We start from the raw sequence: 140,390 nt of genomic DNA on the forward strand, positions 1-140,390 counted from the left end.
GTCTTTACCTTGCCTATCTTCTTCGTTGACCATGGCTTTCGTACAATGGGGTCACCACAATCACTAGTGAACCTAACCTACAACGAGAATGCTAATTTGATTGTACAAATTAATCAATCATAATCTTAGATGTGTTGAAAAAACTTATGTGGGTATTAAAAAATTTATGTGGCCATTCATTAAACTGTCAACGGTTTTAACATTGTTTATATTTTCAACACATTTAAAATTATGATTGATTAATAACGTGTGAGAGATAAAAGGAGTGTGTGAATAGCTCCACCCTCTGTTTATCCTTTTCATTTGCCTATTTTAGGTTGCTCATCTAACAAGGTAGTATATGAAACGAATGATTTCTACAGTCTTCTTTGGACTTATGCAGTCACTCTGTTTTTGAGCATTGGATTGATAACCAAAGGACAAATTAAGAAGGGGAATGCGGGAGGTGAAAAGGGGAGTTCGGAAATCACTCTTGTGAAGCGTGATATAAAAGCTAAGAGCATCTCCAAAAGAGGTAACAATCAAGTAATAAAGTTAGGTTTACTGTGCCACGTAGTAAAAAAGCATCTCCAACGGAGATAGCAATCCAACTATCAAATTGAAGAAGTAGTAACTCAAGTTCAACTCTTAATTCTTCAAGTCAGCAAATTCGGTCCGGCAATATATTTTATTCAAAAGTATTATTTAGCAAAGAGTTTGAAATAAAACTTGCAACTCAAAATCTTGTAGCCCACAATCACAACTGTCCGACTTGTTCTTTGAGAGTGTCGTAAAGAGTCTCGACAAGATTGAGCAGGAACCCATCCGAGCCATGCTTGGCCAACAAGGAAACTGAAACAGGTAGGTTGTCATACATCGCCAGTGGTATACTCACCTGCAAATACGTAGAAATATGTTACAAACTTTCAGCAGGTACTTGCAGCATCGACGAAGAAAAGGAGCGTAATGTGTCGTACTTTGCATCGTGCACAAACATACAAACATGGAGAGAGGAGAGGAGAGAGGAGATGGATTAAAAACCTGGCAGAATCCGGATACTCCGGCAATGGAGAGCAAGCTGAATGCCCTGGCACGAAAAGTTTCGAGTGTAGTAGGATCTGTTTGCAGTTTTGGTGGAGCCCCCGGAACTGTAGGAATTGCGAGAACACCGAAATCCTGAGAGTAAATCAAGGAGAATGTGTCACATATGCATTAGAGCCAATAGGAAGGTAAGATGCAAACAAATAATATGAAGCGACGGATTCCTAAATTTAACTTCGATGCTTGCCAAGATGTGTGAGAGAGAGAGAGTACCCCGAGAAGTTCAGTAAGAGCAGCACGTAATTCAGTCTTGATGGAGTGACATACATCGACATTTTCATCTGCTGACTGAACAGCTTCCCATACACGTTCTGCTATCCCGGGACCTAAGTCAGGTCTGACTGTACTAACCCATTCACCATGGTTGTTCTTGAATTCATACCTACGCTCTCAAATAATAAAATTGGAATTCATTATGAACGACAAATTGAACTTTTATTAATCAAGTCCACCAAATCAGCACCTTTGAAGTAGACGCATGGCGCTTGATAGGGCTATCAACGATGGTATATTGTACTCTTGACTTGCATTTCCCTTATCCAAGAAAGAGTTCAAGCTTGGAACTCTGTCCTTGACGACGTCCCTGAGGTTAGCATGCTTTATAACATGACCTGCATTTTCAAAAATAATAAGTGAGCTTCTTCTTTCCATAAATTGAGCTTGTCCGTATCTCAGTGAGATCTAATTTAACCAAGTGAATGATGATTTTCAGGTAATAATATGTCTACTGATTTTAATGGTCTATTTGTGTCTTGAAACGCAGGGGAATTACAAATTGGTCTCGATTTATGTCAATCAAAATACTTACAGCTAGTGCTGAAACGGATGAACACAGTCAATTCACTTACCTCCAAATAACTTCTCAACTGAGTCAACAAGTACTTGTTTTACTCGACTGCTTGGAATACTTGAAAGCTGGAAACAGTCTTCTGCGATGATGAACTGAGTGGGCACGACAGGACCCCTATCAGGCAATTGGAGCAACACTTGTCCAACTCTATTCAAAATCGCGGGATTCCTAGCAAACCATCCTAGATCAGAAGTTAGAGTCAAAAGGATGGTTTCCGATTGCCTAGAGTGCTAGATAGATCATTCACATTGGTAAAGTTTTCCAAATACTATATTTCCAAGTGCATAAAAACTTAAAACACAGAAGTATCACGAGTAATAATCAACAAAAATGCAGAATGTATGGATGGCATATGAATCATTAAAGTGGAAGAAGTTAGCTACTTTCTAGAAATAGAAATAGAGATACTTCTTGTTATATAAAATCGAGGGAAAACCGAAACATTACATTTTCTTTTTCAAATCCAAAAATTTATTTCCTAAGCCAGTCTGCAATATAAAAAGTCATTGATTTCTCACCCACTGTATCGAAACTTTGTGCCATAGGCGTAACTCCAGAAGTAGAAATGACACCATGAGATGGCCGAAACCCAAAAATTCCACAATACGAAGATGGAACTCTTACACTTCCTCCAGTGTCGGTTCCTGAAAAAGTGAGGATCTTGTGCTTCAACATAAAGAAGCAAGAAAAAAACCAAAAGCACACAACAAGGAATAACTTACCTAAGGAAAAATCTGCGAGGTCTGCACCCACGGCAACAGCAGAACCGCTAGAAGAGCCCCCAGGCACCCTATCTGGTGCACATGGATTTGTGGGAGTACCATAATGCTTGTTCTCTCCATTTATACTGCCAACAACACAATGCGAAATTCAAGGGCCTTTTCTTTCAAGTGATTTTCGAATGCACAAAATCGCCATTTAAATATGTTTACTACGAAAAGAGACTTGTAGCAATCGGTCAGTTGTCAAACATTTTGCAACCAAAACAGTAATGCAAGTTAAAGCATGTGAAAGATAAGGCCTCTCTGAACTAACCTGTATGCCATTTCATCCATGACAGTAATACCAATACATGTGGCACCTCCACTCAAAATTGCCGAAACAGCCGGAGCTGTTGATTCGGCAGCCGGGTGAGTCCTCGCCCAATCAGGATTCCCAAACCCGGTCACATGTCCAGCCACATCAAATCTGCCTCCAAGTTCATATTTCAGTGATAAAAAAAGATATTCTAGCTTTACGCAGAAATACACACATGAAAAGATAGCACTATTTAGCACCCTCAACTGAAGTTCATCAACATGGTTTCACAACACATATAACCACACAAAGCACATTGATTTATTAGAAATGCTTCTGTGAAAAAGCACTTCTGATCATAAGCGGTTTCTTCATAAGTTCTTTGATAAGAAGCAAATAAACTTCACCAAAAATTGAAGTGCTTCTGGAAAAAGCACCTTTTAACTTTTCTTGTCAAATTTACTAGAAGCGCTTTTCGTTATCTAAAATTGCTCTTTCGGCATTCTAAAAACACTCGTGTTGTATAAACAAACACCCAAAATCACAGAAACACAAAAAAAAGAGAAAAAAGTTTCTTCAAGAATATGATTGAACCCAAAATCGGAAATCAGCAAAAAAGCACGAAAGCAGACAAATTTAAGTATAATAATTCAAATTCTGAAGCCTCCAAATAATGAAAGAGTGAAACAACCGAGGAAAATTAAAGGGAGTAGTTCTCACATGTCTTTGACAGCAAAGGTGAGGCCGCTCAGAGGAAGATCACGCGACGGAGACGGCGGTTGTATAAGGATTTTCTCCACGAAAGCTCCATGGTTTGAGTCTATCGCCATCTCTCTCTCTCTCTCTCTGCTACTGTTCGATCAAACCACCTCAGCCTCAGCAGCTCCACATTTGAGAGACTTGAATGGCACTCATCACTCGGGCTGTTGCAGGATGATATCCGTTGACACCATTCATCGTATTCAAATCGCAATGACGATATTATCCTTACAATTATTGGTTGTTGATACGTTGGTCGCGTCAGGTCAGTGGGGGCAAAGTGGAAAATCCGGTGATTGGTAAAGCAGTTTTATAAACTTTTTTTTTTTTTTTTTTTTTTTTTTTTTTAAGAAAAACTAACAAAAAGTTCAAAAAAAATTTAGTTTTAATAAAAATAAAGGTGTAGTGAATAGTACTAGAGAAAGGTAAAATGTGATTTTTCATTAAAAGTAAACAGTACGAGACTGTTTCGTTAAAACCTTTTTTTTTATATTTTTTTTAAATTAAAATCTATTAAACTGTAACAATGGTCGTTTAACTTTAACTCAATTAGAATAACATTCATCAAATCAAAAATCTGTAACCATTGGTTCTTAACTCATCATAACGTGCAACTATGGTCATTTTCATCGACTCCATCAAAACTTCCGTCAAAATGAGTCATGTTGGAACAACTATTGCTACAATTGAGTTAAAATTAAGAGATTATTGCTACAATTTTCTCATTTGATTTTTCACATTTGCCCTCGATTCAACCTCAAGTGCATGACATGAGACTTATTTTGACAAAAATTCTAATGAAGTTGACAAAAAATACCTTGCCTAAATGTTTTGATGAATCAAGGAACTAACGATCACAAATTTTTAGTTGAAGGGTCATTACTCTAATTGGATTAAAAATAAGAGACAATTGCTACAATTTCCTCTTATTTCAACTTTTATTAAACAAAAACATTTATATGAGAGAATTCAGGCTCTTCCATTTTCCAAATGTGGATGTTGACTTGTTAGAGCATCTCCGATGCACGGCAGAGTTGTATATCCGAAGCCTGAGACGGAGCATCTTTCTGTCCAAATATAAGGGCAAACCACCTCCGATGCACCGGAGATTCAAAACTCATATTTGAGATACCGGCCAAATTATGTATCCAAGACAAGTACGCACTTTATATCACTTAAAACAAAGATTCAACTTCAAGTGACAGTTCCATACATATGCAGATGAAAACTTTCATTCGCTGCAGTCGGAGTCATAAAATATGTTCAAGTAAGGAATAACAGGTCTATGTTCGGCAAGTTCTCCCTCTGCTGGCTCCGTAGTTACTCCCGGAGCACTCCAACCTAAGCGTTGCATGCACACAGCATCGTATGCTTCAATGTTCAAACCCAAAGCAAGAAATAGTTCCACCTCGTTTACAAAGCGATTGGTTTTTGCTGCCAGGAAGGGCCCTGCTGCATCAGAGGTTGATTCTTGAAATTCTCTTTGTTTTTCTTCAGGTGCTGTTGTTCGACCTTTCTGCTCATCCCTGAAAAATGCATGGTCCGGGTAAAAGTTCAGACGCAGAGATACTTCAATGTTATATTCTTTTTCATCTCATCCAAAAGAACTCAAAAGATGGGAGCAAACTTTGGAACATTGTTCAATTTATTATCATGGATGATCAACTCCTTTTTCAAAATCTAGATCGTAGCACATATCACCTCGTCAAGGATGACTTAATCACGCCATGTATGTGGTGCATGACGATGTCAACATCTTCCTCCTATAAGTAGCAAAGAAGCAAGTTAGCTATAAAGAGTCACCCAAATAACTATAAAACGTGTGTTCTGCTGTGGTTGTCATATATAGAGAGGCCACATGCACAATTTTATGATTTAGCTAATTGGACTAGGTGATCCAGTTCATTGCCTAGCCAAAACAAAACGAAAGTCTGTAGGATGTTGAAATGTCCTCGTGTCACCACGAGAGAAAAGTTATGCAGAAGAAGTCAAGACCTGCATGAGAGCTTGGATTTCCCTTCTCAACCAACTTTGGAGCCAGCGGTTTGGCTGAAGATACTTGCGGGACTTCCAATAGCGTGATACGTCAAATATGTCACTTAAGAAACCTAATTAAAAAAACAAAGTTAACCAACTGGAAGACATATATACGGTGACAGCATTTCACAGGATATAAAATGAGAAACAACACAACCAATAAAATTATAAGAAGCACAAAACCTGGTTCGGTGTAATAACATTGCAATCTGTACTGGTGATCCTTCGATAAGATAAAGCTGCAGATATCATTAACGGAAAAAACATAAGTAAACCACATTTACATCACCGACACGAGCTCAAAGAGATAAAAACAGAAGAATACACGTACCCTGAATCCTGATCAATGCAATGCTTTTGAAAAGAACATCCATCGTAATCATATATTATACAAACATTTTCCGTCTGCGTCAAGCCACTAAAATTCAGCACTATCTATAACAAAAAGAAACAAAACTTGATTGAACAGAAATGCAGTATGAACAAACTGACCTTGCAAAGAGGACACTTTATATAATCCGGCGGGCAAGACTGCTTGCGAGCAACAACTTCCGTCCAACGCAAAATGCACTTGTAACAGAACTTGTCTGCAACACAGAATTCGGGGATTTCGAAGACTCAATAGACGACTAAACATCACAGTCACACAATTTTGTTTCACAGCATATACATCATTAACAAAGACCCATTTTTTTCGACATTTTCGCTCATCAACCATAGAAAACATAATACTTAATCCTATCAAATACGAAGTTAGAAAACTGCCCAACATAAATTGAACATCTACAAATCGTACAAAGACCCTTTTTTTACCTCCATTGACAAGAAAAAAAATGTATGATTATTCTTTAATACGTAATCAATTATATAGAAATTCAAGCTTAATCAATTGCTAAAGCACAAAAATTCATAAAAATATCGCAATTCTTGGAGAAACCCAATTCATGGAACTTGAAACAATGATCAATCAAAACCCAGCACCGAATAAGAGTTAAAAAAGAAAAATTAAATTTGATGCCCTGTTTGGTTTCCGAGAAAATGCAAGAAAATATGGAAATTGAAACCACAGAGAAGCTGAGAGAGAGGAACGTACGGAGACATTTTTCGAGATAAGAATCTTGAATTATGGGTCCGAGGCAGATGGGGCAAGGATTTGGGTCCTCCTCCGAACAAGAAGAAGAGCTCTTGATTTTGTCGGCATTCAATCCTCGCTTCTCCATTTTTGCTTGCTCCTTTCAATTCCCTGTGAGCAGGGAGCCTCTGTCGTCTCCGATGTTCACCATCGGATAATCAGATTAATGCGGTGCCGTTTCGCGAGAAACGACGCTAATAAAGATGTCGTTGCATTTTTCTATATTTCTTAGCAGCTATTTATGTTGCCGAATATACTAGGCTGCCAATTATCCTATTGCCATTTAATTCGACAGATTTTCATTCAAATTTTCGAATAATGTCATAAGATAGGCATGTGACATAAATTTATATGAAATTCTATAAAATTCACTGTTCAAAAAATCTCTGTCTATCGTTGCCTAGATGCTAGGCGACTGATCACCGCTTCAATTAATAACTACGCGTTTGAAAATTAAGAAAATGTGCATAGACTTGTTGAGGTGCCCGTCTAGACCGTTTAGGCACCAGCCTAGCCCACCCAGACCCACTTAGGCACCCGTCTCACTTAGACAGAAAATACATAACTTTTATTTTGCATTTCATTTTTTTTCAATAAATTGTAAAAGACTTGTCGAATACTTAAATAAACGTACATTATATGCTTGTTCCTCATGTTTTTATTATATTCCAAGACTTCATAATATATATATATATATATATATATATATCATTCTATTTTGTAGTTTATGATGAAATTATATATACATATTTTTTAAGTATAAATAAACAATTATTTACACGAAATATAATATATTTACTTAAATCTGCCATAGGTGCCGCCGCTCCAAGTAAACATGTCATTTGTGTTACTTTGTATATCATTTGGATTAAATTGGCTATTCCACCTATGAACTTAACTACATCAAATTTCGGGTCATCTTTCTTTTGAATAAGTATTCAATATGATTGTCGCACCACACGTGAAATTAACAATCCACTTATGATATAACATATGTCCAACTATTTGCAATTACTAGCTATACTCTACGTCCCTGAAATATCAACCATTTCGTCTCCTGATGGTTTGGAAGGTCGAGCTTCGGAACATACAAAACCGAAACTTCAAGTGCGGGCTTGTTGCTGTCAACTGACGGCGCTGTCCATGGCAGTCCAATCTCTTGATCTCCAAAAGTCATGAGCTGCCTTTCGTCCATCGCACGACTAGAAGGCCTAATGGTGTAGAAAAAGTTATCCTTCGCCTTTCTCAAATCAATAGCTTCTTGTTCCTTTGATTGATCACTAAGAAATTTATAGGACTCCGTCTTCTGCAAAGTCATCGGGTAAGTTTGATCTGTATCGACATCTTTGAATGTAAACTCAACCGGTTTCCACTCGTGTAGTAACTTTTGATTAGCCGCGGTCATGTTCCCTACAACGTGCTCTTCGAATTCCTTAGAAGGATCAATCTTGAGGACGCCGGTGTGCAAGTGATCTACTTCGAGTTTGATCTTGAATGGAGAAGGAGTACTAGTTTCTGCAGCAACGGCTTCGCCTTTACTGCTCCTGCTACTACTGCTAGATGCCATGATATGATTCGAACCTTCGAACAATTTTGTCAGTTTTGAGGTTTGGTATCTTGTGTCACAAGTCAGTTGTTTTGGGGTGATCAAACATGTATTGCCCTCTCTGACTATTTATAATCTTGTAAGGCATGCCATTGCTTAATTGCATTTCATCGCGTGCTATCGAGCGATAACTTCTGTTTAAATCAGCCTGCTTTTGAGGTTTGTCTTCAAATTTAGTAGCGAATCATTGTCCGCGTGAACTCTTCATCTAGTGTGTTTAAATCAGCCTGCCTCTGTGATTAGTGTTCAAATTCAATATCGAATTATTGTCCGCGTGAGCTCTTCGTCTAGCGTGTCTGAAATTCTTTGAAATCGTAATATGGAATAACAATGTCCAGCTCGGGCAGGCTGTTCGTATTACGTTACGAAAAGAAAGTACATTTTCCGAATGAAACTCACAGTTCTCTTCTATACGATACATCTCTTCACTTGGTTTTGAAGCTTTGTTTTGCAAATTTTCAAATCATTGAGCTGCAATCTCATTGTCTCAACCTCTTCTGCCATTGAATTTAATTCCTTCCGCAAGTTCGCCATTCCCTTCCCTAAACCTTTATTTACTCTGACAATTGCCTGAGTCATCGTTCTTCGGTAATTTGATCCAATAGCTACCATGGACCTTGACATGTTTACTTGCTCAAGAAGGATAAATCGCGCATTAATCTTCAAGGGTAACCGATCATTCTTCATTACGTGCTCGCGCGCTTCTTGTGACAACCGATGATACTCCAGGTTTCTACACAGACTCATTCTTTCTTCTTTTGTTAAGTTAGGGTGTACCTGCAGTAAGAAAACAATTATATATAAGCTCCTCCTGTTTAAGTAATTGCATTTAACTGCTGCATGTTATCGGAAAATGGAAGAAACATCGATACCTTGAGGTACATGTCAATGGCTCTATAAAGATTGTCATCGCAAAACCGAGCGTCTTTTGGCAATGCTTCTGCAAGTGATTGGAAATTCTTCACCTTAAGGTTCTCATCCTTTGCAACTAGGGTAAGATATCCGTCTATCAGCCTTCCAACCGCAAACCTTTTTGGTGTTGGACTACTCAAAACTATGGAAACATATGACACCACCACCCTTACAACAAGACCGACATCATAGACACTCTCTTTCTCTCCATAGTTCCTAACCAAGAGATCCGGAGCGCGACATTGATCCAGCATGAAAGCTATTCTTCTTTCGAGCATGTTCAACAATTCCGAGTTTATTTTTGTCAAAAACCCTAGCTTAAGAAGATGAAGTATAAAGTTGCAAGTAATTGAATTCTCCTCCGTAGGAAGTACCTTAACCAAGCACTCGGTTGTAACTCTTAGGAACTGATGTGTCATATGCTTCGGGGTCATTCTTTCGAGTCCAGAGGTGACTCGCGAGAGCCATTTTGCAGTCCAATGCGCTATACATGATCCTATCAGGTTTGCTCTCATCCCTTTAAGTTTTAAGGCTTGGACCACTTCGATGAAATGATCTATTCGAAGGAACGAGACATCTTCAAACCACCAAGTGTCAGCTGCATCTTGAAACCTCGGGTTCTCTGCATTGTTTGGCAGAACATTGAAGCACTGTATTTCATCAGTTTCAGAACTAAATGCTTTAAGGTTTGTACAGGCCTTCCAAGCAATAGCTTCCGCACTTCGTTTGGAGATTTTCAACTCTTTAGCGCACGAAGAGATCGATTCACAGCTTCTCAAAATCCGGAAGGTGTCTTTCCATGACGAAAACATCAAAAAGCTCAAAAAGGTCTCGGTTTTGGAAATCAGATTTCCTTGTTCGAAGTCATCACTCATTTCCAAGAAATGCGCAGCACAATATAGCGGAGCTACGTTGGCAGCAGTTAGATCAACCTTCCAACCATAGCAGAACTTGACTACAGATTCGAAAACTTTTGCTCCGCCTGGTAGATTGTCTATCTGGATTTTGGGGCTGGCATCTCTCCCTACACTAATTCTCTGGAATACTAGTCGATTCAAGTATCCACTTCTCATGACCATCGGAAGCTGAGGATCGAAAAACCATGAAATTAAACTTCAAAGAATCAGAACCTAACATCTCAGTTTCTTAATTCAAAAGTTCTATCTAGTTTCTAGTCTAAATATTTTCGATACAACATGCGAGTTAAGGCATTTTTTCAGAGAAATTTCATATATATCAACATTTCAACAATACAATTCTTTGATAAAAATTGTGACCGGTGACAAATCTATTAGTATAAACATGGCTGCCTATTCTTGGCAAACTAGTTTCTTGCAACTCAAGAAATTTCCCCGAAAGACCTTCAGTAACAGCTAAGGAGTATCGTCTTTCAGGCATTGTAGCATACCTTGTGCAAGTAAAAGTTGGAGTCTCCAACTTGTATGATCAAATCATTTACCACTTCTGTCCTAACAAACCTGCAAGAAAAAAAAATGGATGGTTGCCACTAGCCACAATCAAAACCAAAAAAAAGGAGAGACGGGGATGTTACAGTGACGGTATCCATGGATGAATATAAGTAGAGACAACAAGAGGAGAGGAAGGGGTATACCAGTTCTGATTTCTTCTCTCTATAGCTTCAGCAACCATACCGACATTAGCCGGAGTAATGACACACTTGTTGCGCCTCCCACCGGATACTGAAAACTGACCAAGATTTTCTCTATCGGCATTTTTCTTACCTGCAGTAGCCTTGTCATGTCCATGCAAGACAAAAGCATACATTTTGTGCTTCAAAGTATGAACAGATAGAAAAAGGAATTGTTGTTCCTAAGCACTTTTGAGCTCTGGCCTTCTACATAGAACCCAAAAGGTTGAAGTATTTTTTGTGGCGTGGGGGGCTGAAGTTGCAGTAGTTGGGAAATTAAGAGGGTTGGTTGGCTTTTGCCATCTGCTGTCAATTTAAGCACGTATAGGTCGGTATGTATCGTGGATGAACTGAAGCCACTGCCGTGATAATATGTGTCCCACGTAGACCTATTTTTAGGTGCATTCAATCAATGTCATAAATTAAATTATTTACCCTTTTGTTGTTTGTAAATACATCAACTTGGGAAGACAAAGTCAAAAGAATTTGAACTTGGATTGGAGGGACAAAAGCTTGGGTAGGGAGGTACCAATCATTAGCCGGACATTATACTTTAGGAGAGATTTTTTCGTGTAACCTTGCTGACCATATACTTAAGATTTTGATGTACTTTAGTCATACTTGATCTCAAGTTGATCTCGTTTAGTGTGAGGACTGTCCTAATCATGTAACCTACAAAAACTTTTGAGTTAAGATCCTTTTTTGATCTATGTGTTCAAACCTTGATCTAGAAATTCAAATCGTTTAAAAGAGAGATACGGACTGTTCAAAGACTTCGTTTCCTGTGAGATGGGTTAGTGATACAAGTTTATAAGAACCGTACGATTTAAATTGAAGGGTCAAATTGTCAAGTCCGGCTGCTCTGGACACAAGGAAAAGAAATAAAAAAAAAATTAAAGTACTTTTATTTTATTTTTGGTGAAAAATCCCACATGAGAATGTTCTTCAGTTCAAACGGTCATATTTTTTTCTTCTTCTTCGCCGTCTTTGAGATCAAAGAGCGGGAGTAGAAATGCAGCTGATCCTCCACTTCCAATCTCGAGCGGTCCTCTCCAAGCAATCCCTTTGCTTCTCCTACCCAATTGTTAAAACCAAAACTTCGCTTCCAAGCAATATCTTTGTTCCAAAATCTCCAATTTTTACCATTCCGCTCTCACTCTGTCGTCAAACCCAGACCCAATATCCAATTCTATGTGCGGGGAAGAAGAATCGGCGCAATGGGTCTCAAAGATTAACAAGATTGCTGCTCCAATTGATGCCGGCCATCGTATCGAACTTCAAGATAGTGCCTCAGCCGTTCGACTTCAAGATAGTGCCTCAGCCGTTGGATCTGGTTGTTGAAGAATTATACAGCGGAGACCGCACCGGAGGGTTCTGGGGATCTGGAAGGGGTTCGGAGGCGGCGGCGATGGGTTCGGAAGAAAACGAAAGAGGAAGTCTTTGTTGCTGTTTCTGTTATATGGGGTTCTGGTGATTTGTGGGTTGGAATTGTTGTTCTGTGGAGATGTGGGAAGCAATGTGCTTTTCTGCGGATTGGGATTTGGGATTTGGGCTTTCGGGGTTGCTATTGTTCAGTGGTGGGACAAGATTGGTATTTTTGCCGTCTTTTTAGGGGGTGTTTTGGTGGGTCTAGGGTTTCAGAGAGAGGAATTGCACAAAATGGGTTTGAAGATCCAGGAATGGAGGCTGTTACTTGGAGAACAAGAAGAAGAGGTGGAAGAAGAGCATTCTGAGAGAGAGAGAGAGAGAGAGAGAGTGAGATGTTAGTGATTTTGCAACGAATTTTGATTCTTTGATTTTACAGTGAACTGATAAAATTACTATTTTGATGTTGCCTTTTGCTCCCATAGAATGCTAGGGGTAAATAGTGTGACCGTCATACAATCACGTAGTGTTACCAACTCATTCTCAGTTAGTGTCGAAATTTGGAGTTTAAAGATCATCTTTTGATTTGCCCATCAAGTTCTTCCATTTGAATCAAAATGCTCATGATTCATGAAGAAACACCAGAAAACCATTCTCTCACTCATGGAAAAATGCAGAACCATGAGTGAACTGAAACAAATACATGGGCTGATGATCACCACCTCAGTTTTTTAACAATGTCATCCAGTTAAGTAGGCTTGTCGATTTTTGTGCAAATTCCGATGCCAGAGACCTCGGCTACGCAAAGAGAGTTTTCGGGCAGATTACTCAGCCTGGTGTCTACATCTGGAACCCTGTGATCAGAGGCTACTGCAATAGTGAGGAGAACCCAGTTGAGTCTTTGATCATGTATCGAAAACTAGCATTGGTTAAGATACTACAGTTGGGACTGCCTTAGCGAACATGTATGCTAAAATTGGAGACGCAGGAAGTGCTCAAAGAATTTTCGAGGACTTGCAGAAGAAAGATGTGATGGCAGGGACTTGCATGGACACGGTATGGAAGCGCTACATGCATTTAGAAAAATGCAAGAGGATGCTTGGTGTTATTCCAGACCAGATGACTTACATTGGGGTTTTATCGGCATGTAGCCATATCTGTCTTGTGGGGGAGGTTCAGAGACATTTTGCCTCGATGGTAAATCTTTATGGCATAAAACTGACTGCAGAGCATTGGTCTTCTGAGTCGAGCAGGCTGCTTTGATGAGGCGATGAGACTGCTGGAAGAGATGCCGATCCAACCCAATGTTGCTATGTGGGGAGCTCTCTTGAACGGCTGCGAGAAACATGAAAATGTTGATATAGCTGACCGAGTGAGAAGATACATAACAAAGATGAAACCTGGCAGTGGAGTTAATGTTCTTGTGTCCAAAGTTTAGGACACTTGGAGCACAATAGATTTCGTAAACAAAGAGATTGAAACATAATTCGGTGTACACCGATGCAAAACGGAAACTACCAATCTGAATTTCAAACATCTGCATTTTGAGAGGTTCAGAAATATTCTGGTAATCTATCAACGATTTGACTTTCAAACATCTGCGTATTGAGAAGTCCGAAATTTTTGTTGTAATCCATCATGCTTTCAGATGTCCCTCATCCTCATCATCTTCATCGCCTGGGGCTGCACCTTCTATGGAGATCATGACTGCAAAAACACAAAAACAGATATGTTCTGGGGAAATTACTGGAGGTATTTTATAGACTTATTCAAACCACGCAACAGTGCACTCGCTGAGACATGCAGTGCACACATGGAAAGAGCGAAAACACGCGGAAGCCATTCAGATAATACGGAAAAACCTACCCCCACCTAAGCATTTACTGGCATGTTCGGTGGGCTGGCTTGGATTGGGGTTTGGGCAGTGGCGTGAAAACCCATTCTAAGTTTGGGTTTCAAAATCACACTTATTTTGGATATGAATCTGAGATTCATATCGGATCCATGCTATACTTAACATACTAATGAATCACATTATCCAGATCTTATGTGCTTCACATAATTTATACTATGTCATATTTTCATAGGGTGGTGTTATCCACACACCCATTTTTACTTCTCACACACCTCTCTCAATTTCCGGCCGTTTGAATGAATCAAAGAAGATCAATGAACAAAAAATAACAAGGGTGTGTGGGAGGTAAAAAGGGATGTGTAAATTACACTACCCTTTTTATAATAAATAGGTTTGGCTTCACTATATTCCCCATCGCAAGATGAAGTGACCAAATCCAACACCACAACAACCCAAAATACAAAAAAATCTTTTACTCGTAGAGATAAACATCTATATACATTTATACCTGTATAATAATTATAAATTAAGAAAACGTTTTCTAGTTGCACTAAGCCCATATTTCACCAGTCATCTTTTAACTTTTCAGTCTATACCATAACAGCGATGGATAAATTTAGACGTCTATTGAATATTTCATAGAGTGCTGCAACCTTAACAAAGAAAGAAACTGGCTTACTATATCTATACAATTCACAATCTACTAACATGTGAAGAAAATAACTGCGTGTGTTAAAAGACAAGAGTAAGGATAGTAATACCTCTACAAATTATGCGGTTCCAGATGGCAAGAAAACTTTATGATGCCAAAATTGCTTCAGCCATTAACTGTGAATATCAAAAAGTTTATGCGTCAGTTTATATGTGTGAGACAAACCAATAACATGCTGGCGGAAGTTTGGCACAGTAACCTCCAAAAATGAAAATTTCAGAATGCATGAACTTGTAGAGTCAAATACCAAACATGTGTAATAGAATTCATGTCACACAAAACCACAAAGCTATACAAGTAAATCAAAACACCTGCTCCCAAAAAGAAACTATTACCTTGATTCCCTTGGATTTTATTAAACTAAGTACCTTGACTCCCTTGATTCCCAAATTTCAAAAAGCTAAGTACCTGAAGATACACCAACTAAACTAAAGCAACCTTGATTCCCTAAGTGGCCAAAAAGCCTACATTCCCCCATAACAGCTGTGGGCATCTTTATAATCCGCAACACAATAAAAATGAATAAGGGATATAGAAATAAAAAACAGTAGCAGTTCAGGGGAAGTACAGTCGTGCAAGAAGGATTCTCAGTACGAGATGCCACAAATTCTCATAATCTAAAAAATTTGAATTGGTAATGAACCCCCAAATTAGAGAAGATGCTAAGGTTGGATCACAAAACATAAATGCATGAGGAAAGTTTTGAAAACCTTTTGGTCAATACAACCAAAACACATGGCCACTCATTCAGATATCCAAGAGAATGGTAAAGAAAGGAAAACAAAATTATGAAAGTTCTGAATTTGGGTTTCAAAGTACAAACCTGCAGTTTGGTGCTTTGATCAGCAAGCTGTTAATCACAACCTAAACACCACTACCAATGTCAGCCCCTTACAGTCAACCACACCCACCCACCCAACACTCAATTCAAAGTGCTTTAAAATGACTGAAAGCGCTTTTGTAGAAAGTGTTTTTGAGTTCCAAGCACTTAAAGTGCATTTTGGAAGAAGCAATAGTTATGTGCTTCTTGCAGGAAGAACTTCAAGTGCTTTTTCCAGGATTCACTTGCATTTTACTACGAATTGGTTCCAAAAGCAATTTCATCAAAAGCATTTTCAGTAAACTCAAACAATATATAATTTTTTCCAAAAGTAGTTTTCATAAAAAGATAATCCATAAAAGACCATTTCCACAAAATAACAAAGCTAAGTATCTTGTAAGTTTTAAGATAACTACCAGCTGTTTCACCATGAACTGGCCTTGGTAGATATCTACGGTAACAAAACATAGTCCACCCATGAACACAGCTTCCAGTCTTAAAATGAGTGCATACATACAGCTTAGCAAAGCCCCAGTTCACTATTACTTGGGCTCGAGCAAGAGTACGGTATATCACCTCTAGCTTGTATCCCAGGCTTCATCCCCCGCAAAACAGAGGCAATTATTTATTTATTGTCTACATCTTAAGTCCTAACATATGGAGTCTTCTCCATTCAACTCAGACCTCTTCATCATACTAAAACATACAAGCTCCTCGAAGCAAATATTTTAAGGTAATTTTTTCTTCAAAATGCCCTCCAGAATCCCGTCATTCTCCAGAGACACAATTTTTTGCTCGCTTTCAACTGGACCAGGAAGCTGGATAGAGACAGAGAAGTGACCTGGTGGGCACAGATTTTGCGTCTTCATCTTAAAGACATGGAAATCCCTGCATACTATTTTCCCTCCTGTTGTAGTTACTCCTTGTATGAATACTTTCCCATCAGGATCAACATCACAACTAAATTCTGCATTCGCAAAGACAAAAGATGTGGTCCATTAAAGCATGATAAAAAATATCAAGACATGTCGAAACAAATAGATAACCAATCTTTCATGATAAACAGATAACCTAGTTATTCAAAGTCTGAAAGGAACACTTTATTTAAAAAAATAAAGAAAAGTCAACATGCATGACTAATGTTTTTAGTGTGTTTATTTGGTGTGCCCTACTAACCCCTGTAGCTTAGGGTGTGCTTAAGGTGAGCTCACAACACCATATGGTGGTGAACAGATTTCAAACACCATGCATCACTAGACCATCACCAATCAATCACTTCAATGCCCTGCTTAGATACACATGCATGACTAATGATGAACAAAATAATTTTTTATTGATAACCACACCTTTGTCAAAGAGGTGTGCACTTGGTCTAGTATGCTAAGTTAACGAACAAGAGACTCCCTTCATAGCTCATCCAATTAACAAAATTAATAACCTATAAGAAAGTAGAACAAGAACAATCAAGTATTTAACAAAATGACACAAGGTGATCATACTCACTGTCTTCCTTCAAAGCCCCTGGTATAGAGACACGGAATAAGTATGAGTCTTCATTCTCGCCAATGTCAATTGATCCTACTGTTGGTCCCCCTTGTGCCAATGCAGCAGCCGCTCCAGTCAAGATAATCGCTGACTGGTTGGTTTCCAAAATCTTATTCTTCTCTTCTATTGTTGAGTGAGTTGGAAGAACTATCCTAACTTGCTCCATTTGTTCTTCAAAATCTGTATTTTCTGATAAATCCATTGTAGGCGGAATATAAGGCTCACTTCTCAGAGGTGTTGGTTCTGATAATATGGGTTGTGTAGGATCAAAATGAATTGGTTGTTGAGGATCTGATTGATCTGGTTCATTAACCTTACTTCTTCCCGCAAACCTACAAGAGAACCTCTCAGGTTTATTTCAGCAAACAAATAGGGTGCAATAAATTCTACCAGAAGATGTTGCATTTGAAAGAGGGAGGGGGAATTTCAACTTGCATAAGCACTTCCATGATAAAATAATAGATATTAGTCACATACAGACATATACAACAGAAATAAATATATATCTAACTCACTCTCCAAAGGAATGTGATAAATGATTATTTTCCAATTGCAGCTTTCAAAAAGTAAGTTTTATATTTAACTATTCTATATTATCAGGTGTAATCACAAAACAAGCACTCGAACCAGGGTAGACCACGGGCATTTAGGGTCCTGAGGCAAAGAATGAAATGTGGTCCTCATATTGCATTGGCATAAAAAATATATCCAAATTTTTTATTACCAAGTAATAAGGTGCGACTAATATTATTGCAAGCATTCAGATTTAAAAATTATGAAAAGAAAAGGCATAATTTGGCCAGGCTATGATTTTTCTTTTCATTGAACCACGATACATGTCAAAAAAACATCAGGATATCGGAAGCTACACACTTCAAAACATAGCAACACCATAAACATGAAATACCCTAAAATCCCTGACAAAACTTCACAATCATTACCCATGTTCCAGAGGCGGCACTTACAGTTCCCATCTTCCAAAAAAGAAAAACAGAGAGAAGAAACAATAGACTAATTGTATATACCCAATTCTCTTGAAAGAATTAACTAACATAAGATAAAAATATTCCCTTTGAGTTTCAGCAGAGAGACAGAATCTATCATCAATAAAAATAAACTCAAAAACAAACAGAATAGAAAACCTCAGTCAAATGGGCAGAAATCAAGCACGATAAGAACAGGGAAGATCAATTGTAAATCGAAGAAAGAACCAACCTAAAAGGCATTTTGGCAAAAACAAGGGAGAACCGGAACAACCCAGAAGATGAGGAAGAAGAAATTTAGGAAACTAGGTTTTCCATTTTCTCTTAAATAAACAAGGGCACATGAGGACCGGGTCGGATCTTTTAGTTCAACATTTAGTAAGACACAACGTAATTTTTCTTGGACTATTCCTATTTTAGCCAAAAAAAAAAAAAAAGCATTTAACAGATATAATATATGTATAAGAGAAGCAGCGCTGGTTTACACTAAAGTTCTGTTAAAGATAGCAAGGGTCAAAGACAATAAACTTGGCTTGAACATAGCAAGGGTCATGGATTGCACAACTGATTCAGCCAAGTCCTATGAATGAAAAATATTTACTGCAATTATAGCATAGATGCATGCATCTGTTTGTACCATATACATGTTTTGTACCTAGTGATTTTATTATCAAGGAAACACAATTCACCCAAGTCAAATCCTTTTACAAGTTCAAACCATATTTTAGGAAGTAAGACGCATAAAGGAACAAATTAGCATTGCAATCCAGAACCTGAGATATGTATCTGTGTGTATACATATACATCATGTACCACCATTGCTTGGAGAAGCACACACAGATGCCCTTGCTAAGTGTAGTTTTGTTTTCCTGTGGTCTGTTACTTTTTTTATTTTCTAAAAATTCTTGTTATAATTTGTTATGCCTTTTATGATTCACTCGACACAACCTAATTGAAAATGCCCAAATATCATAGGGTTCCACAGGAAAGTGAACAAAAGAAAATGATAATAAATAGGCTAATATATTTGTTTAATTCCCCTAATTTCCTAAACCACACAAATCTATTGGAAAGTTTCGTTTCCATATCAATTCTACTCCATTATACAATAATCACTTCAGAAAACAATACAGAACTAATCAAACTTCTGTGACCCTGTTTGGGCAAAATGGTTTTTTCTTTCCGAAAATGGCAACATTTTGAAATTGCGCGGGTAATGCATGTTTCATACAGGTTGCCACTTCGTATTACATGACATGTTGGACATTTTTACGAAAAAACATGTTCCCCTAACTGACGACCATGACCTAAAACCTATATCTCGTAAATTTCATTTTCAGTTCAGGAAACGTGATGTTCCACTAAAATCAAATTTGAACTGCGACGACCCCTAGCATTCCTCCAGAACATGCTGTTCTACCCTAACATACATAATTATCAAAGAAACAGTTTCAGAAATCTACCCGCCAACCCACTCTTTTCTCCTCATCATCAATTTAATCCACAAAATCGCCAAATCTCTTATAATTGAACAAGTATTTATCTTTTCTTATTCCTGTTCTATGAAATTCACACTCATACACATACAGAAGCAGGAACAGTTCAAAAAACCCGGACCGTTATCGTTTTCGTGTACACAAGCTTTTTATACAAAAATTACAAGAAATTCATAGCCACAACTTGAACATGGAAATATATAACAGGCATTTCTATAGAGATACTAATATATACACACATATGTACATGCAATTGCAGATCTGAGACCCAAAAAATGTATAAATCAAATGAAAATTGCTGTGTAAAAATTCGACTTTATATCTGTAAAATTCATATAACCTACAGGTATATAAATATATCGAATTTATGTATGTATAAGTGGAAGCAGATGTGTGTGTATATACCAAGACGGCGGCGGGGAAGCCATCGGAGAGCGGTCGGAGAGTTGCGAACAGCGTCGCAGCTGGGAGGGTCTTGGGGTCTGTGCCGTTGCCTGCGCTTGACTGAGTGAGGTGCTATTCGGACTGACAATAATGCCAGGAGTGTCCTGGCCGGTTCTTTTTGAAAGGGATTTTGTGATTCTCTAATCACACGTTTGTTTATTTATATTGTGTGATTATAAATTATTATAAAATTTTTTATTTAAAATTAAATATAAACAATATCTAACAAAAACTGATTACACGATGTATAATGAACGGATGTGATTGGAGGATCCGGCGAGAATCCTCTCTCTCTTCGAATGAGGATCCTAAAAATCCTCAAATCTTGTTCGTTCATCGTATATCGTGCGATTAGTTTTTATCAAGTACTATTCATATTTAATTTTAAATAAAAGTATTTAAAATGATTTATAACCGTACAATGTACGATAAGCAGACACGATTTAAGAATCCATAGAATCCTCACAAAGAGGATCCGAAAAAGATCCTCATCCCACCATCTTATCCCTGAGTACAGATCCTCTTCGAATCTAACAAAAAGGAGCCCAAAGATCAAATGATCCGAACCGTTGAAATTTGATCTAACGATTACAACTTCTTAGCCCCATCATCTTCTCGTTTTTATATTCCTTTAAATTTTCCTTTTCTCCTTACCCAATCATCTTCTAACTTTTATTTTTTATGAAAATTTTTATTTGTATTTTTTATTTCCGTTTTATTTTTTTTTCAATTTTTTACCAGTATAATTTTTTTTTTCTAAATATAAACACACTTATTTATACGTTACATAATAAGTTTATTTAAAAAATTATCTTAACAAGCCACCTGACTAGCGCATTTTAAAACCTTGCACCGCATCATTAACGGGTATAGTGTTAGTTGATCTTCAAATTAGATGGTTTTAAGTTTGTTGGTGTCAAATAGTTGAACAACAACTTTTCGTGTTGTCAAGTAGTTTAACAATGAAAATAGGTGTCACGGTTGATATATCGGCTGATTAGTAACAAGGTACAGGTAAATATTGTGGGCTCAACGTCCAATATTAGTAGTTCAGGATAAATACAATTTATGTTTCTCAACATTCTCCTCACCCTCACAACACCGGTAAGTACAATCTTGTGATTTCTCCGAGATGAATCTTCTCAGTTTGAAGGTTACAACTAAATTCTGAAATCGAAGTAAAAATTCTTGTACACAAGAGAAAACGAGAAAGATTACAAATCTCAATAGGCCGATGAAGCAAACCCCAACTTTTTTTCTGAAAGTTCCTTGTAGGAGCGTCCATCGGGGCTTTTATACGAACCACGAATGAACCTGTTCAACAATTTCAGCAAAAAGAATCAATCACTATTGCAACAAGGATGCCGGCAAACCAAGCAGAGATAACCTTTTAGATCTCAAGCCAACTTGCCAACTACAGTTCTTTTATGGATGATGGCAACAGTATGTAAACGAGATAACGAGGATGAAAGGAATATTTGTCGAGAAAGTTGTGAGATCATGTCAGATTCAGTATTTCAGTGCTTGAAATAATAAGGAGACAGATACGCACGTAAGAAAATAAACACAGATACTCATGTAAGAAAATAAACAGATTCTTATCGATGTCAAATTGCAATGAAGGAGCAAGAGCACAACCCTTTGCCGTTTAATTTATAAAAAATTTAAATCAAAAAGTGGCTGAGGCTTTTGATGCTGTATGGGATAAAACAAGTTCGCATAACGAGCTATTGGATCAACTGACGCCATTTATATTCCAAGTGATATGTAGTACACCAAGTATTCATTCTAGGAAACAGATACCTGAGCCCACGAGAAGAAAATACAGCGTTCGAAGGTGATACTATCCGGGCAGATCATGATTGACTTCGTCACATTTATCCAGGAAATATGGAATTCTAAGCATGGCTGGACAACAAAAACTCCCAAGAATTGTCCTCTTACCGTTTACTACGCTTGAAAGTAATATACTGCTCTAATTAAACATGAACCACCTAAAATAAGCCGAAAAACGTTAAGGCAACCAGCATAGGTGAGAATCATCTCATGACTAGTGGGATACATCCTACAGACGGACAGTTATTTATTAGCCCAAAATAACGTAACTCACTTTTGGTAAGATTACGAAGAGGATATAGGCAGATAACACTGCAAAGTGATGCTTAACGTATAAGTGAATTGTGGAGGGTATATATTCTATAGAATGATTGACTCCAAAAATAATGAATTATCGCAAGTATACCAAATTCTCTAACTTTACATGTTAAGGAGCTTATATTTGTTAAAAACAATGTCATATACAGCATTGGCACAGAAAATGTACTCGTAATTCTAAAGCACTAAACAGAGAACTACTTACACGCAGGAAGGTGGGACGTGTCGGCAGAAACAGCACAAGCAATCCCCAAGTTATGAAGAGCACCCTTTATGACTCCACATGACAAATGGAGATGCATGTTTGGTTCTTCTGCTGCCTTGTTTTCGGCCGCCTCAGCATTTTCTTGAGGCAATTCTCCATTTTCGGAAGGGCCGAGCGACATGCGTGAAACCCAACGAAATCGATTATCTTACAATACAAAAGTACCCTACCACACAAACAAAAAATCATCTTAGTCTTATCAAATTCACACATCGACAAAGAACCCCAATTCAGTATTAGTCGATTGACTCAATTCTAAACAAACTACCCTATGATTGGTCTTTAAATTGTCAATCTGCTTCTTGAAGAGCTCAGACTAAAAGTCCTTGCAGATGAACTTAATTGCATGCAGATGACCAGCAAACCGAGGCCGCTCCATCGTGTACCTAACAAGTAAAATTTAACCATAATCACACTCCTATCCCTACAATTTACAATGAACATTATTTTGTCAACTTTAAATTATAAGTAGACCTAAAATAGCATAAGATTCAATGCCACATACACATGCTTTACTTTCCCACATTTTCTCAGTAACCAAATCATTACAAACGAAAAAAAAAATCGAGATCAAACACTTCAAATTACTATCCCACATTTTCTCAGCAACCAAACACACTACCATATCATTACAAACGGTGGGAAAAAAAAAAAAAAAAAAAAAAAAAAAAACAGAGAACAAATTTCGAAATCAAACACTTTGAAAATATGCATTTGAGATCTGAAAACTCACAACCTGTGAGATCAAACAAATCCAATTCAATCGCAATGAAATAAAGGGAACAATTAGAGAGGGCAGGGTGGTTGGGATGGAGTGCGGGAAGGTGTACCGCTCGGAGAGCTGGTGGCCGACCTGGTAGCCAATAGCGTCGATCCCAGTGGCGGCGAGCTCGGGCTTGTTGGCGTATAACCGATTGTAGTACATAGAGACTATCTCTGTCAGTAGACTATCCACGCAGCTCTCTGAGACCTCTCCCCCCATCTCACTCTCTCTCTCTAGCTCTCGCGCTCCCTGTGTATTTTCTCAGATTTTTCCTTTGTAAATTGATTATGTTTTCATGAAGGGAAAAAAAAAAAACAAAGAAAATAGATTTTGAGAGTGGATTATTGGGCTTATAGAATATGGGCCTGTTGTGGGTATGAAACAATTGGCCCATTGGATGACCATATAATATAATCTCAGCTTTTCCCAGCACTACCATATTTCCAGCATTCCAGAAAAACATGATCACCCAATGGCAGCGTTGGGAAAAGCTGAGGTTATGTTATAGATCTCGGTCCTATCATAAGGTTTAGAATACTTGGACCCAAGAGTTTAGAATACTCGAATTCCAAAGTTTTGAAATTAGAAAAATTAATGAAAATGTTTTGAAAACTTTGAGTTTTAATGATAAAGATAAAATAAAGGGTAAAGTGAATAGTACCATGATTGATTTTTTAGTGCAAAAATGTAGTTTTTCGTTAAAATGAACAGTACCATGAGTTCTTCGTTAAAACTTCCCTTAAATTTTCTGTCCCATTTATATATTTCTTGGTCAATAAAAGTTAACTTACAGTAAACAGATTGCTTACTGTTGAGGCTATTATTAATGCAGTTGGTGTTGCTTATTTTATTGAGAGTTTTAACAAAAAGTTCGCGATACTATTCACTAAACAACTAATGATTAGTTTACTTGAGAAAATTGAATCGATGAGGAATTAGATTGAAGAGCAATCAGATTGAGTAAGAAGTATAATTAGATTCATGAGTAAGAATAATAATTAGATTCATGTTAAAGTTATTTATTAAACTAACTGGTACTAAAGTAAGAATGATTTTCGTTTCATATAAATTATTTACTAATTCATTTGAATTCAAATTAATTAGTTTACTAAAATTGCCTTGTTTAAAGATGACTTTCATGTTTGATTAAAGATGAAACAAATTTCAAGATTTGAACAGTTTGCCCAATCTTCGTTCTTAATTTCTTCTCACAATCTTTGAATTTAACAAAGCACAAATGAAAGCCTCATCACAGCAATAGTTCATATAGCTTTGTGCCAAAAATTTCCAAGAATCGTCTACGCAAGCAGAAAGAGACGGAAAGAAAAGGAAAAAAGGCAGAGGAGAAGCAAGAGATTAAAGTTGTTACCTTTCTTCTTTCCAGCATCTACCTCTTCAAGGATCTCACGGATCCTTCGCCACTCCTGAGCATACTCCGAAAGTTTCTGGTTCTTAACTTTGTTATCCTCCTTATTTTTCCTACGCTCTACAATATCAGCAATTTGAGAAGCAATCGAATAAGCCCCACCTTTTTTTACTGTACTGTGTGTATATTGTTTTTGGACTTTTTTGTAAATTTGTTTGGGCTTTTTTAAAGTCGTTGATAAAGTATATAAGTAGATAGGTCTTCAGCAGATAGGTATAACAATTGATAAAGTTGTTGGCACAACGGCCGAACGCGAGTTTCAAATTAAAGAAAGTATGCATTGGTAGTAAAATTCATAAAACTTCGTTGTGGTAAAAGTATTAACAATTATTATTTGAATTTTATATGTAATTAGGAAGTTGGAAAAACAACCTACGACGGTTGGGAATCATGAAGAATCGAAAAGCAGGTGGTCTCTTCGCAGGCACAAGAAGGAATTGTGCTAGCTGATGACAGACAATAATCCATCATTTTTGTCTTCTATTCTATTTTCTTCCTCGGTGGAATATTTTGTTTGGTGAATTTTCAATGAATTACTAGTTGGTACTCATTTTGAGTAACACATATTAACATCAAGATTATTTTAATCTATCGCCAAATGTTCGGATTTTCAAATTCGGTTTATTACGTGTTTCAAGTGATTCGGACTAAAGTTGTGCAGCAAGTAAAGTAGTTTGACCGGTTTAATAGAGAAATTCGAGGTACCCTTTTAGGCCCAACAGTGTACCAAATCCTCGTCAAAGTTGGCAAGTGGATGGTTGAGATGAATACCCCCTCTGTTTCTCTCTCTCTCTCCGCACGGGAAGGAGGGGGTATGAAACCATGAGGACTATCTTTATGTGAGCTGCAAATGAATCAATTGAAACAGATTTTTGCAAAAGGGAATACAAATTTATGCAAAAAACAGTCAACAAATGACATCAAAAGCTCCATTGCACCCTGCAGGATCTTATTACATCACAAGAAAGGTACGATGATCATCACCAAATACTAGCTAAATTGTCGAAAACGGCATATAAGCTAAGTCATAATAATTCTTCTTTTGCTATAAAAGAGTCGACAAAAATCAGTTCGCAACCTTCATCATCGTCGACGATATTGTTTTACAGCGAAGAGTATACGAGACAGATGCTAGATGTTAAGCATAAAAGATAAGAAATTGCATTATAATTACAGAGACTCCCAAAGTTTGAACACATCAAACTTCACCACTTTGCTTTTTCTCAGCTTTCAGTCACAAGCCTGGAGAACAAAACAAGGGAACTTACTATTCTTCCGCTTCCATGTTGCGCCCGCTAATGATCTGATGGCGACTGCTGCTGGTCCGGTGCCTGCTGCCACATTGGCTGGGTCATGTAGGGGTGAGACTGTTGGGCATACATAGACGGATCCATCATAGGCTTACCCATAATCATCCCGGGATCCCCCACCTGAGGTGCGTGCTGAGGCGGCATATAGCAGTATGGAAGTGCATCATCAGGCCCCCCAACAGACACTGTACCCCTAGGAATCGATGCAAGGACTTCATCTTTCAGATCCTCTCTTGGCACAATGTCTACCAAGAAATCAAAGATATCTGTCCTTGTGATTGCAGCTGCAATGTCATTCTTCTGGAGTGTCCTCCGCTTATTCTCTTCCGTGTGATTCCACGACCGCAATGTCAATTCCAATATGAACATTTCACATGCCCTGGCAAATATCACAGGTGCCTCGGCTGATATCATTCTCACATCCTCATCGGCCTTCATAATCTTCTTGATCCTTGCTAGGGGAAGGCTATGGTTCTTGAAATCTGTCACCTTGTCGATTTCTTGATACTGATTTGTCCAGAAAGTTTGCAGCTGCTGCTGAAGTTGTTGCTGCTGCTGCTGGTGGATATGCTGATAAGCAAGCTGGTGCTGCGCAAGCTGAGCTCCAGGTGATTGACTAGCGGATTGCATAGCTCCCACTGTTGCGGCAACTGACCCCGGATTTGGGCTCCCGACCATTTGATTATGCTGATACGGGTTAGAACTGTATGTCAACTGAGCTCCACTACCTACCATCCCCATAGATTGGGGTTGGTGATGCCCTTGCGGATCCATCCTGGTTGAACTTTGCAAATCGGCCCTGATTGAAACAAAGGACGGAAAAGGTGTCTGCTTCAGAAACCTACTAGTTACTTACTATATACTCCTCACATACGAAAAGATCTCCCTTTCACACACAATGAATGATTAATTCCAACCGATCCATCTTGTATTACGTTGCAGATAAATCTAAACAGTTTGTCCTCTCGTTCTTTGTTTTCCCTCTTTAGACAATCAAGGATCAAAGAATATTCATTCATTCGAATCTCCTCATTTTTCAGACTAAGCAGGCCTAGCCTTCCAGCAGAAACAGAAAAATTCATCAATTCACTGCATGAAGGGGTCTCTAAATGCAATCTTGCAACCAAACATCTACAGAAAATCAACGAGATTCGCATCCCGCCATCTCGTTACTACTCGAAATAGGATCCACCTAATTTGATACTGTGATCTGTAGAAAAATGAGAGTTTTCTACCACGGTACCAGCCCCAGATTAAATAACAATAAGTTCAAGAGAAAAAAGAGAGAAAAAAAAACCCAGAAAAATGAGAATAAAATGCCATGGAAACTATAATTCGAGGTCGAAACGCTCGAGATATGATCACGCAATCAGGCAAAAACAGTTTCCACCAACAACAATCATGCAAAACAGAATCCCACCGTTTACAAAAACCAAAATTCGATCTCTGATATATAACAACAACAAAAATGCAGAAAATTCAAAACCCACATCCAGAAAACAAAAATGTTACATGGGGAGGGAACAAAGATCGCCCATTTGGCAATCTAAGACCAACCCACCACACACAAGCTCACACACATATACACAACGCAGAGCAAACCCAGAAAACCGTGTGTGGTAGCCGTGCGCGTTTCTCCGGTACCTTTTATCAAACAGGCGGTGGGCGCTGCTTCTGCAGAGGATTGGAAATTATCGAGCACCTGAAAAAAAAAAAACGAAAATTCCTTCAGAAAAAAGAGACTCGAAAACATCCATCTGGGCAATGAGAGAGAAAGTCTGAAACTTTTTTATTAATTTTTTTTTTTTTTCCTGTCCTGGGAAATTAATCGTACGGAGAAATTCCTAGGATTTGTGGAAGATTCTTGGGCATATGATTATTTTTTTATAGTTTTTTTTGGTAATGGTGGACGATGTTTCAGAACACAAACCTAAAAAAGGAAGAACAAAAGCTGCGAGGAAGTGTTGGATTCTGACTTAACATTTGTCAGAATACTGGACTTTTATGCGAGTTTGTTTTTTCATTTGACGGTTTTGCCCTCGGTGGAAGTTGACATTTTACTGTTAGGGCCAATTGGTCTTTTGGTGCCCGATGGATACGTGGAGGGGATCGGTCTACTTTTTCGGGAGTCTCTGATTGTGACCAGATCTATGGCTTCTTAATTTTTGTTTACCTGAGGTTTTTTTACGAAATATTTAATTCAAAAGAATAATATACGGATCCCTTCCATTCAGATTCTTCGGATTTTTCAATCGTATTCTTTCAACCGAACATCAAACGGTCATGAATTAATCATCTTTATTTGGCTTTTTCATGTGCATCTTCTTCCCCCTTCTCATTCTCTCTTTTCCGACTCTCTTCTCTTTCTATATGGGTGGACTTTGTGCTAGTTTAGGGCAGCTAGAGACCGGAAGACGATGGTTTGGATGTGGTGGGTTGGCAACCGGAACAAGTACTCATCGAAGAACGCATAGAATTGAAGGATCTAGATGGAAGGGATCCTGAGAAAATCCCGACCTTACTATAGGAAGTTGGAAATAATTAAATTGGGATGTTATTTAACAGAAGAGGATCCTCCTGAATAGCCCATCTGGGCCGTTCAAATTTAATTCAACGGCTCCAAACAGGAGAATATTCTAAAAGTTATAATAATTACAACCGTTAGATTAAATTTCAACGGTCAGATGAGCTGATCAGGATGATCCCCATCCTGAGTTTAGGTGAGGATTCTCTTCCTTATTTAACAATTTTGGAACGATAGGAAAGAAGTTGACAAATTTGGCTTTCTCTCGTATTCTATTATTGTTCAATTTGATTTTTGTAGTACAAACACACACCTGAATAAAAGTCTTTCAATCTCATTCCTACGTTAATGTGAATCTTGTACTGTCATTCAATTTTTTAAAGGAAAACTAATGAAAATGATTTGAAAATTTTGAGTTTTAACGATTATGACAAAATCAAGGGTAAAGTGAATAGTATTTTGATTGATTTTTTAGTGTAAAAATATAGTTTTTCGTTAAAGTGAATAGTACCGAAATTTTTTTGTTAAAGTTACCTTTATTTAATTCTAATCATTTGGTCCCACATAATTTGATTTGCAAGGGAATTCAAACCCAAGGACATTTTAACTTTTGTTGTAAAAATCATAGTTCACGCAAATGCTTGTTTTGATATTTTCCCCATTGATGACGGAACTGGAGATATGCTCTCTCAATCTCTCGTCATTGATTCACCACATGTCAAACATCTATTATATTAGACGAGTGACATTAGCGTAACTATGTCTTGGCTGCAACAGAGAATTTAGCATTGAGATGGTTCATGAACACGTATAGACAACTTTGTGCAGTTTGCAAACACAATTGGTTTAGAGTGTAAATTGCCATTGCCACATTTAGTAATGTTACAAGTGGTACAAGAGCCATAATTCCGGCACTACCCAAAGCCTTTTATGCCATAACACTTCTAGCAGTCTGAAAAAATTTCATCTATCAAATGTCGAAACAAAAAACCAATTGAACCTATAAGCTGCAGATCGCTTTCATCCAGGCAGGAAAGACTCGAAAAAGGGTTGTTGATCCTTCAAAATGCAGTGTACCTTTTGATCCACGACTTCTTTACGAAATTTTTCGATGAATGATGCTCGTATGATATACACAATCCATCCAGGTCAGAGTTAGCATGATCAAGCTCGAGATTACACGTGGTAGCTCCATATCTTCCCTGGTTTGTTGTATTTTTCCAATGGAGGATCCAATATAAATGAACTTGGAATCACCCTGTAAATTTGGCGATTACCAAACTAACTGCCATAAAAACAACATAGAGACCAACAAGACAGAATCCCCAGAACCTAGGCACCCGAAATCTGCACCATGTAATGACCAATAGAGACCCCATCAGGCTCAGAAGCAAGAAAACAAATGCAATCACTATACCCACATGGAACTGAAGCTCGTATGCCTCGGGATAGACATCATATGTCTGTATAACCAAGGCAGTTCCAAGTCCAATGAGCATGTTAAACATTGGCCCAGCAAAACATCCAGCCATGGCCATTGCAGGGTGGCCAGCCTTGGCAACTGCAACATCAGCAACAAGATCCCCAACTGAATTTCCCCATGCAAGAACTGTGAGCCCAAGAAGAGCAGGCGGCAACTCTAGAAGTGTTCCGAGTGCAGCGAGGCAGTTCAGCAATTCACCAGCAGTCGTGGATATCCAAAAGACACTCATAACAAATGCTATAAGCAATACAGGCAGTTGCTCGGTTTTGGGGGGCTCTTTTTCTACTGCATAATGAAGAAGTGCGAGGGAGGAGCTTGCCAAGAGGATTACAAGCCATAGGGGCAAATGGGTGTTTGAAAGGAGAAAGACAACGGGGTGATTAAATGGCATGAATGAGTTGCAAGCATATAGCAGCGCGAGAGGGCAAAGAGCAATATTGGCTGACATGTAGAATCTGCTCCATTCGGAAGGTGAAGCTTGGGGAATTGTGAGCTTCAAAAGAAATGAGACGGGAATCTCCCATGCTCTCGAGATCTGTATAAGAAATAAAGAGAGTTAACTAGTGCAAATTTCCAAAGAAGAAAGTTAGCCGACAAAATTGTACACAGGAAAAGCGAGCTCTATCAGAAATTCAGAATATAAATTACATGCTTTTTGGGTTTTTCCCAGTTCAGGATTTAAAAGAGATTTCATAAGGAAATATGCAGCTTATGCCAAGACACAGTGAAACTCCATGCGCATGCTTCTACAATTAATATCACACGTCAAGAATTCTCTTGTCCAAGTTATCCTCGCTCAAAGAATAAGCTTTTCTACTTATGTGCATTGACGTTGATATATATATATATATATATATATACACACACACACACACGTGATATCCAACTCTCGAAGATCTCCACTTCTCACCAATGTCATCCATTTCACATGCCCAAATTTTTAATCTCAAGGATTTTAGGCACACCTACAACTTAGCCATATTCCTCTACTAAGACAAGGAGAAGCTACATCTGACCAGGGCTATGAGATCGGATTTATCATCGACTATATCAAAGGTTCATTAAATCCTATAGACCTCGAGATGAAGCATACCGAAAAAAAAATGATTCCTAGTAAATTCAGAACTAAATTAAATGGCACGCCTATACAATCCAAATTATCATTTCGTTTCCCAATTATTATATGCTTCTACAAAGTGAATCCATAAGAAGTTCGAAACTTTCACCTACATTCAGCTACCGAAACTGTTTGTTCCAATGTGAGAAATACTCAAGAAGGAAACCATAACTAGCACATAGAAATTCAAACTGTGTAGCTAATTAACAAGCTGCATTGATTTCATTCAACACAACCTATATTCCTCCATCAAGTAAATTTTCTCAGAGCATTACATTACTAACCAATCAACAAGCGGAGTGTTTTATCTAATTCTCGAAACCTTTAACAACCATTGCCACTAATACTAGAAGTGTAACAACTATCCATCAGAGCATTGCATTGAATGAAAACCAAACATAGAAACAGATAAATTGCATACAACACACAATGTACCCAAAGTTTAGCAGAACAAGCACAAAAAAGAACGCAAATTTATCCGAAAACATACCATTCCAAGAGCTCTCCCAACTCCGAAACTCCCCTTCCGATCCTCTGAACTCTCCAAAACATGTCCGATCCTGGAATCTGGTGCAACCAAACCCCTCTGAATTTCAATGTCTCCGACCGAGCCCGCCTCAACTCTGCTCTCCTTTCCTCCTCCTCCCATTCCCAAATCCATCCAAAACACCAACCCAACAAAAAATAAGTAAAACCCAACAAACCCGACCGCTTGCCACAGATAAATCTCGGCGCTCAGATACACATAGAACAAGAACAGCGCCGCCGTCAGATAAAACATCACGTCCCTCACAAACGGCGCCGGCTTGAGCGGAAAGGGCGCGGCGTAAATCGCCACAAACCCCACCACGAACGCCGACACGAAAGTGCCGGCGGACAGAATCGCGCCGAACCCGGTTCGGTACTGCCCCGTCCGGACCGCCGCGACCGAGGCAAAGACGTCAGGGGCGCCGTTTCCGAGCGCGAGGAGGGTGACGGCGGCCATGCTGGGGGTCAAATCGAGGGCAAAAACGAGCTTGGTGGTGACGAGAGAGAAGTGATCCTGGGCTGTTTTGATGAGGATGTAGAAGAGGAGGAGGAGGATGAGAGAGAGGGAGGAGAGAGAAAGAAATGGGTTTTGGCGGAAGAGGCAGAAGTGGAGGTAGAGGTAGTTGAAGAGGCCATCGGAGTGGGTTACGGCGGCGGAGGAGCAAGGTGGGGTTTTTGCTGCGGTGGCGATGAGGGACCTGTGGAGGGTTATGGGAGATGGGTAAGGGTAGTTTGGGGAATTGGGAGTTGGGGTTGTGAGGAGGAAGAAGAGGAAGAAGGAGAGGAGAGAGAGTGAGAGAATGCAGGTTTTGAAAGAGGAGGAGAGAGAGATGGCCATGCCATTTAGCAAGCAAAAAGCTCCAATCTTTCTGTCAAGTTTTCAGAGAGAGTGAGTGTTTGTCTCTGTGATTTCAGAATTCGGATCCGACTTTTGTCCATCTGCCTTGGTCACACGCAGTTCACTGAATTGAATAGAATTATTAGCAATTTTGGGTTTGAGTTTCTGCTCAAAGGAAAGGGTTTTCCCGGATCTCTTTCACCAATTCAGATCTTTGAAATTTGATCTAACAGTTAAAATTATTATAATTTTTATAATGACTCCTGTTTTTAGCTGTTGGATCAAATTTCAAGAGTTCAGATTTGTGGACTTGATAGAAGGGATCCGATCCCTTTCCCTACTCAAAATACTTTGTGTCTGATTCATAGAATTTTATAGTTTAATTCGAACAGTTCATATTATAAAACTATGTAAATATCATCTTTAAAAAATGAATTGAAATTAAAGTCAATAGATAGACGAGTAGTAAAATTTTTACCATTTCTATCCATCTATCCTTATACAATTTGATAACTGAACAACTTTAGTTTTTAAATTGATTTTTAGCAGACATTGTTTATAGAATGATTTATAATATAAATGGTTCTAATCATAAATACAAAAATCGATAAATCAAAAACAAAGAATTTTGAGCAGGAGATGAACCAAGAAATACTCACTCAAAAAATAATAATTTAATGGAAAAGATTCAGAGAGGAACAAACAGTAACAATTTTTGGGTGAAACAGTAACTTTCTTTCTATTTGATACGGGTAATTTTGATCATTTGATAGGTGGCAAATGGATTGTGGAGAGAGAGAGAGAGAGAGAGAGAGAGAGAAACAAGGCTACCAAATTGAATATACACAAGCTCATCTGTGTCTAATTTACACGAACAAAAAACACAAGGCATGAGTTCCTGTGATCTACCGGCGGAGTTTTCTGAATAACCATTTCTGTCGGGCTGTTACATCCATAGCCACAAACATCTTCGCCTTCCTCTCGTCTTCTAGAATCTGAGAAGCTTCCAAGAAGAGCTCATCATTCATGTCAGGTACCGTTTCAAGTGCATCAACAATGCGTTCTATCGAGCAGCAGTCTTTGTCCTCTTCATTGCCGACAAACCCGTTTACTCTCTGTGGTTTCTCATCTAAGGTTTCTTGCACCTCCTCCTTGATGGTTCTTTGAACTCTCTTACTAGCTGAGGTAGATGAAGCTGTTGGCTTTCGCTTCTTTCGCTGAATCGATGTTTCATATTCCATGGTTCGGGATTGCAAGCCACCAAAGGTCATATCAAATCCCGTCTTCCCCATTTCCGTACTCAAATAACTTGATCTTCCATCAGCGACTCCATTGCCATTTATCATAGTCGAATCATTGTAGTCCAAGATGCTATTTCCATATGCAGGTTGATATGGGTGATCCTGAAAAAATAAAACATTGACATGAAAGATAGACACGTTAATAACGTCACCAAATAGGGTAGGTCTCTCCTGAGCCCGAAGCTACTCATGAATCATTCAACACTCAAAACACTCGCACATACAAAACATGCGCATGCAATGCATCATACTGTTCCTCCATGAAATGTTGAGGAGGGTGTAATTAGTACTAGAAATTTAGAACAGGGAAACTCCTTTTGTCCTGGGCAGCAGTTAGCGAGAAAAACATGTACCTTCACATAAGCGTCCCAGACATTGTCAACTTCTGCGAATATTGTCTGCTGAGTTTCATCCCCTGCAAAATGGTTGCTATTGAGAAAATTCTGACATACTCTTGCATCAAGATGAGAAACTGATTTTTCAGAAAATCTGTCACGACAACGTCCAAATTTTTACTGAATGACACAATCATCCAGGCCCAAGGTTTTCATTGAATGTAAAACCAGTTTTATGGAGAGAGAGCAGGGGCCACGTACCAACATTAACTCTCGGATCATCATCCTCGGCATCCATAGAGTGAATAGATGAACTCTCCCTTTTAAGACTGTCTTCATTTCCATATATCAAGCACAAATCATTGAAATTTGGTAGGGTTCTATTGCGGTATGATCGTGCATCAGGGCGCACCTGCACAAGTACATGTAAGCTGCTAGCCTGTTATAGACCTACAATTCTTTTCAATCAACAAATCAATCAAAGACGAACCTTGACATGAGCATCCCAAAGATCACCATCAGCAGTTATCCTCTGCTGCATTTCATCCCAAGTAAACCCACTCTGGTCAAGTAGAGTTTTCATGTCATTGAATCGTTTCCTCAAATTCACAAAACGACTTTTTAAGACATCTTTGTCATGCTGGGAACCAAACTGTGCTCTGAACTTAGAAACCATATCAGTCCAGGCTAGTTTACTGAATTTTTGGTTAACCATACTTCCGTTGCGAACTTGCTCTAATATTAGATCAATGAAATATCGGTCCATTGGAGGTGTCCAATCAGTTCTCCGGTGATAGCTATGGTTATAATTGGCTGGTTTTGAAATGAACAACAATACATGTATAAGGAAAAGGTTCATTTTTCTGATTCATCAAAATATATTAAAAGAATTCATGGTTAATGAAAGACAAAAGCAAACACAAACTGACCATCACCGTTACAGCCCATGGCTTGACCTGATTGGTTGTATCTTTCCCCCAAATTTGAGTTTCCATAAATCAAGCACAAATCATTATAATTTGGCTTGGATTTCGTTCTGTACGCTTCCGTATCAGGGCATTCCTACAGAAACTATATGTTAGCCTTTGTAGAAAATAATGATTAAGACTCAAACAGATAGGTTAGGCACCTTAATATAAGCATCCCAAACATCATCATATGCTGTGACCATTTGCTGTGTTTCGTCCCACCAAAACCCTCTCCGATCCAGAAGATCTTTTGTATCGTGGTATTGCTTCTCTAAACTTTTGTAGCGACTCCTCAAGAGATCTTTGTCGTATTGTAAACCAAATCTTTCCTTGAATAACACAAGCACATCTACCCACGCTTGGTCGTCCAAAGAGTAATCAATCTTGTTCGCTTTCTGCAGTTGCTCCAGAAGAAGGTCAATCAGATAACGATCCATTGGAGGTGTCCAATCTTTCCTTGAAAAAATGTCATTTCCATGGCTCTGAATGTCTTCTCCGTCTATCCACCAAAATGTTGCAATTAAATGCACTTGCAATAACATTTTAACAGATGATTGCAAACATGCACAAATAATTCACGGGTTGTAAACCCACTCTAGACAATTTTGAATTCAGAGTTATATGGTATGGATTTAGGAGACCTGAATATGGAAAATGATTATCAAAAATCAGAGAAACATTTATGATGGAAAATTGGAATCCTCAACCGATAAGAATTATACCAAAAAAAGAGGTCACATAGCAAGATGAATTGTCTGCATGGAAACAAGGCTCTCCAAAAATACGTCATCGTGGTGGACTGATTATTTACTATTAAGGAAAGAAAGTACAGCCTAAATGGTACTGGTTAATGAAACACAAGAGGCGCCTATTATCAGATTAGCTCGAGCTGTTTAAGGACGCGTTTCTACTCGTTTTACTCCCTGCAAATATCATAACTTTAGAGTTTACTCGTCATAAGGTTCAGCACAGATTATTCTAACATTCAGTGTTGAACAAGAAATACACCTGTCATAAAATCTAGGCCTTCACTGTCAAGATCCTCAAAGGAAGCCAAATGACCATTACCAGAAAAAGAAAAGGATTGGCCCTCCCTTTCTTCTTCATCTACATGATTAATAGAACCCATTAGTAGACATAACTGTTGAATAATTCATTCATTTAACACAGCTTTTAACATGATTTTTTTTTCTGAGTAATATGTGCGAATATACACTCTTTACAATTTCAACACGTTACTTCTTAAACACAGTTTACACTCTTATGTGTGTTCCATTCGGTAAAAAGCAGAGTCAATTATTACTTTTTCCATACGAAGACAAACTGATATTGCTACTTTTTTCTTTTTCGGTTAAACAACCAGCGTTACAAGTTTTACAGAAACTAAACCATTATATAACCGAAATTCTTAATTCTCTCCAGTCCCCCACTGTAAGATTCATCTCTAGAATTTGTACCTTGATCCAAATGATTAAGGAGTCCATTGCTAATTTCACTGGCATATATCGAGTTCAAATCCTGATAGTTCAGCAAGGGTTTCTTCCTATATACACGTGCATCTGGAAGTGCCTACATCAGCAACAAGTGTAAAAAATCATACAACTGGAAGTGCCTACATCAGCAACAAGACGTGTAACAATGTATACAACTGGATGCTATTAAATAGAAGGCACAATACCTGGATATAATTTCCCCAAACATCATCATCAGCCACAATCATTTGTCGATTTGTGTCCCAATAAAATCCTTTTCTGGCAAGTATGCTTCTAACATCAGAATAGTACTTCAACAGTTTCTTATGAAGCTGTTTCAAGAACCTTGTTTGATAGTGAGAACCAAACTTTTTTTTGAATAACGTGACCATGTCTTTCCAAGCTTGTTTTGTGAACGTATTACTCATTTTACTGCCTTTTTCAAGTTGGTCCAGCATCAGATTCAGAAAAAATTCATCCATGGCTGGTTTCCAATCTGCATTTCTTTTCACTTTACTAGCAGGGGTAGGGCTAATCACTCCAGCACCTTTAAACCATAAAAACAAAATAAATAAGCAAATAAAAAATGGTCCCGAAGAGAATTGATTGTAGGATCAAGATTCTTGTAGCTTACCCCAAATAATTGAGAAAAGGCCTTGTCGAAAATTGGAACAAGAAAAAAGATTTTTTTTGGTACAATAAGTAAAAGAAAATTTTACTCATCACGAACAGATAATGCTTGTGAATGTGGAATACTAAGACGGAAGGGTTTTTTTCTTTAACTCAACTAAAGTTACTACTAGAGAGGATAGAGTTCCATCTATCTTCTGATTATTCATAAAGCATTTACTTTTAGGTATTTTGTATGACCCTGATTTATGATTACTCTCTGTAATAAAATGATACGACTTAAATGACAAACATAAGTACTGACTGCACATTACAAAACCATTACAAACTAAAAGTATAATAATAAATTTCAGTGCGTATGAAAAAATGTACCAATCCTGTATGTCGTTAAAGGATTTAGAGACACACCATCAATCATCCCCTGAATTTCGTCATCAAAATCTATATCATGACTTGAAAGGCTGTATCTTCCATCTGCTTGCGTATGTGCATATATCAAACACAAATCATTGAAGGTCATCAGAGCCTTGTTTCTGTAGACCTGAACATCTGGGTGAACCTGCATGGACATTATTTTAATTAAATTTTTTCATAATTGGACAAAATTCAGAAGTACGTATAAAGTAAGCAGCGCACCTTGACATAAGCATCCCAAGTATATTTATCTGCAATCACCATTTGCCGAGTGTTATCCCACGAAAATCCATTCTGATCAAGAAGGTTCTTTATGTCGTTGAATTGCCTCCACAGACTAGTGTAATGACTTTTCAAGGTATTCATATCATATGGAGTCCCGAAATTGCCATTAAACATCATCAACATGTCATTCCAAGCTTGTTTGTTGAATGTATGGCCCAATCTATTGCCCCTATGAACCTGATCTAACATAAGATCAATAAAATAACGTTCCATTGCTGGGGTCCAACTTGTCCTTAACCGATCACCACTTATCGGGTTTTGGTTGCTCATTTCCTCCCTACAAAATGACATTTCATCATAATCATAAGAAACCATCCCCCGTCCCCAACCCCTCTTTCGATGAATTACACTAAGTTCAATAGTGTAGCAGTTCTGGTAGAAGTAATTTGTTTATATAAAAAATAACTTCAAAAGTCCTCTCCAAGGGAAATGATTTCCGCAACTCCCTTTTTCCCTCCCTGCACTCCTTTGAATTGTTTAAGGGGAGTGTGGAAATCATTTCTCTATCCAAAATTCGATGAAAACAACCACATCATGATATTCAAACTCAAATCAGAGATCAAAATGAAGCATTTAATGCATTGAGCTAAAGAACGAAAGATAGCATCTGAGATAAAATTGAACTTAAGAACGATTCGGTTTCTAAAGAAAGATTATTTCCAAAAACAAATTTAGGAAAAGTAAATTTAATTACACATAACTAACTGTTTTGAGCTTAGTTAGTGCACTGCATCTTATCACATTTCCCCGTGTAAATTACGTGATCAAAATGCAACAAGTGTAAAAACAACAATTACAGCAAAAATTTAACCTAATAAATTAATAATCTTGCGTTTGGCAGCCTAAAATTGAAGGAAATTGGGTGGAAAAAAAAAATCAAAACTTTAGTTCAAGTAATTAACTGGCCTCGAGTTCAATTACAGTAAATGTTTGCCTGCATTCTGTTCCAAACAGTTGGAATTACATTGCTCAAAGTCTTAATTTTTCATATTTTCCCACGTTTTCCCGGCAACCAAACAGACAGTAAGCAAATTTCAATGATTTGATTTCAGTGCGTGCATGTGTGTATGTGTATATTACATGAAAGGATTTAGGGTTTGGTACCTTTGATTACTCTGTGAGCGAAGAGAGGGAAGCACGAGAGCTCCGAAACGGAGTGAGGATTTCACGGGTATTTCGAGCTTTAGTGCAATCGAGTATGGAGCCGTCAGTTATGATGCTCGGAGTATCATATTCGATCTGGGTGGAATTATCCTGAACCGGATTATGTTTCTGGGCTGAAACGATTGGGCTGATTTTTGTTGGTTTGGTTTGGTTGGACCGTGATTGTTGGATTCGGCCTAAAATCCAATTCAAAAGAGGGTCATGGCTAAAGACATTCTCGTTTGCGTCAAATGACAATTGTATTGAAATTTCAATAGGCTCGTTTGAAAGTATTTTTAAATGACTATAATTGTTATTGGTAAAATTGATTTTAGGTTCCAAATGAACTTTAAGTGTTTTTTGGAAGAAACATCATATTTAATGCTTCTTAGTTATAAGCATTTCCAAATGAGTTTTTAGATTTTTTTTTTTTTCAAGTATAGGGGGAGAGGAGACTATTCCATCTCAAGCTTTATTGAGGACTTATAGATGAAGTCTTAGACATTGTTTAGTTTTTACAGATTTCTCACTGAGAGAAAATATGTTTAATTTGTACGATGTGATTGTGAGTATAAATCATGAAAATTTTGGCTATTTTATCAAATTTCATTTCCATCCCAAACAGTTGGATGGATTTTTGAATGCAACGGAAATAGATATCATGTTTCTATAGCACTCATCACGTGATTAAAGTTAAACTCAAAAGTTGAGACATAATATTGTTGCAAAAAAAGAAAAAAAAAACTCATTATTCATAAGATAATAACAATTAATATTCAGAACATATACAATGTAATTCAAAACCCAATTAAATACATGATCATTATAGCATAACCAGCTACAAGCCTTCACTTGGTTACGAACCCTAAATCCATAAGAACCCTGAATGCATCTCACGAAATAATTTTAAATATTCATCAGAATTTGTAAAAATTAAGGGTTGTAATTTTCACATCCTTAACTACTTTTCCCACACCCATCCCTATTTTTTAATACTTAATTGGTATTCTACTATTTAATGAAAGATTAAATACGAAGGGGTATATATGAAAGATTAAATAGTAGGATACCAATTAAGTATTAAAAAATATGAACAGGTGTGGAAAAAGTAGGTAAGGGATCCAAAATTAATTAATTACAAGAGTTTGTGATCGTCGTGGCAGATCCAGCTACATACATCTACTGTTAAAAGGTGAATAAAAAGAAACTTTTTAAAATTAAAGTAATTTAGGTTATCTAGTCACCTTCACCTCCGGCGGTATGTCCTCACAGTATTCGGGAACTCCATCAAAGAACCTATACAAAAGCCGATCTTTCTCTCTTTCCAGTAAATCCAGGTCGGGAATCTCCCCAGGAATTTCCCACAAAACATCAACAACCTCCGTCATCTTCTTCTTCTTCTTCGTCTCCTTTTTCTTCTTCCCCTTGGTCTTAGTCTTCTTTTTACCCGCCGTTGATGAAGTCGACGATGATTTGCTTACCTTTTCACCACAAGAAGACGAGCCAATTTCTTTCTTAATGACGATCTTCTCGCGAACAAGTTCTTCATCATTTTTCTGATCTTTTATTATCTTCCTTCTTGTTTTTGTAGTCGTTTCTTGCGTCTTACACCTCTTTGAAATAGGGTTTTTCCCCAGTACCTTCATCTCGTGAACGATCTCAACTTCTTTTCGTTTACGACCATTAGTAACTGGTGGAGTATAATCATCATCACTGGAAGATTTCATGGCATCCAGGTCCAAAAAACGAACGCCAACCACCTTCAACTTCGGCTTCTTTTTTTCAGGTTCTTGTAGTGCCGGCGCTGCTGCTCCCTCTTCTTGTTCTCTTCTGGCCGAGACCGGCAGGGTTTGAGGGTGGTGGTCTGGGTTGAAGACTGTAGTCACTTTTGGTGCAGTCGTTATGTTGAGCGGCGGTGGAGGGGCAATGGGAGGGGAGAGAGCAAGTGCTACTTCTTTCGCCTTCTTTCTCGTACCTGCCCTTTTGGTGGCGGTGGTGTGGAGGAGCGATGGAGATGCATTGAGAGCGCATTGATCAATCACTACTTTTGGTTTCTCTCTCCTGCCTGCCCTTTTGGTGGTGGTGTGGAGCGGCGGTGGAGCAAGCACTACTTTTTTCGGCTTCTCTCTACTGCCTGCCATTTTGGTGGTGGTGGTGCTGAGATGCGGCGGAAAAGGGACACTGGGAGCGGGGAGAGCAAGCACGACTTGACTTCTCGGCATCTCCCTCGTTTTTTGCTTTCTGGAACTCGAGTTTCTTGAACCTTCCATGAGTCCGGAGTACGAGAGAAAGAAAGTGGCTAGAGATAGAGTAGCAAGTGCAGGTAATGAGAAAAGTGGAAATGGGCAAGAAAACGACTGTATATGTATATTTATAGAGATTGTAATCTACGATGAAAGATGGAAGTCCCTCCCCAAATCCGTGGTTTAATTTAAAAAAGGGATTAAGGAGAGAGAAAATTAGGGATTAAGGGTTTCCAAATCCAACCAGGAATGGGTTGAATTCCTTGCCCACAAAGGAAACCATCTGGAAATGTTAGGGCTGTGCTAGCACAGAGAGAGAGTAGCAAGTGCATGTAGTGAGAAAAGTGGGAATGGGCAAGAAAACAAATTTATAGAGATTGTAATCTAAGAGGAGAGAGAGAGAGAGAGAGAGAGAGAGATAGAGAGAGAGTGTAGCAAGTGCATGCAGTGAGAAAAGTAGGAATGGGCAAGAAAACAAATTTATAGAGATTGTAATCTAAGAGGAGAGAGAAAGAGAGAGAGAGGGAGAGGGAGAGAGAGGGAGAGGGAGAGAGTAGTAATCTAAGAGGAGAGAGAGAGGGAGAGAGAGGGAGAGGGAGAGAGTAGCAAGTGCATGTAGTGAGAAAAGTGGAAATATGTTAGGGCTTTGCTAGCAGAGAGAGAGTAGCAAGTGCACGTAATGAGAAAAGTGGAAATAGGCAAGAACCAATAGAATTTAAGAAGAGAGAGAAAGTAGCAATCGCATGTTTTGAGAAACGTGGAAATAGGCAAGAAAACAAATCAATAGAATTTGAGAAAAGTGGAAATAGGCAAGAAAACAAATCAATAGAATCTAAGAGGAGGGGGAGAGAGAGAGAGAGAGAGAGTGTGTGTGTTCGACCAAATCATTTACAATCTTCTTTTTCTTCAAAGAAATTGGGTTACTCCAAAAGCTACCACCACAAAACGACTTCCAAAAGCTACCACCACAAAACGACTTCCCAAAAGCTACCGCAAAGCACTTTTCAAGACATCTTTGTCATGCTGGGAACCAAATTGTGCCCTGAACTTAGAAACCATATCAGTCCAGGCTAGTTTACTGAATTTTTGGTTAACCATACTTCCGTTGCGAACTTGCTCTAACATTAGATCAATGAAATATCGGTCCATTGGAGGTGTCCAATCAGTTCTCCGGTGATAGCTATAATTACAATTGGCTGGTTTTGAAATGAACAACAATACATGTACAAGGAAAAGGTTCATTTTTTTGATTCATCAAAATGTATTAAAAGAATTCTTGGTTAATGAAAGACAAAAGCAAACACAAACTGACCATCACCGTTACAGCCCATGGCTTGACCTGATTGGTTGTATCTTTCCCCCAAATTTGAGTTTCCATAAATCAAGCACAAATCATTATAATTTGGCTTGGATTTCGTTCTGTACGCTTCCGTATCAGGGCATTCCTACAGAAACTATATGTTAGCCTTTGTAGAAAATAATGATTAAGACTCAAACAGATAGGTTATGCACCTTAATATAAGCATCCCAAACATCATCATATGCTGTGACCATTTGCTGTGTTTCGTCCCACCAAAACCCTCTCCGATCCAGAAGATCTCTTGTATTGTGGTATTGCTTCTCTAAACTTTTGTAGCGACTCCTCAAGAGATCTTTGTCGTATTGTAAACCAAATCTTTCCTTGAATAACACAAGCACATCTACCCACGCTTGGTCGTCCAAAGAGTAATCAATCTTGTTCGCTTTCTGCAGTTGCTCCAGAAGAAGGTCAATCAGATAACGATCCATTGGAGGTGTCCAATCTTTCCTTGCAAAAATGTCATGTCCATGGCTCTGAATGTCTTCTCCGTCTATCCACCAAAATGTTGCAATTAAATGCACTTGCAATTACATTTTAACAGATGATTGCAAACATGCATAAACAATTCACAGGTTGTAAACCCACTCTATAAAATTTTGAATTCAGAGTTATATTGTATGGATTTAGGAGACCTGAATATGGAAAATGATCATGAAAAATCAGAGAAACATTTATGATGGAAAATTGGAATCCTCAACCGATAAGAATTATACCAAAAAAAAGAGGTCACATAGCAAGATGAATTGTCTGCATGGAAACAAGGCTCTCCAAAAATACGTCATCATGGTGGACTGATTATTTACTATTAAGGAAAGAAAGTACAGCCTAAATGGTACTGGTTAATGAAACACAAGAGGTGCCTATCATCAGACTAGCTCGAGCTGTTTAAGGACGCATTTCTACTCGTTTTACTCCCTGCAAATATCATAACTTTAGATTTTACTCGTCATAAGTTTCAGCACAGATTATGCTAACATTCAGTGTTGAAAAAGAAAGGCACCTGTCATAAAATCTAGGCCTTCACTGTCAAGATCCTCGAAGGAAGCCAAATGACCATTACCAGAAAAAGAAAAGGATTGGCCCTCCCTTTCTTCTTCATCTACATGATTAATAGAACCCATTAGTAGACGTAACTGTTGAATAATTCATTCATTTAACACAGCTTTCAACATGATTTTTTTTCCTGAGTAATATGTGCGAATATACACTCTTTACAATTTCAACACGTTACTTCTTAAACACAGTTTACACTCTTATGTGTGTTCCATTCGGTCAAAATCAGAGTCAATTATTACTTTTTCCATACAAAGACAAACTGACATTGCTACTTTTTTCTTTTTCGGTTAAACAACCAGTGTTACAAGTTTTACAGAAACTAAACCATTATATAACCGAAATTCTTAATTCTCTCCAGTCCCCCACTGTAAGATTCATCTCCAGAATTTGTACCTTGATCCAAATGATTAAGGAGTCCATTGCTGATTTCACTGGCATATATCGAGTTCAAATCCTGATAGTTCAGCAAGGGCTTCTTCCTATATACACTGCATCTGGAAGTGCCTACATCAGCAACAAGTGTAAAAAATCATACAACTGGAAGTGCCTACATCAGCAACAAGACGTGTAAAAATGTATACAACTGGATGCTATTAAATAGAAGGCACAATACCTGGATATAATTTCACCAAACATCATCATCAGCCACAATCATTTGTCGATTTGTGTCCCAATAAAATCCTTTTCTGGCAAGTAAGCTTCTAACATCAGTATAGTACTTCAACAGTTTCTTATGAAGCTGTTTCAAGAACCTTGTTTGATATTGAGAACCAAACTTTTTTTTGAACAACGTGACCATGTCTTTCCAAGCTTGTTTTGTGAACGTATTATTCATTTTACTGCCTTTTTCAAGTTGGTCCAGCATCAGATTCAGAAAAAATTCGTCCATGGCTGGTTTCCAATCTGCATTTCTTTTCACTTTACTTGCAGGGGTAGGGCTAATCATTCCAGCACCTTTAAACCATAAAAACAAAATAAATAAGCAAATAAATAATGGTCCCGAAGAGAATTGATTGTAGGATCAAGATTCTTGTAGCTTACCCCAAATAACTGAGAAAAGGCCTTGTCGAAAATTGGAACAAGAAAACAGATTTTTTTTTGGTACAATAAGTAAAAGAAAATTTTACTCATCAATAACAGATAATGCTTGTGAATGTGGAATACTAAGACGGAAGGGCTTTTTTCTTTAACTCAACTAAAGTTACTACTAGAGAGGATAGAGTTCCATCTATCTTCTGATTATTCATAAAGCATTTACTTTTGGGTATTTTGTATGACCCTGATTTATGATTACTCTCTGTAATAAAATGATACGACTTAAATGCCAAACATAAGTACTGACTGCACTTTACAAAACCATTACAAACTAAAACTATAATAATAAACTTCAGTGCGTATGAAAAAATGTATCAATCCTGTATGTCGTTAAAGGATTTAGAGACACACCATCAATCATCCCCTGAATTTCGTCATCAAAATCTATATCATGACTTGAAAGGCTGTATCTTCCATCTGCTTGCGTATGTGCATATATCAAACACAAATCATTGAAGGTCATCAGAGCTTTGTTTCTGTAGACCTGAGCATCTGGGTGAACCTGCATGGACATTATTTTAATTAAATTTTTTCACAATTGGACAAAATTCAGAAGTACATATAAAGTAAGCAGCGCACCTTGACATAGGCATCCCAAGCATATTTATCTGCAATCACCATTTGCCGAGTGTTATCCCATGAAAATCCATTCTGATCAAGAAGTTTCTTTATGTCGTTAAATTGCCTCCACAGACTAGTGTAATGACTTTTCAAGGTATTCATATCATATGGAGTCCCGAAATTGCCATTAAACATCATCAACATGTCATTCCAAGCTTGTTTGTTGAATGTATGGCCCAATCTATTGCCCCTATGAACCTGATCTAACATAAGATCAATAAAATAACGCTCCATTGCTGGGGTCCAACTTGTCCTTAACCGATCACCACTTGATGGGTTTTGGTTGCTCATTTCCTCCCTACAAAATGACATTTCATCATAACCATAAAAAACCATCCCCCCGTCCCCAACCCCTCTTTGGTGAATTACACTAAGTTCAATAGTTTGGCAGATCTGGTAGAAGTAATTTGGTATATACAAAATAACTTCAAAAGTTCTATCCAAGGGAAATGATTTCCGCAACTCCCTTTTTCCCTCCCCACACTCCTTCGAATTGTTTTAAGGGGAGTACGGAAATCATTTCTCTATCCAAAATTCGATGAAAATAACCACATCATGATATCCAAACTCAAATCTGAGATCAAAATGAAGCATTTATTGCATCAAGCTAAAGAACGAAAGATAGCATCTGAGATCAAATTGAACTTAAGAACAATTCGGTTTCTAAAAGATTATTTCCAAAAACAAATTTAGGAAAAAGTAAATAAATTACACATAACTAACTGTTTTGAGCTTAGTTAGTGCACTGCATCTTATCACATTTCTCCGTGTAAATTACGTGATCAAAATGCAACAAGTGTAAAAACAACAATTACAGAAAAAAATTAACCTAATAAATTAATAATCTTCTGCTTGGCAGCCTAAAATTGAAGGAAAATGGGTGGAAAAAAAAATCAAAACGTTAGTTCAAGTAATTAACTGGCGTCGAGTTCAATTACAGTAAATGTTTGCCTGCATTCTGTTCCAATCAGTTGGAATTACATTGCACAAAGTCTTCATTTTTCATATTTTCCCACGTTTTCCCGGCAACCAAACAGAAAGTATGCAAATTTCAATGATTTGATTTCAGTGCTTGTGTATGTGTAGATTACATGAAAGTATTTAGGGTTTGGTACCTTTGATTACTCTGTGAGCGAAGAGAGGGAAGCACGAGAGCTCCGAAACGGAGTGAGGATTTCACGGGTCTTTCGAGCTTTACTGCAATGGAGTATGGAGCCGTCTGTTTGGATGTTCGGAGTACCATATTCCATCTGGGGTGGAATTATCCTGAACCGGATTATGTTTCTGGGCTGAAACGATTGGGCTGATTTTTGTTGGTTTGGTTTGGTTGGACCGTGATTGTTGGATTTGGCGTAAAATCCAATTCAAAAAGGGTCATGGCTAAAGACATTCTGATTCTCATCAAATAACAATTGCACTGAAATTTCGATAGGCTCGTTTGGAAATATTTTTAAAAGATTAAAATTGTTATTGGTAAAATTGATTTTAGGTTCCAAAAGAACTTTAAGTATTTTTTTCGAAGAAGCACAAAATATGGTGCTTCTTAGTTATTATAAAAGTACTTCTAAACAAGTTCTTGGATTTTTTTTTTCTTTTTTCTTTTTCAAGTATAGGGGGAGAGGAGACTATTCCATCTCAAGCTTGATTGAGGACTTACGGATGAAGTCTTAGACATTGTTTAGTTTTTACATATTTCCCACCAAGAGAAAATATGTTTAATTTGTACAATGTGATTGTGAATATAAATCATGAAAAATTTGGTTATTTTATCAAATTTCATTTCCATCCCAAACAATTGGACGGATTTTTGAATGCAAAGGAAATAGATATCATGTTTCTGTAGCACTCATCACGTGATTAAAGTTAAAATCAAGAGTCGATACATAATATTGTTGCAAGAAAAGGAAGAAAAAAACTCATTATTCCTAAGATAATCACAATTAATATTCAGAACATATACAATGGAATTCAAAACCCAATCACATACATGATCATCATTATAGCATAACCAGCTACAAGCCTTCACTTGGTTACGAACCCTAAATCCATAAGAACCCTGAATGCATCTCACGAAATAATTTTAATATTCATCAGAATTCATAAAAATTAATTAATTACAAGAGTTTGTTATCGTCGTGGTAGACCCAGCTACATACATCTACTGTTAAAAGTTGAATAAAAAGAAACTTAAAAATTAAAGTAATTTAGGTTATCTAATCACCTTCACCTCCGGCGGAATGTCCTCACAGTATTCGGGAACTCCGTCAAAGAACCTATACAAAAGCCAATCTTTCTCTCTTTCCAGTAAATCCAGGTCGGGAATCTCCCCTGGAATTTCCCACAAAACATCAACAACCTCCGTCGTCTTCTTCTTCTTCTTCGTCTCCGTAGTCTTCTTTTTACCCGCCGTTGATGAAGTCGACGATGATTCTTTTACCTTTTCACCACATGAAGACGAGCCAATTTCTTTCTTAATGACGATTTTCTCACCAACAAGTTCTTTCTCATTTTTCTGATCTTTTATTATCTTCCTTCTTGTTTTTGAAATAGGGTTTTTCCTTAGTAATTTTATCTCGTGAACGATCTCAACTTCTTTTCGTTTACGACCATTAGTAATTGGTGGAGTATAATCATCATCACTGGAAGATTCCGTAGCATCCGGGTCCAAAAAACGAACGCCAACCACCTTCAACTTCGGCTTCTTTTTTTCAGGTTCTTGTAGTGCCGGCGCCTCTTCTCCCTCTTCTTGTTCTCTTCTGGCCGAGACCGGCAGGGTTTGAGGGTGGTGGTCTGGGTCGAAGGCTGTAGTCACTTTTGGTGCTGTCGTTATGTTGAGCGGCGGTGGAGGGGCAATGGGAGGGGAGAGAACAAGTGCTACTTCTTTCGCCTTCTTTCTCGTACCTGCCCTTTTGGTGGCGGTTGTGTGGAGGGAGCAAGTGCTACTTCTTACGCCAACCACTTTCAACCTCGACTTCTTTTTTTTCAGCTTCTTGTAGTGCCGGCGCCGCTGCTCCCTCTTCATGTTCTCTTTTGGCCGAGACTGGCGGGGTTTGAGGGTGGTGGTCTGGGTCGAAGGGTGCAGTCACTTTTCGTGCCGTCATGAACTTAAGAAGCAGGGGTGGGGCATTGGGAGGGGAGAGAGCGAGTGCTACTTCTTTCGCCTTCTTTCTCATGCCTGCTCTTTTGGTGGCGGTGGTGTGGAGTAGCGATGGAGATGCATTGAGAGCACAATGATCAATCACTACTATTGGTTTCTCTCTCGTGCCTGCCCTTTTGGTGGTGGTGTGGGGCGGTGGTGGAGGGGCGTTGGGAGCAGAGTGAGCAAGCACTACTTCTTTCGGCTTCTCTCTACTGCCTGCCATTTTGGTGGCGGTGGTGCTGAGATGCGGTGGAAGAGGGACACTGGGAGCAGGGAGAGCAAGCACGACTTGTCCTCTCGACATCTCTCTCGTTTTCCGCTTTCTCGAACTCGAGTTTCTTGGACCTTCCATGAGTCCGGTGTACTTAAAGAGAGAAAGTAGCTAGAGAGAGAGAGTGGCAAGAGTACTTAGAGAGAGAGAGTGGCAAGAGAGAGAGAGAAGTGGAAATGGGCAAGAAAGAACGAGTGCATTTGTATATTTATAGAGATTGTAATCTAAGATGAAAGTTGGAAAGTCCCTCCCCAAATCCGTGGTAGTACTTAGAGAGAGAGAGAGAGAGAGTAGCAAGAGTACTTAGAGAGAGAAAGCTAAGATGAAAGTTGGAAAGTCTCTCCCCAAATCCGTGGTAGTACTTAGAGAGAGAGAGTAGCAGGAGTAGCAAGAGTATTTAGAGAGAGAAAGTAGCGAGAGAGAGAGAGAGAGAGAGAGAGAGAGAAGTGGAAATGGGCAAGAAAGAATGAGTGTATATGTATATTTATAGAGATTGTAATCTAAGATGAAAGATGGAAAGTTCCCTCCCCAAATCCGTGGTTTAATTTAATAAAGGATTAAGGGTTTCCAAATTCAAGCAGGTAAAGGGTTTAATTCTCCTTGCGCACAAAGGAAACTATCTGGAAAAGTTAGGGCTCTGCTAGCACGCAGAGGAAACAAGACCTAGAGAGAGAAACTAGAGAGAGAGGGAGACAGATAGAGAGAAACTAGAGATAGAGAGAGACAGACAGAGAGGAGTGGAGTGGACTTAGTTGACAAGTAGCAAGCAAGTCTCTGTATTTGTATAGCAGTATAGGGATTTGATCCTATGATCTAAGATCGCCAATGGACACTCCAAATCCACGGAAATTTTCGACCACAAAAAAACAAATAAAATATGGAAATAATAAATTTTTTTTTTTTAACAAAATAATTAATAGTTTTTAGTTTTAATTATTTATGTACATTAATATCCCAGAATAAAAGGAAAAGAATTAATAATTTTGGTGAAAAAAGGAAAATTATTTTTATATCGGGCGTCATTTGATGCTCTCGTTCTCACGTCGGATCGAATCGTAGTAAAAAGATACAGGGAAATCCAATTATTATTCGAAAATCCAACGGGAATCCTGGCGATCTTAGGGAAGATACTCTACGTTCGGGTGCATGACAGTTGGCCCTTGCATTTATGACTTGTAACGGAATTACTTTGCATCTTCGATGGTTTAAAAAGTAACTTAGTACAACGGTTTAGTTGTATTCCTAGTAAGTGAGAGGTTTTAAATTCGATTATCGTTAAAGGTGAATTTGAATTACATTATTATTAACCCATTATGAGGCTATGGCTGGTTTGGTATTATTGTGGTTTGAAAAAAAATCTGCTACTGCTGTGAGAATAAGCTCATTTTTACTACTTCATTTTTCAGCTTTTTTTTACCCAAAACTATGAAAATAAACTGTTTTTAAGTGTTTCCCAAACACCTTTTTGAGCTAAGTTTTGTTTTTTATACCCATTTTTTATAAAAACACCTCAATACCAAATCAATACTAAGCTCACTTCTTTCTATATTGTTTGTTTAGGAAAAAAAAAATTGGATCTTAGCATTATGGGAGAACTACTTGCTCCGTACGTCCATAGAGACTTTTTAGTCTGCCGAGCTACGATACGATAAGACATTTGTTATTATAAGATTAAAAGAAAGTAATTGTTTTCAAGACGTAACGTCCGACGTTCTGAACAAATTAAAAAATCTCTCGTATGTCCAACATTCTTTTTGGTTTTCTCATAACAAGTAAATCACCTTCCCTGTTTCTAAGTCTCTAATTTTGAATGACATTTTTATATCCCCTTTCAGATTAGAGGCTAAAGCTACAGAGAAAAAGATACACAAGACAAACCACCCTCATCTGTACTCCTGTGGCAAGCGATATCCCGGCATGACGATCTTGTCGGCGAACATTTTGCCCGTCTTGGGCATTACATGCCAGTGCAACGTCAAGTTGAATTCTTTACCTCGGAGATTGGTTCCCTACACAAAGATGATTTACAGAGAGAGTAAGTTATCGATAGATCGAAGAAACTACAGTGGAACTTAGTCTCTGGTGAAGCCAAGAAACAGATGCAAAGAATGAAAGGGACTACCCGTACCTGATCAATGAAACGGTACTTGTTTGAAGTATGAATCCAAAACTTGGCATGTTCTTTTGTTGGTAAGATACCATCCCAAAGAGAAATCTGTAGAATAGCATTCAAGTTTAATCAAAAAACTTATTTAAGCAATAACTAAACACCGCGCAGTCTACATGCCCTAGAGTGGATGTTCAGATCCAAGGAACAAGCAAAAGAGAGAAAATGGAAAAACAGTTATTCAGTGAAAGAGTTGATAATCTCAATCTTACCTCAAAAAACAAAAATCAAAACATATAACTAACCAGAAATACAATTGAAAAAAAAAATATGACTCCAAAAATATGTGCAGCTACCTGATTCAGTGAGTTCTTTGGGGTTCCATACTCAGCGGCTAGAAAAACAAAAACCTGTCATGCATTGCAAATAAAGTAAAAGGGATCAACGCCAAGTTTATGAATCATATTTGCATGACATAAACTGGCTGGGAAATAGAAAGACTATCTAACTGTGGTGTGCACAACTTAAATTTCACTACACCGTCTAAAAGTAATGCACCAGGACAACAAAGACGGTATCTCAATGCAAACGAAAGTAGTTTTTGACTTTTGGTAGGTGGCTTCTCATCCTATGCATGATAGTTGCCATTACCCTCTAGAGAATGATCATCATGGAGTTCCTTGCAGTGCATCCAAATACTAGTGAAAGCGTGCACAGGATATACTGAAATAATGTAGATGACCACGAATTCATGATAATATATACACACAGAAATTTGTCAAATTGCAAACCTGCTTTGTGTTCCATGTAAACAATGACTGCAAATCTGCTGATATATTCATAGTCATGCTGACCTGCATAAAATGAAAACCATTTTAGTTCATATCAAACTGTGATTCATTCAGTACGCATAACCTTCCTTTTTCAATCGCCTGTCTATCATGGTCTCGATAAATAACAAAAGCAAATCCAAAATTGATGACAAAGTATAACTAACAGAAATAGGACAACAGTTCAAGAACCTTTTGATGTCAAGTTCTATGAACTGCTTCCAATGTCAATTTTATTGTGACGTTCACCTCTAGTAACTATCCTCTAACTCCTTTTACCTGTTTTCCTATTGGTAGAGGAATTACTTAAGATAAATATTGTGAGCTCAGATCGTGCTCTGTAGACATGTAGCTATCAGCTCATGCTCTGTAAACATGTAACTATAAGTCACCAACTCAGTGGCTGCACCAAATCTCTAGACACACCCCACACCAACCCAAATCAAGAAATCTCAGTACTTCCGATGTAAATAAAATATTATACCTTATTTACTTAAAAATTGAAGCAAACATAAGGTAATAGAATTGTTAGGCATCACCACTACACATTAATATCTTTCTCCTGAATTTGGTCATCACAAAAGTTTATATACTGAAAATTGTCACAATCCCGTTCTGTTCTCTTATATTCGTCACAAAACTCTACACCGGCAACTACCATCTTTAACTAGTCAAATCACGGATCACATTGTCGACTGAGGAGAATTACCCCATTGTTTACAGTGCTGAAGGGCAGTGATCCTACCATTTGATTAGTAATAAACCCAAAAGTCAATGAGCTCGCACCAATATATCGAAAGAGGTGAATAAGCTCCCCAGGATCCTAATACTACCTGTTTTACAATTTACTTTTAACTCATAAAACGCATACCAATATCAAAGAAACAAATTATGTACTGAAACTAAAACACAAAACCCAGAAATTTCAACGAAACTTCATATCGACACAGCCTATCCACACATAATAAATGTATACACATGAAAACTTGATACAAAAAATAAACCAAAAAGCCAAAAGTGGCAGTTTTTAAACTGGATTAATCAAATACTATTGATACACTCATTACGATCGAAATTCAGAGAGAACCCATTTCAGCCAATATAAAATTGAATTCAAATTCAAAGAAATTTCACATATAACCGACCAAATTACAAATAAAAGAAACGTACCTCCTCGTTCCCATTTGGTTGCTTCTGAAACCAATTGATGTTCAACACCTAAAACAAAACCCAATAACCAAAAATCAGAAACAAAATCCAACTGGGTGCTTGAATTCGAACCCAAAAAATCAAAACTTCTGAAATCCCAGATCTGCCCAATAGAAAGGCGAAGGACCTGGACTTGGGTAGTGGGAGTGGGGTGGTTGAGATTATCGGAGATGGAGGCCATGGCGCACATTAGAGCCAAAATTGTGACTGCGAAGGTCAGCAGAGCATTGGCTCTGTACCCAAACGAATGCATTTTTTTCTCGTTCTGGGATTTTTTTTTTTTTTCTCCTTGGATTTCTGGTTCTTCAGGTTTTGGTCCGAGAAGAAAGATAGGAAGAAGGGAAAATGTTGAGTGCGTTTTTTGGGGGGGGGTTTTGAAGAAACGAAGACTACAGAGGTTTTTCTCGTTTTGTACTCGGAATAATAAACGCATCGAGAGATAGAGAGAGTGTTGTCACACTTCAGAAATACTGCTCATTCATTGGACAAGACACGTCGGTGGGGCCCATTGTTCACATTGTGTTTTTGGGAAAAAAATCCTCTCCGAATCCTTTTTTTTTTTTGTGGGGTTCGGATGATCAATCAACCATGTTTGTTTATCGTATATCGTGTGATTATTTTTCGTTATGTACTGTTTATATTCAATTTTAAATAATTTCTGACCGTATGATGTACGATGAAATGACATGATTGATTGATTCTCCAGATCCCCACAAAGATGATCCGAAGATGATCATTTTTCGTGTTTTTATACAGCAATATTGAGATATGTTAAAATTGGAATTCAGAATCTTTGTATCTGTGGCTGATGAATTCGAAAATTCAAACCACTCATTTTAAATTATGCAATCCTCATTAATCCATTAAGTTAGTCACCTTAAACAAATCAAAGGTTTAGATCTCTCTTTCTTTTCCTTCAATGACCCGTATTTCCTCTAGACATAGAGATTCGGAAAGGATCTCGACTCGTAAATTTGAACTCTACACTCGGACTCAGAAATGAAGTAACTAACTCACTATTCAAATAATACAAAGATTTTTAAGAAAAATAAATTATGCTAACTAGAACTACGATCTAACGTATCCATCTTAACTAATAAGTCAGAGGTATTGTTTGAATAAAAATTGCTCATTTTTTTGGAGAGTGCATGATAATAGTTCTATTTGTACTGAATTGAAGTAAATCAAACCATAAAGCTCATCTTATAATTTGGAAAAATACTTTTTATACACTTATGTTTATTTCTGTAAATTAATTTCTTCTCGAATTTATTCGATTCAAAATAAAACATAAATATAACTGTTCGTGAAGGGGGAAATGATTTATTTTAAAGAACAACAATAAGTCGTTCGTTGGGCTCTTCAAGTGCAAGCTACTCTTTTCTAGCTGAGAAAATATAGGGGGTATATTAGCCCAACAACAAACTTAGAGTAAGCCTAGGCCTGCCAAACACCAGCCCAATCTTCCTTGATCGACCTAGCAATGTTTTGAGAAACACATCGTTTTTATATATAGAAAAAAGAAAAAAAAAATCCCAAATCTAATCAAATTACTTTGCAGATTATGTATAAAACACATCAATATGAATTGAACCATGAAATCTTAATCAGTTGAATATATATGGAAATTTCAATCCTCAGCATGAACACTGAAATTTTTGTAGCATATAGTGTTACAAATACACTTGATTTGTTCTAGGTGAACATTGTCATACGTTATGCACCCAGGGCGTAGGGTGTAGTGTTAAACACTACACTGGCGCTATAACCGTTTGTCACACGAGAAAGGGCCTAGGGTATGACACTGTAACCGTCATCATACTAAAAAATTGTTGTCATCACACTATAACATTGTTATTTCATTTTATGTTGGAACGATATTCTATTCTAAAATATACTAGAGAAAGAGAGATTCAAACTTAGGTGTAGAAAAGGGAGTACACTACTCTTCGCAACTTGGCTAATCTTCCACACAGGAAAACTTCTAGAAATTTAAAACTGGAGCTTGAATCCATTTAAGAATATCATTCACGATTGAATTTGAGCTGGTACCAAGAAGAAGACATGAACAAATAATTAACAGAGCTTTATTTATCCGGTCTCTTAATAAGAGACTCCACCAAAGCACAAAAGCTTAAAGCTTTACATTTTACTTGGACTTTATTTAACCAACATACACAGACACCCTTATATCATAATCTCTCACTAGGGAGATCACAATTTATGGCTCATCAGTGGACTCAGTAGATTCTTCAGCACTGGTGGAGGATCTGCCAAAGTTGTAGTTGGTACAACTAGTCCTGGGGAACAAGTAATTGCTAAATCCCAACCTTGAGTTCGTCAAATCAAACTGCAGCAGATTTTCCTCCAACTGCGTTGCCCCGATCACGATCGAAGCCTGAGGCTTCATCCCGCCGTCCACAAAACCTAGACACCCTATGAAGGGACGTGGCTGGACGAAAATGTTTGGAGCAGATATCCTCCAGATGATGTTCTGGTTGTTATCTAGGACAAGGTCTATGCTGGGAAATGCGGCCGTGCTGTTGCCGATGTATCTCCTTGCATCGAAACACACCCCGAATGGCGCCACGGGTGTCACTTGGAGCACTTGCAGCTGATTGATGTAGAACTGATTGACTGCCCTAAAGATTGAGGTTTGGAGGATTGTGTAGGGAGTTGTGGTGCTGATCATTGTCCCACCAACCCCTTGTTCTGGTGTGTAGGGCAAGAGAGATGTGTTGAGTGGAACAATCTTGTTGTTGATTTTGATGGATTGAACGTTTATGTAGTACTCTCCTTGCCTGCCTATGATCAGTGGGGTGTAGGTCAACTTCTGCGACACGTCGATGTTCGGTTTCATGAAATAAGGTCCTTCCCCAAAGAAAACGACGCCACTTCGGACAGATGAAGGAGGAAGGCACACGGCGAATTTTGGTGGGAATCCAAAGTGGGATGCTAGTTGGTAAGGTAGGGAAATTGGGGAATGACCTAGACCAGCAATACCTTGAACGTTTTTGGGTAACCCATTTTGCAATATGCTGGAAGGTGCACATGCAAATAGGAATTGAGGGATTTGGACCATTGGGCCGGGACCTGAGCCTTGGGTTGATGAGATTGTTAGGACATCCTGCGCAAGCTCACCTAAGGCGCTTTGACGCGTCACGGGGTTTGTGGTCATGAGCCCACACGCGTTGGGGTGGCACCCTATTTGGGTTCTAGAGGAGCATGTGCGGCATGTCATCGGGCTATTAGGATTAGCTCTAGCGCACAGCGTCGAGTGGCAAAATGGGGCATTGTAACCCAATGACAAGTACTGGTTCTCACAATTTTCTGTTAAGAACCTCCCATTTAGGTCAATCACGAAGGGGAATTGGACTAAAGGGTTTCTTTTGTAAATTTGGGCCACATGAAGATTGGTTGCATCATCTTTCTGCACCCTGAGGACAAGCTTGTTCGGCCTGATGGGGATTTGGAGTTGGGTTTTGAGTGTCGCCGCAGATATGAAAGCAAGAAGAGAAAAACAAGAGCAGAAAAGGACCAAACTAGGAAGGAAAGAAGCCATGGATGGAAATGGAAACGGACTTGGAGTTCGAACGAAGAAGTTATGTATACCCTGAGAGGAAACGGTGGGATTGGCGAAGAACGAGAGAGCAGAGAGTACAATTTATAGTGCGGAGGTTACTAAGTTAGGGCACGCTCTGGAGTGTTATGGATGTGCATATGGACATTTAGGGTTTTGGCATTGAGTTATTCTTTGAGAGATTATGGAACTTTTCCAGTTTTGTGACGTTACAAATGTGAGGGTTTCACGTGTAAAGTGAAGTAGATGAGCATAAGCCTTGATATGAGAACAAGGTGTCGGAGAGTGTGTAGGGGTACTTGGCAGTGCAGAAGCCCGTACACAGCCATGCAGTAACTTGTGCTGTAAGGACCAAGCAAAATAGTGACTGGGTTTGGCTTCTACTTGACACCGCCAAATACTGTTGCAGATTGAAACTAAAACAACCCTAATCATCTCTCTTGATTTGGCAGGGGAGCATTGTTAATTGTTTATAAAGTAAGATTAAATACGCATGGCCGAATTAATACGAATTTCGAAGAGACAAAACCTGTTCATACTGTAACGTTGCAGTGAGATATCATACTGAAATTTTTGGTGCTATGGGACCGTGCTTTCAGATTGGATCAAAATATGAAACGCTCACAGACCCCATGAGTTGGAAAAATATAAAAGTTGAGCATTTTTTTATTAATTCTAATAAGAAAAATTACTGATGCAGGTTGTATATTTTCTCCCCTTATTTTGTTAGATTTGATCAATTAAGATTATTTCAATCAAAATTTACTAATGTTCTGGCTGCTAGATTTGATCAATTAGATTTGAACGTATTAAACTGGATAATAATCTGATATAATGTTCACCATCATCATGATGTCCTAACTTACTAATACAAAGTCATGTGGGGAGAGTCTTGCACCTAACCTTGTATTAATGATTAAAAATATCACGGTCAATAGCTGATCCAGGATTCTAATATCGGATGGTCCCAACATAAAAGTTTCAAAAAAAATTGACGAAAATAACATTAGTAATTTAAAGGATAAATTACCAACCTTCAATCATAATCTTTATACAAACAAAATTACAAGTTACAAAAACTAAATTTGTCCATGACGAGGTTCATATACATTGAAAATGTGTCATGATAATTTCATTGTCAATACAAGAAAAAACATATTGATGATGATTTAGAACTAACCAAATTTGGAGTTGAACTATACGGAATAGGATTGAAACCATCGAAATTGGAGTTGAAATATTTTATAGGATTGTTAGAACTAATTGATGATGATTTTCACTAGTGATGGCCTAAGGATATGTTGGGTGTGGTTAGAGGAAAAAGGGAATTGGAGGAAAGAAAATAGGTTGTATTTAATTTTTTAATTAAAAGGGTCTCCCTCACGTGGCTTAACAAGATGACTTGCTTTTGATTATTTTGTTTTAAACAGTTAGGCTCAAAACAACGTTGTTTTGGCCAAGTCTTTTAAAAAACAGAATAATCTTCTTCTTCTTTGTTAATCATTTGTAGAACCTGCACTCGCCGGTTTGCTGCTACACTCTTCTTCTCCACCACATGCCCAAACTTGAGTGGTCCTCATAGATCTTCACACACTTATTTTCCAGGTGATCACTGGACCACCAGGATCCTTAATGAATCCACCAATGGGTACAATGACACTAAATGAGTTACATGAAAGTCTACTCCTCCCACAGAGGCGAGATTCTGTACAATTGGCTTAAACACAATCTTAATCATATACATTACATTAGCCATCAAACATACTTTAATCAAATAAATGGTCTATTTAGATTAAAACGCTCATAAGTCCCATATGCTTAGTTGGGTAGAGGTTATAGAACAGCTATATATCTCATAGCCCACCAAGCAAGAAAAATATTTGATATGGCAGTGTTCTTTTAATTTTGGTCTGTACTGATAGCATTGTTTGTATAAAATGCCAATAAAGTCACGTTTTCCAACCTTCCAATTCCAAGCAAGGACCAGAAGGTGGAGGGCGGTGAGGGAGTGGAAGTCAAAAGATGGAAAATGATGTCCCAAAAATTTGAACAGATAGAGATTGATCCTTTAAATATTTCCTAGTTGAATCCAACACATGATACATTTTGATCTAAGTGCCCGTTATATCCACATTAGTTTAATCACATCTCCTGAACCAATTGATTAAACAAATCACCAATGGCTTCTCCACCTTGATGAGGAGGATTCGTTTAATAACATATCGAACACGTACTCAATACAAACATCAAAAATTACAAAAAGCTCCTAATACAAACACCTGAACAATCGTATGAAACGTTAATTACATATCGAACACGTACTCAATACAAACACCTGAAATTACAAAACGTCCTCAATACAAACACCTGAAATTACAATTGTAGTTCATACGTATTTGTCCCCTAGAAAATTTCGGATGAGAAGCTAATCATTCACTCATTGAATAGGTTTAAGCAAATACCATTTACCAGGCTACAAAAATTTGCTCATTACCATTTACCAAGTAGGATAAGAATGCTACTTCCTTCCATGCTTCCAAAATACTTTCGGATTAGCACCACAACACAATGATCCTAGAAAACAAGTAAATACATAAAACCGCAAAAATAGAAATTATTTTTACATGATACTACAACCATTAGGGTTCTCATCACTGAAGTAGTTGCCATAAGGATCAGATGCAGGTCCTGATGGCATTGGCTGTTGGGGCATGTAGTTCATCGGTGGTGGCGGCTGACGGGGGTACATCATTGGATGGTACATATCATTTCCACCATTGGCTGCTGCTCTCTGCTGATTCATCATCATGGCCATGTATTGCTGCTGCTGCTGCTGATTATATGGGTTGCCGGCCCCCATACCGCCTTGATAGTATCCCCCTCCGCCGTTCATCATCGCCTGTGCAGGCAGTCCTTGTACTGCAGGAACATTACCCATCTGCCCCATCGGATAGCTACCCATTTGACCCATTTGACCCATTTGGCCCATATTCTCACCACCGCGCCCCATTTGGCCCATTTGAGGCATCTGCCCCATTTGACCCATATTTCCCACATGACCCATTTGACCCATCTGGCCCTTTCGGCCCATGTAACCCATTTGTTGCATATCCTCATCATCATCATCACTGCCTTTGCCACCTTTGCCCCCTCTGCCTCCTTTGCCACCTTTGCCTCCTTTTCCATCTTTGCCCTCCTTGCCTTCTTTCCCACCCTTGCCTCCTTTGCCTCCTTTGCCATTGAAATCAATGTCATGAAAATCATTTTTCTCATGTTTGCCCCCACCCTTTTTGCCTCCATTGCCCTTGCCCTTACTTTTCTCGTCGCCACCGCCTTTCGAACCTCCTCGTCCGATACTCGTACTCCGGCTAAGCCACCCTAGCAAGCCACCTCCTTTTTTGCCATCTTTGCCCTCTGTCTTACCTTTACCACCTTGTTTCTTATCCCCACCCTTGCTATTTCCACCGCTTTTCTTTCCTCCATTTCCGTCCTTGCCATTCTTCTTTTCGTTATTTCCACCCATTCCCTTTACTTGCACAGGGAAATCAATCACAGCGCCTTTCTTGGCAGACCCTCCCCCACCGCCGCCCCCACCACCGCCACCGCCACCTAACTTCTTGTCGTTCATCGCATGCAACATATTCATCATCCCAGCAGGCACCTGTGGCCCATGGCCATTATTACCACCCATCATCGGCATCATCTTCCCATAAGGACCTCCTTGTGCCCCATTTCCAATATTACCCATCGCCTTGTTCTTAGCCATCTGATGATGTCCATGATCAAGCTCTTCCTCCTCATCGTAATCATCATCATCGAATTCATCATCATCAAACTCATCATCAAATTCATCGTCATACTCATCGAAATCGCTACCGTCAAATTCGTCCCCTTCTACCGGCAGATTGAACTTCACAGACTTCTGGTCCTTCTGAGGCGCCTTCATAACATTACCATTACCCCCTTTCATTTGTTGGTGTTGCTGCTGGTGACCTCCTCCGCCCTTTTGTGGTTGTTGCTGATGGCCTCCTCCGCCCTTTTGTGGATGTTGCTGGTGGCCACCGCCCTTCGCGTTCTGGACCGGCATAGCCATGTTCTTGAACTGGTTGTTGAGCTGGGCTTGATTGAAATTTGAACCCTTCGAACCTCCCCAGAGTTCTGCATGTTTCCCCATTTTTGCAAGTTTCTTGATGATTGTGTTTGGATCAACATTCCCTGTCACAGTCACCTTGCTATGCTCTGCATCTATACTTGTTGTGTACACACCTAAACAAATTACCAAAATTGGTAAAATTAAAACCGGTGACCAAGATTTCGTTTTACCCTAACTAAAAACCCCATTAAAATTCATACCGTTACACTTGAACGGTGAAAAATCATAAGTAAACGAAAAACATCAATATTTATGGTAGATTAAGAAAACATTCCATCTAACGTCTTTCAGTCTCTACTAATTTATTTAGAAAGGCCTGAGTTCAAATCTCGTGAACGAAAGTTGTTAATGTATAAAGTAAGAAATAATTTGTTTTATTTAGGAAGTCTTGGGTTCAAATCTCAAGTTCTTGATATATAAAGTAAGAAATAATTTGTTGGGTAAGAAATATCAAAACATGGTAACAAGGGAGAGGAGCATACCATCGATTTTCTGCAGCAATTTCTTTATCTTATGCTTGCATCCATCACAGTCAATATTAACCTTGAGAACACAGGTCTGCAAGCAAAATCAATATCAAAACCAAATTAGACTGAGTTGATAACTTAATACATACTAATGAGAAAACGTAACTAAGAGAAAACAGAAGAATAATGAAAGGGGTTCTAAACTAAAGTAAACAGCTTTGATTTTCAGAAAAGTTTTGCACCTGAAGCTTCATCATCTCCTGTTTATTCATTGTTTTACAGTGAGAGAGAGAGAGGAGAGCAAACAGGTTTTCTGCTTGTGAGCTGAGAATATAAAGAGGGGAGAGAGAGAGAGAGAGAGAGAGAGTGAGAGAGAGTTCAAAGAAGGTTGGTGAGAGTTTAAACACTTTATCTTTTAGCTTTCACTCCCTCTGTTCGAGGGTTCTGTGTACTCTTTTCAAGCATTTTTTAGAGAGAGAGAGAGAGAGAGAGAGAGAGAGAGAGAGGAGCGCGTGTGAAGTTTGTTCTAGCTGCAATTACCGCTGCCTGATTTGTTAATCGAATAAATACTCACAGTTTCAGAAGTGGCTTAAATACTTAAACATAGATTAATGGCAGTTGAAAAATAAAACTCCCTAAAACTAATAATATAAAACAGGGAAGGGAGCAAGACTAGTTGTTTTTAATATGTGCCTGGAAAACAGCGAAGAAACATGAATCTCTTAGTCGGCAGGAACTCTGGAAACCACAAAAGAAACACTATTATATTTGAGTCAAGGAAACCCCATTAAACTAACTTCTATATGAGAGGTCAGTCGGTAGGAAGTGGGTATTTGATAAGCTTAACAGAATAACAGATAAAAGAACTCTTAGCAATATTCTTACATGGGTAATCTCGCTCTACCTTCTCAACTCTTTGATTATTTTGCAATATTATGCGAGTTTGAACCGTTTATTTTTTAGGTCATTCTCAATATTTTTATATGGATAATTTCGTTCTATTTTTTTCAACTCTTTTGATCATCTTGCAATGTTACACGAGTTTGAACCGTTTATTTCTTAGGTCACCCTCTAAACATCTTCTATACAAAAAATTTACTACAACTAAATTTTTTGTCATCTAAAGTTTATTTTAAAAATAGACAAACTATGTTTTCCACTTAAACAATGAAATTTTGTTAACCTTAACTACATAGTTAAACGATTTGTGGTTGATTGAATTTTCTGCAAAGTTGATCTTCAAAATGTGACCTTAAAAGTAGATAAGGTAATTTGAGAGGAGAATGAGAACTAAAAAGGTATATCGAGAAGATTTAAGTGAGAATGTCACAAGCATATTCTATAAGTAACACTCAACAAGCAGTTTCGCAATTTTTTTTACACTCATTCTTCTATTTTTGCTAATCTTATTCATGATTGATTGATAAAATTAAAAAAATTCGTGCAAAACAATAATTGAAAGTGAAAACCACTACCCAAACCTCTAATTAACAAGGAAAACATAAAAAGATTGTTATATTTCAGGCAAGTAGAATTTAAATATAGATCAAATACAAGTAGTCATACAATACTATAATCTTTTCCCAAAAACTACAACACTAAAACACACCTTAAAGCAAGTTGAAAGAAAAGGCATTCGAAGTGATCTCTTTGCCCCACATTCCTTACGACAAGCTTAAACAAGATTAATCCAGGCATAAACATGGTTTGAAGCATATTTTGTTCATTATTAACAAAATAGCTGGAGATAGATTGGTTGGACACGACTCTATAATATATTATGCTCTTAGAATTCATGGCTATAAAAGATAAATATTAAGGAGATTCTCTCAAATTAAATTCTATATAAACTCTATTCTAATTCATAATTTAATGTTAATCTCGCAAATATATAATTTTGTACAAAAAAAATATGAGTGAACAAAAAAATCCCTTCAAAAGAATCTCCTACACCATTTCTCTTATAATTTTATGGCACCCATAAAGTGATATAATACCTAATTTTGGTAGGGGAAGACATGATTAGACAAAAGATCATTAGCCATGGTCCTACCCATTAGCCCTGGGATCATGAGCCCTAATTGTGGTAGGGTAGGAGCACTACAACACTCCATTGTCTTTGTCCTTTCTAGCAGGGCTCCATCAGTCTAAATATCCTGGATCTCTTTGATGCGTCAAAATTATGGATCAAGTTATTTAGATTTTAAAATTTCATTTAACCGTCCGTTTATTTTGATATTTTACAAGCTATAATAATGTTTGACTATTAAACAAAATTTTAAAAGTCCAAATCACTTAATCCGATAGTCCTGATGGACAGAGATCCAGAGATCTCTTTCAAATATCCTTAACAATTATTGTACAATCAGCAAGTGTTGAATAATGTAACAATTTGCACGTTTCAGGTCAATTATGTGTTGAATAATGTAACAATTTGCCTGTTTTAGATCAATTATTGCATGTGTTTCAACCACAAAATCCTATTTGTGTATGTTTTCATCTTGTTCGAGTTTGCAAGTACCAACGATATATATTCGGACCGAGAATATGCAAGTACAGTTGAATTTAGGGTTTGTTTGGAAGAGTTTTTAAAATAACTGTATTTTAAATTAATTTTTAGTAAAATTACATATAAATGAGAAAATTAGGCGGTAATATTAAATAATAATTTTATCTTTCGTGGCTTGCCATTATAGCATTATTCATAAAGTAAAACTGCTGAAAATGAAGAATATTTTAATTGAAATTTTGTCGATAATAATGTACGAAACTAGTCTGTGGGAAATGCTCTACGACTTTAGAACTGGAAAGGTAAAAATATCCAACCAACATCATGAGTATTTGTTGTACCATAAAATCATGAAGAATTACTAAGTCCATATTTACTTTACCTGCAATATCACATATAATAAAAAGCATATGAAAAAAGAAAAAAAGAGAGGTTCTCTTTTGAGTAATATCGAGTACAGCAAGTTTGGAATCTTTGAGGCTTAAACATCACGGTGGCAATGGAGCTCATGCAGTTGGCAGGATAGTGCTGCCATCTTATTATATTTGTGTACCAGCTCGGTTGCACTCTTGCATGGTTGTCAGGTTGACTATATATACAAGTGTGAAAATTTGTTGGGGGATCGATAAGAGTAAAACTGTAGATTCACTCGAGGCCAAGCAAACCAAAGGAATTCAAAGTTAAACCATCTGGCAATGGACTTGCAGCTCAAGCAGTTAAAATGCGTAAAATTTTATATTCACACGAGGCCAAACAAATCAAAACATTTCAAAAGTTGAACCATCTCACATTGGTTTTGCAACTGAAGCGATTAAATAGCATAAAATTGTAGATTCACAGAGAACCAAGCAAACGAAAGCATATTAAAGCTAAACCTTTAGCAAAAGACTCGATTTTTTTGAAAATCTTACATCTCAAGGGGTTAAAAGCGTGTAAATTTTCACACTTAGGTTATGATATCGGAACTCCCCAATATTGCTTCTGTCAACAAAAAGAAAGCTACACCATCTCAGATGGGAAACAAGAATAAAAATGATGTATCTCTGAGTTTGAACCCTTCTTCTTTTGCAACCAATTATTGTTTGTCCTCCTTAAAACCTAACCCGTGAAGAAAATCAGTTCCTCATTTCTTCTTTATATTCTTCCTTTGGTAAAAAGATTAAAAATTAAAAAAAAAATGAAAAACAGAAAAGAAATACCAAGATATTTTTGCTCTGTGAAAGATATTTTCAATGGTGACATAAAGCAACCCAACACGACACAAGCCACAAAGTTACAAACCCAAAAACAAAACAAAAAATTAACGTTTAAAATGCTTTATGCTGCATGGGGGTAGCTCACAAAATGGCTTTCGAACCCCAAACTTTGACCACTAATATTCTCTAATTATTGGAAATCAAAAGTTCTTAAGGAAATCATCGTAATAAGAAAATCGATGAGTTTGTAATTGTTAAATTGTCAGGTCATATGTGACCTCTTGAATTGTTTTAAAAACATATTTAACGTCTCTTTTTATATGCATTCTTGACGTGTAATGAAATTTCTGTTGAAGAATGATTTATTGACTCTTTGATTTGTCGAGATTTTTTGAAAAAAAATAAATAAATAAGCGAGGTTCGACTTTTAGTTAATTTTTAAAGAGTCCAAACAACATTTTAACGTATCCATGTTCTTTCCTCTACTTGTATGGTTCAAATCATCGTAGGCTGCATGTAGACCAATGCCTAGCTATGGTGTTGAACGGTGTGCAAGTGTGTAGCATTCGAATCCTTAAAAGCGAATCCGGATCCTTTTTTGAGAATTGTGAAATTTTATATCTTTTCATTTTACGTTGTACGGTTAGAAATTATTTTAAATATTTTTATTTAAAATTAAACATAAATAGTATTTGATAAAAAATAATTACATAATGTATGATGAATGAACACGATTTACAAATCTTCACTAAAAGGATCCCGTTGGCTTAAAAGCAATGGGGCGCCATGATCTGCTTTCACTTTCAGATCATAATTTTTGGAATTTAAGCTACTATTTCACACTTTAACCCTAATCTGCCTCGAATGAACTTTTGCTTGTTAGATTACGCATGCCTAAACTGTCCAGCTCCTATGACAAGAATCTTGTTCCATAACCATTTATTTTCAAACCAAGTCAGATCGTAAAAGATTGCAAAATCTTGTGTGAAATAAAGTCAAGCCATAGTTTGTACTTGGGACAGGATTAGACTGGATTAGATGAGATTACTTGAACCATTTTGCTTGTTTGGTATGAGATTTGAGGAGAGCGTAGTTCTGGTAAAAGAAAAATGGAATAGAACTTCTACTGAGAAGTGGCCAAATGGGTAGCTGTTGAGTTCACAGCTGGTCAGGGAGGGCGAGTAATTTTGGTTGTAGCTCAGTGGGGAGTTGGGACCCCAAGAAAGGAAGATGGGCAGGCTGGTTAGGGGACAATTAGGTCAGGGACCAGAGTCCGTGTTTATAGACTGGTCATGGTTTGCTGGAGGGTTGGGATCTAAAGTTATGGCCAGGTTTCACCCTCGTTGGTGAACAGTCACCTCTTGTTCTCTTTACGTTGGACTTGATGGGGGTAAGTGAATTATTGGTTTTCCAACCATCCACGCATTCTCTGATCGAATTTAGCCAATCTCATTAGCACGATAGGTGTTTATGTTTGGCAGTTGTACCAACCAGGAAGGATGAAAAAGTAGAGAGATGAAAGTATATAAATATTTTACTGAGATTGGACATTTAAAATGAGTGAAACTTAGGCAGGAATGCTTTATTAAGAAAGCAATGGGTTAGTTATTGTTTTATGGATAATGCTTGTGTCTTTTTATTTACGATTAACGAATTTTTATTGCGAAATCATTCACTATTTATCATCATCTAACGATCATATTTACAAAACATTATTCAATTTGGAGGTCTTTAGTTATCCATATGCACAAGACAAATGAATGGTTTATCATGAGGATGCTACTCGTTGCTAAAACCGTTGATTGATTTAACACATATAGATGATTAAACAATATCCAAATTGAATGATTTTTTTTATAAATATGATCTTTAGATCATGATAAAAAGAAAAAACAGTTTTGCTTAAGATGTTTGTAAATCGTAAGTGAAAGAACATAAGCATGAATTATCCTTGTTTTATTAGAACCGAACGCTACGGTGGAAGTGAATCCATTTCGCATTCTTTCCCTTTATTAATGGAACTCTATCAATGATTAGGATCGCTGTCTAGTCAAGGTGGGATAAACTACAAGATATCTTTTAAGATGTGTCTATAGATGACATGGTTTGTGTACCTACCCAAGTTTTTTTTTCTTAAAAAATCTTTCGGGATATTATTGAATGTCACTAGTTATAATAATCATGTGTATCTCGCAATTAATCATATGATGAAAAATAACTTCATACAACAGCTAGTACGACATTATTTTCCTCTTCATTTAACTGAAGATAAATTTTTATCCTATTATCTTCGAATCCAAGCACATAGCTAAAAGTGGTTAACTTGAGACATGAAAGAAATCACATTGATATCATATTATCATGTTGGGATTTTAGAAACGGGTCAACAGTCCACAACCAATCATATCGATATTATCTCCACAATTATTTACATCGATATTGTCTTAATTTAATCACATGCACAGCTCAAAATGTGTTGGATTTTATCATAAGACGTCAGTGTTATATAATGAAACAATTCATTTATAAGTAGTAATATATAATATCAAATTTCCATTTCCAAAATTAGATTGCATTGTTCAATATTTCTCTCCACACAACTATTTAAATTGAAGATGGATTTTTATCGTATCGTTGAATCCAAGCACATAGCTAAAAGTGGTTGACCTTAATCATGAAACTATAATTTTCAAATTCTCATCATGTGATTAACATAATCTTGTTTCCATCCATCAAAATCCGTCCCACCAAAAGCATAATATGCAAGAAACAAAGGGATCAAAGACAAGTGGTTGGGATTCATGGTGGTATGCTTGGCAGGATTAGGTTTACGTGACAAACAACTTCATTAAGCTGCTTATGTTCAAACTTTGACAGATGCATGATGTGATGAATAATGCACATCTCACACATGTGGCGTTGGCAAGCATGTAAACTGCACAAACAGTAAATTACTAGTAATAGAGCCCGGGCGTTGTTGCGGGTTCTAAAAATCTATAAAACATGTAAAAAGTTCTATTACAATAGTAGCACATTGTATCATGGTGTTATGATTATAAAAAAAAAGTTTGATGGGTTATGTATGAAATGAAATTTACTTATCATGGGAGAGGTTGGCCTATGTTCTGCCTAGATGCTAAGCAGATGCCACAATGTGTATTCTGGAGACTTGTTGGTTCAACCTGGAAGGAAAATGAATAGATTTTCAAATTGAAGTAGTGAAGAAAAATGATTTTAGTTGAACTATTGTCAAAACTGTGAATTGGGATTATCTTTTTTTGTTCAGGAGTTTTACTAATTTGATCGGGCATAGATTTTTTCTGCAATTTTTTAAGCAAACGCAATGAGAAATTATGTAATTGCTGGATAAAAAAAAGGCATGAGTAGAAAATGATAGTAGGCAACAAAAGCAGAGAGCTAGGTGTATAACAAAGCATCAGTAATGCATATTTGAATGAGAAAAAAGAGGTGTTAAAAAATAAAAAATAAAAAATAAAAAAGATAAAAATTGGTACAAAGATAAAAATCGGTAGACTGAAAAATTAAAATAGCAAGTTGAAAGGTGTAATATGCGATATGATTTCATCAAATCAAAAGGTCCCATAGCCAGACTACATTTTTAGGATTTGGAATATTTATCGTTTATAACCCTAAACCCTAAACCTCAAACAAACAACAAAAAGGACAACACCAATAAATTGATACTCAATCACCATAACTGATCACCATGGTTACACACGATACAGAGGTTAATTTGCAAAACAAATACAATTTGGAATGTTTGATGTTCGGAAACAACGGCAAGTTCATTGATACCCAATAAATAAGAAAACAAACAATAAACACGAATTAAATTTTTTGAGATTACTAATCCATATCGTATATCAGAGGTCACAAATCGAAACGAAATTATATCATCAAAAAAATTTTATTCATACCTTTTCTATTATGTCTTTAAATTGATTGGCAACAAAATGGTCTTTTTTTTTTTTCTTTCTCAACTCTGTGCAGTTCAATAGTAGAATCACCAAACTCTGTAATGAATGAAAATACTGTTGATTAGAAAATTCCAAAAACTTAACTAGATTTAACCAATACAGTCCTAAACCTGATAAATTTGAAAAATATAAAGAGAATTCTGTAATTTTTTGTTTTTTCGTCAAACGATAGATTTGTTAGATTAAACACCGATGATGTTCGAACCACCGCCATCATGCAAGGGTTCAACTCCTTTCTACTATTGTGGTAAATGTCCATTTACAGAATTATGTAATTAACATATTAAACATGCATCTAACATTTATTAACCCAAAGGAAGCAAAGCTAGTCATGATAAACAATTTGATCAGTTAAGAAAATCTCTTTCTTTTATCATTTTACAAAATTGTTGTTTTCAAAAATATTTAAACAAAGCGACCTCCATCTTTGAAATTTCGGTCTCTAAGCAAACCTCTCCCTATCGCACTGTCAGCAACCAATTTGTTGCCTTCATATTCAATCTATTTTGTCACCTAAATCCATACATATACTCTCTTTAAAATTATACTCTCCATCAGTCCCACTAAGCTTTTGTCCAACGACTAACATAAGAAAACCAATTTTCTTAACCAACCATGCTCATCAATCCTCATGCTCTGTGTATACAATTTTACACATTTTCAAATCTGCATATTTTTTAGATCTTGTAATTTTTCAATAAATTTATTAGTTTGGCATTCTTAATCAAGGCTTTCAATCCAAAAACACTACATTGTTATGTTCACAACATCAAAGATTGCTGGTTGCCGTAGCCAGAGCGTTACCAATCATATTGCCACTTTGAATAATTTACAATTGATTTGACCACAATTCATGCTAACTTTATTAATTGCAATGTAAATATTATTCAATCACTCACAACACACAATTTCCCTTTTTCACAAAAAGCAGAGACCCATTTTTCATTATTTATTGAGAAAAACTATTTGCAAATAGTCAAAACTGAAATATGCAAAAAAAAACCACAAAAACCTCATATGCAAACAAAACATAGTCCCTCCGAAAAAAAAAACAAAAAACGATTCGATCCAACAAAAGATTCAGGGAAAAGAAAAAAAAGTATATACCTTGATGATAAAGAGCTTGCAAAGCCGCATAGAAAAGCTTGAAAAAAAAAATTAAATCACACACAATCAGATAAATAGAAAACTCACCAGTAAACGTTTGATTGTATCCTTAAATTTTCTTGAAATCAAAAATCAAAACACATTAGAGAACCACACATAAACCACCAAAAAAAAAAAAATTAAAAAATTAAAAAAAAAAAATCCCATGTGGCAAGAAAACCAAATAACTCACCAAAGAACTTTAGATTGCATAGGCAAAAAAACGATTTGAATTTAACCCAGATTAACAACTACAACAAAAATCACAAAGTCCATAAGTAGAAGGAAAAGCAGAGGATGGAAAATTTTCCAAGAAGAAACCAACCATGGGTAAGAGCGATGTGAAGCACGAAAGCTGCTGTAGTTAATCGGCAAGAAAAACCCGAGAACGGCTGACAACGACGGGCAACAAGAACAATGGCTGCGTGGAAGAGAGAAAAAAAGGGAACTTTAACGAAAAGTTCTCGGTACTGTTCACTTTAACGAAAAACCACATTTTTACACTAAAAAGTCGATCATGGTATTATTTGTTAAGGGTAGTAATCCAATGGTAGTAAAAGATGACACTTGTCAAAAGATAAAGAAGGTAGAGAAGGTAGTTAGAGTTGGTTATGTTGTGACTTAGGCAATAAGATTTGTAAAAGGTAGTATATAAACTTGAGGCTGTAAGATTGTAAGGTACAAAAATATAAAACATCAGTTGAAGAATACTTTGTCTCTCTATCTCTCTCTCTTTCTCTCTCTCTTCATATTCTTAGAACAATACTATGAACTTCTTCCTATAATCACAGCTTGGTTAACATGGTATCGTTGCTGGTATAGCTAATCGTGCGATTTTCCGATCTTGGTTTGCTTCCGCTCTTTATTTCTGATCTCCTTGCTGCCTTCTGCTTCCTCTGTTTTCTGTGGAGATTATTGTAGATCTCATAGCCCATCGTTCTTGGCGTCTGTTTTCGTGCACGCCAACTGTTCGACAAAAGTCCGCAATCACCATTCTGCTACAAGTTTTTGGTTTTCTTGCAGCAATGGTTTCTGCCTCTCAACTGCAAATTGTTCAATCCCCCATTACCTCTCTCATTTCTACTGTGTCAACATCTGTCACGGTCAAGCTTGATGAGACAAACTACTTGGTTTGGCATTTTCAGATGGAGCTTTTGCTCGAGGGGTATGGAATCATGGGATTTGTGGATGGTTCCACACATTGCCCTGCTCGATTCACACATTGTCCAGATGAAATTGGTTATTCCCAAGAATCTGATAACTACAAGATTTGGAAGATGCACGATCGAGCCTTGATGCAGCTCATTACTGCAACTCTTTCATCACCTGCGATTTCTTGTGCCATCGGGAGTACCAATGCACAAGATCTTTGGACACGGCTCAAGGAGCAATTTTCGACTGTTACAAGAACAAGTATCTTCCAAATGAAATCAGAATTGCAGAATATCAAAAAGGGTAATGAGTCCATTTCTCTCTACTTACAAAGAATCAAGGAGGGTAGAGATTATCTTTCTACGGCTAGGGTGAAATTTGATGATGATGATATTGTAATTCTTACTCTTACTGGTTTACCATCTGAGTATAATACGGTTCTATCAATCATCAGAGGCAGAGAACATGTTATATCTCTGAAAGATTTAAGAGCTCAATTACTTGCTGAGGAAACAATGATTGAAAGTACTTCTGCCCCTTCATTTCTTACTGCAATGGCTGCTGATACCGGTGGTTCTCAGACAAGTTTCAAGGGCAACTTTGGTCATCAGTCTCCTTCTTATACTCATACTGGTGCATCTTCTTCTTATAGCAATAACTATGGTGGTTCTCAATATAAACCATTCTATAACAAAAACAAGAACAAAGGGAAGTTTCAGTATGTCCAAGGTGGACCTAAATTTGGAAACAACAGGTCTTTTTACCCAAATCATGTGCGTGGGATTCTTGGTAATTCACCTACTCAGCCGTTGCCTAATACTAGTAATCCATGTCAAATTTGTGGCAAGTATGGGCATCTTGCAGATACATGTCGATTTCAAAATACTGATTCTGCATTTACTGAAGGGTGTCAAATATGTGGAAAAAGGAATCACAGTGCACAATTTTTCCGTTTCCGAAATGCAAACATCACTTCCAACTTTGGAGGCATGAATGCTATGCATGTCAATGCTTCTGTTTCACCAGTGAAATCCAATTTATCTCAGCAAGTATGGCTTACAGACTCCGGTGCAACAAATCACATGACTGCAAACTTGAATAATCTGTCATTGGCAACTCCTTTTCCATCATCCGAGATGATTCAAACTGCAAGTGGTGAAGGTTTGCCAATGTCTCATAGAGGATTTTCCATATTGCAGACTCCATTCCGTACTCTAAAATTGAATTCAGTTCTTTATGTACCTAAGATATCTCAGAATTTAAGATATCTCAGAATTTACTCTCTATGCATAAAATCTACCTTGACAATAATTGTTGGCTGATTTTTTATGGTTGGTGTTTTTGGATTCAGGACAAAGCCACAGGGAGAATATTATTCAAGGGCCTCTGCAATAATGGATTATATCCCATTCCCATCAAACCATCATCTCATCCCACAAAGGCTTTCTCAGCTGCTACATATCTTGGAAAACAAGTAATTTCTAGTCTATGGCACCATAGATTAGGTCATCCTTCAAATAATGTTGTTTCCCTTATGCTTAAGAAATCCAACATCACTAGTGTTGCTGATTCCACACCTACATTGTGTTCCAATTGTCTTGAGGGAAAAATTAGCAAGTTACCATTTACCTCAGCCACGTGTAAACCTGTTCACCCTTTTGATATTGTCCATAGTGATGTATGGGGTCCAGCTCCATGTCTCTCTATAGATGGCTTTAAGTACTATGTTACCTTCATAGATCAATGTACTCGATTTTGTTGGATTTTCCCACTTGTTAATAAAGCTGATGTTTGTTCTACATTTGCTACATTCTATCAGTTTATTCTTAATCATTTCTTAGTTTCCATAAAGACACTTCAAAGTGATGGAGGGGGAGAATTTGTCGGGAACCAATTACAAACATTCCTTGCTACTAAGGGTATTAGTCACCAATTGTCTTGTCCATATACCCCAGAGCAAAATGGGTTGGCTGAACGGAAACATCGCAGGAAACATCGCCATATTATTGAAACCACAATCACTCTCCTCCAAACATCCCATTTACCTGCCCCTTTCTGGTCATTTGCTTGTCAAACATCAGTGTACCTTATTAATCGAATGCCATCACAAACATTGAACCAAAAGTCACCATTTGAGATGCTTTATAGTTCTCTCCCTGACATTATCCATCTAAAAGTCTTTGGTTGTTCTTGTTACCCACTGTTAAGACTTATTAATACCACTAAGTTGCAACCTCGAACAACAAAGTGTCTTTTTCTAGGGTATGCATCAAAGTACAAGGGGTACTTATGTTATGATGCCACTAAGCAGAAAGTCTATATTTCTCGACATGTTTTGTTTGATAAATTTGAATTTCCCTATTCAATTCTAGTCTCAAACCGGCCATCTGACCATCCTACATCCTATGTGCCACAACCAGTCTTTCCAACACCAGTCACTACCCTTAATAATGTGTTAGTTTCCCCCAGATCTCCAGCTTTACAGCACGTTCCTTCTTCTAACATTGACTCTTCCCCATTATCCATAAACACTACTCCATCACCTTCAATACAATCCATTAATGCAAGAGAACATGTTTCAACTCCTCAACTCCCTATGGTTCCTGAGATCCAATTTGAGAATCTCCAAGTAGTGCTCTCAATTCCTCCATTAAATTTGCATCCGATGCAAACTAGATCAAAGAATGGCATTTTTAAAAAGAAGGCATTACCGACTACAATTCATGAACATGGAGGAGTGGATTTAGCTACTGTTGAACCTGCAACATACAAATCTGCATTAAAGTGTAAAGTATGGGTTGATGCAATGCAAGAAGAATTAGATGCACTTAATACTCAGTCTACATGGAGTTTAGTTCCACTTCCAGTACAGAAAAACCTTGTTGGTTGCAAATGGGTTTTCAAAATTAAGAAGAATGTTGATGGTTCGATATGGAGGTATAAGGCTCGCTTGGTAGCCAAAGGGTTTAACCAAGAGGAAGGAATACACTATGGAGAGACTTTTAGTCCAGTTGTTAAACCAACAACTGTGAGACTTGTGCTAGCAATAGCAGCTCATTTTGGTTGGAATTTAAGACAACTTGATGTAAAGAATGCTTTTTTACATGGTATATTGCAAGAAGATGTGTATATGGCTCAACCTCCGGGTTTCATTGATTCTCTACATCCTGAGTATGTCTGCAAGCTTCATAAGTCTTTATATGGCTTAAAACAGGCTCCTCGAGCCTGGAATGATAAGTTCACAAGCTTTCTGCCTTCACTTGGTTTTAATACAACTTATGCTGATTCCTCTTTATTTGTGAAGACGAATGGTTCCTCTATTGTGATATTGCTCCTTTATGTAGATGACATCATTGTCACTGGTAATGCTTCAACTATGATTGATGATGTGATATCTGCTTTGACAAGAGAGTTTGATATCAAAGATTTGGGCCCTTTTCACTTTTTTTCTGGGAATTCAGGTCATTTCTCATACTGATAGGCTATTCCTTTCTTAGGCAAAGTATGTTAAGGACCTACTTACTAAAACTGAAATGCTAGATTCCAAGGCTTGTGCCACACCCTGTTTGTCTTATAATCGGTTAGTTCTTGATGATGGAAAGCCGTATAACAATCCAGCTATTTACAGAAGTGTAGTTGGTGCTTTATAGTATCTGACATTCACTAAGCCCGATATAGCATTTGCAGTGCACCAAGTGTGTCAATTCATGCAGAATCCTATGGAGTCTCCTTCAATGCAGTCAAAAGGATACTCATATACCTTAAAGGTACTATGAACTTGGGGATTAGCTATATTCGAGGCGGTTTAGCAGTTCATTCTGATACTATAAGGGCATTTTCTAACACAGATTGGGCTGAAGACCCTAATGACAAGCGCTCTACTACTGGCTTTGTTGTGTTCTTGGGTTCCAACCCTATTTCCTGGTCATCTAAGAAGCAACAAACAGTGTCACGATCATCCACCGAGGCAAAATATCGAGCTCTTGCTGCAACTACTGCTGAATTGGATTGGATCCAACAACTATTGACTTTCTTGCATATTGATATTCCTACTGCCCTAATGCTGTTTTGTGATAACATGTCCGCCATTGCTCTAACTCTTAATCCAGTTCTACATCAATGAACAAAACACATTGAAGTTGATATTCACTTTGTTCGCGAAAGAGTTGTCAAGAAGCAGCTGCAAGTTCAATTTGTATCATCCACTGAGCAGTATGCAGATATATTCACCAAGGGTTTATCTGCTCCGCTTTTTCAAACTCACTGTCACAATCTCAGTCTTGGTTTCACTACTCCTGAGCTTGAGGGGGGATGTTAAGGGTAGTAATCCAATGGTAGTAAAAGATGACACTTGTCAAAAGATAAAAAAGGTAGAGAAGGTAGTTAGAGTTGGTTATGTTGTGACTTAAGCAGTAAGATTTGTAAAAGGTAGTATATAAACTTGAGGCTGTAAGATTGCAAGGTACAAAAATATAAAACATCAGTTGAAGAATACTCTCTCTCTCTCTCTCTCTCTCTCTCTCTCTTCATATTCTTAGAACAATACTGTGAACTTCTTCCTATAATCACAGCTTGGTTAACACTATTCACTTTACCCTTTATTTTGTCTTTATCGTTAAAACTCAAAGTTTTTAAGTCATTTTAATTAGTTTTCCTACCCTAGGTTCTAGAATAAGCAAAAGTTGAGAATGGGGAGAGAAAGAGATGAACGGAAAGAAAGGAAAAAAAAAAAAAAGACCAGAAGCACCATCGATGATAAACACGTGGAAACTGAGGGCAAAGGCGCCATTTCAATATGCAAAAACCGGAAGAAAAAAAAAACACAACCATAAGCAATTAGAAGGGCATTTTCGTCACTCTCCTGTTAATGAACAATAGCTTTTGGTTTGAGTTTTAGTATATATAAACTAGCTAGTAATGCCCGCGCGTTGCTGCGGAATTACAAATTGCCTTTCTAGCAATGTATAAATTTGAGTTAGTATCAATGTAACATTAATTAATCTAAACAAAATCACCATAGTGAAGGAAAGAATTTTATTTGCTATAGAAAAATTGTAGTTTTGATACCTTACAAAGGTAACTTGTTTAAAAAGATTGTCCGGATAGAACTTTGTACCACCTCGACGAAAGAAAAAACAATGAGTTACTGAGATATTCTTATACACAAAAAGAAAACACTTGAAACTGAATGAACAAAATATTCAAACATGGAAAGCACATCATGAGGGATAATCTATCGTTTTTGGCCAAGTGAGGAATGATATCTTGAGTACCAAGAGAGAGAAGAAAGTAGTTCAACATTATTTTATGATACATGTTGGGTTAGCCTTGTATTTCACTTTATTTATAAAATCGACTATTGATATGGTTACAACCCTGCCAATATCACCCCTAATATTAGGTGTCCATCTAATTTAACTTAAATTTCTTCTTCAATCTTGGATATACATAATGCTTCAGTTTAAGTTTTACCACACAAAAAAATTACGAGTCTAAATGGGTTTTATAAATAGATGATAAAACTGCAACTCAGTAGAATCGAAGACAATGAAAATTGAATATTATTTACCATAAACTGACATGCAAATTTAAATGCAAGAAGGCATATTAAGAGAATTCGCTTCACCGTGTTCAGCAAGGAAATAAATAGCAACGAAAACAAATTACAGGCAAAATCTATACGATATGTTACAAACCATGATATAAATTATTGCATCAAAGTTGTATCTTAAAAGAAAATTCAAACTTCTATATGAACCCAATGTATGATTTTTGTATATACCTTGGTGGATTCATTCCCTGGATGAGTTTCTCATACTCATCATCCATGTTATGTGAAAAGCTCATTCTAACTTCTGCAACAAGTCACCGAAAAAAAAAATAATAGACATAAAATTACACAAAAGGTTGAGAGAACAAAAAGGAATAAACTGGTATAGGATTTGGATGAATGATGTTAATTTGTTTATATAAGTGATTTGGCTGTGTACCAGAAGCTTCTTAAGCTCAAGTTACAAATTTTATGCACATTATAGATATCTAGATTATGGAGAGTGATATCTAGATTACCAGAAGCTTCTTAACCTTGTAATTTTTGCAAGCTGGACATGTCCATTGTGAACAACGATATAATTTTTTTTTCCTAAGGCATTGAAAAAAGTATATTGGAACTTGTAATCAGATAAAACTGTAATTATATGATAGAAAACCATACATTACAAAGATTGAAAAAAAAAGAAGAAGCTGAACACAATTAGTCTTGAAAAAGACTTATTAGTCAAGAATGGTTAATAACTGAAAATACAAATCACCGATGGAATAATGAGGAAACATAAGAGCAGCCAAACTCGTATAGCATTAGGGTGAACTATGGTAATTTGTTGATATAAGTGATCTACATCATTATAAATGTTGGTTTTTCAACAGAGAAAAAGATTTATTTTGCTTTTTCCAAATGGAGTCTATGTTAAATGAAGTATCATTGGTCGTTAAATTGTTGATATTATACGGTGAATAAGCTGGAATAATTAGTTTGGACAACTAACTGGAAATGTGCTTAAAAAATGTATTGAATACACTGAAACAAATTCTGATTGAGAAATTTATAAAATGTACTAACTAATTGAAACAAATGATATGCATCATATTTCTATTATACTGTTGTTTTCCTGTTTATGTAACTCAGATTAACATGTGGTAGATAAGTTAAAAAATGTAAGTAACCACATTGTGTAAGAGCATTTTCTTTTGTGTTGGATATAAAATTGAAAACAGTGCATTAATTTAATAAAAAACAACAGATACAGCAGTATTGTACTATGTGTTTTTTGAGTAAGAATTTTTGTTTTCATGTGTGGAGGATTTTGGTACACAATGGGAAGACTTTCTATGTCAACTTTACTGAACACAAAGTATTTAACCAAGAACTAATCTGTATTTGTGGAGGCATGTCCACATATATAACTGTAGTAAAAAAATGAAGATCTATTTATACCGAACTTGATGAAATATGGTAATAAGCTGACCTTTGGAGGACATGTAGTTGTTTAATACTGGTGTAACCTTGTGCCAAAAATTGAAACAGAAGGGAAAAAGTGAGAAGAAAAGTGGAGAGCAGGCGTCGCACTGGTCATAATCTTACTGTAATACCGTAATTTCACTGTACAAAGCTGGCCACAAAGGAGGAAAGCAAGGATAAACTGAGGGGCAAAACGGTCATCACACTGGTCATCCACACTAACCAAGTCGGTTGAGTTTTGGTATATATGATATGTTGCAAAAAAATTTGGATGCACAAAACACAGAAAAATGAATGTATGGAAAAGAAGAAGAATTCCAAAAAAATATTCAACCCCCCCCCCCGAATCGAGATCCTTTTCGGATCTCTATGTTCAGAGCCAATGAATTTAGAGATTCAGACCACTTATTTTAATTCTTAAGGACTCTATTAAGCTCATCTCACTAGCCCACCTCATACAAATTAAGGGTTCAAATTTCTCTCCTCCTCTTTTGAACGGTTTAAGTTTTTAGGTCCGTCTGACTACGACATATGAAAAGGATGTGAATTCTAAATCCGCAAGTATGGTCAGAACACACTCGGATTGCTTTTTCACTTTAGACTTCAAATCACGACTGAAGACCCTCACTTTTGTCCCCCTCCTTTGTTCTCGTATCCCAAACATTTAAACATCCCCAAGGAAAGCACCCCTTTTCCTTCCTTTGCTAACTTGTGTCTCAAATATTCCCTCCCTTTGTCCATTGAAGTTTGAAGTCACACATAATAAAACACAATATATACAGATAAGTTTACTCGACGAGAAACAAAAGCTTGTAAACGTTCATTGTCACGTGCTACTTGCATGATACAGAAAATGCGAGACACTCATCTTATGCATCACAGATACAAAAGATATCTCCTATGATGCTCCTAACTCGCGATGCCGTGTAGTTTAGTAATTCAATTCTTTTTCTTCAATGTATAGAAGTAGAAAAACGCTCCAAACTAATGATCTATTGGTTGAGGGTTTGGGCCAGTTGATTTAGGTCAAAATAAAATGACCCAAAAGGCAAACAAACAAGAATGCCCACATTCCCCAAACAAGAAACAAAGCCCATATTACACCCGCGTCTTCCAGACTTGATATTGGACATTGTATATGATGTCATCTACTGTTGCTTTAAAAAGATTAGAATTGTAAACCCTTCCTAAGGTTTTAAACTGAAACCATTTCAAAATTGCAAAAACAAATCGTTCGATGCTGTTTGATTTGGTTTGTATTTCAATTTTGGTTTTTGGTTTCAATTATCCACCCTTATATATATCTAGAGAATTAGAATGGGATACAACAAAACCATCACAATCATCAAGAGAAAAGCAACCAAACCCTTTTCGAAGCACAACTTTCGCACCAACGAACAATTCTCTCCATTCTTCATGATTTATCCGACGGAGTAAGTTTGTTTCAGCATTAAAATATGAGAGAGCTCTAGTATGCTTATGATTTTTCCTTCATGCTCAAACCAAGCATATTTCATGCACCATGGCATATCATTTATAGGTCGACGAGAATCCCATCAAGAACAGCTTGCCGCCAACTCTTGCATACCACACCGAACCGAAAACGACCACGAAAAGAGAGACGTTGAGCTTCTAGGAATTAAGATTTCAATGCAAAGATGAGACCACATGGATGATCTAGGTCTTGCCATTACGCATGTGTTCACAGTGTTATCGATGCATATATACAGGGCTTCCAAGCTATGGCCGTATAATCCTCTTATTCTTATATGCGAAGTAAATAAACGTAGGAATTAATCACGTTAAAGTATGTAAGATAACCACATATGATAAGGTTGTAGGTATATAATATTGAGAATCAATCATACGTTGATGGGAGGAGAAACCTTGCATGGACTTATAAGTAAGTTGGGTTACTCCCTATATTGCAATTGGTTTTATGGTGGAACCTCAACTTTCTTTATGGTATCAGAGCAAGTTATCTCACGTATGAAGCCAAACGACCATACGCGCTCCACGTGGGCTTATAAATAAGTTGGGCTACTCACTATATTACCAAGTAGTTTTATGGTGGAACCTCAACTTTCTTCATATAATAGAGATATTAGGTGATACACCACGTATCACTATACAACTTGTGAGATATGTGTGTTAAAAAGTTAATAACTTAAAAAATAAAATTTCTCATCATTTATATAAAAACAAGTGGTGTACCACCCATGTTCCCGTCACAATAAAAAATTTCTCCATATAATACATGAACATAGAGAACTATTGGTGAGAGCCACAAGGAAACTCCAATTGCAAACACAACGTTCGATTTCGCAAGGTTTCAATGTTCCCCTCCTTTGCTCTCGTACATTTAGACTTCCCAAGCACTTCTTTTCTTCTTATGCTAACTTGTGTCTCAAATATTCTCTCCCTTTGTTATGAACTTTGAATCTTCACACGGATAAACAAATACAAACACAATACACATTAGGAAGTCTACGAGGCAAGACAAAAATTCATGTCAAGTTAAATGGATATCTCATTCATAGTTATGTGTTGGTCACATAGCAAATGCGAAATATTCGTTTCACGCACCACTTGTATGAATTATCTCCCATGAGATAATTCAGGTAATAAAACTACTACATTTTTTTCTTCAATAGGTTTCAACAATGCTGCAAAATAGAAGTAGAAGGAGGCTCCAAACTAAATTATTTATTAATAGAGGATTTGGACAACTGATCTAAGTCAAAATAAAATGACTTCAAAAAGAAAAATAGCGAGAGAAATCTTCTTTATACAAATGAGAATTGTTAGAATATCGCTTGTCGCAAATAAAATAAAACACTAAAGTTAAACCTTCATTTGTAATACGCAATCAAATCTGAAACTTGAATGGTTGATCTTAGCAAATTAACATATTTTCCTATTATTTGGGAGAAAACTCGAATTTGGAGGATTAACGCAATCAAATCTGAAACTTGAATGGTTGATCTTAGCAAATTAACATATTTTCCTATTATTTGGGAGATAACTCGAATTTGGAGGATTAACACTTTTAAGTAGGATTAAGTGAATCTATGAATGTTCAGATGTCAAAATTTGAGAGATGTGGCAGAGGCCACACACAAAATTGATACGAAGTCCAATTCAACCCCATTAGAATGGACGAGAAGAGAATGAGATAAAATAACTCAAGATTTACAAAGTAGGAAACAAATTGTAACAAATTGAGTTTTAGGTGGTTAAAGTGAGATTAAGTGACAATTTCAAGGGCATTTCATGAAAATAAGAAAAGAAAAGAAAAGATTAACTCTCTCCGTCAAAGCGCGCACCTTTCTCCTCTGTCTCTCTCAAACTCAGTCTGAGCAGCCATGGCGAAGCTTGCAGTCATGGTGAAGACGAGAAATTGAGGAAGCAGATCACTAGCCTGGCGTCAATTTCGGTACCCTTTTCATTAATCTGTCAATTCCTTTGGCTTTAAATGTTTGATTAATTTGATCAACGTAATCAGGTTCTTGTGATTAAGTGAGTGAGTAATCCGTCTTTTTGATGGGTTTATTATTTCGTGTCTGCATTCCTCTTCCGAATAAGTTTTTGACTGTTGGGTTTGCCAATTTTATGAATTTGTGTATAAATTAAGGAATGCATTTAAATTTGTTGAATGGTTTGAAGTTGGTTTTGTTGGAATTGACTGACTGGTATCAGTTTTAGTCTTTTGAATTTCCGTTTCGAATGTATTTGGTTATCGTGTACTGACCAATTTGTTTTCGGAAAATAGTTTTATTTTTTCAATTCCTAGCTCCTCAGTTTTTTTAATTGTGATTGTGTTTCTTGCTGCTTGTGATTGGCTATAGGGTTGAGTAGTTCATGCTTTTCGGAAACTGACGAGGTTTTAGATGGGGGATTCTGAGGTCAATGTGAAGGCTCAGAAGACAGTTTTTGTAACTGTTGGAACTACTAGTTTTGATGCTCTTGTTAGAGCGGTGGATACACATGAGGTTAAAGAAGAGTTGTCGAAAAGAGGGTATACTCGGATTCTAATTCAAATGGGGCGTGGATCCTATATTCCAACAAAGGTATTTTTGATTTTTCGGGTTGCACGAATTATGTGATTTGTAGTTGTTCTTCACAATCTAATTTAAGGTAACAAACTTTAAGGGGTGAAAAGTGGATGTTCGAAGAATGCATTGCCCCGTTTGCTATTTTAGATTTCGGTTCAAGTTGCTCCACCTCAATAAAGGCATGGAAAGTTGTAGTGTTGATATTCAATTCCTATGTGGATAGAGGTTAAAAATTTGTCTGTGCTTCAAGGAATTTAGAACTTTCCCGAAGACGAAGAAATTAATCTTCTAATAAGCTATTGGAAACTCAGCAAGATAACTGTTATTTGTTATTTAGAACATATGCGTTGGTCATAGTCTATCCATGCTTTTTTCGTTTTCTTTGTTTCCCCGTCAACATTTTTTATGATGCAGGCTGAAGGAGGAGATGAGCCCCTTGCTGTTGACTACTTCACTTTTTCTTCAAGCATTGCAGACCACCTGAGAGCCGCATCTCTTGTGATCAGTCATGCAGGTATTATTCTGATAGCGTCTTCTTATCCTTCTGCATTTTTTACCATTTGGTTGATAAAAGACTTGCAGGTGTTCTGATGTATATCTAAAAAGCACGTAGTTTCAGCTAAAAGACTTGCAGCGGTAATTTGTCATGTTAGAATCTTAGACATTGCAAGGAAGCAAATGTGAAAGAGATCCTCATGAGGACTCGGTAACTATTATGTATTAGTTTCATCTCTTTTCCTATCATAAATGTGACACTCATCTAGAGTTTGTAATTTTAGTTTAGTGCTTTTGATAGTTTTTGAATTCATCAATTTTCGAAGAATTTTTTGTCAAAATTGTATAATGTAAAAGTACAGACGAGGCGTAAAAATTATAGTTGATTGTGAGCCATTTATTTACTTTGATGCTTCGGATATTTTCTTGGCCACGATGTTTCATGTGAATATAATTTACTGTGGCGCAGGGTCAGGGAGCATATTTGAGACATTGAGGCTTGGTAAGCCCTTAATTGTTGTGGTGAATGAAGATCTGATGGATAACCATCAAAGTGAGTTGGCAGAAGAACTAGCAGACAGGAAGCATTTGTACTATGGTCGCCCGCAGACACTTCATCACGTTGTAGCAGATATGAATTTGGATTCCCTCGTTCCTTACCATCCAGGTGATGCGACACCAGTTGCCAAGCTTATCAACAGGTTCCTTGGTTTTGCAGATGAATGACAGAATTGTAAAATGTTACGACTTTTATACTGAATCTGTCGATGATATAGTCTTTTGCATATTATCGATCGAGAAGCATGTTCGGTTGGCTAGGATCTCAAATACTTTTGGGTATCAGTTTGGGAAGACTTAATTTCATTTGCGTAGTTGAGACTCTTTAACATGTTATGCACCAGCTAACTTGTACCAAATGAAAGGACCACACGTTACTCTCACACGAAAAGAGCAATTTATTTCTCTCTTGGTATGAAACTGATCGTTCCTTATAATCCTCGAAGGACTTACCTGTCACGGGATATATTTCTCATGTCTCTGTGACACCCTCACGCAATGCCTCTCCTCCTCCTCACGTGACTTATTTTATGACTTACAGCGTGAGGGTGAGACAGACACAGAATATGTACCCGACAACAGGTAAGTCCTTCAAAGATGATAATGAACTTACTTTTTTAACCCTATAAAACCTAGTTGGAAGGACCTGACGCATGTAATGCGTCTGGGCATTTTGTTTCAACTTATTCTCCTTGTCTTCTGGGTTTGAAGCTGCTATTTTACTGTTTGTTTATTTGTTTTTATGGCAATTGTATTAGGTTGGCACATTTGCCAAGTTCACAACTGGTGAAAAAAGTCATTATCCACATGTCTGTAAGTCATATAAGCATCCAGATAATACGGAATTTTAGGAAGCCGTGGATTTTTATATAATTAGGTAATAATGGTTGGGGATTTTTTATGAATGTTATACTATCCACACTTATTAACTGTTAGATCGAATGAATTGAAGAAAATTAATGAGTAAAAAATAACAAGAGTTTGTGAGAGATAAAAAAAAAAAAAAAATGTGAATAGCAGTACCCTTTTTCAGTATGTTCGGTGATATTTTATACGCGGGTTTTTTTTGTTATTAGATCTTTGATCAAAATCTCAATGGTCAGAAATATCGTTGTATATATTTATACATTGGAACATAAACTAATTGATGGAGCTTTATAATACTATTGAGTGTTTTAATTGTTAAATTTGATTCTCACATTAACCGATGAAGAAAATATTGAATGATTTGAGTGGAGAATCGACACGAAAACCTCCAATACTTTCTGAAAGACAGAGACAATTCCTTTAGAAAATACAAAAGAAGAGACCAAGCAAGTACACAGAACCAGCTATTCACGAGGCAGAGATAGAGAGAGAGAGATAAAGAGGAATCATGTGAAATGACCAAACTTAAGAGAGAGAAAGAGAGATGGCATCCTACTTAAAAGTTAAAAAGGGAAATAAACTCAACCCCCACCTCTACACCATATGCAAACTTACACCTCACCTCTCTCACCCCCACCTCTCTCTCCCCCCCCCCCCCCTTCCCTCCTCTCTCTCTCTCTCTCTCTCTCTCTCTGTCTCTCTCGTGCATTGCTTTGTGCTCTCATGGAAGTTAACACCACCGCTGCTGCATCCGCAGGGCCACTTGACCTCGCCGCAAAAAACGACACTCATAAACACCAACCCTACAGCCACCACCAACACCACCATGGAAACTTTCCTTCAAAAACTGTTCTTATCATCATCATCTCCATCATCTCAGTTTTGGCCCTTCTTGCTATAATCTTCATCGTATTAATGCTTCGACGGCTCGTCAAGTTGAAGAAAACAAATGGCGATATTTACAAAGAGAACACCGGCTTGATCAATACAAGTTGCAGGTCCATTGCTCAAACCGCAGTGGACTTCAATTCTAGCCCAGGTAATTAAACATTACCCCATCTTTTATTTCATTTTTATTTGTACCAACTACCAGGAGAGAAACTTAACTACATACATCAAGATGCCACCATTGCCATATCCCAATTCAATCATGCAATGCCATGTGCAACGCAAGGCAAGGCATAATTCGCTTAGGACAATGCCAAAGTGACATTGCCGTTGTAAGCAAGTTCTTCTCATGTGTTAAGAAAAGTCATTGTGTCTATATCCCAAACCAGTCGCATTATGTTATGTGAGAACGTTAAAATGCATGACAGTGTGTCAGTAACATTTAAATATACTGTTGTAAGGAAGCTGTACTCCTGTAGTAGGAGCTACTCTGTTATTAAACAGATGATTTTGAGCAAGTGCAAGTCCAAGTTCTAATGTTGGTATGTGTGAAATTGGGGCAGATGTGAAGGGTGGTTGTCTCCAAGGAGGGAATTCTGGAAGGTCATTGAGGGCACCTGCAGACAAAGGAGTTCAAGTGTTCTCATACAAAGAACTTGAGGAAGCCACTGATAATTTCAGCGAGGCAAATGTGATAGGGCATGGTGGGTTTGGAGTGGTGTATAAGGGGGTCCTAAGAGATGGGACAGTGGTAGCAATTAAGATGCTGCGCAGGGAAGGCAGGCAAGGGGAGCGTGCCTTCAGGTTTGAGGTGAGTGACTTCATTTATTAGCTTTTTGTTCTGATTTGATCCTTGTATTTCTTTACTTAATTTTCGTTTCTGTCTTGTTTTTTATTCCACTTCTTTTCTGAATACATTTGACTTGAAAATTAATGTCATTTTGTCATTTTTAGACGTGCTCATTTGTTTGTCAACACAAACTCATGTGCATTAGAAGGTACATAGTACATTAACAGGAGGACTTTTTATTTTTTTTTTTATTTTTTTTTTTAACAAATGGTATTATGTATACTAGGGGATGAACTTAGCCTTACAATGGGCTAACATGGTTCAAATTCGCTTTTGGTGAGAATCGAACTTAAGATTTTTCACTTATAAGTAAAGAGGAATACCACTAAACCGTAGTACTAAGTGACATTAATAGGAGGACTTATCTACACCCCTTAGAACGCCACTGTAAAACTCTCGACCACTAACACGATGTCATTTAATTTTTAGTTTCATACATAGGTTGCCATTGCATGATTAGTTTAACACAACACATTTTTAGCATCTCCGTTTCATTTAACTCCTTTTCCATGAATAAGGAAGAGAACTTGCCTGAAATATGGACATTTCTTTATGTCCATCATGTGATGAGATGCAAAAACAAGATGAGTATATCCTGTAGCAAGCAAGTACTCTTCCATTAATAAATCTTTGGCACAAGTGATTTAGGGACAATGAACAAGAAGGATATATATATATATATCCCAGCTCCTCCTCCACTAAAAGATTTTTGGCTCTCTCCCTCTCTCGTACACACATAAAACACACTTGGGAAATCTTAGGGGTTGACTTAAGTAACCCTCCCTCACACAAACATTATGCTTCCTTCAAATGTTTTGATATAGGAGTTTTCTTTATAATATGTGTGCATTATATCTTTTAAACAAAGTTAGACCCTAAATTTCAGGATTCAAAATCATTCTAAACTGTTTTATTCAATTCCTGCACATGGATTTGGGAGAAAATTAAAAACAACAACTGGGTTTGTTTTTTTGCTTTTTTAGTAAGTTCGAAGGATTTCGAACTCTGAGCATACTGTTATCCTCAATGACCACTAGACTAACCCCAATGCCTTTTTATCTTCCTGTGTTCTCCTTATTGTAGGTGGATCTACTAAGCCGGTTGCAATCTCCATACTTGGTGGAGCTACTTGGCTATTGTGCTGACCAGCACCATAGGCTCCTCATATTTGAATGCATGCCCCATGGTACTCTGCAACGCCATCTACATCCTACAAACAATCATCAGCCGTTAGATTGGGGGACCCGATTGAGGATAGCCCTTGATTGTGCTAAGGCCCTTGAGTTCCTCCATGAACATGCAGTCCCATCTGTTATACACCGTGACTTCAAGTGCACCAATGTTCTACTAGATCAAAACTTTCGTGCCAAGGTGTCGGATTTTGGATTGGCCAAGATGGGTTCTGACAAGATCAACGGTCAGATTTCAACGCGTGTGCTAGGGACCACCGGATATCTGGCACCAGAGTGAGTGCTGCATCATCTGTAATGGAGCCCCCCCACTACCATTCAGATACTAACAAACATATAGGCACTGCAATGGAAGCATGCATGCACATGGGTGTATATACACTGTCACTATTATTTTAGCTGTCATTTTTTATCATCTTCAGTACCGTTACTTGGGTAGAGCAAAATGGACTATATAACAAAAGATAAAGTAATTTTTGCACATTCCCTTCTTTTTTTTTTTGTCAACACTAGTTAATTCAAATTGTTGAATTAAATAAAACAAATAAATAAAGATGTGCAAAAAGAGAAAAAATGTGTGCGGAAATCATTTTCTTAAAAGAGAATTCAAATGCCTGTGTACAAGAAGTGCATTGTGTAAGTACTAGTTTCTTAACTTAATAACAGTGATCGATCTTTTATTTTTCATTAAGTTTTTGGACCCTTGATGATATAGGTATGCCTCGACTGGAAGGCTCACTACAAAATCAGACGTATACAGCTACGGCGTGGTTCTTTTAGAGCTCTTAACAGGGCGCGTGCCGGTAGACACAAAACGGCCTCCTGGAGAGCATGTCCTTGTTTCATGGGTACGTCAATTGTAAATTTGTTAACAGATGAGTATGCATGCATGCAAAATGAAACTAAAATGTACTTAAATTTTTTGTACTGTAATTAATCAGGCTCTTCCAAGGTTAACTAACAGAGAGAAAGTATTGGAAATGGTTGATCCAGCTCTTCAGGGGCAGTTCTCAAAGCGGGATCTAATTCAGGTCAGCTTAGCTAGGACGTTCCAATTAATTATATAATCTTCAACAGAAAGTTATGGATTCTTAGAGTTTTAACTAACTCAAAGTTTTCTTTTTATAATTTTTGTTCTTATAGATAGCAGCTATTGCAGCAATGTGTGTGCAGCCGGAAGCTGAATATCGGCCTTTTATGACGGACGTGGTACCGTCTCTAATTCCGCTGGTTAACAGCTCCTCTTATGGTGCTTCCTCTGGTTCGTCTTCATAACCAAATACCAAGTCCAAGGTATTAGGGTTTTCTCCAAATAAAAAGTAAAAAAATTGTATTAGGGTTCATGTGAAAACTGCAAGATGACGTGAACTGTTCAGATATCTTATCAGCCAGTGCTTTGGCAGCTTTTTTTATTTATTTTTTAAATGTTACTCTTATCACCTAGTAGTACCATCATTTGTATCATCTCTCTAATAGAGATGAGACCTACCTGTGTTGGCGGACATTATCTCTATTAGAGAGATGATACAATTAAGTGATGATTGTAACAACATTACTCTGTTTTTTTTTTTTTTTTTTTTTACTGAATACAAGGGTACACATCATTCTTGATCGGCTAGTATTTTAATTAACTTAATATTTCGTGCATGCATATGTATAAATCCAATTAATTTGTGCTGTAATATATGCTTATCCTTTTTACTATATAACTATATGTTGTAATATATTTTGAAACTTCTTATACCAGAAGAAATTCAGAACACTTCGAAAAACTTCAGATTGGAAATTCAGAATCTCTAAGCGGATTCTAATTTTCGTTCTAATTTTTTTAAAATATTCTTACACAGAAATTTTCGAATTCGAAAATTTTAATGTTGATATCGGAAGCATCATTCCAACTTCCACCCTTATGTTGAACCTCTCTTTTTCTAGTGGATGAGATGTGGTGTATTCAATCTGGGTATTGAGTTGTTTTTAGATTGCGACTGACCGATGACCAAGTGTATTCTTAAATATATATAGTTAGGAGTTGCTTGGTATTCCATTTAAAAATACTTTGTAGTTTGAAAAAAATGAAGAATGTTACTAAATTACTGAGTACTTGTCGTCAAAAACAAAAAATTGGATCCAAGAAGGATACCAAACCAGCTCTCAATCATTTAAGAAAGTTACAAACAAACCCTTAACTTCGAAGATGAACGTACAAGAAGAGCATTTCGCGTGTAAATTTGTAATAATTTATTAAACATGGTCCTTTAATGGCTTAACAATAACCCGAATACATTTCTAGAACCGTAAATCAGCCTAAGATGGTGCCATCAGCAGATGGATTTCGGGCAACGAAACTTTGTCGATGAACTACCGGCTGCGAAGAATGCAACAGTTACAGTGAACCTAACCTTGAATTTCTACTCATTCGTTTTCAGATTCAGCTTCCATGGCAGTACTTGTTTCTCCTTGTTTCTCTCCTTGTGAGTTGATGCTCTTTCTATTAACTTTATCAGCATATTTGGAAAAGGCAGCAGACAAGGCCGACTTAACACTCAATTTTCGTTCCTTCTTTCCACGTTTGCTTTCATCTTCTGTTTCCTCTGCTGCTTTATCTTCATCCACTGAACCAGGTTCAGCATTGCTTGGGACAGAGGTTTCTGGAACAGTAGGGCGACTGGCAACCACACGCTTAAATGGTTCATGAAATGTATCATACAAACGTTTCACCTGATAAGCAAGGCAAAAAAGGTACAATTGTTATGCCTCCCATCGTATATTCGTCTGAACATTAAAAAGAAAAAAGGTCGACAGAGAATACCTTACGCTCTCCTATCCCAGGGCAACGAGCTAGATCTTCCATGGAAACATCCATGATATGAGAAAGAGACTGCAAACAGGAGAATGATATTTCAACATTACTAAAAACTAAAAACCACACTATCTGCCAACGAATTCTCAGTGCAAAACTGGAGGCATACCCCGAACGTAGTACCAAGGGTGACAACATCAGTCTTGTTAACATGTCGAACTGTCGTTAACGCGTGATTTAGCTACCCAAAATAGACAAGGTTCAGTTCAATGAATTCAGTGTCATAAATTATACAATCCATACCAGATATTATCGCAAATTAAGCAAATAATTTGATAAGACCCTAATTTCTCTACATGAAGAATATAACTGCTTAGTCGACCTCAACTGTACTAATACCCGCGATAAATAGTCTGTATCCATTTGACCTTGAATAATGTCTGCAGGCTTGTTTTCATAAACTTTTATAGTCTCCAAGTATCGACCACATTCCTCCAAGCTATAAAAGAACATGTTAGAAGCACATATGGGGTCAAAGAAACTAACAAAAACTAAGCTACCGGGAGTAAGCTAAAGCTAAACACCTTTACAAACAGAGACCCTTTTAACCATACTTGATCCCCGTTAAAATAGTTAATCATGTTCTTGAAAAGCTTACGAGAAGAATATCAAATATAACCTTCCAATATCAGAGTCATGGAAAAAAAGACCGTTGCCAAGTTTACATTTTTGGCTTGCAGTTCAAAACAAAATATTTATACCTCCAACCGCATAATAATGTGCATTCATGAAGCAGAGCAGTTTTAGTAACTTCAAGTAAAGGCTTGATTACATCTTCCTGAAAACCAATAGAAATAGTGAGCAAGTCTGCTATTATAAAGGCAGAAAAAGAACTGCTCACTCTGTACGTCCAATGAGTTACGTCAAAGTATAAACTACGATAAAACGAATAAAAAATTACTGATAAAGCTATGAAAGACAATTTTGGCACAATGGCTTACCACATCAACATGGCAAAGGACAACACGAAGCTTAAAGTTCTTTTGCAATTCTCTGATACGGAAATATAGGTAGTCTGGATGCAGCAGATGATACCGAAGACTACAACAATTGGTCAGCATACATATCATATAAATCAAAATCAACTTATAAGTTTCATCGTATTAAAATTAGCATGAGTTAGGCATCATCAACTCGAGTCCAAAAACACCTCAAGCTCAAAAGTTAGGGCAACTACGATATCATTGCTGTGTACTGTTAGTCAATTTCCATCTAGATATTCTATTTTTTCATGAGAAAATAAATGCAACGGTAGCTAGATGAGAAATCATATTGGATAAACTGTCATACTATGTAAGTTTTCACATAACAGTTGTACCATATTTACCACAGCATCCTGGCTATAGATTCACATATATGTAACTTGGTATGACGTACGTGCAAATGTTCAAACCTGAGATAGAGAGCGCATGAGCTTTGCCCAAGTAAGTAGTCACAACCAATATCTGCAAACTCCCACCTCACATTTCTAATATGTTTCAGCAATGGGTTTCCCTTCTGTAAGGAGGAATTAAATTTTACACTCAGTTCACAATAATAGGACTGCGGATTGAAAAATTGCTAAACGATGCAAAGGCTGATCATGAACTTTACTCTGCTTGTGGCAATAATATTTGGAGCTATTCTAGACCCCGTATCATGGTAAGGCTACTAATGTAAAACATGGACTTTCAGATCCAATTTTCAAATTTAAGTACTGAGTAATGGTTGCATCAAATTGGCTAATCATTCACTACACTGACACCCCAAAACTAACAAAAAACCCATCTTATCCTTTTGTTCAGTTACAGCCTTTTTTCTGTCACAAATTTCGTACACACTGACATCAAAATGTATAAACATATGAATAAGGGAATCTTAAGAAGTCTTGCAAAAAAAGGACATCACATATATCGTATACGTAATAAGGTTCGAAAATTGCCAGTGTCAACCACACCATTACTGAAGATACTAAGATCGGCACATTAAAATTTCAAAAATGTGGTCAATGGTTTCCTGATATTCATTAGTTCTACTCATGTTTCACTGTTCAGCCAAAGTATGCCAACTTTCAAATTGTAAGGAAGAAGTACCATTATCTTAAACAGTTAAATTTGAAAAGATGCAATGCATTGTCTAAAACTCTAAGAAAAACACACCAAGTACCATTGGATGAAGAGTACTAGACCTGTCTGTGGCTCACAAGAATTGCATTGCGACGCTGAACAGATGAAGATGATGCAACTGCATTCGCAGGTGCAGATGATGAAGACGGAACATCAGATTGGCCAGTTTGCCTAAACCAAAAAACAAAGAACGAAAGCATCTCAGCTTCGGATAACCAGAAAAAGAAAACACAAACCTTAACAAACCACCTAACAGTTCAATCAACTAGAAGCTCTGTCCTTGCTGAGTTCTTATACAACAAAGAGGACTTCTCTCTGAACTTGATTTCCAACATTTTATCAACCTAAGATTTCGAAAGCGAATGCTCACTTGGGTTCTAAGAAAAATGAAAGCTGACAAATCATCGCAAAATCAAACATCATAAAGATTAAATTTTTAAGTAATCAAAAGTTCAAGAAAGTTCTCTAAACTTAGTTTCCAACATTTTATCACCCTAACATTTCGAAAATGCTAAGTTGGGTTGTAACGAAAGTCAATGTTTACAAATTACAGCAAGATCAAATTTTTCAGAAGCCCAAACCTCGAAAAAAATTCTCTTTTATTTCTTCTCACACGCCCATCAGAATAGAAGTGCGAGAATGAATAAACAATTTCCCACCAAAACAAACAATAACCCACATTTCCTAAATCAGAAACTACCATAAATCCAAATAAAAACTCTCCACTAAACAAACACAAAGGTTTGCATTGAAATTGGTGAAAAGGGTACCTCGAATTGGTGGCGTCTGAGGCCTGCGGCGGTTGTGAGGCGGCGGTGGAGGCAGGAGGCGGCGAGTAGAACTCAGAGGACTTGACGAATGCAAATGCTTGAGCAAAACTATGTGAAGGAGTGAAGAGAGAAGGCGGGGTGGATTTAGACTGCGAGCTCTCGAGTACTTCTTGAAAAGATGGTATTTTTATCACTGTTTTCTTCTTGTTTTTGTTCAGGTCTGACTCTGTATTTTGCCCTCCGTCTTCGTCTTCCATGTGTCCCTCTGTTTCTTCTGCTCTTTCGTCGAGTACGCTGATGGTTTTGCGTAGTTGGTGTTGGGTTTCAGGCTTGGGCTTGAAGTGATGATGGGTTGTGGACCATTAAAGCCCATTTCATTGCAAATTTAAAACTCCAAGGTTTAGCAAAATGTAGTTTTTCTCGTATTCTTGTCGTGTTGAACACAAACTGCAATTGTAACGCGTTATTTGTTAACAAACTGGGCTTCTAGAGTCAACTGAAAAAGTGAGTGTGATACTAATAAACGTAATTTATTTGGTGATTAGCAATAGCATGAATTAATAATTGAATTCCAACGTCATGATGTTTAATCTAATAAGTAGTTTTCAACAAAAGAAAATCTAGTGAGTAATTACAAACTACACCAACATAAATATATGATCGTGATTCTTACATCATCTATACTACAAAATTTGATAAAACAAAGATTCTCAAAAATTTTGATTTTTTTTTTAAAATCAATTACAACATGCAGACTGACCGACAAATAAATTCCAAGAGGAGTAGAGGCCAAGAAGGAACAAAATCATCTGAATGGGGAGAATCGCTTTCCAACCAAAACGTATGACAACCCTATTGATAAGCAAATATGATGCTTATTTCCGCATAAAAAAGAGAATACAAAATTAATAATAATTCGATACCAATAATAATTGTTGATGGTGCTGAGGGCGAGCAAGTAAGCAAGACCCTTAAGCTAAATAGATAAGAGAGCATCGGGGGTCAAAGGGAATGCGATTTCACGTGTCAAAGAATATTGTTTCATTAATTTGACAACAAGGTAAGAGAGGAAAAATTGGAAGACAACAAAGTAAACGAGAGCATTTAATTAAGGGAGTTCTAACGTGTCAAATAATATTATTTTTCAGACAATATAATTAAAGAAGTTTTAACAAAACAGTCACGGTATTGTTCATTTTTAACTAAAAATTACATTTTTACCTTTTTCTAGTACTATTCATTACACTTTTATTTGTCGTTTTTTATTAAAACTAAAGTTTTTTTTTTTTTTGAACTTTTCTTTAGCTTTCCTTATAATTAAGCAGTCGGGTTTTAATTTTCAAATGCTTTGACACCAAAAAAGAAAGTTTATATATTCTAAGATTGGAAAGAGGCAGCAATTAGTACCCTAAGTTACAAGATAAGATAACGGAATGAGGAAGGCCCAAAAAGCAATCGGTTGCTTCCATAAACTGCCGAACAATTAGCACCAAAAGGGCGACGAATGCCAAACAAAATGGTCAAAAATTCCACCCTGTTATTATAAAGGGGAACACTCCAAGCTCCGAAGTAACAAATCACATATTATGCAAAAGATCCTTTTTCCTCATTAAGAAATTTTGCAATGTGTTCGGAATACAAGCACATTAACTTTATATTAAACAAGTGGAGGGATACTTTAAAAAAAAACTTCTCACTACTTATATATAACATGTGACGTACCGATCCGTGTTTTATTAAAAAATCTCTCTTCCGTCACCTAAGTATGCAATAATCATCATGTTAGTCTGCATGCTAATCGAAAGTACACATAATGAAATTCTTATGTAAATATTGTTTATGATCACTTACAAATAAAGAAAAACACTACTAAATCTTGGTGTGGACACAACCAAGCGAAAAATGTGTGGCTCTTCTTTTTTTTTTGAAAAGTTTGCATGGTAGCAGATGACCAAGTCATTAGAAGAACAAAGAATTCATTTCTTTTTGGTCCAACAAGATGTCCTTTTGTATTGTTCCCTCCCATTCATTTTGGGTCATCATATTCAATTCAAATATCTGAATACAAGTTTTAACTAATTTTGGTCCTTTTGTATTTTTCCCTCCCAAAAACCTCTTTAATTTGATATTTTCTTCAATTTGTCCTTAGCCCTTTTTTAATTAAAAAAATATTAGAGGAATGAAAATTAAAATCAAGATTTTGTACTGAGTGTGGTATAATATTTATCAACTGAGTTACAAACTCTTTAAAATTTTCGTTTTCCAAATACATTGTACATAATGTCACCCGATAAAGCAAGATCCTTTAATTTGTAAGACCAACTCATTCCATTGACTATATATAATACGAGTGTCAACATTGTCATCTACATGACACCCGGTCTTTTCAAATTTAAAGTTCAAGAAAATTGATAAATAAGGTACAAAAACATTTATAGACATTGAACAAATTGACCCAAGCAGTGGAGGGGAAAAGATAAAAAAAACTTATACAAACCAACTAAAGCTAATTAAACCGGAGGCCGAGCCGAACTGCTCCTAGACATTTCCGGCACGGCCGGTGTCTCACCGTCAATTGCCGCCACTTTCGGCGACGAACGACTTGACATCCTTGTGAGAAATGGTGGCGTTTTGTTGAACACCCACCGGTCCGATCTAAATTGCCGGTCCAACGGCTCGAGCCTTCTGTAGCTCCTCACTCTATTAATACTGCTACTCTCACCGGTTCGGGGCCCACGCCTCGAACTCCCTTCTCGGGGCAAGACCAATAAGCTAGTGGACCGGTTCAGCTTCCGGTTCATAATCTGTTTCCTGACTTCAACCGGTAACCTCAAGGTGAACCGCTCAGTGTCTTCTCCCGGTTGGACCGCAGAGTGTCCGGTCGAGTGTGAGCGCGAGAACAATCTCCGCAGCCTGCTCGATCTCGATCCACGTGTACGGTTCCGATTAAGCGTCTGGTTTATGTTCAACACCTCAGGTTCTTGCTGTGCTAGCATTCCCAGGTCATCTCTCTCCCGTTCCGCGTCTACGGCGTCGTTTTGAGCTTCGACGTCGCCCTCCTGCTGCACCGATCCCAACTCAGTGAGTTGTGGTGCCGAGTCGCCGGGCTGCGGAACGAGGTTGGCCCGGCACACGGGACACGTGGTGTGCGACATCAGCCACACGTCGATGCAGTCAGGGTGGAACACGTGGTCGCATTTGGGGATCAAACGCAGCATTTCGTCGTCCTCGAATTCGTTTAAGCAGACGGCGCACTCGAGCGCCTCTTTCCCTATTTTAAGCCCCTTGATCTCGGCATAGTCAAGTGTGGGGAAGGTGTCGAGGACGGCGGTGTCGAGACCGCGTGAGGCTGCCCCGCGTCGGGATCGGCCGGTGTGGGAGGCGCCGGCGCGGACGCTGTCGGCTTGGTAGGTGTCGGAGCAGCGGCGGACGTAGACTGAGAAGAAAACCATGAGGAAGAGGGCGGCGATCAGTACGGCGATGATGATGGCCAACGGCGGGCTGAACCGCTGGTACTGGTACGGGTCGGACCCGTCCGGACTGGGCTGGGCTCCAACCGGTGATAGGAGGAAGAGGAGGAAGAGAGCGAGGACCGCATGCTTGGCGGCGCAGGATAAGAGCGGAGCCATGGTGTTGTGGTACCGGGGAGGATTGCTGGAAAAGGAGGATATAGAAGGAGAGTGAGAGAGGAAGGGGGAGGAGGTTTATAAATGAAACGAGAGAGAGAGAGAGAGAGGAGAAGTAACGTCGGGGAAGGTGTCTTGTGGAACGAAGGAAGACGAGCAGAAGACAAAGAAGGGAAACGAAGACTATCAAGCCATGGGGACGGGAGTGGGACCCGCAGGCCCGGGACTTTCTCTGGCTTTTCTCGCGATGGAACGGTGGGGGGTTGCGGTGATGTCAGCGGCTGGTCATGGGTGGCGTTCCGCGGCGACTTGCGTTGCTCGGCCTTCCGAATTAGTAAGGAATATGGTAATAAGTTCGCCTATTGGAAATTATTTCAGAATCCAATGGTGGATTATAGATGAGAGAGCTAGTTAAATCTTAACAATAATATGATTCAAATTCGTCTTTATAATAATCAAATATAAGACCTATCACAAGTGAAAAATACTAAAACATATACTAAGTGGCCATGTCAACTAATTAAATAAAAACAATTAGCGATTAGAAAGATTTCCAATTTTTTTTACAAAAAACTGTTCTTAATTTTATAGTAAACAAAAATACATCTATCTAGGACACAAACGCACCAGATTGCACCTCAAACTTGTTCTATATAATTGTCCCTAATTTGACCAGAATAAAAAACAATAACTCTTAACGTTATAAACTAGGATTTTCATTTTTCTGAAATTTCGACGAAATGTTTTTTAATGGCAAAGTTTTTAATTCAACAAACTTGACCTAGTAGTATCTTGACTAGTGAATGGTTATTCTCAAAGAAAAATTATATATCAGAAAAAGTTGAAAATTGGGTTTAATTTTTTATGTATCCAGTGATATTTGTTACCCTAATAATCTAATTTACACTAAAATAATAAAAGAATGGATGTGCTATCCATATACCTCATTTTACCTCTCACACACCCCTTGATAATTTATGTCCGTTGATCTTTTTCAATTCATTCGATCTGACGGCCGAAAATTAAAAAAGTGTGTGAGAAGTAAAATGAGGTGTGTGGATATCACATCTCTAAAAGAAAGTTTAAACGCATAACGTAGTAAGTGAAAAAAAATACTCTATTCGCCAAAACAATCTACTGTTTGCAGACTTCAATTTTTACATACTTTCTGGATTGAATGTCCTTTTCTGAAGCTAGCGTGCTGTTTTTTTGAAGTATTTCTTTGGCTTGTGTTCGTAATTCCTTTGGTTCTGCTAGTGTTTTTTTTTTTTTTTTTTTTCATTCTTTTGTTTCGTTAATTCTCTCTTAATTACCAATAAAAAATAAAAAAAACAGAGAAAATGTTAGACTTGTGGTTCAAACAAATCACAAGAAGTTTAGCAAACATTAGTCTCAGCAGCCCAAAGCATAGTCGCGAGAAAAATGGGTCAACATCACACTACGATCAATAAGGAAACGGAATCTGACGGCTGTCAGAAAGTACTGCACCGAAGAGTTGGAATGTTCGAAGTACCATATAAGCTTCTAGAAGAATCTAGATTCTAGATCTTTTAGTTTAGCTTGCAAAATGGTCAACCCAAATTAAATTGGATGGGTAACCACTAAAAAGTAGCGTGGTCAGAAGGGAACTAGGAAGGGGAGGGAAAGCGTGGGCTTTGAATTTGACTTTCATGTAAATGAACATTTTTCTTCTGGTTAAAATTGAAAGGGACATTGGTTTTACATCATTTTTGTTTTGTTCAAGTGTCTGATCAAAAACTTATTGGGTATCGATTCATATAAGATGTTTTTGTGTTTTGAATGTATTGGGTGAGACGGCACGATTAGCCACTCCAGAATTCGCCTATAATAGTTTTGTTTTGCCAAATTTTTTTCGTACTACATAAGTGTTAATTGAGACGGTGGATCGAACCTAAAATTTCGGGGTGGAGGGGTAAAGATTAATTGAAGTTTAAAATCTCCATAGTTTTGGATATCAACAGCACCAATGACAAGCAAAAATGAGTAAATCTGAAAGTGAAAGGGATGTGACTCATACATTAATTAAGTCTGCAAAATTCATTTGATCTTGATAAGCTTCTAGAAAAAAAATTTGATTATGCAAGTTGCAACCATCAATAATGAACAACTTTGACTGTAATTATGCTCATGATGTTAGAGGTGACGCTTTTAGTTTTAGCTAGTGCATGGACTACTAGAACTGTAATTGATTATTAAACCCTAACCACGTGATTAGCTTAAGTTGACTATACAATGCATTATTTGTGCTACGTGGCTGCAGATAACATGAATATTTTTGCTCATCATCTTTAAGTGATAGTGATGTTCATCATCCTATTTATCGCTGTTTGATGAATTTAAATTTCGAAATTTGTGTAGTGTATAGATATAAATCTCAAAATTTAAATTCATATAAAAATTATAAATAGGGTGGTGAGCAAAAAATACACTAGTTGTAGATAACCCAAACATTTAAGGAAAGGGATCCCCCGAATCATTTCTACCTAATCCTTCTCATTAAACAATCCGTGCTCTTGCAATTTGATCAAACGACTACAAACAAGGGCCCACTCTAAAAGTTATAATAAATTTAGTTGTTGGATCAAATTTTAAGAGCTCTGATTGTTTGATGAGGAGGATTATGTGGAAGGGATTCGGATTGAATCCCTTTCCAACATTTAAGGCTTAATTATGTGCCACGTGATCTACAGTTCCTTGACATGAAATTTCTTATTTTTCTCCAATAGAGACATAGGAATATTATGAAGGTATAATTATTTGAGCAAGAAATTGACTTTGAATTAAATTAATCCCCGAAGGCCACCTAATAGGACCACACTATTAATTCAAGGTCATCGACCAACAAAATTCGTATATCAAGTCTAACATCTCCTCCAAAAGTAAAACCCTATCTTCCAAATTTCCAATATTTCGATTAAATTCTTCATTTCCTTTTGTCACATGAATGGGACATTTCGGATTTCGCAATGTGGATATATTTATACTAACAGGTGAATAAATTAGTTGCAAACTCACAATTATCAAAATTTGAATTTAAAATCTCTCACTTACGAGTAAGAGAAAAATATCACTGCACCATATATATCAAGTGATTTTAATTGGTTCCGCATGAATGTGCGCGATTCGGTTGTGCATTCGATTGCATATATATGTAAGCAAAAAACATATGTATAGGGATGGGCAAAATATCCATGGGTTTGGGTAACCGTGGTTACTCGCCCATTTAAAGTTCGCAGTTACGGTTATGGGTAACCATTTAGACAAACAAACGGTTATGGGATTATCCGTGAAATTTCAATGGGCGGTTATGGGTATTACCTGCGATTATAATAGGTATCCATCGGTTATGGGTATTACCCGCGGTTATAACGGGTATTTATTTACTCATTTAATTTAATATATGTAAAATTAAAAAAAACCCTAAATTTTCAATCTCTCCGCCAGACTCAGAGTCTCAAACGCCCCGTCCCCCGCTCATGTACAGTTGTGGAGTCAGATGCGAGGTACTTATTGTAAAATTTCATATAAATTATGTTTATGTTCAGAAATTTACTATTTTAGCCTAATTTTAATTTTTACTATTGAACTAGATTCAAACTCTACTCCTCGTGTTGAAGATTCCTTATTCGGTGATGATATTGATGTGAATGTGGTAAAAACTAATCTTTATTTTTGTTTTTCACTTTGGAGTTATTGGTGATACTAATTCAATTTATGCATACAGGTGCGAAAAATCATGGAATTTAAACCTTCTATTTATGCATATTGTTGAATGGTGATACTAACTCAATTGATTTGGTACTTCGCTTTTGTTTGCATTTTTTTTTTCTTCCTGAGTGTACAATGCAAATCTTATGTGATCAATTAACTATGTTGAATTCATGCTAATTGATGTCAGTGTTCCTAAATGGGATACTAATTTAAATTATACATTTATTTTGTAAGCCTCTTTTGGTGACAACGAGACTTTGTGATTGAACGTGCTAAAGCATTAGTGTTCGAAAGTGTTTAGTTTCGGAATATTTTCGAGCTTTGAATCATCTAGTATTCAAGATAATGACTACTTTTTGTTTTTAGAAGCTTTACTTTGTAATCATATGGATTAAAATTAAAGACTTGTTTGGGTCTAGCAGAAAAATATCGTTCGTAAACTATTATTTCAATTATTGGCATTGTATGAGGACTTAAATGATTAAAATAGGGAAATGCATGCTAAAATGCACCTATAATGGTGTTTAATTGTCAGAAAACGAAAATTATGACAAAATTTTATTTTGTAATTTTCAAGTTGTTAAAAAAAAAAAATGTAGACGGGTGAAAAAAGGGGGTAAATGGGTAAAAAAAGGATAAACGGGTTCAGAAACGGGTAAATGGTTATGGTTAAATGGGTACACAGGTATGAGTATTGTTAACCATTTATAAACGGTTATAGATATGAGTATAATTGTTTATGCAATTACCCAACTGGTAAACGGTTATGCAGGTATGAACATAAACAGTTATGAGTAAATAACCTTGGTTACCCGCCTGCCATAACCGTTGCCCATCCCTACATGTGTATTTGATTTGAAGAAAACTTGACATGCCAATTTGGGATGTAAACATTCTATTCATGTTTAATATATATCATCCGTTTCTAATCATCTAAATTATGTTTAGGCTGTTTTGGGGCTCAAAGCATTGATAGAGATTTTGTTGGGTTTTTATCTTGTCTCTATGGGTCTGATTACTTCTCGGCCCCTATCCTTTGGGCTTTCATTGCAGAGTCTTATCCGATGCCTGGATGCATCGGCACGACGGCAGCCCAGTCGAGTTAAGTGGATTCCATGGAACTATGGGAGGTCATTTGACACTCGAAGTGTAGTCAGTTGGGGGACCTTGCTAGCTACTGAGTTTAGAAGACTGATCGTAGCGTACTTCCTATTCGATTCTTTGTATCAGACATTGCTAGCGACTAGCGAGCGTCAATGACTGATCCTAACGTATCTTTTATTCGGTTCTTCGTACGAGAGAGTGAAAATCAAACTATGAAAACCCTTTGAGTTTGTGTTTGATGTATATGATATTAGAAAGGCGTTTTTTTTCTTCCTAAGGATGCAATCTTTGGTTTAAGCCTTTTGAGTACAAAATGTGTGCATTACCTTCTCCAAAACGTTCTCTATATTGAGCGACGGTGCCAATGATCTATGAAGGGAAGAAGGGAATTGATATTTTTGTGAAAAGTGCAATCAGGTCATCGAAGCGGTGATGTTATGTCATATTCTATAGGTACTTGTATATAGGAGCATTTGGCCAATCATAAACAAACAGGTGGTCTTTCTAGTAGGGATAGGTCACAGTGTGTGCCTCCTTTCAAACCCTAAAATCTTATGCCACATAATACATGAGGTCTCCAGAACAACAACATTAGTATATGACTAAGGGTAACTATGGGTAAGGTTAGATATATCAACATTTTATACCATCTTTTGCATGTGATCTAATATTTTAGTGAAATAAGCACGTTAATTAATATTTATATAATAATTGAATCATCAACTACGTCATATGATTTACAAAAATATGATTTGCATTATTCTGGTAATAATACCTATGACTGAGACAACAAGGGATTAATTTGTTCATACATAATTAAATTAAGTTTAGAAAGGTAGCTTGTTTCCTTGTAATGAAAGAGTATATAATTGGTCAAAAAAGTTGCCATCATGATCATTTGGCGGGCTCCAAAAAATTAAAAAAAAAGGAACCCCTTATGGTGAATCGGTCTATTCAGTTTTCACAATCAAATTTGGATTTTGCTTTGAAATTTATGAATGGCCCTTCAATTTTCAAAGAAACCGAAAAAAAAATTAAAGTTGGCAATGTCAACTTCAGATTGGGGCCAACATGTTAGCAGTGCAGGATGAGGATGGAATAATGGGCATGGATGTTACCAAATGTTCTCTCTAGGCTCTCTCTGTCTAGGCCTAATACTATGTTGTCTGGATTTTTGTTTAGGTTCAAAGTAAATATTATCACAGATCGTTCTTAATCATGATGAATGATTGGTAATTATACTAACCATATCAGCAATTCTAATTTCACATAAATTTCACAAATTCTACAAATTCTCTTACAAATATCAAAATCAGAATTAAGAGAGAGATGACTTACAGTTGTCAGATAAAGGACAGAAGAAGAGAGAGAAGATTCGTCGTGGTAGAGGAAGGACAGTGGAAGTCCTAGGTGGATGCTGGCATAGAGAGAGAAGAGAGAGAGAGGGTGAGAAAAAGAGTAGAGAGAGTGTTCAGTGTGGCACGAGAAGTAAGAAGAAGAAGGCTCTTAGTGTTACAACATATTAGACCTTTGAGAGGTTCGTCGAGCAAAGATTTAAAAGATATGACATGTGTGAAACCCTAAAATTTCGTTGGGCAAATTGGGATATTTCGTTGGGCAAATTGGGAGATTTCGTTAGACAAAGGTCAATTAAACATGTCAACCTGGTTTAGTTTTTTACGAAAAATTTTGGTGGGAAATGAAGTTTGCTAGACGAACTTTATAGTATTTTGTCGGGCAACCCATTTAACATGGTGGGAAATTTGTTTTTTTGGAAAAATTTGGGGGGAACATTTGTACGTTTGCTCGACAAAAAATAATACTGTGACCCGACGAGTATATGTACTTTTGCTCAAGGACCTACACCTATTCGTCGGGCAAACCTTATAAATTTATTGTTCCTTATTTTTTTTATTTAATTTCAAACTGATAAAAGATCATCGAATTTGATAATCAGGTTCCTTTAATATGTGATTTTACTCTTAATTAGTGTCTTCTAAAAAATCATCAGAATCGGAGCTGAAATCGTCGTTAATCGTGATTTTTTGTTCCTAACCGTCTAAGGATTTCGTCCCCTTGCCTAAGTTTATTTTTGGTGATTTTGGCGTATGCAATCTCGGAATATATATAAACAAGTTTAACGGTTAGATCGTTAAAATGAGTTTCGTAGATTGCGTATCCTGTCAAAACAATAGATTCAATAAATACAGAGTTTATTCTATACTTCCATTAAGTAGAACGTAAGATTTTGTGGTAACCACTAGTGTAAATATTTTAAAGTTATGATTGAATTCGTTCATTGTATTCTTTTAGGGTTGAGGAATGTAGTTATAAAAACCATCAAAATCAGAGTTGGAATAACCGTTAAATCGTGATTTTCTATTTTTAACCATTGAAGAATTTCGTCCTGTTATCTAATCCTTGAATTTTTTTTTTTTTTTGTTGGTATTTTTGGCGTATGCAATCTCAGATATTTACAGACAAGTTTGATAGTTGGATCGTTAAAATTAGTTTCGTAGATTGTGTATTCATAGACCCATCAAAACAATAAATTGAATAAACACTTAGAGTTTATTATGTACTTCCATCAAGTAGAACATAAGATTTGTGGTAAACACTAGTGTGAATATTTTAAATTTGTAATCAAGTTCATTCATTGTTTTCTTCTAGGTCAAGGACTGTAGTAAAAAATCATCAAATTGGAGCTGAAATCATCGTTAAATTGATTTTCCGTTTCTAATCATCAAAAGATTTCATCTAGTTACATAATCCTAGAAATTTTATTTTTGGGGATTTTGGCAGACGTATGCGATCTCAGAGTATCTACAAATAAGTTTGACGGTTGGATTGTTGAAATTAATTTTGTAGATTGCAAAAATAATCGAAAGAATTGAATATACTAAATGTCCATCACCTTTGCCCAACGAAATAGTATATCTTTCCCCATGAAATGTATACCCTAAATCATAAATCATAAAATATACTTTTGTGCGACGAACCTTGAATTGTTCATCCCGCAAAGGATGCCATATTACATGCCAAATTTTTTCCTTGGTGCGAAAACTTTAGACGATGAAGGACCCTTAACCTGTCGAACAACATTCAATAGGCAAAAGCTTCTAAAGAAATCAAAACCTTGACCATTTTTACTTGACAAACGTTTGTATTCCGTGGAGAAATCTAATTGAGGGTTTTTTAGATATAGACCCTTGCAACTCTTATTTCCTAGACAAAAACCCACCTAGTTATAAACATCCAAATAAAACCCAAATGTAAAAATGACTGCCAAATATAGAAGTAATTGACCTATTATTACAAAATATTTACAATTTGTACCACAATATTCAAAATAAAATCAATAAATGTTATTACTTACCTTAATTACAATTAAAATATAATTATTGCACATATTATTACCCCTAACACACACATATATACGTTCAAATGTATATATTACTACCATAAGCTCAATATATATATGTATGTGTGTGTACATATATAGTTTACCTATATGTACACACATATAGAGTTTACCTATATGAACGTATAGTAGTATTATATATATCGTTCAGATATATACACACACATGCACAATACTACATATATGATCAAACATATTAAACTAATTAATCTATCTATATTTAAATTTATGATGAACAAATAATATAGTTTTTGTAGGTAAATTAATATTGAATCAAATAATATTCTTTTACTTTGTAGGTAATTTATTTTCCATGTATTATTACATATATTTGGCACATTTTATTAGTTTAAGATATATTTACAAATAATAGGTAAATTAATCTTAAATAAAATACAATTGCTTTATTTTGTAAGTAAATTAATTTTGAATCAAATAACATTTCTTCATTATGTAGGATTTTATTTTGTATGTATCATCATATATATTGGGCACATTTTATTATTATATGTACAAATAATAGGTAAACTAGCACTGAATAAAATAATAACATTTTTTTGTGTAGGTATATTATTTTTCATATATTGGGTTTGCTTTATTATGTACGTAGGTAAATTTTTTTGCATGATTTTTTTTGTATATAAAGCACGTTTTTTTGTTGTTGTTATATATATATATATGTGTGTGTGTGTGAAATAATTTACCTACATTTGTATGTAAAATATAATTTTATTGACTTAACTAAACATGTATTACAACAATTATCAGGCATGTTTTATTGTTATTATATATTAGGCAATGAATTTATTTTTTTTGTATTTTTGTAGAATCATTAATTCTCCCTTACAATTTGTATGGAATTAATTGTGTAAATCAAACATTCAAATAGGGGTGTTTTGGGCATCATATTTTTTTTTAAATGTGTAAAGTCAAATATAATTAATGAATTTTCTGATGTGAAATTTAGTCAATGAGTTTTATTCGAGTAAAAAACTTATGTTAAGTTTTATGTGAAAAAAATTAAATTTAAAGGCTAAAGTCATATTCTCAGTTTAATTTGAAGGGAACACAATTTAGATAATATGGTTGTTACCATGTTGGTATCCGGAATTTCTTGTTTGATATTTCATGCCCTTGCTCGATGGGGTCATTAAATTGAAAGGGAAAAGCTTAAAACAAGCCAGCATCTGTATATACTTTGCTTTCTATAGATTCTGCGTTACCCGCCATCAGATTTATACGTCAACGTCCATCATCTTCACAAATATGGGGACCTAACTGAATCAGTTTTATTCACTATCAATTCAGATAAGATTTGAAAAAAAGAAAATAATAATAATGGAAACTAACAGCTTGCCGTTGATGTTATAATATGAAATATTAGTATGATTCGAGTATATCTTCTGTACCCAGAAATCTTTGGCCATTTTTGGTTTTGTCTAGAAAGAATCCTAGCTGGAACCGCTGTTTTTACAGAAGGTGGTATTTGTTGCAGCCGCTGTTTCCTGAATGGCTGCCCTTCTGTAGGGGGAACTTACGTAAAATGTGACTTGACGGTTCTTGAGGTAACATAATCATCTGCCACGTGTACGGTTACGATAGCCCATGAAGATGGAGCCATGCATGGAGGTGGAGGTGCTCTTCCAAATAGATGAGGACAAATTTCTTTATGTCATTTCGAACAGTGTAGTAAACGTTAATCGGGTAAAAGTTGCGGTCCATAAGTAATGACCGTTCAAAAGCAATTTTTGCATGCATGTAATGCATGCATTGTTATATGTATTGTTATATGTGTTACCATATTCTAGGGTTTAGGGCCATTGTAAAGTCACCCCTAAGAAAATTCTTATTTTTCCCACCAAGGAGTGCTCTACATAGGAGCCAGAACAAAATATTTGTCCGTTTTAAGCAATCATGAATGTATATAATGATAGACAGATGCGAATTTTCTCAAAAGTGGAGTTTTTTCATGGACTTTCTTCTACCTCGTGATTTTTATAATATTAACATAGAATTGACGTTAAACTGTGGGGTGTCAGATAATCCATGAAAAATCTCATTTTTGAAATGGTCGCCTTACCGTTTCTTGTAATTATATTGGAGTCCCTTCTACATAACACTGATATAGTGAATGCACCATACAAGTACACTGATATAATGGACGGCCGGATTGGAATTTATTTGTTTTAATTACAACATTGCAAATCTAGTCATTCGCTGCACCGTGCATCTAATACATTAGTACATTGTATAATTTTCGGTGTTGATGTTCACAGCCACCATTACTTTCAGCTGACTAACTTCAATTATGATTGTGGTAATGTAGGTTATCATGAGTTCCACACCAAGTAATCAACGATTATCAATCGACTAAACGTGCACATGGAGGTTGATATGGATATCGTTGATGCCAACAGTTCTCCCAATTCATTTTTATCCATCAAACAAAACAGAGAGAAGTTCATAATTTGGTAAACCAACCACAAGTCCTTGGCTACATATAGACATAAGTGTAAATATAATGTAAATTAAACAATAAATATTAAGAATCCCCATGTAGATAATCTATTATATACACTTTAGAAAAGTGAAAAGGTTTTAGCCACTTTGATGAGATGAAATCAAAGCCTTGAGAAGAAATGATTTGATTGGAGGGCCGGCGAGTACACTTTTTTCTTGTTAGAATTGTAAATAATGACACTGATGAAGCAAAGGTATTCAGTGTAGGACAGGTTGGTGAAAGAATGGGGCGGTCGACAGATTTGATAAAAGCTTTTAGACGACAACGATTTTCGCTGTTTGTTACAATGGATCTGGAGAAAGCGTCTGCCTTTAATTATGGATTTTGTTGCTTAGTTGGCACTAAAATAGGACAACATGGTACATTAAGTGTCAAAATATAAACGTTTGAAATTTTTATTTAGATATTCAATTATTTGTATTATAACACTTGTGTACCATATCGTTTTGCCGACATTGAAAAATATCTCCTAAAAGAGACCATCCTACAATCTGGTAATACAAAATAATTTTTCTGCATGCACAACAAAACACAAACTATATGCACAAATGTAGTTATCAGTCATCTAGATACATCATTGATTAAGAAGAAAAAGAAAACAAAACCTATCCTGTATTAATTTGTTGGAAGAAATATCATAGGCTTACTGTGGTCTCCTAGATTGCTTTGGAAATGGTAAAATAAGTAACCATATCTTGTGCTCATGGTTTAGTGAGAACTGTACATGTTAAGGGCTTAACTGATTGTATTAAGTATACATGGATGCATAAGGATTTTTAATGAACTTGTGATGGGTGTAAACCCGTTAGGGTTATTTAATCTATTTAAGTATCCTAATATCCGTGCTAAACATGTCACAAAGTAATACTCCTTATTCGGTATTGTAACTTAGCTATCGAGTAAAACCAATTGAAGAGTCTTACTAGCGCGTCGGGAGAGATTAAAAAAGATGTCTATTATCTCGTAAACCTAGATTAGTGCGTTTGTGTGTTTTCATCGTATGAACACTTTCAGGTTAACATACACTACCAGCATTTTGAAACTAACACGTACGAATTTTATATGATTTGTGGAACAATATTAACCCATTTATCATCTAATCACAGAACTTTCTCAATTCTCCCAGAGTTTGGAGTCAGATCGAGGGAATATATAAAGCATTTATCATACTCGTGCACGAGAGAGAGAGAGAGAGAGAGAGAGAGAGAGAGAGAGAGAGAAAGAGAGAGCGCCCAGGGTGTGGTGGGGTATTGAGAAATCACATGATAAAATATAAGAAATGAAAAGCAAATAGTGTTATCATTTTTCCTCTGTAGATTGTACGGACGTCGAATAGCCATCTTTCAAAGTCCTTTGGTGTTTCCGCATGAAGTAAAGATAAAGCAACCCTTGTTTGTTCTGGGAACGGCAAGAGCAAATGCAATGCATGGTCTAATCATGGCCGTGGAGGAGAATTATGCAGTCTGCAGCTGTACCACATGGACTGTTGACTATTCTAGCTAGGAACAAAACTAAACAATTATATACTCCGGTGAAGCGAAATGTGTCGCTAATACTTAATAAGGTCGTAATCAAATGGAAATTAACTAATAGCTTGAGTCGCAGCCTATGCGACAGGATGCAGACGATCCAAGGGGAAAATAGATATATGTAGATAAGGTTAATTAATATGTGATTTTTACACATACAAAACCATGAGCACAACTCAACCTACATTGAACTAAAACACATGGTGCATTTATATATTATTAGAGTTTTCTAGTAAGAATATGAATTATAATTATTTTTTATTTGTTATTAGGGTTTAAGAATTAAGATTGCTCTCTTAATTGTTTGTTAGATCTTTATAAATATACATACCTCCTGTACTCTATATGAATTACATTTCGGAAAGAAGTAGATTTTTTTATGTCATTTACCTTTCTTGGCAATTTTGTAGTTTTTTTCTTTTGAGTAGAGGATGAACCCAAGCCAACAAGGCTCCTACTTTGCAAGAGTCGAGGGGAGAGGAATGTCTTTCGTATGCAATTTTATCTTTGCTTTGCAAATAAGTTGTTTCCACGACTCGAACTTGTGACCTTTCGGTCAAAAAAGAGCAATATTTTGGTTGCCCCAAAACTCGCCCTCAGTTTTTTTCTTTCGAATCTATGAAAAATTTAGAGTACTGCAATCTGTTTCCCTAAAGCATTTGTAGGTATACATAGAGCCGTCAGAACATTAGGATTGTCCCTTCAACTAGCTAGTTAAGGTAGATAAATTATTTGGTTGTTTGTATATACTTAAGAACAATAAAACCCAACAATACGATTTTGTTATGAATGGTAGATGTATCACTACTCTAGGTCTACATATATATGAAGGGACACAGATTTATAGCAGCATGAGGCAGCCCATCTAAAGAAACATATGCCAGCTCAATCAATCTCTCTCTAAATGACATAAAGTTCAATATTATCTCCATCAACTGCTAGTAGTGCCATATAACTATGTAGTAATTAACAATTTGTTAATGATAAACTTTTGATCTACTATTCTGCTTATGTTGAATTATATGGCTTTCAGTCGTACTCTTAATTATTCTTTACGATAATTTTTTCTTTTACGATAATTTTTAGTTAAGTAAAGAATTGCTTAAGCATAATTAATTAGGATTCTGAGCTGTGAAACACAATTAGGATTTTCATAGCATCAATAGATTAATAACTGGATGATGCTAGATATACCAAAATTTTTAAACGATCTTTTGTAAACTACATGATATGACAATGGTTGATGAACTCCTTTTTAATTATTTAAAGAAAAAGTCTAACTATCAACTGTAATATCATGTGATCTACACAATTGATCTAAAAATTTAATATCCGTAACATTTTTTTTAATAATTATCAGAGTATTTGTCAATATCATCAACAAAGGACAGCCTAAATAGTCCAAAGGGGGTTTAGTGTTTCCACATCCTAGGGCAAAAACAAAATCCATATCCTTGGCATCTGTGTCCTTCCACTACTCTACCTGATACAGACAAATTTTTGGGCATACATTTGCTAGCACTATGTAATTGAACACTGTTTATTTACAGAAAACTTCCATTTTTTAAAACATGGGTATCTTTTTTTTTTTTTTTTAATTCAATTATGAAAAGAAGAGAGAGAAAATTTGAAATTATTACAAAATATTTAATGGATAGGGAATTCTGTATCATTCAACTTTTAACCTTTTCATGTGTTTGCTAACACTGAATCTTGAATTCCTTACGTTCATTAAGACATATAATTGGTAGATGAGCTGATTTTGTTTGAAAGAATCGTGATCACAATCACAATCCCTACCTTCAAGGAATTAGATTAGGCGTTACATTGTTGTAATTGATTATTTGTATTTTTCCTTCCTTAACTGTACAGTTGACTTGTAGGATCTTTTGTATAAAGTCTACTCCTGCAGTATCAATGAAATTATTCTGGCAATTAAGTCTTTTAGCCAATTTTACATAGTATTAGAGCCAGGGAGCGAGCATGTATTGTCACTTGATGGGTGGATCTCATTGGCCCCGCACGATGATGGTGGGTCCCTTGGCCCCGCGTGTAGGGGTGAGTCCCATTGGCTCCATGTGATTGTCGATGTGTTGATCTCCCACGTATGACCCATTAATCGGGTCCCACGTGAGGGGGGCATGTTGAAATATCCCACATCGACAATATCTATGAGAAAAGAAGAGTTTAAATATTTTAACCTCATTCTAACTAATACCGAGGTTTTTTGTGATAAAACTCAACATCTGACGGATTGTGCACTTGGTAATTACCAAGTTGGGGACAATATTGGTATTGTTGGAAGTGGACCCTTAACCCGTCTTTTTGATAATTCTACAGACATACTAAGTTTTTGAATCCCCTTCATCTCTCGTTCTTGTTATGTGACATGTCTGCTTCCATTCTTCAAACCTATACGAAAATATGGTTAGGTCTATCACTTTAATTATCCACCGACTCCCCAAACAACGCGGCATTACAAATTCATGCATGCATTTGAACTATAAACTTCACCAAAACTTAATATCAAAGAGAAAATCTGCCTTCAAGCTCAATATTGGAAGACTTTGAATATTTTGAAAAGGACAGAAACGATCAATTTGTTCAAGGAAATTTTGAAGTTTAGTTGATTAATTTATTTGTTTCAGCATCGATATTTGACTTGATCAAAGTGTTAATCGATGTGGGAGACTGGATCAAACTTAACACGTTAATAAAAATAATATCCTAACATATATTGGTTGGCTGGTGCCATCTTTTACAGATGACCTAATATTCATGGGACCAATTAACCGGCCGGCCGGCCTAATGCCTAATCGATTAATTGAACTAGCTATAGCTCTAACTGCAGACCAGCTTAATTTGGATTGTATTCGCAGGATCGATGATCTACCTACTCAAAATCATGCATCCTTTGAATTTTCCCCCATTGCATCACCTAATGTCCAATATTGTGGGGGCTAGAAATCACCACAGAGCGGCTTATAGTTGGGCACAAATTTCAGACCCGTATTCCACACGGCACGTCTTAGGTTAGATTTCTAACGCTAGTAAATCTATGATGGTGGCCAGAGGTAAGTTGAAATGCCGTTGTGAGTCTTTCTAATCCCTGAAAGAGTAGAGCCATGGTGAAGTCACCAGCTGGCCTCTTTTATAAAAAAAAAAAATATTGTGGAGACTAGCACATTGTGAGTGGGGTCGTGATGAAACCACTAGCTGATTCCTTTTATCAAAAAAAAAAAAAAAAAAATGTGGGGGCTAGCAAATTGTGTCTGTTCACCTATTTCGTAATATGTACAGAACGATCGTACAAATTATAGAGTTTTCTGCACCAAATGAGACAATACATGCAATGGGAAATAGCATAAATTTGTTTGTCTTTATTTGTGTATGTGTATATATATATAAGGACAAATATAGCATATACAAAATGTGGAACTAATTTAGATGCCGTAGATGTTAATTAATTAAAAAATAGTGTTACACATAGTATAGTATTTGTTTTCTTATATTAGGAGTTAAGTTATAATACCAATTGTTGTCCTAATTAAGGAATTAATATACAATGTTTTCGGTGGTACTACAATTTAGTGATATTTCTGTTCACGTATGTATAAGGGGTTTTAAGTTTGACTCCCACAAATAATGAGTTCGGTTTGATGAATTTATTATTTAACTTAGATTATATCCTCCCGTTAATGTGAAATATCATTGTGTATAAAAAAAGAAAAAAAATGAAACAACAATTACCAAGTCTATGCTTTCAGCATAGTTTGGATATGATCGAACAGTCTATTTAACTAAGGATCTCTACTGTAATATGGCCACGTAGTGCTTGTTTGTATGCTTTTCCCACCATAGATTAAGTACTCAACCATGGACTGTACTGGTTAATAATATTTGCAAAAAAGACGCTGGCAGTCTAGATCATATATAAAAAGGTCAAAGACAAATCCTACTAACGAGTTGTTAATCCAAAATTGTTTTGTATTAGATGCATCCAAGCGAGAGCCAGTTGGGTCTAACCTAAGGCTTTATTTAATGGTTTAGATCAGTTGGTGAAAGTAGGAGTCAATTTTTAACCCAAAAACATGATCAAATGGTGAGTTAATTCTGCTTATGTCCTTTTGTTAAAAAATAGGTATTTTTTCTTCGAGAGATTTTGTGTGTGTGTTTGGAATATTATCGTGTGATGTTATTATTTTATCATTTTTTTAATATAGATAGATGATATTGTAGATATGTTTCACTTCCGTGATATATAAAAAAATTAACGTATTATAATTTAAGTCAAGTAAAGAAAAATTATAATTTAAGCCAAGTACACTTAAACATTACTCGTCTTCTAGAGCATAAATTCTCACCCTTAATTTTGATTAAGACTAATGTTATGTGGGTTTTAGGAATCTACAACATATTGGGTGCCTCATAGTACTTAACCTGTCACATCCCGGTCTGGGTTCCCACCACATCCTGGGCTCGACTCCACCGTAGCACGATATTATCCGCTTTGAGCCCCGACCACGCCCTCATGATTTGGTTTCTGGGAACTCGCACGAGAACTTCCTAGTGGGTCACCATCTTGGGATTGCTCTCGCGCGCGCTTAACTTCGGAGTTCCTACGAAACCCGAAGCCAGTGAGCTCCCAAAAGGCCTCGTACTAGGTAGAGATGAGAATATACATATAAGGTGTACAGGATCCACTCCCCTAGGATATGTGGGATGTCACAATCCAACCCCCTAAGGGGCCCGACGTCCTCATCGGCACACATCCGGTCAGGGATTGGCTCTAATACCAAATTGTCACATCCCAGACTCGACTTCACTGTAGCAACATATTGTCCACTTTGGGCCCTGACCACGCCCTCACGGTTTTGTTTCTGGGAATTCACACGAGAACTTCCCAGTGGGTCACCTATCCTAGGATTGCTCTTGCGTGAACTCGCCGGCACACATCCGGCCAGGGATTGACTTTAACACCAAATTGTCACATCCTGGCCTGGGCCCCCACCACATCCTGAGCTCGACTCCATTGTAGCACGATGTTGTTCGCTTTGGGCCCCAACCACACCCTCACGGTTTTGTTTCTGGGAACTCACATGAGAACTTCCCAGTGGGTCACCTATCCTGGGAATGCTCTCGCGTGAATTTGCTTAACTTCGAAGTTCCTACAGAACCCGAAGTCAGTGAGCTCCCAAAAGGCCTCGTGCTAGGTAGAGATGAGAATATACATATAAGACTTACAGGATCCACTCCGTTAGGTGACGTGGGATGTAACATAACCCATAAAGAAGATTTGTGTTGCCAAGTGCCACAAGAAACCCAGTTAATTAACCGTTAAACACCCATGTACAATTAACCAATTTTAACTACTTATAGTCTAATAATAAATTGTATTTCAAAAGTGTATTTTGGTGTTTTAGTGATGTCAGTTAGTATGATGGGAAATTCTAATCCTATATTGTGATAAAATATATACTTTTAAGATTACATCTTACTAAAATATCAACTCAAAATGTTTACTTTGTTTGTTCTAAAGCTTTTATGCGCTCCACCAACATTTCTTGGTCCTGGTACCACAAATACTCGATCGTGATATGTTACCACATGATGGATGTCCTTTTGCCTTTGCTGATTAACTTTTATAGTTTGAAAAAAAAATAAAAATAAAAATAAAATTAAAGGAGACCGAAATATATTTGATAGAAAATATTTCTCATCAAAGTTTCAATAAAGTTGAACCTAGATAGCTAGAACACAGTAACCTAAAATTTGGTAGATTCCTGTGTACGATCAAAAGATGGACATCTTAATCGAGGGGCTATGCAGTGAATCTCCTCCCATAATTTGAGAGCCCTACAAGTATACATGGACAAGGATTGTCTGCCTTTTCATTTTCGGTGTCCTCCCGTGCCTTCTTATTTTGTGTGGTCACGGTTAAGCCACATCAATATTTTATATTGTTTTTTTTATAGAGATAATAAGACAAAAATGAATAGTAATATAAAATATTGACGTGGTTTAATCGTGACCACACAAACAGGATGGCACAGAAAAGCACGGGAGGCAACGAAAGTGGAAGGGCAGACAATCCTTATTCAGTATACACTGGTCTTTGGGGGACAGGGAATGCATGGAAAATGCTAGCAAACTTCTTATTCTAGCTTCCTAGATATTCTTCTCATTTTGCAATGCTTTGTGATGTACGATCACAAACGTTTATTCTTTAGGTCACTTTTTAGAGATTATACATGTGAAAAAAAATTGAAATAGTTATCACCTAATAGTTATCCAATAAATAAATGTACCAGGTTGTTTAATTAGAAAACTAATATCTACACAATTATTTTTCTCTCCCTGCACACTCTTGTTCCTATTTGTTTTATAGACTAAAGAAATAAAAAAAGAATGTAGAGACATAATTAATAAACAGAGTGTGCAATAAGGAGAAAAAAAGTGCGTACTATTATTTTCTTTCGTTTATACATTACAGTTTTGACAAATTAATTGAACGATCATACGATTTTTAATTCTATTGATTGAAGAGTTTATCTATAATTGGTGAACTAAAGATTAAACGGTCTGGATTATCTTACAACACTACGAAATGAACAGAAAAACTAAAAAAATAGTGCTAAAATGTGTGAGCAAAAAGCTTCCCAGCACCCCATACTTCATATAATTCCACAAACAATGAGAGAGCTTCACATATTACAGTGATTGTGTCACATTGTAGAGTGGTGATGTAGCAATTGGTTGCTTGTATTGGATCACGTTGATTCTTTTGTACAAGTCTATGGATGCATGACAGCTGCTGCCATATGTGCAGGGCTCTCTCAAAGTTCGTAGGCTTTTGTGGTCTCAACTTTGTAAGAATCTCTGTATTAATCATAAGCCTTTTGCTTCGTCTTCTCTCTCACTGGATTGTACTACATCGATCCGACCATATTATTGCCAAATGACAATGCCTTTCGGTCTCTCACAGTCACAGGCTCACAGGTTCTTCAAGCTTCCATAAAGCTAGCTGGCAGAGTAGCACGTGCAACCCACACTTTATTACCTAATGCAAAACATCATAATTAGTTCGGTAGTTTGTTTCTTCCACGGGTAATGGAGGAGAATGTTAATTTACCCCGTCCCTAGTTTTGTATGATTATATGCTTATAGTTCTCATCTCAAAATTAGTCACGAAAATAACGTTACTTATATGAATCTTCACAAAAATAACAAAGCTTACTTAGTTACATACATGAATTACAGACAATGTAAAACAGTGCATGTGTAGTAGTATGTGGTGGGAGAATCATTTTGTCTTTGTACACTTATCCTATATCTTCAACATGTCAGAACTCAATTCCATATTTAAAAACAAAAGAAGAACTAGTAACAAAGTATTATGAAAATAATAGACGATGGTTTATTCTAAATTAATTTAAATAACAACGAAGAATATTTGAACTTACATGTATAAAAGAAAGCATGTACACTATTTTATTCAATTTGGCTAAACACAAGCTGCTATGAATTGATGACGTTTAGTATCAATTTTCTGATTTCATAATTAAATAATCCATATTCCACAATGTTTGTCATCATTTGCAATTTTTCACGAGTGTATCATTCTGTTGATTTTAATGGTAATATTTATGCTTCCATATCAGCAACTTTTGACATTAAATATCATTTTTAATCCATTCATTACGTGACATGTGTATATATGTCTGAACTGTATGTGTCTTTGTTAAATGCATATACACACGGATAAAGTATCTTCTAACCAAGATCACTTGATGTGCAGCTAGCATGCTAAGTTAAGTTCCCTCTCCTGCAATAATTAGTTCAACTTTATATCACGTGTAGTGTGCTGTGGATTTGGAGTAACTTTTTTGATGTATTCGGAATATCGTTATGTGATGTTATTTTAGGTAAATTATAACATATGTATTTTTTTGTTAGTTAGTGTATTCTAAAAATAGGATATATTAATTATATTTTTCATCACTATTATAACATGTAAAATAATAATATCACGTGACTATATTCCCATCACACATAAAAATTTCTTGTGGATTTGGTTCATCATGAAGCCCTTTAAAAGCTCAGTTTCCCCAACCTTAAATAACTCACAAGTTGCATTTAAAAGCCAAAGTACTAACTACCAAGAGACAGAGAGAGAGAGAGAGAGAGAGAGAGAGAGAGAGAGAGAGAGAGCTGGCACAGAGCAAATGGCTCTGGAAGCCGTCGTTTTCCCTCAAGATCCATTTAGTTGCACTAACAAAGACCTCTACAACTTGTTAGGAGGAAATTTGAGCTATGTCGATGATCAGCAGCAAGCCTCTCTTGATTTTCTCGGCTACCAAACAGACCAGAATTACCCTAACTATGATACTTATTCCTCACCGCCTTCAATGGTATCTCACTTCAGCGAATTGCACCTCTCCAATCCAAACCCAGTTGGCAGCACTATAAACACTGCTGGTGATCAACCCGAATTTCAACTACCATTGGAGGACACAATCAACGTATCTAGCAGTACTCGTGCGAAACGACGTCGTGCGAAGAGTAAAAAGAACGAGGAGGAGATTGAGAACCAGAGAATGACTCACATTGCGGTTGAGCGTAACAGAAGAAAACAGATGAATGAGTATCTCTCCGTTCTTCGATCTATAATGCCCGAGTCGTACGTCCAAAGGGTACTAATTACATATACATTCCTACTACTACTTTGTTAATTAATTTCACTGTGTTTTTTTTGGATAAAGTTAGAAATCGTTTGATAACAATTTCGTTTTTTTTTTTAGTTTTTTCTTCATTATTTCTGAAAATGAAAATTTATTTGATAATTATTTTCAGCTAAAAACTGAAAAAGTTATTACACGCCACTTAATATATTGGACAGACAAAAATATGTGACATTTTGGTTGTATTATTAGGGTGATCAAGCATCAATTATTGGGGGTGCGATTAACTTTGTGAAGGAGCTAGAGCAAGAAGTGCAATTCCTTGGCGTTCAAAAGCCAAATAATCGTGCGCCTTTTTCCGAATTCTTTACCTTCCCACAGTACTCAACAAGGTCTACTAGTGATCATGAGTCTACGGTGGCCACCATGGCGGAGCTGCCGCTGCTCGAGTGCAGGTCGAGCAATATCGCAGCTGACATAGAAGTGACAATGGTGGAGAGCCATGCAAGCCTCAAAGTAAGATCCAAAAGGCTCCCAAAGCAGCTCTTGAAAATTGTTTCTGGGTTGCATGATATGCACCTCACCGTTCTCCATCTCAATGTTGTCACCGCTGATGATATTGTGCTCTATTCCCTGAGCCTCAAGGTAATTGGAAAATCAATTCAAAATTTAATTTAGCAAAAAAAAAAAAAAAAAAATTAGAAGATTAAGATGAAGGAATTTGTATATGTTTTTATGATGAATCTTTAAAAATTAAGCAGGTTGAAGATGAGTGCATGCTGACTTCAGTGGATGAAATTGCAACAGCTGTCCATGAGATGCTAGCTAGGATTCAAGAAGAAGCAATGCTGGATTTGAACTGATCATCAAAACCTCGCTTTTAATTATCAATTGCCTTTTTTTTCCTTCCAAATTTAATTATACCCTATGATGTGACAGACTCATACTTGGGTGTTTCTTCTCTGGTTGTAGACTGCTACCAAGTCATTTGGTTAATGTTTTACTTAATTTCAGTTTAAAAACTCCTTTCTTTAGATATAATAGACTAAGAGTGAGCCTTCTCTCTCATTTCATCTTTTCTCTTTTGTCTGTTTTTCTTTTTAAATTTTTAGAACATCAATCCTCGCAACTTTTTAGGTCATAAATTGTTAAAGAATGTTGACAATTAAAAATAAATTGTGTACAGAACTTGGAAAAATGGTGATTCGTGTCGAACTTGCGTACTTAACTCATTGTTCTCCAAATCAGTGAGATTGTTTGATTTAGCTATTTATTTGTGGAACTTATGTGGATGGTTGAATTAATCACATCTAATTGAAAAATGACACGTAGAAGGTAGGAAGCTGATTTTTTGGGTCTTCGGCCCTATTGTGCAGTTATCAACCAGGGAGTTTTTAGACTACTCGCGAGCTATTTGTGGAGACTGATCTTTAGAACACTAGTAAAATATAGTATGTTTGTGGCCTCCATTCCCAGTTGCCTGCAAGTGTTCAGGTATATAAATAGTCAAGTTCAACCGGAAAATAGGTAATCACCACTTAAGGCATCTCCAATGTTAGTCCTCAAAGTTGTCCTCACCATTGTGTTAACCCTTTAAATGAGGAATAAAGAAGTTGAGTCCCTAAAGTATAGAGACATACCATATACATGATTCAAGTCCCCACATATAAGGACAATATCGGGACCAAAGTGCCCGTGCCAATAGGGTATTTTGAGTGGAAAACTTGGCCCACCCACGTGCAGATTCCTTGCTATTGTGTAGCTACATGCATGGTCCCATTGATTTTTCTTTTGTTTATGAAGAAAAAAAAAATCAACGATCTCGATAGCTTTTTGGTTTTTTTTTTAAACTGTTTAGATCGACGGCTGCGAAAGTAACAATGAGTTTTAATGTTTTATTCCGTAAATTTAAGGACTATACTATAAGGACACTCCTATTGGAATTAATAATCGTTTAGGGATAAGTATATTCCTTTTGAGTCTCTAAATGGTGGTTGCGGGGGGGGGGGGTCTCTAAATAGGGATTCCCATTGGATATGCTCTTATTAACTCAAAGTTCTCCTTGTATTAGTTTCTCTCAAACTATCTCTTTGTCTTAGGCATCATAAGCCCTTTGTTAGATATCCTCCTCTTTTTCTCTAGTTCGTCAATTAGGCTATTGATATTTATTATTTTGTAGGTGGAGTTTCGTCCACTCAACCTTGGACGGAATTTGCATCCACACCTCCTATTAGTGGGGTTATTGTCCTATATGTCTCTTTGTATTTCAATAAGATTTCATAGTTTTTCCTATAAAAAATTTGTGTACCCATTGTTTTCTTTTTGGATAGTGCTATTCACACACTTATTTTTATCTCTCACACAGCCTTGTCAAATTTTGGCCATTGATGTTCAATTCATCCGATTCAATGGTTAAAAATTGAGAAGGGTATATGAGAAGTAAAAATGTGTAGCTACCTTTCTTTTTTTGGTCAATTTGCTTCATATTGTTTGAGTAGAGGGAAAAGTGAAGTAAACCCCAAAAAGATACATGCTTTCTTTTTGCTAATTCACTACATGGCAAATATCTATTAAATGAATGATTTATTTTTTAGGACATGATAAGTATCTATTGGACTGATGACACCACTAAATCTATATCTTAATTGCAAGAGAATCCCTCCTTCCAAAAAATTGATGTCCCTCGAAAAATAATCGTTCAAATGGTTTTGTTAACCAAGCCCAGGAAGAAAAAATGAAGAAAAGGAGCCATATTCGAATGATGACTCCGATAGAACCATATTTTCGTACTTTACAAATAAAACCATTTATGCAGTTTCAGAACTATTAATCTTGCATCTATTGAATTATGACGAGTCCCAAAGAGTACACAAAATAGTTAAGGTTTGGGTTAGCTCAAGTGATCAGGAAGAATGAAATTATGAGTTAGGATTAGAATACGTGCATGGTTTAATTTAATGTGATCGAAAAAGAAAAGTATAGGCAATTTGCAAACCGTGTGGTTCACAGGCTCACTTGGAGAGCGTTGTTTAGAGTTGGTATGGACATTTTTACAATCAAGCATGAGGTGGAAGCTTTAGAATTGTTTAGTATTAGTAGTTTTCATGCGAGAGAGAGAGAGAGAGAGAGAGAGAGAGAGAGAGAGAGAGAGAGAGAGAGAGAGAGAGAGAGAGAGTTTGATGTTTGCTAGTTAAGCTTGGTAAATTACGTGTCTTGCAATATTGCTAGGTTTCCGTTACTAAGGCGAGCAGTTTATATAATGTTTTTAAAAAATTATTATCTTGTGGTAACATGAGCTAACTATGACTCTTGCATATACGTCACTCAAATAAACTAAGTGAGTCCTAAACAAGTTATGATTAAGAAAGTTACAAAGTCCAATTAATTTGCAATAATTCCTCAGCAGATTTCTAACATAATTAATAACATGTTCATAAATTTCAGAGAAGGATGTTGATCCTTTTTTCTGTCATTGTACACTTGACAAATAACCAAATCCTCACGTATCTAGCAGGAAGTAAATCATTCATGCCATTGCAGACATCAACTACTGACATAATTAAGAAACATCCACATTAAAATTCAAATATCATATTGAGATGGAAAGATCGACATTAAAGTTTTAGTTGTTGGGAAGAGGCGCTTCTTTTTCATTCTTCACGATTCCGTTCTGAACCATGAGCTTCTTTCTCCAGCTTCCTTCATTTAAAATTGACAACCACAAATTACTCAAAAAAAAAAAAAAAAAAAAAAAAAAAAAAAAAAATCAACTTCTCCATAATCTTTCGAATCCGGGTGAATCCAAAAGCGGCCGCCATCAAACTCTGGTGCTTTATTTCTTCATGGTGTTTGATGGAATCATGGTGTTGAGAATGAGTCCCACATTAATGGGAGGAAGGATCTTGTATGAGCTTATAAGAGGTTGAACTACTTCCCATATGGCCAATTGGTTTTATGGTGGAACCTCAACTTTCTTTATAGTGTTAGAGCAGGTTGTCCCAAGTGTGAAGCCAAACAGCCACGCGGGCTCCATGTTACCCCGTTGTGTTGTTCACGTGTTAGGCTTGAAAATTCGCCACACGTGAGAGGCGTGATGAGAATGAGTCATACATTGATGGGAGGAGGGGTCTTGCATGACCTTATAAGAGGTTGAACTACTCTCTATATTACCATTTGATTTTATGATACAATCTCAATTTTCTTCGCATGGTGATGTGTTTGATGGAATCATAGTCTGGTTTGAATCGGACTTGGCTGGCTACAACCCAGACGGACGAGAAAGAGACAAAGGGCACTGTCACGCATAAGTGCGTTGTTCCAGTACCTAAAAACCCCTCAACGAATTTGAAGATGTTCCTGGACATTTTTTCCGGCGGTTTGGTGGTTTTCCTAATCAACATTCTACTTGTGGCATAAAGATAAGGGAAGAATGCATAAACAATACACCCTAAGCATATACTTTTTCGGGTCGACCTCATAATTCATTGAAATTTCACGAAACAAAATATTCCACCAAGGAAGAAAGTAAAATAGACAATGAAAACACCAGTCAAGGAGAAAAACATGTTCCCCATGTAAAAGATACAAAAGATTTGTACAGCTAAAAAAAAAGTAGACATGCAAACAAAAACGAAGATTATTGTCTGTCATAAGCTACTGTCCCTTGTCAAGACTACGATTGGAAATCAAAAACAAAAACCATATGTCAGTAAGTCATATAGATTAATAAAATTCACCATCCAATTTATAAAGAAATAAGCGAAAAGAAAGCTTCGAACAACTTAGCATCTCTTACAAAAAATGAATGCAAGTAGCCATATTCGGATACATCATAAGCGTTCAAATATAAGATCCGAGTTCAACTTGTTTCTGCAAACTTGTTTTCTAACCAAAGGGTGAACATCTTCCTGGAAACTTATCATATGTATGGACACTATTTTTCCATAAATCCGTTAACAAATAGCGCAAATAAACATCAAAATGAACCTTCCTCAATCTTCGGTAATTAGTAGTCATCATCATATAATCTTTTCTCAAAGCGGCAAATTATAGAACTATGACGATCAATCAAGTGTTGTGAGTTTGGTTTAGAACCCCGAACGGAGTAAATCCGTCGATAGCAAGCCTTAATTTGATGTTGCGTGGGTCAGCTACAAAAACTCGAGTACATCCGATCAAATTTTTTCAACGCCTTCCCTTTTACAAGATGCCTCATAATGATAATATCATCATTAACCCGTCCTTTCTTATACCATCTCATGTCGCTTGCAGTATGTGTGGACTTGTAAAATCACTGCAATCTACACTTTAATAGAAGATAACACATCAGTTTTTGTGGAAGTCTCGTTCTTTGTCACTTTTGTGGAAATTTCATCGGTCTATTATGAGATTTTATTTTATATTTCAGCTCACTGCACACAAGGCATTTATCCAACTCTTTGTTTTCCTTATAGAACAATATACAATTATCTACACGTGCATGAAGTTTTTTCATACCCAAATCCAAGATCGTTCAACACCTTCTACACACTTTTATGATTGATGTGTAAGTTAAGGCAACCTAAAAAATATTAATTCTAATCACATTTATCTGCAAGTGCATGATTCGTAGATAGTATGGAAGTGCACAAAGTTAACCGAATCTGAAATTCCGAAAATTTAAATATAGATTAATATAATCTTGTTGTTAATATGCATTTGTCCTCATAGACAAGTTCCTCAAAATGAGGACCATAAGAGAGCAAGACTCATCACTCACTCAACTCATACTAGGAATACATGGATGCATAAACAACCCAAAAATCATGGAAAGCCTATTCACAATTGCCTCTGTATTTTGGTGTGGTAATATAATTGGTATGATAATAAAATCCAACCCTAAAGATATCGGAAGAATGCATAAACAAAACTCCCTAAGCATATGCTTTTTCGGGTCCAACTAATAATTCATTGAAATTTCACCAAACATAATATTCCACCAAGGAAGAAAGTAGAATAAACAATGAAAACACCAGTCAAGGAGAAAAACATGTTCCCCATGGAAAAAAAATACAAAAGAGTTGTCCAGCAAAAAGAAAAATAGACTTGAAAACAAAAACGATGAATTATTGTTCGTCATCATGCTACTATCCCTTGTAAAGACTAGCACTGGAAATGAAAAACAAAAAACATTGTCAGTAAGTCATATAGACTAATAAAATTCACCATCCAATTTATAAAGCAATAAGCGAAAAGAAAGCTTCGAACAACTTAGCATCTCTTACACAAAATGAACAAAAGTAGCCATATTCGGATACATCAATTTGTCACTGCAAACTTGTTTTCTAACCAAAAGCGAGAACAGAGCTTTAGTTAATGTAGTTTTGTTAGCTGTCTAAATTAAGTTTAAGTAATCCATACCTAGATTCTGCGTTAGTCACAACCTAACCTGTGAAACATAGTAGAGAGATGCAAACTCTAAAGAGTTCCATGTATCCAACGTATCGAGAACAAGAGTACGTAAAAGAGTCGGTAAGCAAAAGGGAAGCTCCCGCTTCAAATGTTTGAATTAATAATATTTGTAGGATTAAGTAGATTGAACAAGGCATAAGCAAAACACCATAACTGCAAGAAAAACCAACACAATCACGACTTGATCCAAAAGTGGACAACACAAGGGGGAGCAACAAGCAAACATCAAAACTCAAATGTAATCTAAAACAAAGAGAACCCAAACTGAACAAAATCGATAGATATAATTAAGAAACAAACCTATTCCTTGTTGGGTCTGGGAAAGAGACCTGCTTTTTAGAATAATATTTGGCTATTCAACGATGAGTACAAAACTCTTACTCAAAACTTTTTGCGTTCGAATCACAAAGCTTTGTGTTTATAATCAGAACAATTCATATTATAATCCATCTTGTAAAGATTATCTCTCTGAAAAAATGAACTAAAAGTAAGGTTGTTTAATGTAGCAAGTATATAGACGGTCCGTAATGCTCTTACAAGTTTCGTGTATTTGTTTTTATACAATTAGAATGACTAAATGACATTTGTTTTAATTGATTTTTTGCAAAAGCGCTCTTTGTAGAGTAAGTTATAATATGAACGTTCCGATCATAAACACGAAGTTTTATGAATCAACAACAAACGATTTTCAGTACGAATTACAATACATTCTTTGAGTAGCAAAATATTGTTCTTCTTTTTGTACGAAGAGAAGGACTTTAGGGTTTTAAAAAAGAATAAGAGGCTAGCTCACCTTGTCTACATAAAACAACCACAAACGAGATGGACCGGACCTTGGGACTCACAAATGTGCAAGGCCAATTTCTCTCATCACTTTTACAGTAGGGTTGGCACAAATGTTTCATATTGCCATGTAGACTAAATTTGTAAATCAAATTATGTATTGCCAATAAATAATAAGTACAATAATCAATATTTAAGTAATAATTCAATAATCAACGTTCATATCATTTAATTTACAAAATTTTATCTACACATTTAATTTTCTTAGCATTACCCATCTCATGGACACAACCATTACTAGCCATTAATTGCTAAAAAAATAATAATTATTATGAAGGAGTAAACAATATAGCATTATAAAATTGAATAATAAAATTAGATAATAGACTTCGGATGGTTAAAGTAGTTACGAAATGAGCATGAAAGGTGTCCTTCAAATAAACTTATTGGAGACATCCCTTAACGAAATAATAGTGATACTAATTCTAAATAAACTGCTACTTACTACGGTTTAGTGATATTTCTCTTTACTTGTAAGTGAGAGGTCTTAGGTTTGATTCTCACCAAATACGAGTTTGAACCACATTATTGCTAGTCCATTATAAAGTTAAGCCAACTCCTTCATCTTTAGTGTAGATAATATCGTTTGTTAAAAAAAAAATATTCTAAAAAAACTAATTAAACACACATATCAGGGTTGCTATAAACTGTTGTACTCATTTGTTAAAAAAAAAAAAAAACAAAAAATCTAAATAAACTAACTAAACATACCGTGTTAAATTCTAAATTTGGGCCAACCATGTACCAAGGTTGCTGCTAAACGTTGTATCATATTTAATGTCGTATTTACTAATATAAATATGAAATAATGTTAGCAAATAAATATGTATCTTTGGATTAAACAAAGAGATCTGTAAATAAAGAGCTAAAGCGACAACCACTTCATAAATTGTTGAAGCTTCCATTAAAGCCTACTATTGGCCATACAATAATGGCATTGTGGATCTTTTTTCATATTCCAGTTTGTGGACAGAGTTAGATGTGACCTAGTCTAGCGATCCACATTCTAGTGGATCTAAAGTAGATTTGTGTTCAGCAACTGAAAGAGGTGAGATGCTATTATTAATTAGCTCAGTTTTTAGCAATGTTCATTATTATGTTCAATTAAGTTGCATCATTTTGTGAGTCTAAAAATATCCAGCATTAACATCATCTTTCGTGGGTTTCGAACTTTCGATCATTAATGAAAATGCTCAATTTTCAATATTCCGTCAATAATTTAATTGTTGATAGTGTTGATGTTCGATTGTTATATCGTCAATCATTGACAATTTCTTAGTAAGATTTTTACAAGCTGCAAAAGTATGGATAAAAATATTTAAAAATAATTGTAAGAGAATACGGTAATTGTTATAGAAACGGCTCAAGTAAGGTCGTTCTTCATAGAAATTGAATGAATAATTTGTGTAAATACAAAATCTTAATTAATTACTTAAAACAAAGTTTTAAAAAAAAATGTTGATTTTCGAAATTTAAAATAATAAAAATACTAAATAAATCGGTTAAATAAATCGGCAAAAGAAAGTGCATAAAAAGAAAATGATTTTTTTTTAAATTAAATTGTAAAAGCACTAGGTTTCGCGGTTACTTTAACAATCCTATGTCGTTATACTAATTACTTATGAATTACACATGTAACTTTGAAAGTTAGGTTTTCCTAATGTACATTCTACTTGTAGCATAAAGGTAAGGGAAGAAAGCATAAGCAAGACACCCTAAGCATATACTTTTTCCGGTCCCACTAATAATTCATTGAAATTTCACCAAACAAAATATTCCACCAAGGAAGAAAGTAGAATACGCAATGAAAACACCAGTCAAGGAGAAAAACATGTTCCCCGTGTGAAAAAGAAAAAGAAAAAGAGTTGTCCAGCTAAAAGAAAAATAAACGCGAAAACAAAAACGATGAATTATTGTTCGTCATCAGCTACTATCCCTTGTCAGTAAGTCATATAGACTAATAAAATTCACCATCCAATTTATAAAGCAATAAGCGAAAAGAAAGCTTCGAACAACTTAGCATCTCTTACACAAAATGAACGAATGTAGCCATATTCGGATACATCATAAGAGTTCAAATGTAAGATCAGAGTTCAATTTGTTTCTGCAAACTTGTTTTCTAACCAAAAGGGAGAACAGAATTTTAGTTAATGTAGTTTTGTTAGCTGTCTAAATTAAGTTTAAGTAATATATACCGAGATTCTGCGTTAGTCGCAACCTAACCTGAGGAACATATATAGTAGAGAGATGCAAGCTCTGAAGCGTTCCATGTATCCAACGTATCGAGAACAAGAGTACGTACAAGAGTAGGTAAGCAAAAGGAAGCTCCCGCTTCAAATGTTTAAATTAATAATGTTTGTAGGATTAAATAGATTGAGCAAGGCATAACACTAGTAGAAAAAACAGTTTGCGTGATGAAACAAATTTTCTCGCCTAAGTGATCAAGTGGTTCGTCGCGCAAAGTGTTACGGGTTCTATATAAACACAATTTCAGAACCCTAGTTTTTAAAGGTTTTGCTTCAAAGGCAATGACCTATTCGGTTCCTAATTCAATGAAAAGTTGCGAGGGAGAAAGCTCTCGGGAAGGGAAAGGTAAAAAAGAAATTTATTGTTGAATTAGTTATCTTATATTTGATATGGTTGAAATTATTTTTTATAATAGTGTATTACTTTTTAAAATTTTGTGGTGGAAAAATAAATGAGGAAAGGTGTGTTGTGAATAAAGAGGTATTGTCGTAAGCGAGTGCCCTACTTTGAAGACAAAAGTAGGGCTGATGCGTATGCCAAACTTAGGCTTGATATTGGGGGTTTGGTGCAGAACCAATGTTCTACCGAGTTTGAGTCTTGGAAAATGGTGCTTGAGAAGTTGAAGAAGTACATGGTAGGGAGTTATCGATAAGTTTGTATTTAAGAATGTATAATTATTTTTGTTAAGAAGTAGGATTTTTTAAATTACTAATTTATTTTTATAGGCGTTAATATAGGCTCATTATGATCTTGATAAAACAAATGAGAAGCAGCGGAAGTATCTGGATGACCTTTTCAAGATGCATTTCCGGTAGTGGAAGTTCGATGTGCAGCAGGATGCGGAGCGTGGGGGAGTTCCCGATGCCCATGCTAATGCCCTGGAGGAGGAGGATTGAAGTTTATTTGTTTTGTTTTTTTTATGAAATAAGATTTATTTGGACGTTGTATATGACTTTAATTAATAAATTTATGTTATATGGATGACTATTAATATTTACATTAGTTATAATATGTATTTGGGTTAATAAATTAGTTTTATTAAATATTTTGGTAATGTTTAATTAGGTTTGAGTTTTTTATTTAAATTAAAATAAAACTTTATATTAGTTAAAAAGAAAACGGAAAATAAATATTTTTTTTTAATATGCATATTGCGTGACCAACAGAGTATTCGTCGTGCAACTTGTTTACATTAATTAATTATAAAGAAAGCGAAAAAAATAAAAAAATATTTAGACTTGCACGACGAATAAATACCTTAGTTGCGCAAATATACTTTGTGCAACGAACACCATATTCGTCGCGCAAAATGATTCGTGTAAATGTAATCTTTATGATATGGTTTTAGCTGCAGAGACAGAAACTGCAGTAAAATTGTAGAATCCACCTCTGCACCTTATCCCCCTTCATTTTTCTTCAATCCGGCATCCATCACTTCCATTTTATCTCAATTTCATCAACTAATACTCCCTCCATCTTCTTCTTTAGGTTGATCGAGGTATCTTGGTGTGTCTGGTAAACGTTTTTTTTGGTAGGGTAAAAGTATTAATGTAAATTCATACTAACGCCATGAAATTCGTTGTCTATATGGGTATTGTGTGTGATTAGTGATTGGTGGAGAATGATTTGTAAGATATTTTCTTCTTTTTATTTTTAAAAAATATCAAATTAATTAAATTATATTGTTATGTTTATATTATGTTATGAAATTATATTTATATTATGTTGTTAAATTTGTACGTGACGTACAAATATGTGTTGGATTAGTTTCCCGTTCGAGGATTAGTTGGATTTCGTGCATAGATGCCAAAGTATGACTGCAGTCCAATTGATTCTTGAATTGTCCCATTATTTGGACAATTTGGGAATGCACAGTTATGACACGTAGTTTATGGTTGAAGGATTATGTTTCAGTTGTGGGGATTTCGGTGTCATCTCTGTATGTTCTTCGGGTGGCACATAGGTATTTCATATCTATGTCATCCATTTGAAGAACCGTACCGAGATGCTGCCGAAATTCCTCCACGTCGAAATCTAATCTGATGTAGCCATAAATTACGTGACATAACTTTGCATTCCCAAATGGGATATGACCCTTACCAGAGACATAAGGTAACAATATGATTTGTATAAAATTGTTGTGATTGTAGTACTGTTATTGTGGTTGCAGGAATTATGGACAGAATGTGGATACATAACCCGAATAGATGCACAGACGAATACTTGGATGGAATCGAGGATTTTATTGATTTTGCACGTACACACAACTCGGGTGCAACTAGAATCTGATGTCTTTGTAGGAGGTGTAACAACACGTTAAGGGATACAATTGAAAATGTTCAATTTCATTTAGTAAGGAATGGAATGGTAGAGACCTATAATACTTGGAACCATCATGGGAAATCAGACAATGCTTCGTCTTCAAATGCCACAAGAGTGGGCAATGTTGAACCTAATGTGGATCCTAATGAACAAGTCATGGATATTATAAATGATGTTTTTCCATTTTCATCAACAAACACCAATCAGGAAAGGGAAGATGACGTGCCTACACCAATGGACAGTGCATAATTCGAACAATATGAAAAACTATTAAAAAATACCAACCAAGAGTTATACCCGGGGTGTGAGGGTTTTTCGGTTCTCACAGCCATTGTGGAACTAATGCACGTAAAAATAAAGTATTATATGTTGAACCAGTGTTTCGATTACTTTTTGGGGGTTTTCAAGAGAATGCTTCCAAAGGATAATTGTTTGCCGAAAGACCATAGAAATGCACAAAAAGTGTTGAATGGTCTCAAATTTGGTTATGAAAAAATTCACGCTTGCAAAAACAATTGTACTTTATTATATAAAGAGAATAAAACATTGGATAAATGCTTTGTATGCAATGAGACCCTTCTTTTTAGACCAATATTTGACTACTCAACGATGAGTACGAAACTCCTACTCAAAACTCTTCGCATTTGAATCATAGAGCTTTTTGCTTATAATAAAAAAAATTCATATTATAATCCGCCTTGTAAGATCATTTCTCTGAAAAAATGAAATTAAACTAAGGTTGTTTATGTAGCAAATACATAGACGATTAGTAATGCTTTTACAAATTCCATTTATTTGTTTTTATACAATAAAAATGACTAAACGACCTTCGTTTTCATTAATATTTCCCAAAAGCGCTCTTTGTAGAGTGATTTATAATATGAATGTTCCGATCATAAACACGAATTCTATGAATCAGTAGCAAATAGTTTTGAGCATGAATTACTATTCATCTTTTGAGTAGCCAAGTATTGTTCTTCTTTTTATAGGGAAGAAAATGACTATAGGGTTTTAAAAAAGAATATATAAGAGGCTAGCTCACCTTGTCTACATAAAACAACCACAAACGAGATAGACCTGACCTTGAGGCTCACAAAAGAGCAAGGCCAATTTCTCTCATCACTTTAATTAGGGTTGGGCACGGGCCAGGTCGGGCCCATTTTTGAAGGAACCGGACCTACCCGTTTTAAAAAGTAACGGGGCGGGTTGGTCCGGGTAGAAGGATTTTAAGTTTTGAAATCGGGTTTTACCTGGCCCGTTATTTACTGGACCCGCCCTGCCCCGCCCCATTGGTCCAAAGCTTTTTTTTCTTAAATTTTTTTTATATAATTTATAAACTGAGAATAGGCACAATCCGACTTCAACCACCGCGTCGGTTCCAGGCATAGAGACCCATAATCCGACCACGACATGCATCCACTGCTTCGCGGGAGTGGATGCAATTGAGTCTACTAATCGAAGGACAACAATGGAGGAGGCTCCGTTGTCACAGCTGCAGCCGAGGCTCCGTCGTCGTAGCAGCTAAGATATGCGCTTCTCTCTGTAAACCCATCAAAATGAGCAATCTTTTTTCTTCAGATCCCAAAACCCGCTCGGGTTTGATGGGTTCTCCGCCTTGTACAGCCCAAACAAGGCCTCCCTTTGCTTGATGGTGTTCGCTGGGAAGTGAGAAAGGGATGAGGAACAATCCACAGGTGGTGATGGTGCTTGCCGGAGTGTGACACTGTGGTAGAGGTCGTGGTGGGGTGTGGGTGTGGTGTGTCTGTGCTCCGGGAAGGAGAGTTGCAGAAACGAGGAGAGGAATGAGGGAGAACCGGAGAAGGTTTGAGAGATTGGAGGAGGGGGAAACACAGGGAAGTGGGGTGTGTGTGTGTTTTCAGAGTGGAAATAACATCGAGATAAGAGAGAGAGAGAGACAAGGAGACAATGTTCTCGAGATTGAGAACTGTCACGGCCCACAAGGAGGAAAAAAAGGAAGTGGCATGGGAGATAGTAATGTTTTTTAACCGGGATGTTACAAACGGGTCGGTCCGGGTACCCTTTTTTTTATACTTTTGGACCCGGCCCGTCGTTAACATTTCAAAGCCCCGCCCCGCCCCGCCCCAGCCCGTTTCTCTTTTTTAAAAATTAGGAACCCGCCTGTACCCACCCCAAACCTTGATTACCCGCCCCGACCCGCAGTTCTTATACCCGTTTGCCCACCCTTAACTTTAATAATAAGGGTGGCACAAACGTTTCATATTGCCATGTAGACTAAATTTATAAATTAAATTATGTGTCTTCAATAAGAAATAATCACAATAATCAACATTTAAGTAATAATCCAATCATTAACGTCCATTTTATTTAGTTTACAAAATTTTATCTATACATTTAGTCTTCTTAACATTATCCATCTCATGAATACAACCATTACTAACCATTAATTACTAAAAAAAAAAATAATAATTACGAAGGAGTAAACAATATAGCATTATAAAAATGAATAATATAACTAAATAATAGACAATAAGATGGTTAAAATAGTTACGAAATGAGTACAAAAGGTGTCCTTCAAATAAACCTATTGGAGAGCTCCCTCAACGAAATAATAGTAATACTAAGTTTAAATAAACTGTTACTTTATATTATGATCTAATAATATTTCTTTTCACTTGTAAGTGATAGGTCTTAAGTTCAATTTTCGCCAAAAACGAGTTTGAACAACATTATTGCTAGCTCATTATGAGGCTAAACCCACCCCTTCCCTTTTAGTATAGATAATATTGTTTGTTAAAAAAATATTCTAAATAAACTAATTAAACATACCTAGTTAAATTCTAAATTTGGGCCAAACACATACCAATGTACCAAGGTTGCTACTAAATGTTGTATTCCCTTTTAATAGATAATATCGTTTGTTAAATTTTTTTTTTTTAATAAACTAATTAAACATACCGTGTTAAATTCTAAATTTGTGCCAAACACGTACAAGGTTTGCTACTAAACGTTGTGTCATATTTAATACCGTATTTACTAATATAAATATGGTACAGTGTTCGCAAATAAATATGTACTTTTGAATTAAACAAAGAGATCTGTAAATAAAAGATCAAATACTGACATAATTAAGAAACATCCACATTAAAATTCAAAATATCGCATTGAGATGGAAAGATCGACATTAAAGTTTTAGTTGTTGGGGAGAGCCACGTTTTTTTCGTTCTTCACGATTCCCCTCTGAACCATGACCTTCTTTTCCATCATTTAAAATTGACAACCACAAATTACTTAAAAAAAAAAAAAAAAAAAAATCAACTTACTTCTCCATAATCTTTCGAATCCGGGTGAATCCAAAAGCAGCCGCCATCAAACTCCGGTGCTTTATTTCTTCATGGTGTTTAATGGAATTATAGTGTTGAGGATAAGTCCTACGTTGATGGGCGGAAGGATCTTGTATGAGTTTATAAGAGGTTGAGTTACTCTTCATATTATCAATTGGTTTTATTGTTTTAGAGTAGGTTGTTTCACGTGGGAAGCTAAACAGCCACACGCGCTCCACGTTACCCCATTGTGTTGTTCACATGTTAGGCTTGAAAATTCGCCACATGAAGTGCATGTTGAGAATAAGTCCTACATTGATAGGAGGAGAGATCTTTATATGACCTTATAAGAAATTGAATTACTCTCCATATTGTCAATTGATTTTATGGTACATACTCAACTTTCTTCGCATGGTGATGGTGTTTGATGGAATCATAGTCCGGTTTGAATCGGACTTGGCTGGCTACAACCCAGACGGACGAGAAAGAGACAAAGTACACCGTCACGCACAAGTGCGTTGTTCGAGTACCTAAAAACCCTTCAACGAATTTAAAGATGATCCTGGACATTTTTTCCGGCGTTGTCGGCAGTATAAAGGTAGGGGTTTGGTATTCTCGAACCCTAGTGACTCCGTTCTTCTAAATATATGACAAAAATAAAAATAATAATAATAATAATAAATAAAAAAATAATAATAAAAATAAAAAAAACAGATAATTAGAGTTTGTTTGTTTGTTTTTTTTTTTTTCCTACTAATTTAAAAACAAACAGGTAACTAGAGCTTAATCCTTAGATAAGGTCCATTCTTCATTAAAACCTAGTGTTAGATTAAACATGTATCTTCCTTTTGAAAGAAAAAAAAAAAAGTTCCTTTGACTTTATATGCGACTTAGCAATTTTCCATCTATTACCGAAATCAGCTAATTTCAAGCCTAATTTTGTCATGTATATAGATAACAACTACTCTGCATGTTGATATGTCTAGAGAGCTGGATTTATATACTTGTAGAATTCTATACGTATACATATTTGTATATATTTGTGTACTTATAGCTTTGTCTCTACATATCTATCTGTGTACCTATAGCTTTGTCTATACATATCTATTTGTGTACCTATTTGCGCACCTACTTGAATAACTCTAGGTGTTGGGTAAAGTTTTCGTTGAGTATATATAATTCGTATTCGAGGAAGCGGAGGACATGTCCACGAGTTCTAGTCAACTATTTTCTACCCCAAGTCATATAAGAGACTTTAAGTAAAAACAAACCTTGAAAAATGGCTCACATCCGTGGTAGATATATTTTTGCTTAAATTTTATCGGAAAGTAATGAAGATGGTACATACACACCACATCATGAGTTTGGGTAATATTTGCACACACCTTCAGGTAACTTAATTGGCAATCTCATTACTCACAGACATTGAGAAATGCTTTCAATTGATCGGATGGTTAAGAATGATTGTATATTCTGGTATTTCTGTTAATTAGTTTCTCATATATTGTCCATCTAGTATCTAACATGTGATCGATTTGAGAAGAATACAAAAAGACTTCTTTTAAAAGTATTAAAAGAACATGCAGCTCCCTTTTATATATTTCATAGAGAGTACCTATAAGTTAGTACCACCTATTGGATAAGTAGTGCAAACATCAAAAGAAGGCGCAGACTCATTACAAAAGAAAAGGAGGATGGATTTCTCGACAAAATTGTTTGTATAAAGCCCAAACTTCGCCGGAAGCGCTGCCATCAGTGCATGCATGAACAACTTTAGAAGAGCTCAGCATATTTTCTCCTATACAGATCTGCATATCTAAGTATAAGTAATGCGATGGATATAAAGTTTTCTGCAACAGATTTAATTCATTGTATACATTAATCAACACGTTACATCCAATGGTTCAAAGGAATGATGCTTGACATACATTTTCATAGAATTTTCCATCTTTTTTCCTCAAGATCCATTTAGTTGCACTACTAACAAAGAACTCTACAGCTTGTTAGGAGGAAATTTGAGCTATGTCGATGATGATCAGCAGCAAGCCTCTCTTGATTTTTTCGGCTACCAAACAGACCAGAATTACCCTACCTATGGTACTATTTATTCCTCACCGCCTTCAATGGTATCACACTTCAATGAATTGCACCTCTCCAATCCAAATCCAGTTGCCAGCACTATGGACCCTACTGGTGATCAACCCGAATTTCAACTACCATTGGAGGACACAATCAACATGTCTAGCAGTACTCGTGCGAAATGACATCGTGCCAAGTGTAAAAAGAACGAGGAGATTGAGAACCAGGGAATGACTCACATTATGGTTGAGCGCAACAGAAGAAAACAGATGAATGAGTATCTCTCCGTTCTTCAATATATAATGCCCTAATCGTACGTCCAAAGGGTACTAATTGCATATACCTTCCTACTACTTCTTTGTTAATTTCATTGTTACTTTTTTGGTAAAGTTAGAAGTTGTTTGATAACAATTTTATTTTATTTTTCAGTTTTTATTTTATATTCTGAAAAATAATTTTTTTGATAATTATTTTCAGCTAAATATATATATATATGTGTGTGTGTGTGTGTGTGTGTGTATATATTTTTTTTTTGTCAAACGATAGATTTTATTAGATTAGCAATTGGTGGGGTTTGAACTCACGTCATTATACAAGGACTCAACACATTTCCACCATTGTGAGAAAGGGCCACTTGCCAGCTAAAAATATACTAGACCGACCAAAATATGTGACATTTTGGTTGTGTTATATTAGGGTGATCAAGCATCAATCATTGGGGGTGCCATTGTGGAGGAGATAGAGCAAGAAGTGCAATTCCTTGGCGTTCAAAAGCCAAATTATCGTCCACCTTTTTCCGAATTCTTTACCTTCCCACAGTACTATCACCGAGGTCTACTAGTGATCATGAGTCTACGGTGGCCACCATGGCGGAGCTACCGCTGCTCGAGTGCAGGTCGAGCAGTATCGCAGCTGACATAGAAGTGACAATGGTGGAGAGCCATGCAAGACTCAAAAGTAAGATCCAAAAGGCTCCCAAAGCAGCTCTTGAAAATTGTTTCTGGGTTGCATGATATGCACCTTACCGTTCTCCATCTCAGTGTTTTCACCGCTGATGATATTGTGCTCTATCCTCTCAGCCTCAAGGTAATTGGAAAATCAATTCAAAATTTAATTTAGCGAAAGAAATTTTAGAAGATTAAGATGAAGGAGTTTGTATATGTTTTTGCGATGAATCTTTAAAAATTAAGCAGGTTGAAGATGAATGCATGCTGACTTCAGTGGATGAAATTGCAACAGCTGTCCATGAGATGCTAGCTAGGATTCAAGAAGAAGCAATGCTGGATTTGAACTGATTCAAAACCTCGCTTTTAATTAATCAATTGCCTTTTTTTTCTTTCTAAATTTAATTATACCCTATGATGTGATAGACTCATATTTGGGTGTTTCTTCTCTGGTTGTAGACTGCTACCCAAGTCATTCGGTTAATGTTTTCCTTAATTTCAGTTTAAAAAACTCTTTTCTTTGGATATAAGAGACTGAGAGTGAGACTTTTCTCTCATTTCATCTTTCTCTTTTGTCTGTTTTTCTTTTTAAACTTTTAGAACATCAATCCTAGCAAATTTTTAGGTCATAAATTGTTAATGAATGTTAACAATTAAAAATAGTGTGTACAAAACTTGGAAAAATGGTGATTCGTGTCGAACTTGCGTACTTAACCCATTGTTCTGCAAATCAGTAAAATTGTGTGATCTAGTGGAGAAATGAATTAATCACATCTAATAGAAAAATAACATGAAGACGGTGGGAAACCGACTCTTGGAGTTTCTTTTTGGGTGTCCGGCAACCATGGACTTTTGAGACTACTTACGAGCTACCTATAAAGACTGGTGTGCATCACACTAGCAAAATATAGCATGTTTGTGACCTCTCTTCCCAGATGCCTACGAGTGTTTAGGTATGTAAATAACCAAGTCCAACATAAAAATAGGTAATTGCCACTTAAAGCATCTCCAATGCTAGTCCTCAAAGCTGTCCTTACCACCATATAGACCCTACAAATGAAAAATAATGCAAATTGAGTCCCTAAGGTATAAGGACACACCGGATACATAAGACAAGTCTCCACATATAAGGACAATATAGAGACCAAAGTGGTGGTGCCAATGGGGCATTTTGAATGGAAAACTTGGCCCACCCATGTGCAGATTCCTTGTTGTTGTGTTGTTGTGCAGCTGCATGCATGGTCCCACAAAATTTTCTTTTGTTTATTGAAGAAAATCAAGAAAAATCAATGGTCCTGATAGCTTTTTGGTTTTCTTTTGTTTTTACCATCTGTGAAAGTAACAATGATTTTAAGTCTTTTAGTCCTTAAATTTAAGGACTATTATAAGGACACCCCCATTGAATTAATATTCTTTTAGAGATAAGTATATTCTTTTTTAGTCTTTAAATGATGGTTGGGAAATCTTTAAATAGATCTAGCTCTCACTGCTATAAAAATCTCTTTGTTATAATTTCTCTCAAACTATCTTTCTAACTTAAGCATTAAAGACTCTTTGTCAGATAACCTGTCATTTTTCTGGTGTTTGTTAATTAGACTCATTGTTTTTTTTGTTTGTAGGTGGAATCCCAACAATTCAACCTTAGACGAAATTTGCATCCACACCTCATATTAGTGGGTTATTGTTGTATTTGCATGTACTATAAATCCCTTCATATTTTAATTAGATTTCATAGTTTTTCCTAAACATTTGTGCATCCCATTGTCTTTTTTTTGGGTCAATTTTCTTACATATTGTTAATTCATCACATGACATCTATTAAACAAATGGTTCAATTTTTGAACACTGAACAAGTATTTATTGAACTGATGACACCACTAAAATTATGTCTTAATTGCAAGAAAGAATCTATCCTTCCAAAAGTTGATGCCCATCTTAGAATAATCCTACAAAATGCTTTTATTTTATTTTATTTTATTTTTTTAATCATGAAGACAACTTTCATTACAACAAAAACTAGTACAAGGCCAAAAAAGAACTGGGTAAAAAACTACAGAGAAAGTAAAAGGCCCAAGCAAAATAAGAGTAGCAACCCAAGATACAATGGGAGGTCCACACAAGTTTATGCTTAAAAGCCGCAAAAAACAAACAATAAAAAACCATAATCTCTAGCAGCAAAGACCACACCACAGCTGCCGTCACATCCTCAGAGAAAGTCAAACTCTGAATCGAGAAACTAGACACCAGATCCAAATCCTTTCACAAACCCCTACAAATATATAAAAACAAAGTAACATATGGGTAGAGAGTGAGGTTAAGGCGTATGTAAAACACCCAACACTTGGCCTCAATAGGGATCCAGCATGCTGGTTGGGGAGGGCAAGTGATGGAGAGAAGTGGATCTAATATCCAATTTCTGATCTGAACCTGCCGATCCGATCACATGGTGGGATGAGGATGAAGTATCATAGCTAGGGAGGAGGGATGAAGGGAAATTAAAAGACAGAAAGCAGTAAAAACAGGTGAAAAACATTGGACAAAGGGCATGAAGCCCATGATAGTTGAGACTCGACTCAAGGAAAATTAAGATTAAACTCAGGGGAGAACCAAAAATTAAAAAGGAATAGAGAAAACTAGAAAATGTGAAGGAAGATGAGGAGGGAAGCAGGGAGGGGGAAGGAGCAAAGGAGATGAGAGGGGAGGAAAAGAAGGAGATGGCAAATGAGAGAGAAAATAAGAAAATTCAGAAGGAAATAAAGAAGAAAGAGGAAAAAAAGAAAGGAAGGAAGAAAGGGAGGAAATGTGGATGCCTCCACCACCCAAGCCAAAGACTAGGGCCGGCGGCAAAAATTGTTGGAAATGTCTTTCACAGAGAGAATTTTAGAGAGAGAAAATGGTACAAAAGGTTTTGTCAACCAAGCCTAGGAAGCAAAACAAAAGAAGCCATACTCGAATGATGACTCCAATAGGGCCCATTTGTTCATACTTTTACAAATAAAACCATTTGTGGAGTTCAAGCAAACTGCTACTCTTGGATATATGTTGATCACTCCAATAGAACTATGTGAGTCCCAAAGAAGTACACAAGACAATTAAGCTTTCGGTTAAATCAAGTAATGAGGAAAATGTAAGAACTTAATCATAGATCATTGACACGCCAATTGAATTACCTACACACTAAAATAAACCAAGCAATAAGTCTACGACCAAGAACAAAGATTGTTGTGAACATACCTGCAGAATTCAAACTTGAAGAAGCCATAACAGCTTCACAACTAATCAATCTTCTTCTCTCTACAAAACAAAAGTGTTTTTTGAACAATAGGTATTCAGTACAATATGAGCAGCGTATTTGCAAAAGCAGCGAATGAGGTTCTATATAGTATTAATCCAATTCATTCTCCTATTAGAACTCGTGTGGAACAAACCTTATCATACTACAATTGTATAAACCAATCTATGCAGAATCCAAAACCCTCACACAATGCAGTACCAAAATACTTACAATCCTACAAGGAAAATGATTTATTCTAGCACACTGCCGAGATAATTCCAACCAAGAATTCATTCAGTATTTTAGCCAACCCTCAATCATGTTTCATACTCATACTCTAACATTCTCACACTTGAGTATGAAAACACAATGATTAACTAAATAAATAAGTCTAAAACAATAAGACTTCTAAATTTCGCATTCAAATTTACCTATGCAATTCAAAATATGAAACTCAAGGACTTCATCTGCACAATTTCAGACTTTATCCCAGAATCACTACATATCCAAACTCGCATCGTGTACTTATACGAACAATGATTTTAGTAATGCCAACAATTCATTACTCCCATTCTTTTAAGTCAATCTTAACTCAATTATAGTTAAAATCTCAGCCAATAATCAGAGCATAAATCATTCAAAACATAATAGTATTCCAAATAGTTGCAACGTATACCTTAGTTAGATCACAAACTGATTTACTAGCAAACTCAAACTATTTATTCACTGCAAAAACTAGCTTTCTGAAACAATCAATCACAAAAATTGAAAAAAATGAATACCAAAACAAAAGCTAAGCTGGAAAACTAACAAACATAATACCATCATGTCATAACTAACTAAACTAGAGAAACCTTCAATTGCAGCAATAAAAATAGCACTGTAGTTTCAAAACAATCCCAAATCTGATCATTGTTCACTCTCACTTATCCAAAGATTCCAAAACTCTCATTCTTGTAATATGTGCCTTAAACACATTATTTGGCAAAGCTTTAGTAAGGGGATCTGCAATCATTTTCTCAGTAGACAAATACAGAATTTCGATTTCTTCTTTCTTCACCATCTCTCTAACTTTAAGAAACTTCACATCCATTAATCTTGAAGTTGAAGTTCTTTTATTGTTCTAGGAGAAAAACACAGATGCATTATTGTCACAAAACATTTTTAAAGGCCTTTTAACTGAGTCAACAATTCTTATCTCAGCAACAAAATTTCTCAACCACACTGCCTGTTTCATTCCTTCAAAACATGCAACAAATTCAGCCTCCATTGTAGAAGTGGATACTATTGTTTGCTTAGCACTTTTTCAG

At 36.5% G+C, this 140,390-nt stretch overlaps 17 protein-coding genes and 2 pseudogenes across 23 annotated transcripts; 4 read left to right on the forward strand and 15 right to left on the reverse strand.

Moving 5' to 3' along the window:
• Positions 1–642: 642 nt before the first annotated feature.
• Positions 643–3,868, reverse strand: LOC103941509 (amidase 1-like). Its single transcript, XM_048576917.1, has 9 exons — positions 3,668–3,868; positions 2,966–3,118; positions 2,653–2,777; positions 2,449–2,574; positions 1,929–2,111; positions 1,544–1,691; positions 1,294–1,462; positions 1,021–1,155; positions 643–874 (listed from the first exon to the last, which is right to left on the reverse strand). Exons 1-9 carry the CDS (start codon positions 3,775–3,777, stop codon positions 737–739), a joined length of 1,287 nt encoding a protein of 428 aa, XP_048432874.1. The 5' UTR covers positions 3,778–3,868; the 3' UTR covers positions 643–736.
• Positions 3,869–4,851: 983 nt separating this feature from the next.
• On the reverse strand, positions 4,852–7,014 carry LOC103941515. Its single transcript, XM_048573010.1, has 7 exons — positions 6,837–7,014; positions 6,236–6,330; positions 6,075–6,148; positions 5,927–5,982; positions 5,702–5,814; positions 5,408–5,469; positions 4,852–5,232 (listed from the first exon to the last, which is right to left on the reverse strand). Exons 1-7 carry the CDS (start codon positions 6,961–6,963, stop codon positions 4,938–4,940), a joined length of 822 nt encoding a protein of 273 aa, XP_048428967.1. The 5' UTR covers positions 6,964–7,014; the 3' UTR covers positions 4,852–4,937.
• A 1,755-nt stretch (positions 7,015–8,769) lies between these two features.
• On the reverse strand, positions 8,770–11,237 carry LOC125473715 (root phototropism protein 3-like). Its single transcript, XM_048576921.1, has 4 exons — positions 11,006–11,237; positions 10,802–10,871; positions 9,354–10,478; positions 8,770–9,258 (listed from the first exon to the last, which is right to left on the reverse strand). Exons 1-4 carry the CDS (start codon positions 11,176–11,178, stop codon positions 8,890–8,892), a joined length of 1,737 nt encoding a protein of 578 aa, XP_048432878.1. The 5' UTR covers positions 11,179–11,237; the 3' UTR covers positions 8,770–8,889.
• A 1,728-nt stretch (positions 11,238–12,965) lies between these two features.
• LOC125473719 (alpha-crystallin domain-containing protein 22.3-like) lies at positions 12,966–20,366 on the reverse strand. Of its 3 annotated transcripts, XM_048576933.1 has the most exons (8): positions 20,223–20,366; positions 17,297–17,670; positions 16,210–16,760; positions 15,797–15,837; positions 15,023–15,089; positions 13,925–14,113; positions 13,535–13,741; positions 12,966–13,276 (listed from the first exon to the last, which is right to left on the reverse strand). In XM_048576933.1, the coding sequence occupies exons 1-3, from the start codon at positions 20,243–20,245 to the stop codon at positions 16,522–16,524; spliced, it is 636 nt and encodes a 211-aa protein (XP_048432890.1). In that variant the 5' UTR covers positions 20,246–20,366; the 3' UTR covers positions 12,966–13,276; positions 13,535–13,741; positions 13,925–14,113; positions 15,023–15,089; positions 15,797–15,837; positions 16,210–16,521. The 3 variants fall into 3 exon arrangements, with proteins under 3 accessions (XP_048432890.1, XP_048432887.1, XP_048432895.1); XM_048576930.1 differs by having other exon boundaries at positions 13,535–14,113; XM_048576938.1 differs by lacking the exon at positions 15,797–15,837 and having other exon boundaries at positions 13,535–14,113.
• Positions 20,367–21,282: 916 nt separating this feature from the next.
• Positions 21,283–23,662, reverse strand: LOC125473728 (annotated as a pseudogene).
• A 2,223-nt stretch (positions 23,663–25,885) lies between these two features.
• On the reverse strand, positions 25,886–28,167 carry LOC125467845 (nuclear transcription factor Y subunit C-3-like). Of its 2 annotated transcripts, XM_048576947.1 has the most exons (3): positions 28,110–28,167; positions 27,824–27,881; positions 25,886–26,978 (listed from the first exon to the last, which is right to left on the reverse strand). In XM_048576947.1, the coding sequence occupies exon 3, from the start codon at positions 26,951–26,953 to the stop codon at positions 26,165–26,167; it is 789 nt and encodes a 262-aa protein (XP_048432904.1). In that variant the 5' UTR covers positions 26,954–26,978; positions 27,824–27,881; positions 28,110–28,167; the 3' UTR covers positions 25,886–26,164. The 2 variants fall into 2 exon arrangements, with proteins under 2 accessions (XP_048432904.1, XP_048432908.1); XM_048576951.1 differs by lacking the exon at positions 28,110–28,167 and having other exon boundaries at positions 27,824–28,036.
• Positions 28,168–29,531: 1,364 nt separating this feature from the next.
• Positions 29,532–32,669, reverse strand: LOC103941504 (cation/calcium exchanger 5-like). Its single transcript, XM_048576956.1, has 2 exons — positions 31,794–32,669; positions 29,532–30,721 (listed from the first exon to the last, which is right to left on the reverse strand). Exons 1-2 carry the CDS (start codon positions 32,667–32,669, stop codon positions 29,957–29,959), a joined length of 1,641 nt encoding a protein of 546 aa, XP_048432913.1. The 3' UTR covers positions 29,532–29,956.
• An 816-nt stretch (positions 32,670–33,485) lies between these two features.
• Positions 33,486–39,335, reverse strand: LOC125473735. 3 transcript variants are annotated; one of them, XM_048576963.1, is made up of 13 exons: positions 39,179–39,261; positions 38,996–39,065; positions 38,012–38,351; positions 37,784–37,934; positions 36,952–37,292; positions 36,731–36,842; positions 36,282–36,380; positions 35,435–35,772; positions 35,235–35,367; positions 34,796–35,118; positions 34,567–34,717; positions 34,324–34,385; positions 33,486–34,072 (listed from the first exon to the last, which is right to left on the reverse strand). In XM_048576963.1, the coding sequence occupies exons 3-13, from the start codon at positions 38,342–38,344 to the stop codon at positions 33,575–33,577; spliced, it is 2,541 nt and encodes an 846-aa protein (XP_048432920.1). In that variant the 5' UTR covers positions 38,345–38,351; positions 38,996–39,065; positions 39,179–39,261; the 3' UTR covers positions 33,486–33,574. The 3 variants fall into 3 exon arrangements, with proteins under 3 accessions (XP_048432920.1, XP_048432916.1, XP_048432929.1); XM_048576959.1 differs by lacking the exon at positions 38,996–39,065 and having other exon boundaries at positions 39,179–39,335; XM_048576972.1 differs by lacking the exons at positions 36,282–36,380; positions 38,996–39,065 and having other exon boundaries at positions 39,179–39,335.
• A 3,137-nt stretch (positions 39,336–42,472) lies between these two features.
• Positions 42,473–44,359, reverse strand: LOC125473737 (L10-interacting MYB domain-containing protein-like). The gene is made up of 4 exons (XM_048576979.1): positions 44,270–44,359; positions 43,821–43,919; positions 42,973–43,310; positions 42,473–42,905 (listed from the first exon to the last, which is right to left on the reverse strand). Exons 2-4 carry the CDS (start codon positions 43,825–43,827, stop codon positions 42,741–42,743), a joined length of 510 nt encoding a protein of 169 aa, XP_048432936.1. The 5' UTR covers positions 43,828–43,919; positions 44,270–44,359; the 3' UTR covers positions 42,473–42,740.
• Positions 44,360–44,495: 136 nt separating this feature from the next.
• On the reverse strand, positions 44,496–46,810 carry LOC125473741 (L10-interacting MYB domain-containing protein-like). The gene is made up of 4 exons (XM_048576988.1): positions 46,708–46,810; positions 45,551–45,890; positions 45,323–45,473; positions 44,496–44,830 (listed from the first exon to the last, which is right to left on the reverse strand). Exons 2-4 carry the CDS (start codon positions 45,881–45,883, stop codon positions 44,502–44,504), a joined length of 813 nt encoding a protein of 270 aa, XP_048432945.1. The 5' UTR covers positions 45,884–45,890; positions 46,708–46,810; the 3' UTR covers positions 44,496–44,501.
• A 3,836-nt stretch (positions 46,811–50,646) lies between these two features.
• Positions 50,647–53,483, reverse strand: LOC125473744 (signal peptidase complex subunit 3B-like). The gene is made up of 6 exons (XM_048577004.1): positions 53,276–53,483; positions 53,110–53,157; positions 51,901–51,963; positions 51,466–51,519; positions 51,131–51,217; positions 50,647–51,011 (listed from the first exon to the last, which is right to left on the reverse strand). The coding sequence occupies exons 1-6, from the start codon at positions 53,399–53,401 to the stop codon at positions 50,886–50,888; spliced, it is 504 nt and encodes a 167-aa protein (XP_048432961.1). The 5' UTR covers positions 53,402–53,483; the 3' UTR covers positions 50,647–50,885.
• A 1,747-nt stretch (positions 53,484–55,230) lies between these two features.
• LOC125473743 (gamma conglutin 1-like) lies at positions 55,231–56,710 on the reverse strand. Its single transcript, XM_048576992.1, has one exon. The coding sequence runs from the start codon at positions 56,708–56,710 to the stop codon at positions 55,370–55,372; it is 1,341 nt and encodes a 446-aa protein (XP_048432949.1). The 3' UTR covers positions 55,231–55,369.
• A 2,305-nt stretch (positions 56,711–59,015) lies between these two features.
• On the reverse strand, positions 59,016–61,893 carry LOC125473745 (heavy metal-associated isoprenylated plant protein 34). The gene is made up of 3 exons (XM_048577006.1): positions 61,591–61,893; positions 61,364–61,439; positions 59,016–60,994 (listed from the first exon to the last, which is right to left on the reverse strand). The coding sequence occupies exons 1-3, from the start codon at positions 61,618–61,620 to the stop codon at positions 59,349–59,351; spliced, it is 1,752 nt and encodes a 583-aa protein (XP_048432963.1). The 5' UTR covers positions 61,621–61,893; the 3' UTR covers positions 59,016–59,348.
• A 19,450-nt stretch (positions 61,894–81,343) lies between these two features.
• On the forward strand, positions 81,344–83,804 carry LOC103928318 (UDP-N-acetylglucosamine transferase subunit ALG13 homolog). Its single transcript, XM_009337349.3, has 4 exons — positions 81,344–81,803; positions 82,216–82,437; positions 82,837–82,936; positions 83,387–83,804. Exons 2-4 carry the CDS (start codon positions 82,258–82,260, stop codon positions 83,641–83,643), a joined length of 537 nt encoding a protein of 178 aa, XP_009335624.2. The 5' UTR covers positions 81,344–81,803; positions 82,216–82,257; the 3' UTR covers positions 83,644–83,804.
• Positions 83,805–85,003: 1,199 nt separating this feature from the next.
• Positions 85,004–88,832, forward strand: LOC103928319 (probable serine/threonine-protein kinase PBL7). The gene is made up of 6 exons (XM_009337350.3): positions 85,004–85,381; positions 85,794–86,041; positions 87,164–87,546; positions 87,986–88,118; positions 88,212–88,301; positions 88,414–88,832. The coding sequence occupies exons 1-6, from the start codon at positions 85,066–85,068 to the stop codon at positions 88,543–88,545; spliced, it is 1,302 nt and encodes a 433-aa protein (XP_009335625.3). The 5' UTR covers positions 85,004–85,065; the 3' UTR covers positions 88,546–88,832.
• Positions 88,833–89,407: 575 nt separating this feature from the next.
• Positions 89,408–93,297, reverse strand: LOC103928320 (DNA excision repair protein ERCC-1). The gene is made up of 9 exons (XM_009337352.3): positions 93,006–93,297; positions 92,298–92,406; positions 91,524–91,627; positions 91,072–91,171; positions 90,832–90,908; positions 90,470–90,569; positions 90,240–90,311; positions 90,080–90,148; positions 89,408–89,988 (listed from the first exon to the last, which is right to left on the reverse strand). The coding sequence occupies exons 1-9, from the start codon at positions 93,260–93,262 to the stop codon at positions 89,683–89,685; spliced, it is 1,194 nt and encodes a 397-aa protein (XP_009335627.2). The 5' UTR covers positions 93,263–93,297; the 3' UTR covers positions 89,408–89,682.
• Positions 93,298–95,296: 1,999 nt separating this feature from the next.
• Positions 95,297–96,634, reverse strand: LOC103928322 (E3 ubiquitin-protein ligase ATL6). Its single transcript, XM_048577030.1, has one exon. The coding sequence runs from the start codon at positions 96,632–96,634 to the stop codon at positions 95,516–95,518; it is 1,119 nt and encodes a 372-aa protein (XP_048432987.1). The 3' UTR covers positions 95,297–95,515.
• Positions 96,635–117,059: 20,425 nt separating this feature from the next.
• On the forward strand, positions 117,060–118,697 carry LOC103928321 (transcription factor bHLH96). Of its 2 annotated transcripts, none has more exons than XM_048577033.1 (3): positions 117,060–117,631; positions 117,872–118,264; positions 118,378–118,697. In XM_048577033.1, the coding sequence occupies exons 1-3, from the start codon at positions 117,164–117,166 to the stop codon at positions 118,480–118,482; spliced, it is 966 nt and encodes a 321-aa protein (XP_048432990.1). In that variant the 5' UTR covers positions 117,060–117,163; the 3' UTR covers positions 118,483–118,697. The 2 variants fall into 2 exon arrangements, with proteins under 2 accessions (XP_048432990.1, XP_018498341.2); XM_018642825.2 differs by having other exon boundaries at positions 117,062–117,631; positions 118,381–118,697.
• A 16,020-nt stretch (positions 118,698–134,717) lies between these two features.
• Positions 134,718–136,353, forward strand: LOC103928359 (annotated as a pseudogene).
• The last annotated feature ends 4,037 nt before the right edge of the window (positions 136,354–140,390 follow it).

The sequence above is a fragment of a genome, unplaced genomic scaffold, assembly GCF_019419815.1.
Source record: "Pyrus x bretschneideri cultivar Hongxiangsu unplaced genomic scaffold, Pyrus_bretschneideri_v1 Contig11, whole genome shotgun sequence".
Lineage (NCBI taxonomy): Eukaryota > Viridiplantae > Streptophyta > Magnoliopsida > Rosales > Rosaceae > Pyrus > Pyrus x bretschneideri.

Excerpts from the sequence above, each read along its gene's own strand:
- LOC103941509 (XM_048576917.1), bottom strand. The coding sequence starts at position 3,777 with ATGGCGATAGACTCAAACCATGGAGCTTTCGTGGAGAAAATCCTTATA. Across the intron at positions 2,575-2,652 it reads CCTCGCAGATTTTTCCTTAG|GAACCGACACTGGAGGAAGT; the intron begins GTAAGTTATTCC and ends TCACTTTTTCAG. Across the intron at positions 1,692-1,928 it reads AGTTGAGAAGTTATTTGGAG|GTCATGTTATAAAGCATGCT; the intron begins GTAAGTGAATTG and ends TTGAAAATGCAG.
- LOC103941515 (XM_048573010.1), bottom strand. The coding sequence starts at position 6,963 with ATGGAGAAGCGAGGATTGAATGCCGACAAAATCAAGAGCTCTTCTTCT. Across the intron at positions 6,149-6,235 it reads TAAAGTGTCCTCTTTGCAAG|ACGGAAAATGTTTGTATAAT; the intron begins GTCAGTTTGTTC and ends GGCTTGACGCAG. Across the intron at positions 5,815-5,926 it reads ATGTTATTACACCGAACCAG|GTTTCTTAAGTGACATATTT; the intron begins GTTTTGTGCTTC and ends TTTTTTAATTAG.
- LOC125473715 (XM_048576921.1), bottom strand. The coding sequence starts at position 11,178 with ATGTATGCTTTTGTCTTGCATGGACATGACAAGGCTACTGCAGGTAAG. Across the intron at positions 10,479-10,801 it reads CCAACTTTTACTTGCACAAG|CTTCCGATGGTCATGAGAAG; the intron begins GTATGCTACAAT and ends TTCGATCCTCAG. Across the intron at positions 9,259-9,353 it reads CCATTGACATGTACCTCAAG|GTACACCCTAACTTAACAAA; the intron begins GTATCGATGTTT and ends TTCTTACTGCAG.
- LOC125473719 (XM_048576938.1), bottom strand. The coding sequence starts at position 20,245 with ATGGCTTCCCCGCCGCCGTCTTG. Across the intron at positions 17,671-20,222 it reads GCTTCCCCGCCGCCGTCTTG|GTTTGCGGGAAGAAGTAAGG; the intron begins GTATATACACAC and ends GTTCTCTTGTAG. Across the intron at positions 16,761-17,296 it reads AGGGGCTTTGAAGGAAGACA|AATTTAGTTGTGATGTTGAT; the intron begins GTGAGTATGATC and ends TTGCGAATGCAG.
- LOC125467845 (XM_048576947.1), bottom strand. The coding sequence starts at position 26,953 with ATGGATCCGCAAGGGCATCACCAACCCCAATCTATGGGGATGGTAGGT.
- LOC103941504 (XM_048576956.1), bottom strand. The coding sequence starts at position 32,669 with ATGGCCATCTCTCTCTCCTCCTCTTTCAAAACCTGCATTCTCTCACTC. Across the intron at positions 30,722-31,793 it reads TTGGGAGAGCTCTTGGAATG|ATCTCGAGAGCATGGGAGAT; the intron begins GTATGTTTTCGG and ends TTTCTTATACAG.
- LOC125473735 (XM_048576959.1), bottom strand. The coding sequence starts at position 38,344 with ATGAGCAACCAAAACCCGATAAGTGGTGATCGGTTAAGGACAAGTTGG. Across the intron at positions 36,843-36,951 it reads TTTGGGGAAATTATATCCAG|GCACTTCCAGATGCACGTGT; the intron begins GTATTGTGCCTT and ends TTGCTGATGTAG. Across the intron at positions 36,381-36,730 it reads CCTTAATCATTTGGATCAAG|ATGAAGAAGAAAGGGAGGGC; the intron begins GTACAAATTCTA and ends TTAATCATGTAG.
- LOC125473737 (XM_048576979.1), bottom strand. Across the intron at positions 42,906-42,972 it reads TTTGGGATGCTTATATTAAG|GAATGCCCTGATACGGAAGC; the intron begins GTGCATAACCTA and ends TAGTTTCTGTAG.
- LOC125473741 (XM_048576988.1), bottom strand. The coding sequence starts at position 45,883 with ATGAGCAACCAAAACCCATCAAGTGGTGATCGGTTAAGGACAAGTTGG. Across the intron at positions 45,474-45,550 it reads CTTGGGATGCCTATGTCAAG|GTTCACCCAGATGCTCAGGT; the intron begins GTGCGCTGCTTA and ends ATGTCCATGCAG. Across the intron at positions 44,831-45,322 it reads AATTCAGGGGATGATTGATG|GTGCTGGAATGATTAGCCCT; the intron begins GTGTGTCTCTAA and ends TATGGTTTAAAG.
- LOC125473744 (XM_048577004.1), bottom strand. The coding sequence starts at position 53,401 with ATGCATTCGTTTGGGTACAGAGCCAATGCTCTGCTGACCTTCGCAGTC. Across the intron at positions 51,218-51,465 it reads CAAAGAACTCACTGAATCAG|ATTTCTCTTTGGGATGGTAT; the intron begins GTAGCTGCACAT and ends GCTATTCTACAG. Across the intron at positions 51,012-51,130 it reads AGTACCGTTTCATTGATCAG|GGAACCAATCTCCGAGGTAA; the intron begins GTACGGGTAGTC and ends ATCTTTGTGTAG.
- LOC125473743 (XM_048576992.1), bottom strand. The coding sequence starts at position 56,710 with ATGGCTTCTTTCCTTCCTAGTTTGGTCCTTTTCTGCTCTTGTTTTTCT.
- LOC125473745 (XM_048577006.1), bottom strand. The coding sequence starts at position 61,620 with ATGAATAAACAGGAGATGATGAAGCTTCAG. Across the intron at positions 61,440-61,590 it reads AGGAGATGATGAAGCTTCAG|ACCTGTGTTCTCAAGGTTAA; the intron begins GTGCAAAACTTT and ends TTTTGCTTGCAG. Across the intron at positions 60,995-61,363 it reads ATTGCTGCAGAAAATCGATG|GTGTGTACACAACAAGTATA; the intron begins GTATGCTCCTCT and ends TAATTTGTTTAG.
- LOC103928318 (XM_009337349.3), top strand. The coding sequence starts at position 82,258 with ATGGGGGATTCTGAGGTCAATGTGAAGGCTCAGAAGACAGTTTTTGTA. Across the intron at positions 82,438-82,836 it reads GATCCTATATTCCAACAAAG|GCTGAAGGAGGAGATGAGCC; the intron begins GTATTTTTGATT and ends TTTATGATGCAG. Across the intron at positions 82,937-83,386 it reads TCTTGTGATCAGTCATGCAG|GGTCAGGGAGCATATTTGAG; the intron begins GTATTATTCTGA and ends ACTGTGGCGCAG.
- LOC103928319 (XM_009337350.3), top strand. The coding sequence starts at position 85,066 with ATGGAAGTTAACACCACCGCTGCTGCATCCGCAGGGCCACTTGACCTC. Across the intron at positions 86,042-87,163 it reads AGCGTGCCTTCAGGTTTGAG|GTGGATCTACTAAGCCGGTT; the intron begins GTGAGTGACTTC and ends TCCTTATTGTAG. Across the intron at positions 87,547-87,985 it reads ACCGGATATCTGGCACCAGA|GTATGCCTCGACTGGAAGGC; the intron begins GTGAGTGCTGCA and ends TTGATGATATAG.
- LOC103928320 (XM_009337352.3), bottom strand. The coding sequence starts at position 93,262 with ATGGAAGACGAAGACGGAGGGCAAAATACAGAGTCAGACCTGAACAAA. Across the intron at positions 90,570-90,831 it reads ACATTATTATGCGGTTGGAG|CTTGGAGGAATGTGGTCGAT; the intron begins GTATAAATATTT and ends GTTCTTTTATAG. Across the intron at positions 89,989-90,079 it reads CTGGGATAGGAGAGCGTAAG|GTGAAACGTTTGTATGATAC; the intron begins GTATTCTCTGTC and ends CTTGCTTATCAG.
- LOC103928322 (XM_048577030.1), bottom strand. The coding sequence starts at position 96,634 with ATGGCTCCGCTCTTATCCTGCGCCGCCAAGCATGCGGTCCTCGCTCTC.
- LOC103928321 (XM_048577033.1), top strand. The coding sequence starts at position 117,164 with ATGGCTCTGGAAGCCGTCGTTTTCCCTCAAGATCCATTTAGTTGCACT. Across the intron at positions 117,632-117,871 it reads CCGAGTCGTACGTCCAAAGG|GGTGATCAAGCATCAATTAT; the intron begins GTACTAATTACA and ends TTGTATTATTAG. Across the intron at positions 118,265-118,377 it reads TCTATTCCCTGAGCCTCAAG|CAGGTTGAAGATGAGTGCAT; the intron begins GTAATTGGAAAA and ends TTAAAAATTAAG.